General features: G+C 54.1%; 2 protein-coding genes and 1 long non-coding RNA gene across 18 annotated transcripts in view; 1 reads left to right on the top strand and 2 right to left on the bottom strand.

The window, feature by feature from the left end:
• The window catches only part of PIPOX (pipecolic acid and sarcosine oxidase), an 11,579-nt gene extending 1,684 nt beyond the window's left edge, over positions 1-9,895 (top strand). Inside the window, exons 2-9 of the mRNA XM_059669322.1 lie at positions 1-133; positions 6,499-6,712; positions 6,996-7,178; positions 7,667-7,819; positions 8,191-8,349; positions 8,916-8,991; positions 9,225-9,398; positions 9,569-9,895. The exon at positions 1-133 is cut by the window's left edge and continues 16 nt beyond it. Coding sequence (XP_059525305.1) covers positions 1-133; positions 6,499-6,712; positions 6,996-7,178; positions 7,667-7,819; positions 8,191-8,349; positions 8,916-8,991; positions 9,225-9,355 — 1,049 coding nt within the window. The 3' untranslated portion in view covers positions 9,356-9,398; positions 9,569-9,895. The remainder of the gene's footprint in view (positions 134-6,498; positions 6,713-6,995; positions 7,179-7,666; positions 7,820-8,190; positions 8,350-8,915; positions 8,992-9,224; positions 9,399-9,568) is intronic.
• Positions 9,442-13,071, bottom strand: LOC132218292 (uncharacterized). Of its 2 annotated transcripts, XR_009449143.1 has the most exons (3): positions 12,725-12,984; positions 9,983-10,150; positions 9,442-9,651 (listed from the first exon to the last, which is right to left on the bottom strand). It is a non-coding gene; the product is annotated as an uncharacterized LOC132218292 (long non-coding RNA). The 2 variants fall into 2 exon arrangements; XR_009449142.1 differs by lacking the exon at positions 9,442-9,651 and having other exon boundaries at positions 9,910-10,150; positions 12,725-13,071.
• An 11,128-nt stretch (positions 13,072-24,199) lies between these two features.
• On the bottom strand, positions 24,200-121,052 carry MYO18A (myosin XVIIIA). Of its 15 annotated transcripts, none has more exons than XM_059669308.1 (47): positions 120,900-121,052; positions 109,306-110,384; positions 80,329-80,388; positions 77,373-78,065; positions 75,447-75,530; positions 74,294-74,329; positions 72,210-72,297; positions 71,900-72,006; positions 71,607-71,783; positions 71,048-71,261; positions 70,763-70,905; positions 70,064-70,164; positions 69,180-69,243; positions 68,616-68,760; positions 68,257-68,277; positions 65,552-65,728; positions 65,240-65,330; positions 64,525-64,717; positions 63,649-63,735; positions 61,434-61,575; positions 61,122-61,281; positions 59,694-59,880; positions 58,690-58,933; positions 56,033-56,142; positions 52,923-52,988; positions 49,612-49,740; positions 48,791-48,934; positions 48,101-48,190; positions 47,828-47,947; positions 47,504-47,615; positions 46,660-46,787; positions 46,202-46,356; positions 44,372-44,495; positions 44,083-44,283; positions 43,447-43,557; positions 42,819-42,923; positions 42,106-42,252; positions 41,584-41,697; positions 40,148-40,264; positions 39,880-39,963; positions 39,314-39,451; positions 37,169-37,354; positions 36,673-36,812; positions 35,850-35,894; positions 32,547-32,672; positions 30,035-31,344; positions 25,429-25,570 (listed from the first exon to the last, which is right to left on the bottom strand). In XM_059669308.1, the coding sequence occupies exons 2-46, from the start codon at positions 110,302-110,304 to the stop codon at positions 30,039-30,041; spliced, it is 8,211 nt and encodes a 2,736-aa protein (XP_059525291.1). In that variant the 5' UTR covers positions 110,305-110,384; positions 120,900-121,052; the 3' UTR covers positions 25,429-25,570; positions 30,035-30,038. The 15 variants fall into 15 exon arrangements, 13 of the variants coding, with proteins under 13 accessions (XP_059525299.1, XP_059525300.1, XP_059525301.1 ...); XR_009449140.1 differs by lacking the exon at positions 30,035-31,344 and adding an exon at positions 31,682-31,738 and having other exon boundaries at positions 25,472-25,570; positions 74,186-74,329; XM_059669316.1 differs by lacking the exon at positions 30,035-31,344 and having other exon boundaries at positions 24,200-25,570; positions 74,186-74,329.
• Positions 121,053-140,529: the final 19,477 nt, after the last annotated feature.

Below are 140,529 nucleotides of genomic sequence, written 5' to 3'. Positions count from 1 at the left end.
CCCGAGGAAGCTCCCACGGGCAGAGCCGGATAATCCGAAGGGCATACCCTGAAGAGTTTTACACCCAGATGATGGATGAGTGCTACCAGATATGGGCCCAGCTGGAGCACGAAGCTGGAACCCAATTATACAGGTTGAAGAATTCCTTGAATCATGGGGCCTGGCACCTGGAGGTGCTTCTAGGATGTGAGGGAGCAGTGCCGTGCACACTTGAAATGCCATGGAGGGACACGGGGCCTAGGGGAGTGCCAGTCACATGGAAGCATTCTGCTCACCGTCATGGTCGCCCACAGGTCCAGATGGCTCCTGCCGGGGTCTGAGTTCCAGGGCTGGTTGAGACCGTGTGTCCAAGGCTAGCTGAGGTTGTGTCTGTATCTCCATGAAGCCATCTGAGATTCTTTTAGGGCCGGGATGGTTATAGAGCAGGAGGCTGCTGTCTTGGTTCTTTATATTCCTGCTAGTATCATAACTTTTCATGCTGGGTGCAGCTCCCAACTCCCAGAGTGACCCCTATAAATCCATTTTATTTTCTCTGAACGCCTCCTCCCATAGAACAAAGTAGGGATGCTCCTCAGACCCCATTGCTTGCCAGGGAGTGAGCCTGCAGCTCTTTCCTTGTTGCCCCCATGACAACCCTCAAGGCCCGCTCCTAACTGACCTTTCACACGCTCATGGGGAAGAAAGCTGTGATACACAGAGAACTTTAACCACCCAACCACCTCCGCTCCCATCTTCTCTGTGGCTCTTAATTTTTCTTCTTTTTTATTTTTATGGGTGATCTCTATTGGCTCTTAACTGAACTTCCTACAAAACTCTAGCTCTACCCTACAGGGTGGCAGTTATTTTAATGGACAGGAACCAAGAGGTTACTGTTCTGTTGCAAAAACACCATTAACTTAAGAACAAAGTGAAATCCATTATGCAAATACAGCGAGGGCAGCTAATTACAGATTTATTCCAGAGGCAGCTAATGCACCCAGCACCCAAATAAAGGAGCATGTCCCGCTGAGGGGCGGCCTGGCAAAGGGACCCCTGTCTGTCAGCCATCTGCGAATACTGCTGAGTCTCTTCTGCTAAAAGAAATGCTGAGCCTTGGAGGGCAAACTTCTTTCCTAGCAGACAAGGTGGCGACTAAAAGAGATGTTAGAAGAGTGTCTGGCCCTAGCCGGTTTGGCTCAGTGGATAGAATGTCAGCCTGCAGACTGAAGGGTCCTGGGTTCGATTCCAGTCAAGGTCACATGCCCAGGTTGCTGGCTCAATCTCCAGTAGGAGGTGTGCAGGAGGCAGCCAATCAATGATTCTTTCTCATCATTGATGTTTCTCTCTCGCTCTCTCACTCTCCCTTCCTCTCTGAAATCAATAAAAATATATTTTTAAAAAGAAGAAGAGTTTCTGGAGTCAGAAGGCTTGAATTTGCCTTTGTGCTCTACCTCTTACCGGCTATGTGACCTCGGGGAAGTTTCTGTACCTCTCTGTGTCTCATGTTTTCTCTCAGGGTTTTGTGAGGATTAAACGAGACTTGTGAAATACTTGGCACAGTGCCTAGCACTTTTCAATAAATGGCAGTTCCTCCCACCTGTTTTGGGTTAGCCACATCCTATCTCAACTGAGCCAGGGAGAAAGTAGGGCAGGAGGAGACAGATGGGATGCAGCAACCAAGAGCATCAAGGGGAAAGGCTGCTGGAAAGGGAGAGAGGGAAAGGCACCCTTGGGTAGGAGATGCTCATATTTTCATAATCTCCTTCTTTGGCAGGAGGACAGGACTTTGGATATCAGCTCTGACACATTTTAGCTGTGTGGTTTGGAGCAAATTGTTTAATGTCTTTGAGACTCAGTTTTCTCATCTGTAAAGTAGGAGTAATAATATCTATTTCAGAGGCTGTTGTGAGGATAAGTATGAAAAGGGCTTAGACAAAGCATCATCATCATCACATATTTAGTGCTCATAGTAAGAAAGTCAAATTGTTCTAAAACTACCTGATATTTTATTAACTCATTCAATTCTCATTAAATCTCATTAGAGGGTTGCTACTGAGTAGTCAGGGTCTTAACCCATTAGTGCACATCACAGAATTCTTATCGTCTAGAGCAGGGTTTGGAAAACTTTTTCTGTATATGGCCAAATAGTATTTTAGGTCTTGCAGGCCATATGGTCTCTGTTGCAACTATTGAATTTTGCCCGTTACTCAACTCTACCACTGCAGTGTGAAAGCAGCCACAGAGAATATGTGAACAAATGAGCATGGCTGTGTCCCAATAAAACTTTACTTATGGACACAAACATTTCATATAATTTTCATGTCATGAAATTTTGCTTTTTGTCAACCATTGAAAAATACAAAAACCATCTTGGCTTGTGACAAGAACAAGTGTCAGGCCTGATTTCCCCTGGGTCATAGTTTGCTGGGCCCCTGGTTTAGAAGGTACCACAAATTGGTTACTTTGTCTACCCCCTGTCTCCAAACAAGTTTATTGCTAAATCATCCCAGATCAGAAGACTGCTAATGTATGGTACATTTAAAGACAGAGACATACATAGCCCTCCTTAAAAGACCGTTCTGATGTCTCACAGCCTCAATTATGAAAAAGGAAGAGTAAAATGAACGTGCTTTGAAAACCTTAAAAGTCCTATGGAGTGTTAGGTGTTCTGTATCATTATTATTAACAAGTCCTTTCTATGGCTAACCTAATTTACTCAGGCACACTAATTTATTTGGCTCTTTAACTTAGTAGGGGACACAGAACAGATACTTCCCATTCCAATTCCTTTAGCTGTTGTTCTTAATTCGGATTTTCTAAATGATCCATCATCTTCGTGGTGGATCATACAGTAACAGGTCCTTCTGGAAGAACTAGCACAATATCATAATCTAACTGATAGATATGGATGCATTTACTTAATGTTATTTGATGATGACTTTAAAAAAAATAACACCTTCAGGAGTTGCTCAATTCTTTTTCTTCTGTTGTGTCGCTTCCTGTGACAGTGGCATACTAAACATGGGTGAGCTCGGGATATTTGCATACATTCTGGAAACAGACTGTGACACGTGTGTCAGATCACAAGGTCTGAATCGTTGTGATGTGTACAGCCAGGACGTTGATAGCAACAGCAAATCCCAGCTCCGTGGCCCCCCTCTTCCCCGCCCTGCCTTTTCCCTTTGAGGCCTACCATCTAGCTCCTGACCCCGGCTGCCCCTGCTTAGCTGACAATATCAGACAAGATCACAGCCGTAGGCAGTACAGCTGCTGGCAGAACCTGGTGGCCCCCTCCGCAGCTGCTGCTTCCTGTGTCTGCGAAGTGTCTGGCTTGTCAGCCACATCCCCTCCCTGGAGCGGTCTTTGTTAACCGATTCCACCTCGGCCCACTGAGCAGAAGATGAAACGCCAGGAGCTCCTCCAGCACCAACAAAGACAGCAGCCACCGCCCAGTCCTTGCTTGAATTCCTTCCCCAAGGTGACTCTGAGAGCTGGCTTGCCTGGTACTTTTAACCCAGAGAGGGGGAAGCTGGAGACGGGGCTAGGACTTGGCAGATGTGGGGCGAGATGTCTGCCCTTCCCCCCCAATTCCTCCCCACTCCATCTTGCCTCCCGTCCTGCTATAGTAACTGGGAGAAATCCCTAATCACCAACTCCGTGGCTTTAGTGGGGCCGTCGAGTTGATGTGAGCCTTGGGAGGAATCTTTGATTACCTCTTCCTCGTGCTGGATCCAGCTGGGGTTGGGAGGAAGGCGCGATTCGTACCAAATGCTTTGCACTCAGCTGAGGACATTCGAAGAGTTGGGAGCTGCACTTTTTCTAGGGTTTCCTGACCCCCCAGCCTCACTCGGGGTGCCTTCTTGCTAGGCCAGCCCTGACCAGTCATTTTCTGGGCATTTCTTTTTCCTGTGACACCTCCCCAAATTTTGTAGCCTAGGTCAGAGCCAAAAAGAGGAGAGGGAGGCCCAGGGCACGGGGGTGAGAAATTGATGCAGAATGAGCAGTCTGTTTATTGGGATCTAGAAAAGCCATTAAAAAAAATAAGCACTTAAATGATTTTCAATCTGCCCATGGAAGTCATCCATCTTCATACTGGGGGAAGAGGCCCACTCCACTCTCCCATCCCGGTTTTGATTGACTGACTTCCAATTCTCTAAGCATTTCCCACCGGAGCCTCTCACCTATCTCCCATAATGACAGGCCTTTGCATTTCCAGGCAGTGTTTTACATTTATTTCCGATTTGCTCATAATGGTCAAAAAAATCTCTCTCCAATCCGAGGCGCTTCTCCAGCAGGGCACGGTTTCCCTCAGGCCAAATAGCTCAGCCGTGATCCACGGAAAATGAGAATTTCCCAAACGCATCTTCGGACTAGGGGAGGGTCCAGCATCACCGATTCAGATGGAAAATTTCCCACTGTTAGATCAATATCTGGGCTAAGAAATAAATGCCACAGGGGCAGAGAGCGGGAGCAAAATGATTACGATCGGCACAATTACATTCGCCGGCAGAACCGGCTCGCTGATTACTCCTCAGGATGGGGCGCTCCCGCCTCCCCCGCCACAGGACGGCTTGGGAATGAGAACGTCACTCAGCATTTCATAATTCAGCAGATCGGCCCGTTGTCTTGGCCTGCGTTCATTTCCCCTGTACTGTACATTCCTGTGAGAGGGGTTCTTATTTCAAGGAAGGAAGGGGAGAAGGAGGGAAGGAAGAAAGAAAAGGAGGAAGGGAGGGAGGCAGGGAGGAGGGAGAAAGGGAAAGGAACTAAATCTGAGAGCGTATGAGAGACCAAGGCTGATACATTGCAGGCAGGGTTAGGATATGGGTTCTACTTCCAGGCCAGCGATCTGACTGCTGTAGGGTGGGGTTAAGCCAAAGTGTTTCCCAGAATTCTACCCAGCTACAACCCCATCGGGTAAAAAGGGCTCAAGAACATACACTTGGGTGACTTCTTAATTATCCTGTTGACCATGATGTTTACTAGGCAAGTTTCCATTAGCTGAGCACCCTTCTGAGGTTCTTTTTTGGGGCCACAGGAAAAAGGCCGTCTGCTGGTAGCAGGGATTTCTCTAGCATCCTTCCTCTGCTGAGCTTTGAAGAGGCAGAGGTAGTTATTGCTTTCTCACCAGTGGTGAACGCTGGGTAGGCGGGGGCCATGGCAAATGAATTGGGCACGCTGCGTGGCTCTGTGTACTGACACCAGCCCCGGGGCCCGCTGTGTTCCTAACCCCTCCCAATCTTCCCTTTAATCCCCCCAACCAGATAATGTGGGATTTGGAAGCATGTAATATCCATGAGACTCCATTACAGGCTATTACGAGCTTTATATGCGGTACCCGGAGGATGTGCCAGGCTGATGCCGGCCACTACGGCTGCTGAAACTGAGAGCGATGACAGGAATGGTTCCAAGGGCCAAAGTGACCTTTCCATTGTTTAGATCAGTTTCCACAAAAAAAAAAAAAAAAAAAAAAAAAAAAAGGATCTCTGGTTTCTTGTGACGAGAGACAGAAGCATTACAGAGAAACCACTTTTACTCCCTTAGTGAGTAGGAAGCACAGAGGGAAGTATAAGGAGAAACAACATTGTAGAATCACTAAATTAATTGCTGGGACCTCAAGAGGCCATCGACTGGCATTTCTGCATGAAGGTGCCATTGGCATTTGGGTGGGGTCTTCCTGAGCATCGCAGGTTTAGCATCCCTGGTCCTTGTCCACTAAACGTGAATGGCAACCCCCAGGCATTGTGACAACTAAAAAAAAAAAAAAGGCCCATGACATTTTCACATGCCCCTGGGTTGGCGATGGTGCACATTGATGTGGAACCACCAATAGTCCAATAGACATTGTCACAGAGGAGGAACCTGGGGCCTGGAGAAACCAGAGCAAGGTTACAGGGGATGCTGGGACTGGCCCCAGAGCCAGACCTCCCAACGGAGGACCTTTTCCACAAAATGCTCAGCCTCGAAGAAGGAACAGAGAGACAGAAAGGCAAGGAAGGGACAAAACATTACCTGACAAGAAAAGGGACAGAGAAAAGAAACAGCAGGGGTGAGGGAGGAGGTAAAGGGTAAAGATGAAAGTAGTGAATAGATAGGGTCAGGGGATGGGAGGAAGGGAAGAGATCACATCAAACTCATTGAACACCTACCACTTTCTAGGTGTGGAAAAAGAAGAGGACTTAGGATCTTTGCCCTCAAAGTCAGAATGGATATCCTGAGAGGGATGAGGGAGAAACAAGCAAACCGACAGCAGTGAGAGACAAGGGCAGACTTGGGAATGGCCTGGAAACCAGCTCAGTATCACTGTGATTCTTGCAACAGAGTTGAGATAACTTCACTTGTTTGTGTGTGTGTGTGTGTGTGTGTGTGTGTGTTTTAAATGGGAGGCTGGGACTCTCCTTGATGCCTGGCCCTGGGACCCTTGTTGAAGAATGAGAGAGAACGGCCCAGGGCCCTGATGCAAACCTTCACCCAGGTCTCTCTCTCTCTCCCTCTCTCTCTCTCTCTCTCTCTTTTCAGGCAGACTGGACTACTACTGCTGGGAGTAAAGGAGAATCAAGAATTAAAGACAACCCAAGCAACTCTGTCTAGGTTGGGGGTGAAACACCAGTGTCTTTCATCTGAAGAACTGAAGCAACATTTCCCCAACATTCGGCTGGCCAAGGGAGAAGTGGGACTCTTGGAAGAGTCGGGAGGAGTTCTCTATGCAGCCAAGGCCCTCAGAGTCCTTCAGGTGAGACTGTGCAGTATTAGGGGCAATGCAGCTCCTGATCTAGGATCCTGGGTCCCAATCAGTCATGCCCCAACCCGCCTTCCCCCACTGGGTGAGAGCCTTCTCCATGCTGGCTTTAGTCTTGACGTTTGGGCGGGGCAGTTGTGTACCCTGCCAGGTCTTGCCGATGTGGGAGAGGAGGTCTAGAATCTGCATTCTTTTCTGCCCTAAGCAAAGGGCTCTTGGTCCACCAGGGTGAACTGCATATATAACCATTTGCCCTTCTCTGATCCTGTCCTCTCAGGATGCCATTCGACAGCTAGGAGGCAAAGTGTGTGATGGAGAGAAGGTGATGGAGATAAAACCAGGGCTACCGATCATAGTGAAAACCACCTGTAAGAGTTACCAAGCCAACAGCTTGGTCATCACAGCAGGTCCTTGGACCAACAGGCTCCTCCGTCCGCTGGGACTTGAGCTGCCTCTCCAGGTAAGGGACGCTGGAAGCCCGAGAGTTGGTGCTTAAGAGAAGAAACCTTGGAGCCAGGTGGCCACTTGCTGGTGGGCAACTTTGGGCAAATTCGTTTCCCTCACTGAGCCTCCAGTTGTATAACCTGTAAAATGGGGCGTAGGGCTGCTGGAGAATTAAATGAAAAGATATACATAAAGCCCTTCGGAGATGGTCTGGCCACTTGTAAGCACTCCATAAATCGAAGGCATTGTTAGCTCCTGGAGAGAAAGCAGGAAGGCTGTTAGTTATAGGAGAAGACTAAGAATGGGAGAAGAGACAGAGATTCAGAGATTTTTGTGCATCATCATATAATGTAACACGCAAATGACATGAGAACTGGATGAAAAGGAGATAGATGAGTGGAGTGAGGCATCCGGGCTGTATTGCAGGGCTATAAGACCCCAGCGTTGTCTTTAGAGTTCGAAGGTTTTCCCTTTTCATCTCCCACTTCCTCTCCCTGCTTCTAGACCCTGCGGATCAATGTGTGTTACTGGCGCGAGAAGGTTCCCGGAAGCTACGGGGTGTCCCAGGCCTTTCCATGCTTCCTGGGCCTGGACCTCAGCCTGGCTCCCCACCACATCTATGGGCTGCCCTCTGGAGAATACCCAGGGCTGATGAAGGTGAGTGAAAGGCAGAGAGAGGCCAGGAGGGGTGCACACAGAATCGGGGCCACTGCTCTTCCATTCCCAGCGGCCTCCCTCGGATCCCGGTGGGCGGCAGCGGGCGTCTACTCGCGATTCACGACTTGCATTACAAGAACCCAGCTGTCCCGGCGCCCCACAAGGGGAGCCCTTCCTTTGCAAACAGAGGGTTGGCGGGGAATGAACGACTAGGCAACCTAGCGTGGCAGCAAGCAGCATTTGTCAGGAACTGGGGAAGGCTGGGATGATGGATGGGGGCACTGTGTGTACAAGCCTGTCCCCTGGGCTGGGTGGGTGTGCGGGAAGGCCGGCCCTCGCAGCTCACTCACCCTGCTCTGGTTGGGAGCCAGGTCTGCTATCACCACGGCAACAGCGCGGATCCCGAGGAGCGGGACTGCCCCGCAGCATTCTCAGACATCCAGGACGTGCAGATCCTGAGCCGCTTTGTCAGAGACCACTTACCTGACCTGGAGCCGGGGCCTGCCGTGGTGGAGCATTGCATGTACACGGTAAGGGGGCGGGCGGCCCGGAGAGCAGGGGAAGGAGACAGATTGGCCCGGCGCCGCTCAGGCTTGACTCTCCTCGACTCCTGACATCGGATGTGACTTGAAACAAATGAGTTAATTTCTGTGGTTCGGTTCACCTCCACCAGAGAGGGCCCATTAGAGGTTATTCATATGCCTTTTCATTAGGAAACTAGACTTACGCCTGGCAGTCCTTCGCTATGTTTCCCAGAAGGGCGCTAAAAGATTTTTTGGCAAGATGTTCTAGTTGAGCGGGCCTTAGGGACAAAGAGAAGAGACAGATGTCACCAGGGCCTGAGGCATCTTGGCTAAGTTCGTTTGCGCGCATTCACTGAGCACCTACTGTGTTCATAGCTCTGTGGAGGAGAGAGGCAGATGGACAAATGAGAAAGGCTGACATACCCAAAGGGGGCACTGGCGTGCAGAGAGCGTTCCTGTGCTGCATTCCCATTCTTTCTGGAAAGAAAGCCAGCCTAACCCTCTCCCTCCTGAGCCTGCAGTTCTTCCTCCTTCCGCCCGCCAAGGACACAGGTGTGACTGTTTCTTTCTAGGACACCCCTGACAAACACTTCATTCTTGATCGACACCCGAAGTATGACAACATTATCATTGGTGCTGGATTCTCGGGTGAGTCTGAGGAGGGGGAGATGGGGGGCCTTAAAGCCGAGTGCCAGCGCTCGGTGCCAGGCAAAATGGTGTTAGCTGGCCATTGGGGGCCAGCGCCTGGACACTGAGTGTGTGTGAAGTCAGAGGAGCGGGTGCTCCTAGTGGGAGGCTCTATCTCGGGACGGTGTCGGGGCCTCCAGGGAGCCCAGCCCCTGTCTCTGAGGATGCCTGACAAGCTGCTCTTCTTCCTCTAGGGCATGGATTCAAGCTGTCCCCTGTTGTGGGCAAGATCCTGTATGAATTAAGCATGAAGTTGACACCATCCTATGACTTGACACCTTTTCGAATCAGCCGCTTCCCTGGCCTGGGCAAAGCTCACCTTTGACCCAGACATCCAAGACGTCCGGCAGCCTTTCCTTTGAGCACAGGTGCTGTGAGTGAAGCCCTCTGCTGGGAAGGCTTCTCGCGGGGGCGGGGGGAGGGAGTGGCCGTGGGATGTCATCCTCTTCGGCTTTTAGAGTCCCCCCTAAACACCAGACGGTTGAATGTACCTTCTTCCCTGGCCAGCTCCTCAATCCCATTACTTTTTTGCTTCTAGATGGTCAATCAAATATTCTATCATCACGGAGTAGCCAGGACCTTTGAGAGCATGTCTGTTTGTACAACGAGGGGCACAAGGACCTGGGCAGGAGACCAAAGTGGTTGTTAAAATTCTCTTTGCTGGGGCATTTGATGAATTGGAGATAGATTTGACTAAGGCTGCCCAGCGGAGGGTAAACAAGGTGATTTGTAGAGGACTACTGCCCTTGAAGTTCCCTTTCCTTGGAACTAGAGCCACCCTCCATCACAAGCTCTGCTAAAACCTGGCTCATCGTGGGTGCACCATGAATGTTTGTGGGAAAAAATGTGTTGAATTGACAAATAAGTAATGGCATTGCCTTAAAGTCGGGGGTGGGCTTTATTCTTCGTGTGACCCCATTTCATATAGACTCAGCACCACAGAATCCATTACCCCAGGAATCCTTGGGGGTCCTTATCCCCTTGATGCACTGCACCCCTTTTCTCTGGATTCTTTGTCTGGATTCTTTGTCTGGTTCTCATCCTCTCTCTGGTTCTGGAAAGATGCTCAGTCCCCCAGTCTCCCATTAAGGTGTATTGTCAGGTCCTTATGAAGATGGAACTGTTATACCAGAAAGAAAGAGAGACACACTCGCTTAGAAACCCTGTTCAATGTTTGAATGTTAAATGTGCCATTTTATTATCATTAGGATTGCTCCCACTTAATGAAATGGCATTAGCACCGAGTCGGCTGGCCTCCTTGCACTAATTGCTTTGAAAGGGAACAGGCTCATGACTACCCCAGGGTGGGAGGAGGGGAGAGGGGTGGGAGCGGGGACTCAGGCAAGGCTTAACGCGCTCAGATGGGACCCACGCAGGAGGCCCTCCAGACCAGGCCAGTTGGGCCCAAGAGAACGGAGTTAAAGTGCTCGGGGGAGGAGAAAACTGGGACTGGTGGGAGGGTGGTGGCGGGAGTGAAAATATTAGGAGGAGTTACTGAGGGGGAAAGAGTGGGAAATGGGAAGAAGAGCATAACTATTCCCAACGGAAATACAACACAAAGGAAATTACTCTTCAGCTGCCATACAGGCCTAGGCACATGGCTTAGCACTGATTTCTCCAGGGGATTATAAAAGGCAGACAATCCCATCAGCCCCAGGACGAGTCTGCTTTTTAGCCGCTCTCAGATCGTTCCCTGAACCTCATCCTCTGTAAAGTGGTAATAATAACCATCGTCGTATCTGCAAAATGGGCAGAATACTACCACCTGGGTGAACCTTGAAGATAAAATGCTAAGTGAAGTAAGCCAGACACAAAAGGACACATATTGTATTCAGAGCAACAGAAAGTAGAATGGTTGTCTCCAGGGGTTGTGGGGAGGGAAGGATGAGGAATTAATATTGAATGGACACAGAGTTTCAGTTTGGGAAGATAAAAATGTTTTGGAGCCCGGCCAGTGTGGCTCAGTGGTTGAGTGTCCACCCAGGAACCAGGAGGTCACTGGTTTGATTCCTGGTTGGGGCACATGCCCGGGTTGTGGACTCAGTTCCCAGTGGAGGGCATGTGGGAGGCACGATGTTTCTCTCTCATCATTGATGTTTCTGCCTCTCTATTCCTCTCCCTTTCTCTCTCTCTCTAAAAATCAATAAAGTGGGCCCTGGCTGGTTTGGCTCAGTGGATAGAGCATGGGCCTGTGGATTGAGGGGTCCCAGGTTCGATTCTGGCCAGGGGCACGTGCCCAGGTTGTGGGCTCGATTCCCAGTGGGGGGCATGCAGGAGGCAGCCAGTCAATGATTCTCATCACTGATGTTTCTATCTCTCTCTCCCTCTCCCTTCCTCTCTGAAATAAATTAAAAATAAATAAAGGAGGAAACATGTTTTTTTAAAAGTTTTGGAGATGGATGTTATGATGCTTTCACATCCTAATTTAGCACATCACAAACACAATCATGGTTTAATTGAGTATACTTAATGCCACTAAACTGCACACATAATATGGTTAAAATGGTACATTTTATGTTATATATATTTTACCACAATAAAAAAAAATGGTAATAATATCAACCAACTCTGCAGGAGTGTGTGAGGATTAAATAAGATCATTCATTCATTTATTCATTCAATACACAAATATTTATTGAGCTTCTGCTGTGTGTCAGGCACTGTGCTAGGCACTGTGGATGTAACTATGAACAAAACAGATGGAAATCTCTGCTCTTATGAAATGAACAGTCCAGGGAGGGGAAGAAATGTAAATGACATCTATAAGTAAGTTACATCACATGTTAGGAGGTGACAAGTATGCTGGAGAAAAACAGAACTGGGTGAGGAAGATAGTAAATGTGGGGGGAGGGACTACCCTTTTTGATGGTGGTCAGGGTGGGACTCTTGAGGAGGGAGCATTTGAGCAAACTTGGAGGAGAGGGAGTGTGCCAGGCAGGTATCTGGATGTATGTAAGAGAATGTGGTAAGTTGTAAAGCTAGGCATTGTGTGTGTGAGAGAGAAAAATGAGGTACAGAGAGGAATCAATTAAGTTCTTGCCGGCTCCCAAGCTGGCGAAGCTGGGGAGAAAGGGTGCTGGGAACCTCTCCCTCACGTTCCAAGGCTGCCCGCAGTTCCCTCTGCCTCTCGCTGTGCCACCCTCCTCCCCCAGCCAGCTGCAGCATCCTTTCCAAAATATCCAGTCTAATTCAGCTTGCTGGTGGCAGCGAAAGCAGGGGACCGAGGTCTAGAGGAGGCTGAGAAAGGATGAGTGGGGGATGCTGACAAGCCCTGCCTGAGCTGGCTGAGGCCCTCAACAAATGAGCTGGTGTGTCCTAGAAACAGGGTGCACGGAGGGGCAGGGACCAGGGCATGCAGGGCCGGACAGGTGTGTGGGAGTGGGGAGGTCAGGACAGAGTGGAGAGAAGCAGGACTTGGGTAAGAAGAGACTGGCAATGTGCAGGCCAAAAAGGTAGGCAAGGACCTCCAGGATTGCTGCACGTCTCCTGAACCAGGGGAAACGGGTCCGGACGGGCCAAGCAATGCAACTGCCAAGTGAGCATTTCTTTTTGGGGGTGGGAAGGGGTCCTAGACGGGGAGAAGAAATGCAGAGAACAGCCAATGGGCATAGAGAAGAGGATCAGCCATTGTAGAGAGGGTCAGAGGATCCGCGAGGGTTTAATAACACTGAAGGATTTGCCCAAACAGACTCACCAGCATTATCTCCCGGCTTTTCTTCTGCTTGAGCGTGGCCAGGCATCCCCTTTCAGGCAGACCCGACATATCTTCAAGATGGAAGAAAATGAAAATAAATCGGGCGGGCAATGAGACCTGTGGAAGGGCAGCTGGGGTCTGCAAGGCTGCAGGGGAGAGATAAGGGCAGCGGAGGGAAAGAGGCCCGAGTGGTTGCCAACCAGACGGAGGAAAACAGAGGCAGGCTAAAAATAGGTTGGGGGTAGGGAGGGAGGAGAGCCAGTCCAGAAAAGAAGGGAAAGCAGAGGGAATCAATGCCGTCGCGCCTCTGACCCAATTCTCCATCCCTCAGCCTCACCAAGCTGAAAAATTCGGGGGTGACGGGGGAAAGGGAAAGATTGGTCCAGATAGAGAGGAGAGTCAGAGGAAAGTAATTGGAGTCTTAAGACCGAGGCGATGGTGGGGTACAAATCAGTCATGGCGATATGGACAAGAGGAGGTATGTAGTGTATGTAGTTAGTGTCGGTTAAACCCTCGCCGGAGTTTGGCACCCGGAACTGGTTGAAGAGCTTAAGGAGTGTGAGTGTAACTTGGAAGGCGGGTCAACTGTCGGGAAAGGTACAAGGAGGCCACGAGGATGAGTTGTTCTGGGGTTAGCAGGCTAGAGTGTGACTTAATGCTCGCATTTTACCTCTCATGAGAGTGATTCTAAAGGGAGTTTGGTAGGTGGATATTCTATTTCTTTTTCTTTTTTTAAAAAACATATATTTTATTGATATTTTACAGAGAAGAGGGGAGAGGGACAGAGAGTTAGAAACATCGATGAGAGAGAAACATCGATCAGCTTCCTCCTGCACACTCCCCACCGGGGATGTGCCTGCAACCAAGGTACATGCCCTTGACCGGAGTCGAACCTGGGACCCTTCAGTCTGCAGGCCGATGCTCTATCCCAGTGGTTCTCAACCTTCTGGCCCTTTCAATACAGTTCCTCATGTTGTGACCCAACCATAAAATTATTTTCGTTGCTACTTCATAACTGTAATGTTGCTACTGTTATGAATCGTAATGTAAATATCTGATATGCAGGATGGTCTTAGGCCATCCTGTGAAAGGGTCGTTCGACCGCCATAGGGGTCGCGACCCACAGGTTGAGAACCGATGCTCTATCCACTGAGCCAAACCGGTTAGGGCTGGATATTCCATTTCAATGGTGGGCTTCCATTGTAGCCAGAGGGGTTCAGGTTAGACCTCAGGATATTATCCCAGTAAGTAGATTTGTGAGATAGTAAAACATGTATATGAGCACTCTTATGATATTCTTTCCCGGGAAATCTTTAAAAATGAGAAGCTCGTCTATGTGGGCCTCTAGGCTTGCCTGGAGGCTGGGACCTCCCCCAACACCTCTGGAAGATTTCTGGCTAGAAGGGAGACGGAGGGTTTTATTATCTTGGAGAGAGGGTCTGGAATGGCTGTCCGGGCCAGGGCCTAGGGCAGGGTGAACGAAAGCACCTGAGAGTGGGGGGAGGGGGATGCACAAGGGCATTGGGTTTGTCAGGCTGGGAGAAGCCGCAGGATCAAGGGGGCAGGATTCTAACACGAAGGACCCAGAGGCATTTACATAACTTTGAATAATGAGTAAGCCCAGCTCTGGGGCTCTTAGTCAGCATGCTCATCTACATCTTTATTAAAGCTTTATAAATGATTCAGCTCCCTACCCCTGCCCCCAGCCCTGCCCCGCCTGCCCCAAGCATCAGGGTAGTTGATTGCTCATTATTTTAGACTAGATTTGTTTCACCAACATTCAGTGAGGCATGGAGTGGGGACCACAGGAGAGAGGGAGGCCTCCAAAGGCAGGCTGAGTGGAGAGGTAAGGGGCGAACAAAAGCAGCGGCCATGGGAAGTCAGGTAGCTTGGCTGTGAGCTAGGGACGTAACCCCGGGGCCAACATCCTCAGGAGAGAAAGGTTTCTTAGATTCCCTGAAAGGTGCTGGGTTCAAGTCCTACTCAATCCCCAGCAGGCACGTGGCTTGGCTCCATCACAGCCCAGAGCCCCTTGAGCAGCTAAATGAGTACCACCCTCAGGGCAGTGCTCATTTTTTCCTGAGGTAGGAATTTTGCTATTTTCACACAAAAAGAAAAAAAAAATTCTGCTACGCTTGCAAGGCAAGAACAGGCACCAGGCACATTAGGGGAGGAAGATACAGGAACACGTGCACATGGTATATAAATATGCAGGGAAAAGGAATGCTTGTGTCCACAGAGAGTTGGAGCTCACGCCACAGAGGAGCCCGGAGAAGAGGGGCATCCAGGTGGGCATGCTAGTGCCAGCTGCTCTGGTATCTGGCTGGTCTGCGGCAAGAAGCAGGGAGAGGCATTTAACAGCCTTGCCCCAGATGAGGGGGAGTTGGCAGGAAGCCGGTAGGGGAAAGGTAGAGCATTTCTCAACCCTGGCAGCACATTAAAACCACCTGGTTAGCTTTTAGAAATACAAAGCTTGGGCCCCACCCAAGGCCAGTCACATCGAATCCCTGAGGGAGAAGGTCCTGGGCACAGTAGTTCTTAAAAAGTTCCTCAGTGTTGTTTGGATACAACCAACGAACTAATAGATTGGAACTAACTCAGCGGTTCTCAACCTGTGGGTCGCGACCCTTTTGGCGGTTGAACGACCCTTTCACAGGGGTCGCCTAAGACCATCCTGCATATCAGATATTTACATTACGATTCTTAACAGTAGCAACATTACAGTTATGCAGTAGCAACGAAAATAATTTTATGGTTGGGTCACAATAGGAGGAACTGTATTTAAAGGGCCAGAAGGTTGAGAACCACTGAACTAACTTAATATATGTACTTATTAACATATTGACATAGAGTAAAATCAGGGTAATTTAAACATTGGCTGGATATTTGGTATTAAGGAGTTTTTGATAAATTTTTTAGGTGTGATACGAGTTTTGTGATTACATTTTAAAAAGAGTCGCTTTCTTTTCTTTGAGGAATAGATACTGAAGTATTTATTAACAACGTGATCTATCTGGAGTCTGCTTCAAGATAACCCAGTGGAGTGGGGAAGTGGACAGCAGTGCAGATAAAGCAAGATTCGCTCTGTGTCGTCCTGGCCAGTGTGGCTCAGTTGGTTGGAGCATCGTCCCATACACCAGAAGGTGGCGGGTTCAATTCCGGGGTCAGGGCACATACCGTGGTGGCGGGTTTGATCCCCAGTTGGGATGCATACAGGAGGCAACTGATCGATGTTTGTCTCTCACATCAATGTCTCTCTCTCTCTCTCTCTCTCTCTCTCAAATCAATTAAAAAACATATCCTTGGGTGAAGATTAAAAAACATTGGGTTGATAATTGTTAAAGCTACTTGATAAAGAAGTTCATTATACTCTTATTTTCACTTCTTGTATATAAAACAAAACAAAAACAACAGCTCTTTGCGTGTTTCTGATATGCAGCAGGTGAGAAACTCAGAGCCAGGCCCTCAGCAGGACAGGGCCACCTGGCACCTCTGCGAACACACCAGCTTCAAGGACAAGAGCCAGCTTGTGGGACTGGCCTCCAAGGCCCTGGGCCTCGGGCCGGGCTGCGTGGGCCACCTTGGGGACACAATATCTGGCAGTTAGAGCTGCAGCTCTGGGGGTCCAGCCTTCTTCCCTGGCCAGCACAGTCGCTGGGACTCAGAGCCTCCATGCTCGGTGCACTTGGACCAAAGCCAGCTAGCTGCCTGCCTGAGGCACCCAGAGCAAGCGCTCAGCCTTGCTCTCCTTTCTCAATTCCGGCTGTCGCCTGACTGACTCCCCCGGGGCTGGACCCCCATCTCAGCTGGACACCCCCATCCCCGACTGCCGTCACCACTGCTTCCCTGCACTGTCACTCCCCGGATGGGCTCATCTGCCACTGCCGGGGAACATTAGCCCAGCTGACTTCATCAAGGAGGTGAGGGGAGGCTGCACGCAAGTCCACAGAAGTAGGGGCACCCAGGCACCCATGCCCAGTGGCTGCTGGCAGAGCTGGCTGAGCTGCTGAGAGAGGCGCTGGTAGCTTGATCTCATTTGCATATCACTCCTGTAATGAACAAATTCAAATGAATCACAAATTCTCAGTTTTCTACCATCCCTGACTGGTTGGATCTCCTCATTCTTATCCCTGGCATGGACCCACCATTCCCATGTTTTCCGCCCTTCCAGGTGAGTGGTACCCCAGCCCCAATTCCTCCCCCATCCCCAACACCCAACACCCAACAACACTCAGCCCCTCCCTCTCACCCCACCCCAGGCCACCACCAGCTTGGGCATCATGCTCAGTTTGAGGCCCTATCTGTCTTCTCCGCTCCATTACCTTCCCCTGATGGCCTCTCGGGGCTGGGGAGGGAGAGAGTTAGAGGGGGTCTATTTAAGAGATTTTTGGGATCTGTGCCTGCGCATCACCCGCTGCCATGAGTTATTTCAGCGCCGATGTTTGTCTCGAGCTGATTATTCCAGCCCGAGAACAGGTGGAGCAGCCTGCGGTGGCTTATTCGTCAGCCAAGGCCATCTGTTCCCAACAAGCTGAGATTTGTAGCTGATTTCTACTGGGGAGCAAGGAGAGGGGGAGGGGAGGGAGATGAAGATCACCCCCTCCCCCATCCTCAGGGGACTTACTCCTCCCAGACCTTCTGTGATGCCTGAACCCCAGGCATTCCCTTCAAATACCCATGCTTTCTCATTTTCTCAGAGAATTCACTGGTCACTTGCTCTCCGAAAGAGCAAAAATACTTTTTCCTTAAGGGGCTAACCCTTCTTAGATGAAGTCAGGTCTGAGAAACACAAATCCATCAGCCAGACACAAAGTCTGGTTATTGAGCCGTGCCTACCCTTACAGATCTTAAAAAAAAAATGTATATAACCATGACCCAAATATTCTAAATGACCTTCTTGGCAGTTGGCTTCTACTCACCCAGTCCATGAGTCCCCTCACCTAAACCTGTCACCTGCAGGGCCCCAGGCTGCGTGGGAGGGCACCGTCTAGATGCTTTTCTCTTCTCCCGGCTGCTTCTCTCCCCGAAATACCCTGTTCAAGTTCCACCCTCCAATCTGTTCCTCTTCCTGCTTTCACTCTCAGCCATGCCAAGAGTTGCCTGCTGCTTTAAGAATGGCATTCCCTGAGCAAGGGATCCAAGCAGTTTCTAAGCAGCTTCTCCACATGGCTTTCCCCCCACGGCTACTATTTCTATATATGAAATGCCAGGAAGAAGCTTCTCTTACACTAATAGGACGATTTGGGGCCTACTTCAGTGTTTGGCACAGACACACACCTATACCGACTTTTAAAAAAATGGCTGAAATTCTTTATAATATGAGCACAGATACTTCATCTATCGCCCCACATGACAGAATAAAACTATAACATTCAGAGGTCCCTTCTACTATTTCTCTGTTTTCACATGTACTTTGGTCATGTACGCGTTCCCTTAAGAACCCATTCACAGAGCGGTAAGACTGCCTCACTTTCTAGTTGGTTCTCTAGGCTTATGTTGCCAGTTCCTGGGAGCAGAAGCTCCGTTTCTACTATGACAGCCTGCCCAGTGGCTCAGTGTGTGATCCACTAGAAAGAACAGCCCCACAGATGAGCTCCAGGACCCCCGAAGGCAGGCCATGAGACCCGTGCCTCCGGTGCGGAACATTCTGGGGCAGTGCCCTCACTAAGGTCACTCTCCTTGCTTTCCAGAGGAAGATATTCCCGTGGGGGCCAGAAGCAGCCCTCAAGCAAGAATGCCAACCTGCTGCCCTGGCCGGTTTGGCTCAGTGGATAGAGCGTTGGCCTATAGACTGAAGGCTCCCGGGTTCGATTCCAGTCAAGGGCACATGCCTGGGTTGTGGGCTCAATCCCCAGTAGGGGGCGTGCAGGAGGCAGCCAATCAATGATTCTCTCTTATCATTGATGTTTCTCTTTCTCTCTCTCTCTCCCCCACTCCCTTCCACTCTGAAATCAGTAAAAAAATATTTTTTAAAAAAAGAATGCCAACTTGCAACTGATGCCAGTCTTTTGAGAAATATGACCCATGAGGCCCATTTCACCGCAGACAATTTTATATTTGCCTGGTTACCAGTCATTGTTCTGTCCTTCAAAGACCTAATGGTTCTGAAACTATTGGCTGCATCTTCCCTATTCCAGGATTTATTTTTTTAAAAAAAACCCTCCCCCTCCCTTTTTTGGTATTCTCTACTTTCAAATTCCTTAGCGTTCTCTCTCTCCCAAATCCGTTTGCTTCTTTTCCTAATCTAGTCAGATCATAGATGGCACAAAACAGATCAAAATTTATTAAACTGTGGAAACTCTTTGACTCTTAAGCCACCTCAAATATAATTTGCCTGAAGAGTGTCAAAACTTAATATCCTTTTTGAGGCTTTTGGGTAAAACTGTCATAGCTGACTTTTGATATCTAAAGCAAATTCCATCTGCACATTTAAGGATTCCCCTGGGAGATTTATGTCACTGACTTCAATCGCAAAGCACACATGCTTTTTGGAATCTCCCTTATGTGTATGACCCATTACCGGGGCTTCTACTACAGAAGACTCAATTTCTCTGTGAAATTTCTTCTCAACAAATCCGGCATTCTTGTTAACTCCAAAATGGCTATTGCTCTGGAAATCACTCCTCCCAGATCAAATCGCAGAGAATGGCCTGGATCGTTCCTTTGTACGGTAATGGAATTAGAATGAGGCGACTATAGCTTAAAATATGCACCCCGGGCCACGTGGAACTGTTATTCATATTGTTGGCACAGTATGCGTGAAGCACAATGTGGTAACGTGTGGGGGATGTTCTGAAATTGTTAAGGAGCAACACAAATGGGAAGCTGGCATTTCCCCCTAAAATTGCCCAGAAATGTTTCCGTCCTAAGGCCTCGGCGGATACCAGCTGTTGGAGATGAAGATCATGACTGTGATTGTTGGCTCTCTCACCCCCCTCTTCATCCTCTGACGAGGCCAGAATAGCTCGCAGTCCCTGGCGATTGCTGGAACCAAGCTGAGAACCCTGAGAGGACAGATGCCGTTTCCTCGCGGGGATAAGGACACTTTATGGAGTTGTGACAAAAGTTAAATGAGATAAGGTAGGCAAAGTGCATCAGTACTGGGGACATGGTGAGTGCTCAACAAATGGGAATTATTATTGGCTTTTATCATCCTCTTCATCGCACGGATCGCCACTGACAGGCCGGAAGCCCCAGTCACTACTCAGCCTCAGCTCCTGCCAAAGACTTCCAGGAGCCCTTAAAAGAGCAGGAAACAGTATTGCCTTGTTGCTGAACAAAGACAGGTGTCCTCACATCTCTGGAATCCTTAAAGGGCAACGAGACTGGGTTTGGCCTGGTCAACTGGTTAGGAATCTTTAAAGGGGTGTGGTTTCCTGGAAGAGTGGAAAGAACCTGCTGGTGGGGAGGGAGCTAGGGGCCCAGGTCCTGCAACTAAGATGTGAATATGCTAATATACCTCGGTTTCCCAATCAATGGGAGGGCACCTGACTGCACTGGCCGAGCCCTCGAGTTAAAAGCCAAGGGCCGTGAAGCCTGAAGCTGATGCAGAGGTGCAACCGGGCTTTGGACCGAACCAACCCTGACAGACCTCGCGCTGGGAAAAGACGTGCCTCCCCCAGCACGGGGATCTCACGGCCCCCCTAGTGCCACCGTTAGGTCCCTCGGCTCCTCACTGAGGGTGATGTGGGTGGGGATGTTGGCAGCATTGAGGGGCTCCTTCAGAACTTAGGAGCCAAAAGGTTCTTGCCACCTTGTTTTACAGATGGGGAAACTGAGGCCCAAGAGGTTAAGTCCCTTCTCCAAGGTCGCAGTGCTCAGTGCTCGGTAGAAGTGCTCGGTTGAGCAGGTATTATTTGTCTGTTTTGTTTTGTTTTCACCAAGGCACGTGGACCCCCCTCTGTAGGTGAAAAAGCAACAATCCCAAAGGCGGCAAAACCTGGTCCATTACCAAGCAAGCCCAGGACTGCCCACCAGGCTGGAGGCTTTAGGAAAGAATACTTCCTGGGGAAAGATGAAAGGAGTTGGGGTGGCAGCCAGGAGCAATAACAAGCAAGGACAAATGATCATAGACTGGCCTGGAGTGTGTTGCCATGTAAAGGTGACAAAGTGTTCCAGCTTCCCCGAGAACCAGCTCGGAGGAAATAAAAGGGGAACAGGAAGGATGAGGGTTAGATTTAAGGCAGCACTTTCTCCCAGGGGTGATAATGGGGCCCTTTATTCAGTGACCGAGGAAGGATGTGGACTCACCCGACTTCCTCCCACTTCTGTTGCCACTGGGAATCCATCTAGCCTCCAGTCCCACGTGGGCCTGCGTGGAGGACAGGAATGACAGTTGACTTTGTAAAGTCCCCACCATTCAGGTAGGAGACCCTTTTCCTGGATCGGCCCCCTGGGCTCTCTGCTGAGGGTGAGGACAGCAGACATGCTGGCTCCAGGGCCCTGGGGGGAGAAGCAGCCGTCATGGCATCTCTTGCAACATACTCCCTGCCAAATTGATTCAAATTGGCTTGGATATGAACATATGATTAAAGGAGCGGCGTGATTCATTTATCAGGAGAGATTAAAGAGCAGCATCTGCGCAGCCTAGCTGGGGGACAATTAAGGAGCAAATCGCTAAGTGCCTGTGCCACCAGGCATAGGGGCGGGGCATGGGGGGAAGGACAACTGGTATAATTTGCCAAGAGGACACAGGGACAAGAGGAGGTAGTTGGGGGGGTGGGGGGGAGGGCCACTTGGTGCAGCTGTTGTCTCCAGGCACCATGGGGAGCCTCTCAGGGTTTGGTCCTCGCCCATGCCTCTTGTCCAAGAGTCAGAGCGACCCTGAGGGGCTGAGATTAGAGAGGAGGGTCTATTGAGGTGGCTTTGAACTTGGCACTGGGACAGATTTGCTGTCAGTTTGTGGGACTCGCTTACAACTTAGGGACCAGAGCTACTTCAGGGTGCAGGTGAGGGCAGGAGCTTACAGGGTGCTGAAGGCACACCCAAAATGAAGCAGGGCCTTGGGGACCCTGCAGGCCCCTGGGCTCCCCTGGGAATTGGTGCTGAGGGGATTGCCTCCTTCCCAGCCTGGAGCCCAGCACCCTGGCCAAGAGGCTGTGCCGGAGCTTGGAGAAGCCTTGGTCAGATGAGGCAATGGCCGGCTTCCCCAGACAGCCTGGCGTTTCCAACCACCACCTCTCTATCCTCGCCTCAGAGCCTTTGCTCAAGTTCTTTCTTCTCTGCGTACTTGTCCCAGCAACATCTACCTGTGGCAATGCTATTCTTTCTTCCCACCCCAGCTCAAATACCACCTCCTTTTACTTTTTAAAAAATGTTTTTATTGCCCTGACCGGTTTGGCTCAGTGGATAGAGCGTCGGCCTGCGGACTGAAGGGTCCCAGGTTCAATTCCGGTCAAGGGCGTGTACCTTGGTTGCGGGCACATTCCCAGGAGGGGGTGTGCAGGAGGCAGCTGATCGACGTTTCTGACTCTCTATCCTTCTCGCTTCCTCTCTGTAAAAAATCAATAAAATATATATTTTAAAAAAAAATGTTTTTATTGATTTCAGAGAGGAAGGGAAAGGGAGAGAAAAACATCAATGATGAGAGAGGATCATTGATCATCTTCCCCCCGCACACCCCACACTGGGGATTGAGTCGGCAACCCGGGCACATGCCCTGACCGGGAATGGAATTGTGACCTCCTGGTTCATAGGTAGATGCTCAACCACTGAGCCATGCCAGCTGGGCAGATGCCACCTCCTTTTAGAAGCCTTTCTAGTCCTCCCCCCTCCTCAGTGAGTGTCTCTGCTCATAATATGCCCAAAGGAACTCTTTTGTCCTATTATGTTTCATGTAACTATTTTCACGTGGGTCTGCCCTAGCCCTGATTCACAAGCCCCTGGAGGACAAACACTATGACTTGCTCCTCTCTACTCACCCACAGCTTGCACATATTGGTAAGTGCAGTACAAATTTTGTGTCTAACTTCTCAGAATATCCGCTTTATGAAAGAAAGGACCTCATCCATCCCCAGCACTCAGATCAGTGCCTAGACCACAGCAAGCAGTTACGAAATATTTGTTGAGTGGATGGATAATATAATTGACTGTTGAGTCAGTTAATAAGTGAATAATGTTAAGTGTGCTGACTTGAACGAAGCCCCTCTGTCCCAGGCCAGGCTATTGGAGATCGATGCTGGACTTGCCAGTGAGCCAGAGACCCGAGTCCGTGTGTGAACAGAATTGGGATCTTGTCTGTAGGTGGCAGGGACTTTGTCATACTAGTTCCTGAAAACAGAAAACGCACCAAGGTTTATGCAAACAGGAGTAAAAGATGAGATAGACCTGAACATGAGGGACCAGTAGTTTAAGAAAAAAGTATATAAAAATAACTTTGCTTTTACTACCTTCTCTATTCAACCTTGGGGGAAAGTGTAGAGAGGCAGTCTCAAGTTTAAGATGGATCCATTTTACACTTCTCTTCCCACTCATTTTGGGGGAGACTTTTCTCCCTCCTTCTCTTTCTTTTTTTTTAAAAAAATATATTTTTTTATTGTTTTTTTAGAGAGGAAGGGAGAGGGAGAGAGAGATAGAAACATCAATGATGAGAGAGAATCATTGATTGGCTGCCTCCTGCACACCCCCTACTGGGGTCGAGCCCACAACCCAGGCATGTGCCCTTGACTGGAATTGAACCCGGGACCTTTCATTCCTCAGGCCAATGCTCTATCCACTGAGCCAAACTAGCTAGGGCCTCCTTCTCTTTCTTGACCCTTTCTGGGTAGCTGATATCACCAAAACCTCAGCATTAGAGAGAGCTGTCTGATATTCTTTCCTGCCTACCTGTCCAGACCAGGGGAGCCAGATCAACCAGCTGTACCAACATGTCATGGGTGCAGGGATTGTAACTGGTCACATGACAGAAGGTAGAGGAGGAGGAGGAGTAAGCCATTTGTTTCTAGTCCTTCTGCATGAACTGCTTCTTGGCTTCAGTGAGGAGACCAAGTGTCAACTGGGGCAGGAAGGCAGAGAAGCCAGAAGTCCCAGCCTGTTCAAACTGCCCTGTGGTCCATGGGGCTGGACAGAGTGCTGTCAAGTTTTGATCAAAAAGTCATCTTTGGAATGACTAAAATTAAACTTAAAAAAAAATCTAATACACAGGGCTTGGATTCCTTAACAACAACAAAAAGTTAGAGCAGGCAGGATCTCTGTAATTGGTGAGACTTAACAGAGGGACCTCAGCATTTCCAAGTAGAGGCCAGGGGAAGATGAGGCCTGGTAGCTGTGCCAACCTGAATTACAATCCACAGGCTCTTCAAATTAAAAGTGGGGCTTGTATCTCCTCTGACCAATCCTCTCATCTCACTGCCTTGCCTGCCCCAAATGACCTGCCAAAGCTGAGTGGCTCTGGTCTGATGTAGGCGATCCCTCCCAGGTCCCCACCAGAATCTTGACTCTGCTACCCGATGGAACAGGCAGAAAAATGGGCAGAGCCAGGAGGAAAAGGACGTTTATTTCCATACATTAGGTAATCAGGGAAGAGAGAGCACAGCCCAATGAATACAAACCAATTGCAGGAGAGGGGACAGCAGATGGGAGCGGCGCCAGGCACTGCTCTTGGGCCCCCAAATTTGGTGATGTTGGAGGGATGACCTTTAGTGTCGGGGCTGGGACTGTCAGGCCACATGTTATCATGTCTAGGATAAGTGTTTGTGTGTCGGGGCCGGGGGGGGGGGGGTGGTGGCAGGCGGGCAGGGTGATTGGAAGAAGAAAAATGACTTAGGCTCAGGACACAGGGTGAGGACCCGTGTCTAATACATATCAGTACTGACCCAAACTTCCAGCTTTAGTTTTTTTCTGATCACAAGTCCTCAACCCAAGGCCTTCCCTCTCAAGTTGAGCTTATGGTCCAGGCCAATTGGACAGAGCGGGAGGGAGACAGTGCTTGGTTAAGCCCCAAACTGGCGTAGGTGGAATGGGTTTACTTTTAAATAGGTCATTGCACTTAACACGCTGATGAGCTGACGAGGAGGAGGGGCTGGACGTTCCGGATGGTACATATGCACCCCGGTCTATGTAGGTTTGCTCGGTCCAAACCCAGAAGCACCTGGAAGCTCTGCGTAGCCGTCTCTCCAGCTGCACAGAGAAAGGGCTGCTCTCCGAAGTGAACATGGAGATGAAATTCCCCCAGTCATCCTGGGGCCCCAGCTGCTACCACAGCCCCCGCCCACACTCAGGGATGCAGCTGTGATGGAGAGGTTGGGTATTTAAATTAAAAAGTAAAAAGACAGCAGGCACTGAGAAGAGAAAGCCCTCACCCCAAGCCAGGGGGAAGGAATTGCTGTTCCAGCCCCCAACTCCGCCCCATGGACCCAGCAACCGAGAATGTCCCAGTAGGCGATCTGTCCACTGTCCCTGAGCAGAGGGCTGAGATGGAGGTCAACTTGCTGGCTCCGTGCAGTGCTACGCCACCTGCCACTGCCCACAGTGGCCCGAGGTCGAAGCCAAGAGGGTGGCCTGTTGGAGGCAGAAGGAGCAAAAAGTTCTCTTATCAGAAACTCCTCTTCCCCCACCTCTTCCGTGTGGAGACATCAGACCCCACAGCCTGACCCAAGAAGGTCAGGTGTGTCTCCTGCAGATCAGCAGTCAGGTGGGGAGACCTGTGCCCCGCTCTTTGCTGGGAGAGGCGCTGTGGCGGCGGCAGCCCATGGGGTGGGAGGCTACGCGTCGGTCTCCGTTGGCTTGGCCTCTGTGTCGCTGTCACTCGGGTAGCTGTGGGAGTGTCGGGGCCTGGACGTGCTGTCAACAGGGTCGTGCTCTTCATCTGACCGGTCAGGGGCAAGGGACTTCCAGTAGCTGGTGGGGCTGTGGGGAGAGAGGAATGAGGTCACAGAGGAACGATATTCTGAATCTTCAGCACCACAGCCTTTAGTCCGGGGGAGCCCCCCCCTCCCCAAAGCTGTCATAGCCTTCTCCAAAAGCCACACATTGAGAAGTAAAATCCTCCCCTGGCTTCCCCAGAGGATATTCAGAGTAGTAAGAGAAAGGAGCACATGGTCTCGACTCTGAAAACTTGGAAAACTCCAAGGAAAGCGATGCCGTAGAGCAGTGGGTCTCAGACTTGAGTGCATAAGAATCAGCTGCAGGTTCCTGGGTCCTTCCCCTGAGAAATTCTGACTCGCTAGCTCTTGGGTGGGACCCAGGAATTCTGTATTTTTAACTCCCTTCCCAGAAGATTCAGGTGCAGGGAGTCCATGGGCCACACTGATGTGGAGACGGAAGGTCTGGTGATCACATGACTACAACTTGTCTAAGGTAAAGTTATTCCTGAAAAGATTCCAAGAAGGAGGGCCTTGACCCACTGAAGACTCCTGGATCCGAACCCTTTCTCCTCATCAGGTTTTCCTGAGGCCTGTGAGAATATCTGCCCCTGACCATGGCATCATCGACCTACCATACAGAATGACCTCTGTTTCAGGGTGGCACCGATGTCCCTCTCTTGGCACCATAACCCAGCCCCATAGAGCTTTCCTCAGGCCGCTGAGAGCCTCCACCTATATCTGCCCCCACCAAGATGTTGAGCAGCATCACCCCTGGATGGAGCAGGCTCATGGCTTCAAGCAAGGATGGAACCTCATCTTCCAGGTCCGGTATCCTTTTCTTTTCTTTCCTTCCCAAAGCCTTCCCCTCTCACACCCCCCACCTCCACCTCCACTGCCTCTGCCAGTTCAAGTGCACTATCATTTCAACCTTCTTGGAGAAAATGCAGCGCAGCGTGGCTTCACCCCTACCAGTGCCCTGCACCCAGCGGGTCCCTGCCCGGTGCTTCCAGGGACACAGCCCTGCTTGCAGGTCCTGGAGAGCTTCCACTGGGCTAAACGGGACGTCTGTGATCTCTCTGCCGACAGCTCTAAGACTCCGAGGAGGGGCCTTGTTTACCAGTCCTTTCAAGGTTCTATCCGCAAACCAAAGGAGCAAGAATCAGTTCCGCATGGATGCACTACACTCTGTGGTGAAGAAAGGATTTGGCCACCGAGGACTTCCTGTGTGAGACACTCCCTAGGCGCTCTGGATATGCGATGTTATCTTCACAACCACCCCTCAGTGCCACGAGGAAGCTGGTTCAAAGAGACGGAGCATCTGGCCCAAGGTCACACAGCCAGTGGGTGAATTTGAACCTGGGACTCTTAGACCTCAAAGCCTTGCCACTAGATTGGGTGACCTGAGGAGAAAACAAGACCAAAACAGATTTCTCCTGCTGGCCTGGGTGAGAGGCCGGGGTGAGTGTGAAGCCAGGGCTCGCTCTCTCTCTCTCTCTCTTTCTATCCCTCCCTGGGGAGAAGGAACAGCCTGATAAAATACATGTTCAATTATGCAAAGTGGTTCAGGAATGGGGCAGTCTGCTTAATAGTTATCGTATTTCTCATGAATGAATTACCATTTTTAGCGGAATCACAATAGCACAAAACACATTTAATACAAACTAGACTGAACATAAATGAGTCTTACTTTGATGGGCCAAAGGCACTTAAGGACGCTGGGGCGTCTCAGGGACAAAATTATAAAGGCCAATGATGACTACGCAACGTAGAAAAAAAATTGGGGTTATTTTAGCTCTTGGGTTGTTTGAATTCTAAATTAGTGGGTTTTATTTTCATTTTTAGACACAATTTCTGGGCATCCAATGCTGAGGTCTGCTGTTAGGCAAAGGAAGGACTGGCTTTGTGAAAAGACAGTGGGGTTATTTGGTGGGCAGAGGTGGGGGCGAGGCAGATACCAGGGCTGACACCCAGATGCTAACTGGGTGCTGCTGGAGAGCCCAGGGTGCTCCTTTCCACTCTCACCCCTTCTCAGAGTGGAGCTGCAGCCCCCACTCCCACATTGCTGTGCGGGCCAGGCAGGCCCCTGGCAAAATGACAGCCAGGTTTCAACACTGTTCCATCCGATTGCTGGGCAGTGGGGAGGGGGTAACCCCATGCTCTGTGGAGCCTCAAGACCTCCTTGCTCCGACCCTGGGTGCTCTATAGCCAGTCTCCTCGGTGGCTTATCGGCTGCAGCTGTCAGAGAGCCTACAGCAGGCAGCCAGCCCCCTCCCCAGGGCAAGAGTCAGGGCTGGCAATTTGAACATTTTAACCAAATTGTTTAAAAAGCTTTCCTCCTCACAAGCCACTGTCTCCTGCTCAACGCTGTCACAAGCAATTTGTTACATAAGCTAATTCCTGCGGGGCGAGCCCAGGGTGGCAGCCTCCTCCCCTTGCCTTAGCTACGACGCGGTGCATTCGTGTTCTGAATTCTCGCTGGTCCCCATCGCCAGATGGGAAGCTAAGCCACCACTCTGCCTCCGCCCCCACTCTTGGCAGTTTATCCATCCAAAGCCAGGACATGCTGAGTCCAACTAGGTCCTCCCTCCCCCGGCCCTTGTCTCGCCGGCTCTGTATTGGTTGGCTGGCTGCTGGCTTGGTGCCCACTCTCCCTGCAGTGAATACAATCCCCACGGAGGTGGTGGTGTGTAGGGTTTCAGAACTACTCCTGTTTTCCCGGTGGACAAGAGGAACTGTGCTGGTGGCTGGGGGAAGAAACAGGCTTTCTGTGTTTTTGTTCTTGCGGGTGGTGGAGTCAAGGGTGACGATGGGCTGAGAGCACCCACTGGAGTCTGAAATCCACGTTGTTGGCCAGGGTGGGATGGCCTCCCTCTGCAGGTGCGGTGCTCAGAGGGGCCTGGCCCTCTCTGCTTTCCTCACCTCCCTCCATGGCCCATCAACTGCCTTCCTGTGCGGGGGCAGCAGGGCACCCCCAGGGCTGCTGAGGTGGTAGACATATGACGACTCCTGTCCTTTCTCACTATGGAGCTGTCATGGCTCCCCAGTGCCATCGAGACACTCCCTGCTCTTCCCAGAGCACCTACAACCATCTGCTGCCCGAGGGGAGCGACAGAGCAGTGCTGAGCCCAAGGGCTTGGTTTCAGAGCAGCCCAGGGCCCAAGGAATCCGAGTTGGCCATGAGCCTGGCTGGGTTCAAGTTCCATCTTCCCCATCCCATCCGCCCCCCATCCCATCCCATCACCATCTCCAAACAGCTTCGGATACTGTTCACTTCCACTTGCTCCATCCCTTAAAACAAAACGTGGTCCCTTCAGTATAAAAGGGACCGAGTCGGTGCACTCCTCCGCTGCTCCGCTGCGCAAGCCCACAAGCATGCGACAGGTGTGTGTTAGTTCATGCATCCAGGAAACAAACGCCCGTGCCTCAGGGGGCTGCGCTCTGGGGCCAGGCCTCCTGGGAAGCGGCAAGCTGGCCCCGGGAGGGTGCCATGCCGGAACCGGAACCGGCTTCACAGAGGCAGGGTGAGCCGAATGCCACCGCCCGCCAGGGGAACCGGCAACAATGGGATTCCAATGAGCCAGGCTCTGCCTTTCTTCCGAGGCGGGGGTGTGGGCAGAGAGGGCCTGACGGCCAGCTCTCCCTCCCCACAGGGAGAAGACAGGGGAGGCAGGAGAGCCGGGAGGGGGCTGTCACTCAGCCGCTGCTAATTCCTATTCATTAAAACTTTGCAAGATGAGCGGACAGGGGGTGACGCCCATGCGTGGGCTTCTTCAGGTGGGAGGGGCGGGGAGAGAGTCAGGCATCTCCGGGTCTGCTGCAGGGTGCAGTACTGTGGGGGCGGGAGTGCACCTGGCACTCCTTGGCTTGAGACCCATGCCAGGGAGGAAGGTGGCATTGCAGGGCAGGGGGTAGCTGAGCCAAAGAACCCATGAGAGCTGGTGGCCACTAATGCACCGATCCAGACCAGGGGGTCAGCCGGGATGGGCCCAGCCTGTTGGGGCCACAGACAAGGGCTCCTATAGGTGTGCTGCCAGGCAAACACTTGGCCCCATGTGCTCCGCCTTGGGCGATATGGAGGAGTGGTTAAGGACGAGTTGAATCGCCTCCATTCAGATCCTGGCAATATCACTTCCCGGCAAGTGACTTAGCTTCCCTGAGCCTCAGCTTCCTCTTCTATAAAATGGGGCTAACCAGACCTTTACGATGGGGTTAGTGTGAGGATCGAGTGAATAAAGCGTGCAAGGTACCGAGGAGGGGGCCTGGCCCAGGGTAGGACAAGGGTGAGTGGGAGCTGTGATTGACATCACCTGCACGTTCAGCTGACTGGGCTCAGGGCTCTGAATGACTAGCCGGCTGAGCTGGCCTCTGCCCTCCGGGGTAGCCCGGGGGCTCTCTGAGGCCAGGCCCGCCCGAGAGGCATCGGGAGGGGCCGAGGTGGTGGCAGGAGCATGTTAGTTCACACCGAGGGGCACACGCCATGCTGCACTGCACGCCAGGTGCCACCTACTGCACTAGTCGCTCTCGGGCCGGTACAGGTACCGCATCATCAGGCTGTCCACCTCTTTCTTACGCTTCTTCTCCTCCTTCCGAGACGGCCGGGGCGCCTGCCCAGCCTCCTCTTTTTCCGCGGCTGGACCCTTCTTCACGCTGGAGCGGCTGTGGCCGGAGACGGTAGAGCCGCTGGAGGATGAGGACTCCGACTCCGACTCTGTTCTTTTTCTCCTCGACTTGGACTTCTTCTTGCCCTTTCGCGAGCGCCCCTTCTTCCGCCGCCTGTGCTCTGAGGAGTCCTCGGAGCTGGAGCTGGAGCTGGAGCTGGAGCTGGAGCTGCTCCTTCTCTTGCTCCTGCTCTTGCTCCGGCTCTTGCGGCTGCTGCGGGACCGGGACCGAGAGACATCGGCCGCAGAGGCTGAGCGGCGGATGCTGGTGGCCTGCTCGGGGGACTCCCGCTGGGCGCCCCGGGCACTCTGGATGCTCTTCCGGTCATCCTCCTCGGAGCCGGGCTCCAGGCTGGTCCGCTGGAACGGGACGGGTTTGTAGCTCAACACCTCATTGATGGCAGCCTCCAGGTCCGGGTCCAGGTAGGAGTGGCGGCTGACAGGGCGGGTGCTGGAGCCCAGAGGCTCCTCCGTGGCGGAGGCTGAGAGGCGTGGCTGCGGCGGCACCGACAGGCTGCGGGCCAGCGACGGGTGGCTGTACTGCGAGTGCGCCTCACTCAGGGCCACGCTGGCCCCGTCATCCCACTCATCCAGGCAGCCCCGGCCCAGGGACAGGCGGGAGTCAGGGCTCTCCCGGCCGAGGCCCGAGGCCCGGCCCCAGGAAGGGCTGAAGGCCCTGGACAGGCTGTCCAGCCGGGAGGTGCTGCGGCGGGAACTGGGGGAGCCCGACAGGGAGATGCTCATGGAGGAGCGGGCCCCGTCTTCGCCCGAGCCACACCGTGTGGCCGAGGAGGCCCGGCTGACAGGTGCAGAGACGGTCGAGGCCCCGTCAAAGTCGGAGCCCCACCGCTTCTCCAGCCCCCGGCTGGCACGGCTCCCGACCGCGGAGACGATGGAGCCACGTTCACTGGGCTCCTCGGACCTCCTGCCCTGGCCTGGCTCTCCCCTGGGGCTCGGGCGAGCCTTCCGCGGGGGCCTCTCGGGGGAGGCGGCCCGCTCGCTCAGGGTGCTGAAGAGTGACTCTGCGTCCCCCGTGCCCCCGATGGAGTCCTTCAGGGTGAGCCTCTTCCGATAGCTCAGGGAGCTCAGTGCAGAGGCCGGCCTCTCCTCCACCCCCTTGCCCTCCTTGCCCTCCTTCCCGAGGGTGCTGAGGGCCGTTCTGAGGGAGGAGGTGCGACCGGGGAAGAGAGAACCGATAGTGGATTAGGGGCACAAGGAGAGAATGAGAGAGAGAGAGAGAGAGAGAGAGAAAGAGAGAGAGAGAAAGAGAGAGAGAGAGGCATTAAACCTAGAGAATACAGACACAGGGGGAGGGAGGAGAAATCGGCAGCAGCCCTGGCAAAGTGGCGGTGAGAACGTTGGAGGAAATGAAGCAAAATAATTTGCGTCAGTGAAAATAGCTTCATGGAGAATGTCATGTAAATTAGACTATTGTTCTATTTCATCACTTTTCCCCCTCTAAAACGTTTAGTTCAATTTATTTCATTGTCAACTACCTGGAGCCTCATGCCACGCAGCGGTGAATGGCAGTGGGGCGGGGAAGGCAGCGTTATCTGCAATAACAAAATGTTGTTCGGCCGAATAAATTAAATCAATTAGAGGGGGCCACTGGGTGCTTGTGGTGAGGGGCTGGGCTTGGGAAGGAGCCTCAGGAGGGCTGGAGAAGAAGAGGGATTCCTTTTCCTACCCAGCCCACCTGCTGTCTTGGAAGGAGGTGGGGTGCGATGGCTCTGGGCTGGGGAGGAGGGGGAAGGGGACGCCGGGAGGGTGGGAGCAGAGGACTGCTCTCCCTGCTGCCATGCTGGCTGGCGGGTGAGGGATGGGGAAGGCAGACCCCTGGATACCAGAAGTAGCTGTCTGATCAGGAGACTGTGAATGGGCTAGAAAATAGGGGAGCAAGCCTACCTGCCCCCCACCATGGGTGTGAACAGAAGCATGGCGGGGGGCGGGGTGGGCAGTAAAAAGGTTAGAGGAAGGAGAGAATGGGCAGAGAAAGTCGGCGCTGTGTCTGCAGCAGTGACAGGGGAGTCAGAACCAGGGCCTTTGCTGCAGCTGCTCCTGTTAAGACCTCCGACGGCCCAAACTATCAGGCAGTCCAGTCAACATTTGTGGAAAGTGTAAGTGGGGATGAAGTTAAACCTACACCAAACCCAAGCCCTGAGCCTGAGGCACGGCAGACTCTGACTAAGAAGAAACCACGCCTCCTGTGCTCATTCCACATGGGGGGGTGGAGCCCCTCACCCTCAAGCCACGCAACAGACGCAGGAGGCGTGAGGCCTACCTCTTTGGGATAAAGGCCTACTGCTCGTCCAGCCTGGGGCGTGGGTAGCTTTTCCTCCGCGCCCCAGGCCACGTGCTCACCTGGAACTCTTCAAGCTGCCATCGTCGGACGTTGCCTTGGAAGAAGGCCCCTTGTTTTTCGACAACCACGACTTGACCCCGTCGACCCGGTCCTCCAGCTCCGAGTCCACATCTGAGTCGCCCTCGCTATGGGATGAGGAGCAGAAGGGTAGGCGAGGCTGGGGAACAGGTGATCACCCACTGCCCCGCAGGGAGCGCTGAAGGGGCAGCAGGTGTGTCTTGGGCGGGGGTGGGATGCAGGGTGGCATGCGCATCAGTGAGTCAGGGAGAACAGAGAGGTTAGAGAGAGCACACCGTTCATCAGAACCCTGTCCCCACTCAGCAGGCCGCACTGTGTGACAGCCACCAAGACCCTGAGGAGCATGGGGGCACCCCCGTTCCACTCTGTGTGACCGTTCAGCAAACCAACCCAGAGAGAATGATAAGGAGACCATTCATTCATCAATGACACGTGGGGGGCTCTTGGTTAAAAAGAGGAGTCCTGGGCCCTTCAGTTACTTCCTGAGGCCTACTCTGCTATTTCTTATCTACCCACTCCCCAAAATGTGGCTCTAGCTGCTGTAATTTCCCATGCCTTCCTTGCAAGAGCTGGGCTGCTGGCCCTGAGACAGGAAAGAGAAGGGATTCATTGTGACTTTAAGTTAGCTTGAACCTGGAGTCTCCTGAGCTGATGGCAATGCCAAAATGGGCCCTCGAGGCCATATCCCGACCCATCCTGCGACTGCCCTGGCCCTAAGGAAACAGAGGGGACAGCAGCATTTCCCAAGGAGCTGCACCCTGAGATCCAGTCGGGCCCAGAAAGTCCCGGACAAGGGCTCTGTCTCTCCAAGTCCCCTCTTCCGCCCCTCAGAAAGCCTCCAGCTCTTGCCCCTCGGTGCTTCTTTTGGCCACGCTGGCCTGAGCCCTCTCTACTTGCAGGAAAGCCCAAAGGAGTCAAATTCTGAGGCCAGAGTCACGGCGACCCCTCACAGAGCAGCAGGGGCTTGGAGACGGCTTCCGAGCGAGAATGCTCCCAGGATTCTGCAAAATGTCTGCTTGTCACGTTCCCCTGCTACGGATACGCTAGGATTTCTCCTTGATATAAATTTCCTTTCATCTGTGTCAACAGGAGCAGCCCTGTCCCTGAATTATGTTCTTGAATAAATAGCCACACAGGCGTGTGTGCGTGTGCATGCATGCATGTACACACACGCACGCGCACGCACACGCACACACACACACACACACGCACACACACACGACACCGCCAGACTCTATTCTGGGGACTGTGAGAGAGCATGACTCGTGGGGAGGAGAATAAAAAGGCACATTTTATGGGCTCCTGTCAAATACAGAATTATAACAAAGAAGAGGCTGGCTGATGCCCTGGGTAAACAGGAGTTTAGCAGACAGCCCCGTAACCACTAATGCCAGCCCCGTGCCATCCGAGCCCGGCAGATTTACCGTGGTGCAAGGGCCCCACGGAATGCCAATACCGCCTGATTTATACGCCCGCGCAGAAAACCGCCTCCTCCAGCTTCACAGCCGGTAATTTATCACCGCCGTTCATAACCATATTGATTGCCTTTAGAAAGGAGGTGCTGTATGCATCGCAAAAATCTATGTCTACATGTTAAAAGCGTTTCTGTATAAATCTCCCTTAATACCACGCTGTTTACTGCTTTCATTAAGGTTATGGCAATAACAACTGTATCTCTAAGTAAATCGAAACATTATTTTTCTGCCCGCCTTAGCACGCTCGCTCGATAACTTGGAGCTGAGGCCCAGGGCTGCTGAGGAAGGAGCCGCATCACCTCGCTGCCATCAGCGGGAACCCAGCCTGGACTGCACGCCCTTGTGCGCCTGCGTGAGTGCCCGCTGTGTGTGTGTGTGTGTGTGTGTGTGTGTGTGTGTGTGTGTAAGCACCCGTGTTGTGCCGGGCAATGATTTAGAATATGATCTTAAGTGCACGTTTTATCAGTCCTTGAAGCTGCTACAGCCCAAGGATGGTGGGGCTGGTACACACAGGGGACAGACGCCATGGGCCCAGCATACGAATCGTGCTCCTCACATTCAGAGCGATGAGTCGGGGGAGACGCTGGCCTGCCTGCCCTCGCCTTCCCTGCAGTTTCAAGCATATAGATGATGTTTGGGCTCTTTCCCTTAAATAATCAAGCCCGTAAACAAACTCCAGGGGCAGGCAGGCTCAGGGGGCAGTTGAAATTTTAAATGGTTGGAATTAAACCTCGTGTCAAATACAATTTATGTCCAGGCTCATGTGCTATTAGTTAACTGGGAGCCGAATCGCGGGGGAACAAACAAACGGAGACAGAACGGCGGGGGATATTAATTGTGTGTGACAACCAGGCTCCAGCGGCCCTCTATCACTGTTACACACTATTACATTTATCATTAGCTCACAAAGTCCTCTGCGCGGCCGCCAGCCCATCCTGGCCAGGGCAGGAGGCCTGCCAGGCGAGAGAGAGAGTGGGGGAGGAAACCCAACCCAAGCTACAAGAACAATCTTCCCCGAAACAGCCCGGTCGAACTTGGCGGAGGGACACCCGGGTCCGCCCGAAGGCCTGCACATCTGCACCTGCTGTCCGGCTCCCACCCAGAGCGAGGGAGACGATGAGCGGGTGGACGTACTGGGCTTCCTGCCACCAGCTCAAAGCCCGGGGCCTCCCTCGGCCCAACGTGCCCGCAGGGAGTAGAGTAAACACATCTGGCCGTGTTCCCTTCCCAGCCACAGCAGAGCGGCCGTGATTAGCTGCCTGAATGCTTTCTCCAAACAAGTGACTGCTCGATGCCCCTCACCTCCTGCCCTTGTCTGCCAACGGAGGTGGCAGACCTTGCAAAACGAGACATACCCGCTTCTCTCAGGTTCCAAAGGAGCCCCAGGATGCGGACAAATCCATCCCTAACAGACTTTCCCCAGAGAAATAGGCTGGGGAGGCGGCGACACTTGGTTTCGGAGGGAGGAGAGGGCTGGAGCTCAGGAAGGCAGACTGTGGGTGCTACCTCCTGAGGCTGAGCTCTCCTTGCTGATGGAGCCCCCATCCTGCCCGCCAGGGCGGGCGGGCGAGCCTTCCTGGGGGAGCGCACCCGGTTGCCTCCGGCGCAGCCCAGCCTGTCACCCGGCCTTCCCTCAGGACAGAGTCAGCAGTGTTAGCGTGAGAGCCTGGCTCAGAGGAGATGCGAGAGGCTGTGTGTCCCTCCCCGCCTCCCCCATGCGTCATGCAGCAGGCCAATTGGGGGCCAGTGTTAGGGGCGGTTAGACACCACGCCAGGAGAGGCAGAGAGCGCATGCGCTCCAGTCCTCACGGTTTATTTTTCCTTTTCTGATATTTTGTCACCATGTCCTGCAAACTGGAAACAGAAAGAAAATGGTGGGCCAGGGGGTCCAGAAGAAGACCAAAAAAATCAGGCAAACCCAGGTGGACCCCTCAGCTGAGGACCCCTCTTTCCTCAGCAAGAGACCAGAGGGTGGGAGGAGTGATGGTGCTATCCTCAGAGGGAGGTCTGGGCCGCCCCAGGCACCTTTCCCCTGACACAAAGGAGCAGACGCCCTGAGACCTGCCTGCAGGATGCGGCCCTGGCCCTCATGCAGGAAGGGGGCAGCTTTGGGGACGCTGCTCAGGGCAGCCCTGGGAGCCTCTCCAGGGCCTGACCACCCCACGCCCTCGACTGCCGGTCTGCCTGCCTCATGACTTCCTCCCCAGCCTAAGACTACAAATCTCTCTGTCTCTCCTAAACCATTCCTCGGGTGGGTTTTATGAGAGAAAACCTCTGGCATGGTAACAAGGCACCACGGCCCTTAAATCTCCGCTCTCCCCAGAGCAGGGCAGGCGCCATCGGAAATGCAGCTAAACGGGGGAATAACTCATCCCAAACAGGCAGTGCCGGACAGCCAGGTCCGGGGGGGCCTGGGGAGGGAGGACCGCGAGGATGAGGGGAGGAGTCTCACCCAGGCAGCACCTGTTCTGCCCTCGACAGGCCCGTGCTGGGGTCTGGCAATGAGGGGAGGGAGGCTGGTGGCTCAGTGATGGGCAGACAGAGGTTGTAACTGTTCTAGCTGGTGGCCTGGCCCCGAGGCGGCCGAGAGGGCCTCCGTGCTGCCTGAAGCTGCCCCGGACGCCCCTCTCACCTGTTGATGAGGTCCTCGTTCTCATCGCTCTCCATCTCATCCTCAATGGCGGCCTGCAGGTCCCCGATGCGCTTGAATGCCAGTTTTAGATCGGCCTGCAGGCTCTGGTTAGCAGCCTCCAGACTCTCCAGATCCATTTCCTAGGAGGGAAGTGGGGAGTCCAGTCCACAGGAGGACCAGTCTCTCGTCCAGCTGCCCCAGAGAAAGCCTACTTTGAGGCTCGCCCAGCCAGGCAGGAGCTACATAGGTGTAAGTCTACAGGGCTTTTTTGTTTGTTTTTTGCTTTGGTGTTGCTGGGCGGTGGTGCCTAGTTTCGCCTGATGGAGACCCCAGGACCACCCTTGGCCTCTGGCCTGCCCTCAGGGCTCCCTGGACTGTCCTCTTTCCTCCAATTCTCTAAACCATGGTTTCCTTGGGACCCCCCCCACCCAGCAGCCCAGGGGTAAGGTGCACTCAGAGAGCTGCCAGCGTGGGGCCCCAGGGTGGGGTGCATTACCAGCTCGTGCTTCCTGCGGCTTGCCTCAGCCTCCTTCCTGGCCAGCTCGCCCATCTCCTCCTTGGTGTCCCGGAGCTGCCTCTGCAGCCTCTTGTTCTGCTCTTTCTCCCGGTTCTCAGCTGCGGTGCGCTGATCCCGCTCCTCAGTCAGCTTCTCCATGTTCTCCTTGAGCCGGCTGGCCAGGCTCTGGACAGGGAGGCGGGAAGAGGGGCCCATCAGCCAGGCAGAGAGAGGGCTGTGGCGGAACTCCGGAGTCAGGAGGCCTGGGCTCCGCTCCGGCTCCCCCACTCACTGGAGGGCAAGCAACTAAAGCCCTCTGAGGCAGCCTCCTTTGCCTTCCTGTAGGAGAATAACACCTAGTCCCCGTGGGTCTTTTAAGGACGGAGGAAGGTAAAGTAGGTGAAGGCATGGAAGGTGACGGGTGCCAGCAGCATCACCCTCACTACCGAGGGCTGCCTCCAGCCGCGCCTGTCCTATTGACACCACGTGTGGGGCCTCCACGAACAGCAGGCTTCCCTCTGAGACCCCGGACCCAGCAGCACCAAAAGCTACATCCTGAGCTCAGAGGTAAATGGCTTTACTGAGAATTCCCGGATTGGGAGGAGACTTAGCTGTCATCAGATTCCTAGCACAAAGCCATCCCTCTACGCCCGATGCATCTCTTCCCCCGGGAACACGAACACACTTATTCCTGCTGGGCCGCAGGATGTGAGCAGGAGATGGCCTGGAGCCTGGGCAGAGGTGGGGGAAGGACCCTGGTTCCACCCTGCCTGCCGCGGGGCCTCCGCCTCTCACCCCGCTCTCCGTCTCTGTGCCTGTAAAATAACGGCGTGAGGCTACGTGACCTCTAAGGGCCGTTTGTGTTTACTACTCCATGCGTCTAAACCACAATACTGCCTTTCTGAGCAGAAGGGGAAACGGAAGAGAGAGCTGAGGAAAGGGACTGGGGCCCACGAGAAAAGGAGACAAATATAGCAGGTCTGTCCGATAGCCACCAGACCAGGGCCTCGTCGGCCCTTGACAGCTTTGTGACTTTAGGCAGCCTACCCAACCCTTCCTGTAGGTAAAGGCAGAACGTGAACTATGATTAAGTCTCTTCTAACTCTCGCTAGCTCTCCTGCGGACTGTGACCCCATCTCGGGAGGTTCAGCCATATTCTCTTCCTGGGTCAAGGGCACCTTCCATGCCCACTGCCAGCCCACAGCCACTGCTTCCATCCCCACCCTAGTGCCTGCTCCACCGATGAGGGGTTGATGGAAGGTGGCAGGGGTGCTCCTCAGCACCCACACCCGTGAACACAGTTCTCATGGAGAAATGTGGGTGCTTAGACATGTGTCTACAAGCTCGAGAAGGACAAGAACGTAAAAAACAGGGCGAGAGGGGTGGAAACCCGGAGACAGAATGCTGCCTGCCTCTTTCTTCTTACCTGCTCAGCCGGAAAGGGAGGGAGCTGGAGCATGCTGGCTCCGCGACACTGAACAGAAAGGATTGATGGAGATTACAGTTGAGAGGAAGGAGAGAGAGAAAAAGAAAAGAGGTGAACAGAAAAAGGAGAGGGTTGAAGGGAAGAAAATGAAAAATAGAGAGAGAGGAGGAATGGGAGGGGGGGAAAGGGAAAAAACAGGAAGGGGGTAAGAAAGGGGAATAAGATTAGGGAGAAGGGAAATACAGAGAAGAAAGAATGGGGGGAAACGATGAGGAGAAAAAGCAGAGACGAGAAGGGTGGGAAGAAGTGAGGGGAAAAGGGAGTGAAAAAAAGGGAAGGGAGAGAAAGAGAGAGCAGTGAGATGAGAGAACAGACTTCAGCCTCATAGAAGTGGCGCCATTCACTGCATATTTATGACCCTGCCAGAGAGCGAGTGAGGCGGACCTGCGGGGGGAGCTCATGGTGGAGGAAAATATGAAGACGAAAAGCTAAGCTGCTCTGGTCCCTTGGCAGAAAGTAAGCACGAAAACAGAATGTAAAGCAGGCAGGCTCCGTGGTGCCCAGAGAACAGGCCAGGCGGGCAGGGGAGAAGGCTCCGCCCTGTCAGCTGGCCTGGCAGCTTGGCAGCGGCCTCTGCCCAGCCCTGCTCAGCACGTGTGGCTCTAGTTACAAGGGCCGCGCTGCCTGGTCACTGCGGACCAGGAGAAGTGTGCACCCACCTCCAGCCGCTTCACTTGGGTCCTTTCGAACTCCAGGCGCGTCTCCAGCTCTCGGATCTTAGCTTCCTGTCTGCTCACCAAGGACTTGTCCACCATGGACTGCTCTAGGAACTCCACTTGGCTCTGGAGGGCTTGTAGCTGGGGGTGGGGAGCAGGAGGAGAAGAAAGAACTGAGCCCACAAGGGAGGGTAGAGTCTGGGGCTGGAAAGATCACCATGGTGACCAGAAGGCTGAGGGAGGGAGGGATGCGCAGGGGAGGTGGAAGAATGGGGCCCTGAGCCAGAGGCGGCCCCCACCTGGCCCAGCGCTGGCACAGATTTAGCCCTTTGGAGAGAGAGGAGAAAGCTGAGGACCAGGGAGGGAATAGAAATGTGAAACGAGGCAGCTGAAGCCAAAGTGTCTGCTAGGGCGACATGGCTCCAAGCCTAGCTCTCTGGACTTGACGCTGCTCCCTGGATTGCCGATGGCAGAGAGAAGTGCTTGCTATCCGGGAGCATGGGGCTTCATCCTCACGTATGGGGACCTGGGCACCCTCTCTCTCTACCAAGGCAGACCCTGGCTCCCACCTTCTCCTGCAGCTCTTGCTTCTCCTTGTTGGCTTCTTCTAGCTGAGCCTGGAGGTCATTCATCTGAGCCAGGTCCCGGGAGGCCTGGGAAAGGAGTGAGCGCTGAGCAGGATCCTCCATAACCCTCGAATGTAGCCCACTCCACCCTACTCTGAGTGCCAGGGACCGCAGGCACTGCCGCCGCTCCCAAGATGCTGCTGCGCTGGGCACCTGTGAGGAGGTCAGTGCCTGCGGCACAGGGTGCGGTGGGCACCCCTGGGCCGGGTACCTGAGCCACAGCTGCCTTGTGCTTCTTCATCAGCTCATTCATGTCTTCCTGATCCTCCTCCAGCCGGTTCTGGATCTCGTTCTTCTCGCGCTGAAGGCGGCTCAGCTGCTCCTCCAGCTGGACAGAAACAAAGGCAGATCAGAGGGCCTCGGTCTGAGTGTCACCTTCCCCACGTCACCTTCAATGGGAGGGGCATGGTGGTGACTGAGGCCAGGTCCCCCTGCTAGAGGGGGTTCCAGGACCAGGACCATCAGGGAGCTGCCTGTCCGGCTCTGGGCCGGGGAGATGAGGGAAAGGGCTGTCTTTGCAGCTCAGGCCTACCCTGAGCTAAATGACAGCTGCTTCCTGGCAGCTCTTTGGAGGCTAATTAAAAAGGCAGACAAGATCTGCCCAGAACAAGCGACCCAGCACCCAGGCACTAGCAGCCCTAACCTTCGTGCCCTCGGCCCCCTTCAGGTCCCAGGAAGGACCCCTGAAATCCTCGAAGCTCTTGTTTCCCCAGGGACTGCCTGCTCCCTGGCCTTCCAGCCCCCAGAGCCAGGCCACTCGTGGGGGGAGGGGAAGAGACAGCCAACAGCAGCTTCAGGAAATGAATGAATCTATTAGCCTGTAATTCCAAACCAAAATGACTGCGTTGGCTCCTTCTCTGCCCCATCCATCTTGTTACCGGGCTGTGGGGAGTTGGGGAAGCCTCTGCCAAGAAATTTATTAACACGGATTTAAATAAAATGGTAATTTTATAACAGCCTTTTTTAACACAATTAAGGAATTTGAATTACTCACCTGAAAACTGCTGAAAAGCACAAATGTCACGGGGATAAATCAAGCCTGGAAGATTGGCATCGGTAGCCGGGTGGCTAGCTATGGGGTCGTGGAGCCCAGCCCAGCCCAGCCCAGCCTCCTCCCCTGCCCCGTTCCCTGCCGGAGATAGTGCCATAGCACCGGTGGCTACATCCCAGTAATGAATTCTCGCCCAGCTTTGCATGGGCCGTGGGAGAGGTGGGGAATTAAAAAGGGAGGCATTAAATAAGAGTGCTAATTAGCTGCCGCTTGGGCTTGTCAGTGGGCTGGCCAGGGGAAGGGGAGGGAAACGAGCCATCCCATCCCCTTATCGGTGCTTCTGCTAATCTCTAGGCACCTGCTCACATCCCTCAGCCACATTAGCGGCTTTTATTAATGGTGTTGGGGCCTGCAGCCAAGCTCTCACAGGCAGGTGGCTACGCAGGGCAAGGGGCCCTGGCTGGCTCCCTTTCACCTCGCCCCCTGTCGGTCCTCGGCTGTTAGTGGGGGCGACGGGGGAGGAAGGCCTGCTCTCCCCGCAGAACGTCCTGGCGTGAAGGGACCTGGCTGGGGAAGGGTCCCTGTTTGGAGTGAAGGCAGCCGCTGTCACAGCTCTATTCTCCCTCAGCCCGGGCCTGCACGCCCCGGTTCCTCACCGCTGTCTTGGCTTTGGCGATGTCATCAATCTGCAGGTGCAGGTCTTCGATCTCCACCTCCATGGCTTTGCGCGCTTTCACGGCGGCGGCACAGGTGAACTCGGACTCCTCCAGCTGGACACAGAGCCACCCCCGCCCCAGAGAGAGACGTCAGCCATTCCCTGGGGACAGGCGGGCTGTGCAGGGTGCTCACAGGGGAGGGGGGGCCCAGGCGCTCTCCTTTCCTCCTCCGTGTACTCAGACCCTGGGACCTCAGGGTGCTGTGGTGCGTGCACAGGCATCTCCTCCCGTGACAGGGGTGGGTACCGGGCCCACCCCCAGCAGCCCGGGGCTTGGCAGGCACGCTGGGCATCATGCAGAGACCCCGGGGAGTATGGCTGTTCCAAGTGGCTTCTCCCGCTTCCCTGCCACCTTCCTTCCCAAGGACTCAAGACCCACTGAGAGGGACGCGAGGGAGAGAAGGAACACTGGGAGAGCAAGCCCAGGTGCCCTGAGAGCGGACCCCGTCCCCTCTGCAGATACCTGGTTCTTCAGCTGGGCGATCTCCCGCTTGCTGGGCGCGCTGTTCTTCAGGTGGTCCAGCATGATCTGGGCGTCAGCCAGCAGGGCCTTGGTGCGCTTCAGGTCTTTCCGGAGCCGCTTCTCTGACTCGAAGTCCCGCTGGTTCACCTGGGTCGTGGTCGGCAAACTCATTAGTCAGCAGAGCCAAATATCCACAGGACAACGATTGAAGTTGCTTTTGGGAGCCAAATTTTTTAAACTTAAACTACATAGGTAGGTACATTGTTATTAACTTAATTAGGGAACTCCTAAGGCTTAGGAAGAGCCACACTCAAGGGGCCAAAGAGCCGCATGTGGCTCGCCAGCCGCAGTTTGCCGACCACGGATGGGTGGACACCAGAAGTGGAGGCTCTGGGCTCTACCACAGGGCCCCCTCCTGCCTTCCCCAAGCTCACGCCTCACCCTGGCTCTCATTCTGAGGCCCCCTAATGACCAACGACAGTGGAAGTGCCAGGATCACGCCGGCCAGCGAGGAAAGCCTGGGTGTGCGATGCATGATTATCACCCCCGTTCTACACGTGATGGCGGTGGGCTCCACAGATCCCCGCACCACCCTCCATGTTCCCAGATCTCTCACCTCTGCCCACTGCACTCTGACCCCTGCCCAGAGTCCCATCCCTAAGTCTGGATGGGGCAGGCAGCCGGCCGGGCCCCAGCCAGCGGTCTCCACTCACCTGGTCACTGAGCGTGGTGAGCTTGCTCTCCAGTTCCCGCTTCTCTCGCAGCACCTTCTGCTTGTCCTCATATTCCTCCTCAAGCTGCACTTCCATTTGTTTTAACTGGAGAACCGTGGGGACAGAGCCCTATCAGTGCCCGGGGCCAGGCAGTCCCCTTTCCTCCTGAATTCCCGCCCGCCACCCCCCTGGGAAAACAGTGGGCAGGGCTGAGCATGAATGACCCCAGAGGGGTCAGACCCTGCACTTGAGGTCCCTGAGGTTTCACAGCAGCTTAGGAGGGCGAGGAGGGATGGCAGGACATGATGGTGGCCCCAAGCTAGAGCGGGAGCCCTCATTCCAGAGCGGGCAGGCCCCACGGAGCCAGGCGAGCTGGCGGCACAGGGTGGCTCAGGGTGGGCTGCTGATTAGCAGAGACAGCAGAGAGCGCCAGTCCCTCGGGGCCTGAGTTTCTCTACAGACCCTGAGAGCACACGTCCCAGCTCGTCAGGAGCGGAGATTCCTGGTCCAGAAGGGCCGTGAAGGAAAGCGTGGCTACGGCCGGGAAACAGGAAGTCCCTTACTTTGAAGCAGTGCTGGGGGAACCGGTGTTTCTACTGACGGGACAGGTAAGTCCCCGCTGCCTTACCTTCTTCTGACATGACTGCCGGGCCTCCTCCACCTCCTCATCCCGACTTTCCATCTCCTTGGAATGGGTCTGTCTCATCCGCTCCATCTCCATCTCGAGTCGCAGCTTGGCCTGGAGGTGGGTGGGAGTAGAGGCTGGGTTCCTTTCCCAGCAGCTCGCTGACCTCTGCCCATGGCACTCTGACCCCTGCCCACTGCACTCCGATGGGCAGCTCTCTCAGACTCAGGAGCAGGGAAGGCTTCTGCGGCAGTTCGCTTCGCTCCCACCTTGCTCCTGTGGCTTTACTCTCTTTCTAGGTGACTAGCCCAGGCCCAGAGAAGGCTGCTGGGGTGGGACAACCCTGAAGCTTTTCCACTTGGCCTCCAGGCTCTAGCTGACACGGTGGCTCAGTGGCAGCCGGGGTGGGCCGCTGTGCATCCTGCCCTTCCCGCTAGAGCTCAACCAAGGCTGGTTCGTGTGGAAAGCACTGCGGAAGCTTAGTTATCCGCACACTGTGGTTGGCACAGGTCAGGTGCTCACTCGGCATTTGGTGACTAAGGGAATGAGTGCCTGAATTGGAGATCTTGCCCTCCTCTGCCCACGCCTCAGGTTAGCTGTGGGGACTGCGGTGCCTCCCTTAGCCAAGCCTCCCAGCACCTGTTCCAGCATCTGGATGGTCCCCGCCTGCTCATCCAGTTCCTCTTCCTGGTCCTTGACCTTGGCCTCCAGGTCCCGGAGCTGTTTCTTGACCTTGGCCAGAGAGGCTTCATCCTTGGACTCTTGGGAGGAAATGTCCTGAAGCTCAGCCTCCAGGGAGACGACCTTCTGGGTGAACCCTGCAATGTCCATGTCTTTCTCCTGGAGCAAAAGAGAAGCTGAGGCCGGTCCTGGGCCGACCTGGGCCCGCGAAGGGGACGGGGTGTGGGTGGTGGGCAGCCCAACGCACCTCCAGCTGCTGTTTCAGGGTGAAAGCCTCGGCGAGGAGCATGTCCTTCTCCCGCTGCAGCTTCTCCCGCTGCAGCTTCTCCCGCTGGGCCTCCTCGTGCGCCTGCGAGAGCTCGCCGTCAAACCTGTAGGGAGCACGGCCATCGCGGCCCCATCAGACGAGGGAAGAGTCTGGGTCTCCAGCACCCAGAGGCCTCCGGGAAACACTGCCGCAGGTACAGATGGGATACAAGCGGAGGGGGTACTCATGAAGCCTGAACTGCGGCCGGGGCGAGGTGACATTTCAGGGGTCAAGCCACCAAGGCCCTGCTCAGGAGCCTGGTCTGGTGTTGGTGGGGCGGGGAGGCATGTCATCAAGCTGGTCCCAGGAGCCCTTTCACCAGGGGGGCCTACGAGGACCCACGGACTGTGCCCGGGCAGAGAACATCCTCTCCTCTGGCATAAGTCTTGACCTTTTTCATTTCAACAGATCATGAATGAGGGCCCCGGCTGAGGGCAGCGAGGGTATCAAGATGGGTAGAAATGGACATCCTGCCGCCTCGTCTAACTCACTTCCCGCAGTTCAGTTTGGCTCCTGCCCCCACTTCTCCGCACTAGCCTTTGGCCAGGCCCACCTGCCCCAGCGGTGCACATGCCGCCACCAGGACACCGCACACTGGGCTGGAAGCCAGCAGCCCCACTGTGCCCAGCTGGCCCCAGGCCTCCATGGGCAAGAGCGCATCCATCCAGGGTTGGGGGCCTCTTTCTTCACACCTCCATTTCCCAGCCTTCCATTTCCTGCCCAGTGACTTTAAATAAGCAGCAAATGACTGAAATTCCTCTTAGCACCTTCCCTGAACAGCTAATCAGGCTCCTGTCGAAACTCAACAGCTCTTCCTACCCCAACACTGTACCAAAAAAAAAAAAAAGTAAGAAAACTCCAGGCAGCTGAAACCTAATAAGTTGCCCAGTGGGGAGTGCAGCAAGGCCTCACTGGCACTGCCACCGGGGTGTTCAGAAGGGGGTTCCCGCTAAGGGTGCCCCGCCGCTAGGGAAAAGGGAGGGTGGGTGTAAAGGTAAGAACTAGGGAAGCAGAGAGTCAGGGTGCAGGGTTTCCTCTCACTCTCCACAAAGCAGCAGCCCAGCCAGGAGGCCGAGGGAAAGCTGGGGTCACTGGAAGGTCGGGGCTCTGCAGTTCTCACCTCCGGGGTGTGGGTGTGGGGCTGCCCCTTCCCTAGTGCCTCTGCTGAGAACCTCTCCCTGCAAAGGAGAGCGGGGCGCTGCTCCCACTCCCTGGGGCGCCCTGCTGTTCCCAGGGTGTGTGGTTCCTCGGCGTAGCTAATAAAGGCGTCCCATTCCCATCCCCAGCCTGGGAAATTAATTTAGATTGGATTTTCTCCTGTGAGGGCTGCCCCCCTCCCTCGTGTCATTACCATAATGAGATGGAAGTGGCACGGTGGTTTAATGGCATTACTCAGGAGAGTGTGATTGTGTAGCTGAGGCAAGGGGAGCTGGGGAGCGGGGTGGGCACGAGGGCAGGGCCCTGGTGGAACGATCCCTGCAGGGGGCCTGGCTGATGCCCGTCCTTACGGGGAGCAGGCAGGGTGACGAGGACTCTGGGGGAGCATCTCCGAGAGCAGAGGCCTGAGCAGGCCTTCGGTGGGATGTGGTCTGAGTACTTCTCAGAGGTCAGGAGTAAGACCCATGCACATTCTAGACGAGTAACCATGCAGGCGAGGCCCCTGGCCAAATTCAGGCCCTTTCTTCTTTCCTCCCTGGAGGGAGAGGCAAGGAGTCCTGTCTGGGGCTGCTCTAGAAGGTCCTCCAAGCCCAGGGCAGGGGACCCACCCACCTCCTCTGCTTCTTCTCCAGCTCGTGGTTGCGGACCTGCTGGCCCTCCAGGTGCAGTTTGGTGTCCTGCAGCTCAGCCGTCAGCCGTTGGCACTTCTTCTTGAGCTGCTGCAGGGTCCGCTGGCTCTCATCACTATCTGCCTGCAGGTCCCCGAGCTAGTGGCCCAGATGGGTGCAGGGTCACAGCCATTGACAGGCCCGGCAGTGTTAGAGGAGAAGGAGATGGATAAGTGAAGGGGAAACCAGAGACGAGGGATGAAGTCAGGGACGTTCAGGAAACTAAGGCACTCGAACAACAGTTTGCCCTTGGTGGTCCCCTGCACTGAGAGGTGGACACTCCACTCCTCTCCTATTGCTCCCAGGGTCGGCCTGCCTCTGGCCCTTCACTGGGCCAACATGTGGGACCGAGCCCCGCCCTGCCCTCCCAGCCCAGGCCTCCACGGCTTCGGGCAGACTCACCCGCCTCTCCAGCTGCCTCTTGTTCTGCTGCTCCACCTCCAGCTTGTCCTCAAACTCCTGCTGGAGCCGCTTCTTGGTGAAGTCCACCTCCCGCACGGCTCGCTCATACTTCAGGCGCCACTCGCCACCTGTGGGGTTGGGGGGCAGACAGGGAGGCCTGAGCTTCTGAGAGTCCCCAGGAAAGGGCAGAGGGGAAGAAGGATGGGGCAGGGAGGGGCAGCAGGTGGAGTCAGCCACAGGGACTCAGAAATGTCTCTGGAATGATGGCTTCGTCCCCAGGTGTGAGGAGCCAATAGTGGGGACTGCCAGACCTTGGCCCTCAAACACGGTCATTACCACGGTTATTGCGGCCCTCCATGATAATCCCCTGCATTTATTGGCACCTCTACTGTCCATTTATGGCACTATAGCAGCGGTTCTCAACCTGTGGGTCGCGACCTCTTTGGGGGTCGAATGACCCTTTCACAGGAGTCGCCTAAGACCATCGGAAAACACATATATAATTACATATTGTTTTTGTGATTAATCACTATGCTTTAATTATGTACAATTTGTAACAATGAAAATACATCCTGCATATCAGATATTTACATGACGATTCATAACAGTAGCAAAATTACAGTTATGACGTAGCAACGAAAATACTTTTATGGTTGGGGGTCACCACAACATGAGGAACTGTATTAAAGGGTCACGGCATTAGGAAGGTTGAGAACCACTGCACTATAGCCTTATCACAGAACTCTACGAAGGGACCCGCCTGGACAAGGGGTGTGGTTACCCAGGGGTGGGCATCAGAGCTGCCGCTCAGGCCACTACCGAGCTGCTCCGGCCTGAGACCCACCTGCATCATCATCGTCCACTTCCCCGTTGATCTCGGCTGCCCGGATGAGACGGGCCTCCATCACCTCCATTTCCATCACCTCCATTTGCTTCTTCAGTGCGTCATACTGGGTCTGCAGGAGAGGGGGTGAGGAGGTGTGCCATTCCATCCCTAGCTCAGTACCCCCCACGTCCCTGAACCACACAGACCACGGTCACACGCTTACCCAGGGCAGACAGAGGTGCTGGGCTAGCGGCAAAGATGCCACCTGTCCTTGGGGGGAGCCGATGGGCGCTAGAGTGTGGCAGCCGCTAGCATGGCTGTCTTCACCCGCCCTGCCCTCACCTGCAGCTCCTTCATCTCTTTCTCAGCTCGGAGCCTCTCCGCAGTCTCCGCGTCCAGCAGCTGGGAGGCGGACTCTCCCGTGTTACGTTCATCTGTCAGCTCCGATGTCAGCTCCGAGATCTGGGCGGGGGGGCCGAGGGAGATGCCACCAGTTACCAGTTGAACTGCCTGCCTCCTTCAGCCAGAACACTGGGGAGGTGGGGGAGGGAGGCCTCAGAGGCCCAGCCTCCCTGTGGAGGGGAGCCGGTTTGCCTGGTGCAAGGAGCCACTCACCCGGGTCTCCAGCCGGTCACTGTTGAGCCGCAGCTCATTCCGCTCCTTCTCCACTTTCTCAAGCTTGGTCCGCAGCTGCTGGATCTCCTCCTAGGACGGCGATGGCGAACCTTTTGAGCTCGGTGTGTCAGCGTTTTGAAAAACCCTAACTTAACTCTGGTGCCGTGTCACATAGAGAAATGTTTTGATCTTTGCAACCATAGTAAAACAAAGACTTATCTTTTTGATACTTATTTTATATATTTAAATGCCATTTAACAAAGAAAAATCAACCAAAAAAATGAGTTCACGTGTCACCTCTGACACGCGTGTCATAGGTTCGCCATCACTGTCCTAGGGGGCAGCGAGGAGGGCAAAGTGAGCCAGAGGCGCTGCGAGAGGTGAGGGCCCGGAACCTGCACCCTTGGGGTGAACAAAGCTGGGAAAGCTTGGGGCCAGGACACGAGGAAACAGGAAGCCACTGCCTTCCGGGGGTGCCCAAGATTTTATCCTATGAGGCTCCCCAGGGGGCTCAGCCAGCACCCCAGAGGGAGGCCTTCTGTTTGATGGGCCTACTTTAAGGACACCAGCTCTCTGGACTCAACAAAGAAGCACTTGGGAGCCCAAGAAAAGCTGGTAAGGCTCTTGCCCACGTGGACGAACTGGCCTTTTTCCTCCCGGTCACCTGGGCCTCCCGGGGCTGTTACGCACGTCTTTGTTCCGGATCTGCTCCTCGGACAGCTGCACCTCAATGAGGGGCCGCACGGTGGTAAAGAGCTTCCACCAGGGCCAGTCCTTCACCCCTTTGTTCTTCTTGATGTTCTTCTGCACACAGCGAATGGCCAGGTCCTGGATCTAAGTTGGGGTGGGGGTGGCGCACAGTGGGGCTCTCAGTACCAGGCCCCGCCTGGGTCCTCCCCGCTGGGCTGCTCCTCTGGCCACCTATCCTGGAGTCCAAACTCCCTCTGCTGCCCTTCGCCCCCAGCCTCCCTGCCTCCCTCAGAGAGTGGGCGACAGAGACTGGCCCTGGGAGCACGGCCCTGGGCACCGGCCACTCCGCCATCATTAGGAATATAATTCCATCTGCTTTATTTGCGGCCTGATTATTTCCAGCACCCTGGCCTGCAAACGCTATAAAACCTAATCTTGCTGAAACACAGAGGCGGCGGTGCTGGCTGTTTTATGGACTTGCTAATAAGAAAAGGAGTCGCTGACACAGCTCCTTAATCTTCATGGAGCAGCCTCTGATCCTCAGCCCACCTCTGTCTGGGCCCTGGGCCCCCACCCACCCTAACTCTTGGACCAGGCCACGTGGTCCCATCCCTGAGCCGACCAGCACTCTCGCTGGCCCCGAGGGACTGCCCATTCCCCGGCCTGGCGAGGGCATGTTGCCTCCCGTAGGCCCCTACATCTTCTCCCCCAGATGGCAACAGCCTCCTGCCCCTCCATGTTCCCCCCTCGAGTCCCCCACCCCACCCCACCCCACCCCACCCCGGGAACTCAGCTCTGCCTGTGAGGCTGGGGCGTGGCACCTTTTTCTTCTTGAAGTGCTGCCGGGCCAGGTAGCCCCTGCAGGCCGCCTGGAACAGGGTCAGGTTCCTGCTGGTCTGTTCGTCCCGCTGCTCCTCTAGCCGTGCCAATGTGCCCGCCCGGAAGAACACCTGTGGAGAAGCGGCCGGTGAAGGCAGGAGCCCGGAAGCAGGCGCAGGACACCGGCAGGCCTACCCGCGCGACCCCGGGCCTGGGAAGAGCCTGAGAACCCAAGTGTCCGAGATGGGAGGGAAGGAGCAACAAGAGGCCCCAGGAAGCGGAAAGATGAGGGCCAGGCTGGGGGCTGGGAGGTTCTAGAAGGGGAGGAGTAGGTGGGAAATCCAACTTCAAAGAGAGATGAAAGGAGATGGAGTCAAAGGAAGGTGTCGGGATGAGAAGGAAAATGGGGAGAGGACACCCCTCGGCCACATGCTCCCGCTGCCTTTGGCATCCAGCTGCCTGAGCCCAGGCGAAGTGGACGGTGGTGTCCGTGGGTAAGAAGAAGAAAAAGGCCCAGAAAGCAGTGTGCAGAGAAAGGGGGTGGGGAAGGGTAGGGAGCCCCTTCTCTGTACCCTCCCAGCTCAGTTTCTTTCATGTGCCAACACCCCACCCCCACCCACACACCCAGGTTTCATCTCATGAAGAAGCCAGTGTGGTGGGCGGAGGTTGGCCCAGTCAAGGGACCTGTCATACAGGTTTGGGGGCTGGAGGGCAGATGTGAGAGGAACCAGCTGGGTGCCCCCACACCCAGCATTTCCTTTCACTCTCTGGTGCCCTGAGCTGGAGCTGGGTAAATGTTTCTCTACTAAGAGAGGAAGAAGAGGGGGAGATGGTCAGGTGAGAAAAGGCAGAGGGACAGGTATATGCCCACCTCCACCACGCCCAGGACACACACAATTCCCTTCTGTGGGGCAAAGAGAAGACGTGAACTCCACGGGAAAGACTCAAAACCACTAGGTACAAGCTCCAGGCCTCCCTCAGGGGACCAGTGGGGAGAGGGCCTCCGCTTTCTGCTGAGAAAGCTTTGCCTCTGGCGACGCCGAGGAAACCTAGATCCCTGAGGCTGGCCTGGGAGAAAGGCAGCTCCGTCTTCTATAACACTTTCCCCAGCCCCACATGTGGGGCCGAGCGCCTGGCCTCTCCCATGGGTCCCGGGTCCCACCTGAGCCTTGATTTCCCACAGCGTGTGAGCCTGCGACCCTGCCAGGGGCGAGGGAATATCCCAGCCCCCTGTGCCAGTGGCCGGCATGCACAGTTGTCTGGCTAGGACAGAAGCAGTGAGGGGCCAGGTGGGGGACAGATAATGGCCCAGAAACACCTGAGAAAAAAGGGATGGTCTAGCAGTGGTTCTCAACCTTCCTAATGCCACGACCCTTTCATACAGCTCCTCATGTTGTGGTGACCCCCAATTTCATTGTTACAAATTGAACATAATTAAAGCATCGTGATCAATCACAAAAACAATATGTAATTATATATGTGTTTTCCGATGGTCTTAGGCGACCCCTGTGAAAGGGTCATTTGACCCCCAAAGGGGTCTCGACCCACAGGTTGAGAACCGCTGGTCTAGAGGCTAGGGCAGGGAGCCACAAACCTGTCTTGAACAGCTGTGTATTTGTGAGGTAAGGGGTCCTTTTGAGTATTAGGTGAAATCTCAGGGCCATCTCCTCCCCAGCATAGCCATCCACACAAATTTCACAAACAATAACCAGGGGTCCTCAGATCCCCCAACTCCCTGCCTAAACCCTCAAGGTCCTGTGGGCTCAGACGGAGACCCCTCCCCTCCTCCTTTGAAATGATATGACAAACAGGGAGTCCTGCTCCCTGCTCACCACCCAGTGTTAACCACAGGAGTCCTAAACTTCTCTCCCAAACCAGATGTGAGCGAACATCTGCCGTGGCCCCTAATTCTGCCCCCTGGGGCGCGACTGCCTCACCCAGGCACGGGGACCATGCAGAGGGACTGGGATGGCAGCCGGGAGGAGGACCAGCCCGGGCAGGCCCTGTCCTGCCCACAACTTGCCTTGGAGGAGGTGCCACCCCAATGCCAGCCAATAGCAGCTCAGCCTGCCCGAGGGGCAGGAGCCCACCCAGGGAAGGACCAAGAGGCTGAAGTGAAATCGTTGACTGCAGGCTTCCCAGGGAAGAAGCTGAGCTGGCAGCCCCCAGCTTAGAGACAGTTGGGGAAGGGGAGCGGGAGGAGGTGAGCCAGACAGCTGAAATCAGAACCAGAAAAATGACATGGAAAGAGGGCGGGATGCAGAAGACACAGAGGCCGAGGAAAGAAATAGAATAATAGAACCAGAAACTGAGGAACGGAGGCCAGCAGGGACCGCAGGGCCAAAGGGAGCGCCAAGGACAGCAGAGACACAGATGCAGCGAGGGGCCTGGAAAGGGATTCCCAGGGAGGGAGGTGCCAAGAACGCGGCTCCGAGTGTAGAACAGAGAGAACAGGGTGGACAGACCATACTTAAGGTTTTTGTCGAGCCTCCCCTTCCACCTCACTCTCCCCCTGAGGCCCTGGGACGGGAGTTCCTCCCTGTCTGCTGACAGACGCACAGGTCCAGAACCCTCCGTCTGGCTCCCAACTCCTCTCCCTCCCACTACAGCCCTGGAGCACATACGTGGACGCTGCCGGCCAAGCCTCCCAGTCGAGGGAAAGAGCGTGCAGGGCTCCCTGGTGCACGGGAGGAATGCTCAGCTGACCCTCTCGTGTGGTGAAGCGCAGACTGGCACCCGGGGCGGGCGTGCCTGCCTTTCATGTGCTACGTTCCATTCAGATGAGGAATTCGGCCCGTGGGCAGGGGGTGGCAGCACAGCATTACCACGTCCTGCTTGCCCTCCTGGGACCCTGGCAGCCCCAAACGAGCTGCCAGAGGAGGCTCTGCCCTCCGGAGAACTCTGCCTACTGCCTTCCCGATTCTTCTAGCCCTCCTCCCTCTGGCTTGCCCACTCCCCACACCAGGACCCAGGGCAAGTTCAGGGCCACTCTCCAGCCCACTCCCTCCTGACATCACAAGGTGTTCATGGCAGTGAACAAGCCAGTTATTCAGAGGGAGGAAAATCAAGTTTGCGGCAGCTGGGATATCTAAATTCCTGGCCCCTCGCCCTAACGAGGGCAGCTTGAGAGGAAGGATGGCCCCAGGGTGGCTGGGGCCGTGGTTAAGGGGGCTCGGGGGGCAAGACTCAGAAGGGGCACCAAGAGATTCCTGGAGGAAGACTGAGCAGGGAGGGCAGTGCGGGGAGGGCCAGCCATGTGGACAAGGGTGACCAGAGAGTGAGGCCCGACTGCCTTCCTGTGGGGACAACTCACCCGGCTCAGGCCCATGCAGCAGCTGCTCTTCTCCAGGTCCAAGGACTCCAGCAGCTCCTCCACCGCCTGCAGAGAGAGGGGTCTCTGTCAGGAGCCGACCCAGGGACTCCCCATCCACAGAGGGCCCCGCCCAGTCACTTAGTCCTTCCCTGTCCTCCACTCAGTCCCTCATTTGTGCACCAAGCACTTTCGGTGGCTCCCACAGGGTCAGGCATTTGCTAGATTCTGGGGCTATAAGGATACAAGCTATCTTTTGGGTGTTGTGAGACAAGTGAATTAGTGAAGTACATAGAGGAGGAGGCATCTAAGTCAGCCAAAGTGATCCTGGAGGGCTTCCTGGAGGAGGTGTGGATTGTACTAAGTCTTTAGATACAAGAATTAGCCAGGCAAAGTAAGTGAGAGGGCATTTCAGGCAGAGAGACTAGCATGAGCAAAGGCCCGGGAACAGAAGACAACAGAATGTGCTGAGAAAAGTAGTCAGCATACTTTGGAGTGAAGTGGGAGTAGTTAGGGTACAATTAGGGAGGTGAGCAGTAGCCAAAATACTTGGAATCTGTGTGATTTGAGCGGTCCTGGAGGGTTCTCTCAGGAAGGACGTGATCTGATTTGCATTCTAAGGAGATATCACTGGTAGAAGGGCAGAGGGTGAATGGAAACCCCCTTAGGCAGTTACCGCAATAATCGACAGGAGAGAAGGTTACACAGAGCCTGACCTAAAGGGCGGGGGGGGGGGGGGGGGGAAGGCGGGGTAGATGCAGGAGATGTTAAGGAGATAGAGCCTTGCCAGGTATGAGGAAGGGTAGAGAGGAAGGAATCTAGGGACACACTTAAGTTTCTGACTTATGTAACGAAATAGACAAGGGTGTCGTTTTCTAAGGTGGAGAATACAAGGGAAAGAGTGGGTCTTGGAGGCGATATAATCAGTTTTGTTTGAAACGCTGAGGTCGAGGTGCTGTGGCACACAAGTAGAGGAGTCCAGAAATGAGGTGGATAAAAATGCACGTCTGGAGCTCAGGAGAGCGGCCCGGGCTAGAACTATTGACGGGGAGTCATCAATGTATATGTGGTCACTGAAGTGACGGGTGTGAATTAGGCTGCCCTGGAAGAGGATGCAGATTAGAAAACACATATGGCCAAGGACAGCGTCTCAAAGGAGAGAGAGACCTTTATTTCAGGGGCAAGTGGAAGCAGGGAAGCTCAGAAGTTCTGAGAAGGGAAGAATAGAGAGACGAGGGAAAGCCAGGAGTGGCAGCAAACAGGTTGAGCAGAGATTTTCAAAAAGAACAGAGCTGTCCACAGAGTCACACGTTGCGGAGAAGCACAGAGCGCCCGTTAGCTCTGCAACACGAAGTGCAGGAGGAGACAAGGAGACCAAGCCCAGGTGTCAGGGATGGGAACCAGGCAGCTGTGGGTGCAGGGATGAATGGCGGTGGGGTGGGAGGACACGGGAGGAGAGGAAGTGTTGAAGGCACAGGGCAGGCAGGAGACAGGCAACGGTCCGGCATGAGAGAGAGTTAACAGAAGGCTCCTTTCTGACAGCAACGTCTGTGGGATGTTTCTCCACTGAGAGAAGAGCCAGCAGGAGAGAGGCCGAAGGAACAGGAGAGGAGAGTTACCACCAAGGGAGCAGGTCGCCAGGGAGACCACCGGAAATGGGGTCCGAAGCACGGGAGGACGGGATTGGACGAGGGAAGGGTGCTTCTCCCACCCAGACAGGAGGAGGGAGGCCCCTGAAGAGCAGTGTACAGAAGACAGAGGAGGAAGCTGGAGCCTCGATTCTATGAGCGTTGAGAGGCCAGGTCAGCCGCTGGCCCGAAGACCTGGGAAGGCACGGCTGGGGAGTATTAGAGGAGAAGGTGGAGGATGGAGTGCCAGGGAAGGAGCTTAGAATTGGGCCCGGGTAAGGATGGGGCACACGGAAAACTTGCCAGGCCACCCCAAGGGCCCAGCTGGGGCTGGAGACCATGAAGTAGGAACTCAAGTCCACATGGTTGTGTCTTTTTCTCCCACAGCAACTTGGGAGCGCTAAACGGAGGCGTGTGGATGCCCAAAGGCTGGGGTTAGGGGAGCAGGGCAGGTGCTAGGGGAGGCTCAGAAGAGCTGAGGGCGGTGAGGAAGGCTGTGACCAGAGGGTGAGACTGCGGCCTCGAGGCTGAGCGGAAAAGGAAGTAAAGAGAGAGGGGATGGACCGAGTAGAGAGAATGCAGTGGGATCCAGGAATGAGAGGCCTCAATGGACGGAGAGGAGTGAGACGCACAGGAGGGAGGCCGAAGTCAGAGAAGGCCAGGCTGGAATTTCAGAGGCGGAGCATTTCCAGGGCGGGCAAGGTGCTGGGCGTGGCCATGAGTGGGAGGCTGGAATGAGGGTGAAGAGTTAGGGGTTGTGGGGCAGGTCATCTACATTCACACCAAGACTGCTGAGGACCCTGGCAGGTCCTGAATGAGAGAAGGTTCTGGGGACTCCGCGAGTGTGGGTCTGTGTGTGACTCGGGACAAGGGGAGGGGGGCTTTCTGCCCGTTCTGTAGAGTACCCACCCTTTCAGGGAAGCCATCCTGAGGTCAGATGCCCTCAGAGTCAGGCAGGGTGCCTAAGGGCAGAGCACAGTGAGGGAGGATTGCTCTGCTCAGGAGGGGGTCAAGGCGACAGCCTAGAATGGCAGGGGGACATCCCCTTCCGCAGCCAGGAATCACCCACCTGGGGTTGACAAGGGGCCCGGGAGGCCTGAGGCTGACCCTGGCACAGCTTCCTCTGCAGGAACTAGTCCCAAGTGGAGGTCAAGGCTGAGGGGCCCAGGGGCTACCAGCGGCACACCAAAACATGAGCTCTCGTCTGCACCTGGGGTTCCTGAAGGATTGTCAGCAGACACCCCACCTCGGGCCTCCAAAGCGGGTGGCTCTTCTCAGATTCCTGCAGTCCATTCCCCAGGCTACCTTCTCTCTACTGACACAGGCTGGCTGCCGCCTGCCCCTGGCCTCATTCTGGATGGCCAGAACCAGGAGCCTGAGCAAGGGCCAGACCAATTCTCTCTAGGGAAGGAAGGGTAGCTGCTCAGAGGGCTCTGAGCTGAGAAAAGGGGGTTTGGCAGGGGGTGCCTTGGGGCCCAGACCTACCCGCCTTTCATCCATGACGATGTAGTTGCGCCCGTGTTTCTTGGTCAGGTGTGGGGCCAGGACATCAAAGCGGCGGCGGAACTCGGAAAATACCATGTGGTCAGGGTAACCTAGAGAGAGCGCAGCCCAGGGCCAGGCCCGTCAGCACCTCCCCTGCTCCCACACTCTCCAACAGCCACCGCGCCCAGGCACTGGCGCGAGGGTCACCCCCAGGGGGAGGCGGGCCTGCGGTGGAGGCAGGCCCAGGAAAGGAGAGAGCGGAGAGGCAGGAGGCAGGGGCGAGGGACAGGAAGCCGAGAGGACATCTAGGGCTGCCCTACGGTGGCATTACAAGGTTTAAAAGGGGAACGGGTTCTTCTGGAAGGAAGCAGGTCCCCTGTCCGTGAGGGGTGCACATGGGGGATGGCTGACCACCTGGAAGGGATGCTATAAAAGCCAGATGGCCTCTAAGACGCTTTCCAGTCCTCCAATCCATGACTGTCATCACCCAGAGAGAACAATGTCTTGAGGACTTAATAAGAAGAAAAAAAATAAAAATAGGGCATTGGACAGTAGTTGAGAGAAACAGTACATGAGCTTGAGGGTGGAACCTGGCCCTGGCTCCTGGTATCATGTGACCTTAGATGGGTCACTAGGCCTCTCTGAGCCCCGGTTTCCCAATCTTTAAGTGGGGGCCCTACCACGTATCTTGCATGGTAGTCATTTAATTAGAAAATATGTAGAAAGCTTGACTCACTTGGTGGCTCCTTTCCTCAGTCTATGAAGCAGGACGTGGGAAAGGGCTCCCTTCCTAGCCCCATCTTGACCTTGAGTCCCAGGCCAGTGGTTGGCAAACTGCGGCTCGCGAGCCACATGCGGCTCTTTGGCCCCTTGAGTGTGGCTCTTCCACAAAATGCCAACTTCTGCACATGGGCCACGAAGTTTCAATCGCACTATACATGCGTGCCCGCACGTGGTATTTTGTGGAAGAGCCACACTCAAGGGGCCAAAGAGCCGCATGTGGCTCGCGAGCCGCAGTTTGCCGACCTAGGCTATGTGACCCAAAAAGACTTATAGACGCTCTTTCCCTAAAGAGTGTGACCTCTCACAGGGATGCCCTTACTGCCTGGGCCTGCGGTCAGGGCAAGGGTGAGATGGCTTCCAGTTTGGAGCAAGGAAAGGATGGTGGCCGGTGGGAGGTTACCTGGTCTCACCCGAGGAGGCCAGAGCCCACAGCGGAGGACCAAGAAACCAACTTCTACAGAATCATGGACTTTCAAACTGGAAAAAGGTGTTAAACCAGACACAGCTCATCTTCCAGACATGGAAACTGAGGCCTGAGAGGCAGACCGACTGAATGCTCAAGATCACAAAGGCTGTGGCTGGAGGCAGAGCTGGACCCGGAGCCCAAACTCCGACAGCCGGTCGGGGGCTCTCTCCACCGTGCCGGCCTCGCTGGCTCTGGGAAAGCCTCCAACTGGGAGATGAGGCTGATGCATGTGCCTGATAATTGAAACAGGAGGCGGGGGCCGCGGAGGGGCCAAGACAAAGTGAGCTATTGATTGTATCTGAACTGCAATTAAATTGATGGGCCGGGATAGCAGGTCCGAGCGCCAGGCATCTTAATTAATCATCAGTGCTATCGATGGTGGCTGGGGGCTGAGTGAAGGGGGGCCCGGCTGCTGCTGGCCTCATCGATCTGCTTGTTTGAGTAAAGCACATTGATTTTTGTTCAGAGCGGTAACAATCTGGTTTTGAAATAATAAACACCAACTCCATATCGAGACGTGGGGAAAGATCGATGATTTATTTGGAGCAGAGCAGGGAACCCGTTTCCTGGCTTGGCTGCTGAGGAAAAGTGGCGGAGCCCACGGGGAGGCCTCCAGGGGACCTGGCTGTGGGTGGGCGGGACCCTGCCTGCTCCTCTCGCTGAGGGACACGGGCACAAACCTGGCCATTCCTAACTTCTCAGACAAGCAAAACCCTACCCGAGAGGCATGAACTGGGAAGCTGGTCTGCCTGGGTCAAATCCCACTCTGCCACTCACGAGCTGTGTGATGTTGGGCAAGCTCCTTAACCTCTCTGAGCGTCAGTCTCCTCATCTGGGGATGGTCAGAGTACCTACATGTCATGAGGTAGTCCAGCTCTGCCTCCGCACATTAAGTGAGTCAATGTGTGTGATGACTTTGGAATAGTGCCTGGTACTCCGTAAATGCTCTATGGATGTTCACTATGACCAGCACCTCATTTCTCACTGCGGGGCTAACCCAGCCACCGGCCTGCTCTTGGAGGTTGGTACCTCCCCTGGGCAGATGGTTCCATGAGGGCATCTGCTGCTGTGGGCAGAGGTGACCATCCAAACCAGTGAAGGGGAAAGGATGGAGCTCTGGGTACAAGGCATGTGGGGTAGCGGGGGCAGGGGGATGAAGAAGACAGGAATATGGAAGGGAGAGGCAGAAGAGAGGAGTCAGCAGAGTGGAAAGAAAGAGAAGGGAGCACGCTGGGCTGGCAGATGAGACGAGATCCCACAGAGGAGGCACCGGGGCGGAAAAGAGATCAAGGGCTGCTTGGAGACCGGAGGGGAGCAGCCCCCTCTTCGGCCCATGGTCCCCCTTTGAGAGATGGGGAGGGACAGAGGCGGGTCCAGGAAAGGGAGGTTGCGAGCGAAGGAGGCCCACCTTGGCGGTACATGCGCATGGCGTCGAGCAGGCGGGAGCCGCGGAGCTGGGCGCGGAGCAGGGGCACGTCCAGCTGCAGGAGCCCAGCCTCGCAGTGGTCCCCGGAAGGCAGGTCCAGCTCGCTGCTGCTGCTGACTCGGCGGGAGGAGGCGGCCCGGGGCTCCCCGGCCCAGCCCTCCGCCACAGGCAGGAAGCAGTGCACGAAGTGCAGCTTCGACTTCTTGATGGTGTCAATGAGGGCGTCCTGCCAAAGGGGAAGGGATGGCCCTCAGGGAACTGGTGCCAGCATCTCCACTCCTTGCAGGCTGGCAGGCGCCCCGCCACTGCCCGGGACATGCCAAGCCTGATAACTCTGCCTTCACAGATCTGAGTGACCGCCCTAGCTGGTTTGGCTCAGTGGATAGAGCGCCGGCCTGCAGACTGAAGGGTCTGGGGTTCAATTCCGGTCAAGGGCATGTGCCTGGGTTGTGGGCTCAATCTCCAGTGTGGGGCGTGCAGGAGGCAGCCAATCTATGATTCTCTCTCAATATTGATGTTTCTCTCTCTCTCTCTGGCACTCCCTCCCTCTCTGAAATCAATAAAAATATTTAAAACAACAACAACAGCCCTAACCGGTTTGGCTCAGTGGATAGAGCGTCGGCCTGTGGACTCAAGGGACCCAGGTTTGATTCTGGTCAAGGGCATGTACCTTGGTCGTGGGCACATCCCCAGTAGGGGGTGTGCAGGAGGCAGCTGATCGATGTTTCTCTCTCATTGATGTTTCTAACTCTCTATCCCTCTCCCTTCCTCTCTGTAAAAAATCAATAAAATATATTAAAACAACAACAACAAAAACAGGTCTGAGTTACCGCTCAGGCAACAGCACTGAAAAAGGGGACCCCACCAGCATCGATCAAGTCAAAGTGGGACGCAGAGTGGGCACTGGGTGACTTGAGTGTGCCCAGAACGCCCAGGCTCCCTGCCGGGGAGAGCAGGGGCACCGGGGCCGGGGCTGGCAGACTCACCACCTGCAGCTTAATCTGGATGCACAGTGACTTCTTCTTGACCGCCGCCATGCCCGTGGTGAAGGTCTTCCGCATGCTGGTGGCCCGGCGCAGCGCCAGCTGCGAGCCCCCCTCCAGGCCCGCGATGGAGCCCGAGAGCACCGTGGCGCCGCCCGCCCGGCCCAGAAACAGGTTGCTGATGATTTTCCTGCCAGAGGAGGGAGGGCAGGGGAGGGGAAGAAGTCACATTCACAGAGCAGTAGAGGCCATTCCTGCTCTGAGCTCCTAGGAAGCCAGACAACCCCCATGGCCAGGGGCCTGGCCTACCTGGCCTAGGGCTGCGTGCCCCTCCCCCTACAGAGACACCATAGAGAGATCTTTGAATAGTGAGAAGACAAAACCAGGGTGGGCAGCAGCCGAGGGAGGCGCAGCCAGGGACTGGACAGAGCAGGCGATCTGTTCTCTGTCGCTAGGCAGGGCAGAGGGGGGAAAGGGTGCCCATGTAGCAGGAGACAGTGGAGCCCATCTTCTAACAGAAGATATAATCTATTACGTCTACTGCCTCCAGTCCCACTAGAATATAAACTCCATAAGGGCAGGGATTTGTGTCTTATTCAGTCACAGAGAAGGTGCCAATAATTATCTGTTAAATAAATGAATGGATGACAGGGATTATACACCTGAGAGGTTTCTAAGGCTATGCCTGCCTTTTGTGAAAAATGCAGGGGGTGTTAGCCAAATCTAAAATTATAGCCCCCCCCTCCCCCAAATAAGTAAATACATAAATAAGCCCGACTGGTGCGGCTCAATGAACATTGACCATGAACCAGGAGCTCACATTTTGATTCCCGGTCAGGGCACATGCCTGGGTTGTGGGCTCTCTCCCCAGTAGGGAGCGTGCAGGAGCAGCTGATCAATGATTCTCTCATCATTGATGTTTCTATCTCTCTCTCCCTTCCTCTTTAAAACCAATAAAAATATTTTTAAAATACACACAAAGCCCTGACCGGTTTGGCTCAGTGGATAGAGCGTCGGCCTGCGGACTGAAAGGTCCCAGGTTCGATTCCGGTCAAGGGCATGTACCTTGGTTGCAGGCACATCCCTAGTGGGGAGTGTGCAGGAGGCAGCTGATCCATGTTTCTCTCTCATCGATGTTTCTAACTCTCTATCCCTCTCCCTTCCTATTTTTTTTTTTTTACAAAAAATCAACAAAATATATTTAAAAAAATAAAATACACCAAAAAAAACCCCAAAATACCTATAGGTCCCTCCAACCATGCCTGTCCCCACCTCTACTCCAGGAGGCCATCCAAAAGCTCTCAACTAGCCTTGGCTATTGCCTCTTAGGAAGCAGAGGGTATCTACCCTGCTGGAGAAGGAGGCCTCTGACCAGGGGGCCCAAAACAGCCTTTGGGGGTGGGACAGGGGCAGAGTGAGTGGTACTCTTACTTCTGGGAGTCCTGCAGGAGCCGGGGGGCATTCTGGGCAGCCGGGTTCTGCTTGGTGTAGCTCAGCCAGCCAGCCACATTGTACTCCACCCAGTTGGTGCCATGGCTGTGGCCCAGGAGAAAATGGCGTGGTTTGCTGCTGCGCAGGAGGGGGCTTTGGCCTGAGGGTGGGAGATGCAAGGTTCAGACCATCAGGGCACCGGCTCCACAAAGCCCAGGGACTCAGTGAGCCCCTAGGCAGTGCCACCTAGACCCATAGAGGTGGTCCCCTGGAGAGGAAGTAGAGGAGCGGCCCTCCAGGGGTGCCACCTACCTTTTTTGTCACCTTCCTGGGGGCCATAGTAGGAGAAAAGGCGCTCCAGGAGGGCATCCTCAGTGGCCCCTGGCACCAGGGCCTCCTCCTCCAACAGCCACAGCAGGCCCCTGGCCTCGTCTGTGCGGGCCAGTGAGCGGACCTATGGAGAAGCGAAGAAATCCCAGTGTCACATGGAGCTGTGGGAAAGGAGCCAGCGCCCAGTCCCTAACCACGCACGATCAATATGCTGCACACGTACACACGCACACACGCACACCGCACACACATAGCCGCTCCCGCCCCTCACTGCTGACACCTTGTGGAGCAGGTGGGCAGAGAGGAAAAAGAGGAGGCCAGAAAGAGATCAGAGGAAGAAGCCCACGGCAAAATATGACTCCCAGGACTCGTGTCCAAAGTCAGCAAAGACTGAAGGCGTCTGACACCCAGAGGCTCTCCTCCATCCTCATCCTCTCGCAGGTCACGTGGGGTTTGCGAGAGCCTCGTGCTGCAGTCACGCCCTGGGCATCACCTCTGAGCACAGCGCATGGCTAAAGGAAGCTGTCAATAAGTGACAGCTGTGGGCTCACCCGAGAGAGGGGCACCCAGGGCACTGCAGGTGGGGTCATTGCAGAGTCATAAACTCAAGTGTGAAGAGCCTAAGACAAGTGACCTAGTGGCTGTGAAAGCCCAAATGGGCAGATGGAGGCTGGCTGGAGACCAGTGTCCCCACCGAAAGGAAACAGCCACCACTCAGCAGCAGCCAACTGCTGTCCTGCAAGGATGTTGGCCTAGGATTGGTAAATCCCCCAGTTTTTCCAGAGAAGGTGGAAATACTGAATTCTTTTCTAATGCCCCATGTAAGCCAAACCACCTATATCTGTGGCCACATCTGGTCTGAGGGCATCTTTTCAATGGAATTTCCAAATCTTCCTCAAGGAAGAAGGACTGAACTTTCCCCACACCCATTCTGGCCTGGCCTTTAGGGACTGGGGGACAAGAGAACGAAGAGAAATGCCATTTTCCTCCTGGACCCCAGCGGCCTACCTCTCCTCCCTGAAGCTGCCCAAGGCAGTCAGTGTGATTACCAGGAGGGGACCAAGGACTGATGAGCAACTACGGTCCCAGAGTGGCCAGAGCTGCCAGCAGGAATGAGCAATGAAGTCATCAGATGGCGAGGGGCCGGCTGGGCACTTGAGGGGCCCTCATCTCCAGGGGTGCAACTGCCCGATGCCAAGGCCCATCAGATAGGAAGAGCAAAGAAGGGAAAGAACGGCCAACCCCCATCCAAATACACTGCCTGACCCACTGCTGTTCCTAAGCCACACGGACTGACTTCCTCATACTCGTGGGAATGGCAAAGGTACTGGAGGGAGGCCACCTCGGGAGCCCAGGTGTCAGGGAAAGCCGCTTCCCTGGGGAGACGTGAACCTTGGGCACTTCAGGCATTTGTCCCAGGGGGGACATTCACTCTCTCCGAGCTCCACTCCCTTGCTAGCCAACGGGGGCCTTCCCCCAAGGAAGAAGGAGAGGGAGACAGGACTCGAAGCCGAGGGGAGATCAGCAAGCCTGGCAAAAATGTCGGTTCTCCAGTAAAACGCCTCAGGTGACTTCCCTCATTGGAGATCATCACCAAATGCCAAGTGCACGTCAGGCCAGCCAGTCCCCAGGCAATAAGGTGTCCAAGACACTAGTCCCAAGGGTGACAGAGCCCACCCATCCCAAGGGGGGGGGGGTGCTCATATCCACATGGCCCTCAGTGGGCGTCTATAGCTGGGCGCCATTTCCCTGTTGGGGTGCAATGCTGCCCCTTCACCCCACTCTGCCAGGTGCATCAGTCTTCTTCTTGGGGACAATGGGAGGGAATGACTATGCCCTTTGGGTCCAGCCAGGCCCTCACCACCTAGGAGGACCTGAGGCTCAGCCAGTCGCAGGACGGGGCCTACGCCCGGCTGGCGAGAGAGGAGGTGCACCTTCCTGTCTGGCTCAGACACCCAGGGGCTGAGGCTCCCCATTACACCAGGGCAGAAGGAAGTGCCACCTTCCTGGCCAAACTGGCTGAGGGGTGAGGGAGGGGCAGGGACCATAGCTCTAAAGTGCTCGGTGTCTGGGCCTGATTGCTGCCCCCCTCCCCCCCGGCCTCAGCACCCAGGGGCACCACTGGGAGGGTCCTGCTGAGGAAGAGGAGTGGGAGAGGAGAGAGGAGACCGGCCCAGGGCCTCGCTGGAGCTCCTACCAGGGACTGATGGGAGGCTTGGTCCACGGCAGAAACAGAATCGTCCGTGGCCGGCTCCAAGTCGTCAAACGCCACCTCGATGTTCTCCTGGGAAGGAAGGCAGAGCGTAGTGAGCACCGGGCCGTGGGTGGGCGCAGCTCTATGAGCAGGCGAGGCGGTCAGCAAGCCTGACCTCCTGCCCCACCCAGGAGCGCCCCTCTAGCAGCCCGAGTGACCATGCTCACTACCTCCCAAGGCACCTCGTGCCACGGGCGACGAAAACTCTCCTAACCTCCTTTCACACTGAGCTAGAGGCACCGATTTCCGTTACGCACACCCACTGAGTAGACTATGGGGAGTAAGCCTTCCAGTTTCACACTCGTCCTTGAGACACTTGAAGACAACTGTCATTTTCCTCCTGAATCCTCTCTGATCCCCAGTAAATATCCTCCCCAGGATCAAGATCCCTCACCTCCACATGAGGGAGGATTTCTAGATCTCGTCTCATCCAGGACCCCCTTTTGTAAAGGGGCCCCCAAAGGATCAATCACCGTCTTAACAGGTCAGGTGCCAGGGAGGGCCACGCCCGACGCCCAGTGGCGATCGCAGGGCTTGGTGGCGCCTCAAAGGTGGGCAAGAAAGGGCTCCTGGAACCCTGAATGCATCTTTAGTTCTTGGGGAGCAAACCCCACAAAGTAAGAACGTAGCCTGGGCAGGAAAGAGGCCCAGTGCAGAGAGCACCGGTGGGCAGAAATGACAAGAGCATAGAAGCTGGGAAGGAGCAGCCAACGGGGAAGGTGGTTCGTCCCCTCACCCACAGATGCCCTCCCTGAGGGGCCAAGGCCAGAGGGTGAGGCCTGGGGGGAGGGGGCAGGCCGGGCCCAGGTCGAGCGCTACCTCCTTGTATCTTTCCAGCTCCTGCACAAAGGTGCGCTCGTGGAAGAGCCCCTGCAGCCGGTCCTGGGCGTAGTTGTGGCACAGCTCCTCAAAGGAGGCTCCTCGGGCCGCCCCGCCCTGCTCGGGGTTCTGGAAGCCCGGAGTATCCACAATCATCATAGAGCAGAGTGAGTGCTGGCTGGACTTGAGAGCCCTTCACAGGGAGAGGCTGGGTCAGCGCTGGCGAGGGCAGGACCACTGAACAGGCCCCACTGGCAGCCCAGCCCTGCCCCAAGCAAGCTCCCATCCATCCTGTGCGGGTGCCCAACACCCCGGCGGGGAGGATGTGCCTCCCTTGGACTAGGCCAGTGATGGCGAACCTTTTGAGCTCGGCGTGTCAGCATTTTGAAAAACCCTAACTTAACTCTGGTGCCGTGTCACATATAGACATTTTTTGGTATTTGTAACCATAGTAAAACAAAGACATATATTTTTGATATTTATTTTATATATTTAAATGCCATTTGACAAAGAAAAATGGACCAAAAAAATGAGTTCGCGTGTCACCTCTGACCCGCGTGTCATAGGTTCGCCATCACTGGCCTATAAGGGCACGGAGCCATCTGCTGGTGGAACATGGCTCTGCCTCGGCAATCACGCAGCACAGAGGCTTCTATTCCATCTTGATCAAGGCAGGAGGCTCATGAGCTCCTGGGCCCTCCCGCTTGGCACTCACCTATTCACCAGAGAGACAAGAAGGGTGAAGAGCTCGCTGTAGAGGCCGGACGCCATGCCCTCTAAGCACTCCAGCGCACTCAGTTTGGGGCCTGTGGGGCAAGAGGATCAGACGTGTCTCCGGCTCCCGGGGATCCCCACCTGGGTATGCTCCCTCCCTACCCAGGGCCAAGTCAGCAGGGGTCTTGGGGCTTCCTTCCCCCCCCCCCCATGGAAGTTCTAGTCACCCCAGCAGTCTCCCCATGGCAGAGAGAGCAGTGAGCCCTGGGTGAAGCCTCCCAGTGACATTCACCAGCCAAGGGGCTCAGGGTACCTGTCCCATCTCCCAGGCCGCTCTCCTCGGGGCCCTGGCGGAAGGAGGTGGAGCGCTGCAGGGTGCCACCCTTGTACTGGTGCTTAAAGATGGACGAGGAGAGCTCCTCCAGGCTGCAGCCCAACAGGTACGCGGCCTTCTGGGCCCACTCGTGGCGGGCAAACTGCTTGCGCCCAGCTATGGGGTAGAAAGAACCATCTGGTGCCTTGGGTCTTCCTCCTTAGGCCATTTGATGCCCTTTGGCTCCCTGTTCCCATTGGACTGGGGAGTAGGCATCTTCCAGAGGCAAAACCAGCCCAGATGACACCAGAGGGCTTCAGGCCAGGGCAGCCAGCAACTGCCAGCTTCCTGTGCCCCTGGGGGGTGGAGAGGATGAGCAGGACCTGAAGGAGGAGGTAATACACACTGCTGCCACCAGAGGGCATCCTGTCAGCTTCCAACATCCTTTTAGGGCTTGGCTCCCGGGTACCAACTTGGGGAAATGCAGTCAGAGGATGAGCCAGCGCCCACCTAGGATGAGCACCGAGATCCCCCTGTGCCTCCGGGGCAGGTCCGGAGGGAGTACAACGCTTTCCCTTCCATGAACGCAGCAGGACCCTCCCCCTTCCCTCCAGGCATCCGCCAGGGGAGACCACGGACACCCACCCACGGCCCAGCAGTGGGGACGTGAGGAAGCCTCAGAGGAAGGAAAGCAGCCCACGCAGACAGAAGTGCCTCAGCCAACGTGTGCCTAATCAGGGCAATTAGGGAAAGCTAACAAGAAACAAGGTTTTACCTTCAGCGGCTTCTGTAAGGCAAAGGACCAGCATGCAGCATGCAAAGAAAAACAGCATGTTAGCAAACAGTCATCAACGGAGCCCGCCAGGCCCACGGGGACGGGCGGTGGAGGGTGGGGGTTTGTGAGGACGAGCAGGCAGGAAAACACAACCACGTTCAGGCTCGGGGACACACACACACGCACGCACTCACAATCTCACAGGAGTATGTAATCGCCCTGACGCACACAAGACCCTCCAAAGACAGTCACACACACACACACACACGCACACACACACATGCACACACACGCACACGCACACACACACACGCGCACACACACACGCACGCGCGCGCGCTCACAATCTCACAGGAGTATGTAATCGCCCTGACGCACACAAGACCCTCCAAAGACAGTCACACACACACACACACACACACACACACACACACACACACGCACGCGCGCGCTCACAATCTCACAGGAGTATGTAATCGCCCTGACGCACACAAGACCCTCCAAAGACAGTCACACACACACACACACACACACACACACACACGCGCGCGCGCGCGCACTCACAATCTCACAGGAGTATGTAATCGCCCTGACGCACACAAGACCCTCCAAAGACACACACACACACACACACACACATGCGCACACACACACACACATGCGCGCACACACACACACACATGCGCGCACACACACACACACACACTTCTCTTTCCCCTCAGCCTCCAAGGCCCCAAACCCCCTGGAAGCTCTGAGGAGGTAACAGACCCTCCTCACAAGGTAGGTCCATGTGCTGCCCACCCAGAGCTCTCTCTCCACTGCAGGCAGCACTGGGTAGGGTTGGTTACAGGAACCCGGGGTTTGTCACCTCCTCAGAACGAAGGCACTTCCTTAAGACACAGCCAGCCACCCACCCGCCGGGCCGCCTACGGTTTGGGGAATAACTTCTTTAAAAAGGAGCCTGCTTCCTTTTTGGCGGAGATGCCACCTGCTGGGATCATAAGGAGCCTAACACCCAGATGCCGGTTCTTCTGTGTATCCACCCCCCCTCCCCCCCAGCACTTCCTCGCTCCTGCTGAGCAGCCTGCAGCCCTTCACATCCCGAAGGAGATGAACCAAAGCCCCGGGTGCTATGAGAGGCGCCCCTTTCCCGAAACTGGAGGAGAAAGAGGTGAAGAGGTGCTCGGAGTGCCCGCCCACCAGCGTCATCTCAGAGGAAGGCAGCGGCGTTTCCAAGCCAGGCCAAGCTCTAGCCCAGTGATGGCGAACCTATGACACGCGTGTCAGAGGTGACATGCCAACTCATTTTTTTGGTTGATTTTTCTTTGTTAAATGGCATTTAAATACATAAAATAAATATCAAAAATATAAGTCTTTGTTTTACTATGGTTGCAAATGTCAAAACATTTCTATATGTGACACGGCACCAGAGTTAAGTGAGGGTTTTTCAAAATGCTGACACGCTGAGCTCAAAAGGTTCGCCATCACTGCTAGCCATTCACAAGCCCCCAGCACAAGTGCCGAAATTGCAGCCCATTGGTTACCACGGTGCTTGCTGCCCCCTAGTGGCCTTCACCCTGACATGCAAGAGGAAGAAACCTGCTACCAAACCCGTGGAGAGAAGGGTGGACTCGGGGAAAACTGGCCTTAGGAAACCCCCGGAAGCAGGCCCACCCTACCCCGCCTGAGCCCAACGAGGGCGCCGTGAGAGGTTCCAGGGTCTGGATGCAAAACAGATAGGAGCAGCTATTTTGGGGACTCCCAGAAGCCCACCACCAGCAGCTGCCCTCGCCACCTCAACCCAGAGGTTTCTCCCAGGCCAGTCCCCGCATTACAACAGAACAAGCCCAGCCCCCAGAGAGAGCCCAGGGCAAGCACCAAGAGGGGGCCAGGGGGCCCCACACCCCAGGGAGGGGCCAAGGTCAGTTACCCTCTTGCTCCTCAGGGGCCTCTGTCAGAAAGGGAACAAGAAGGAGAGTTATTCCAGGGGACTGCTCTGAGTCGGGGCCCTTCTCTTCCCCCTCGGCCTCCAAGTCCCCAACCCCCTGCTTTCACAGAGCTCCCGCTCACGGCCACCTAAATCCAGGCCTCCGGCCACCATGGGCCAAGATGCTTCTCCAGGTGTCAGGAGCCTTCTGCTCTGATGTGGGGGGCTGGGAAGAGGCGCAGTGAAAGAGGGGTGTCTGATAACAGATGAGTCTGTGCTGGGCAAGGACAAACTGGGAGTGGGAGGGTCCCCCAAAGGTCTCTGGGCAACAAGCCAGACTGTGGGGGCCCAGGACAGATTACCTTTGGTGGCTCCTGCAGCCCCCAGGTGGTAGATGGCAGCCAGGATGAGCCAGCAGGCTTTCTGCTCATCGGGGGAGATGCCCAGCACCTTCATGGCCGCCTGTAGCTTACTGAACTGCTGAGCTGCCTTCTGCTTCTCCTCGGGCTACAGGAGCAGAGGGGCACACTGGCACCGGATCTCAGAGGGGCTGCCCCTCCCCCTGCGGCAGACCTCCATACCCTCAGGGAGAGCAAGGCGAGGGGAGAGCCACCCAGCTGGAGCCGGGCTCCTGCTATTCCCACGGGCACTGCAATCCATTGGAGGCTGCTTCTTATTATTATTTTTAATCCTCCCCCCAGGACATGCTTATTGACTTTAGAGAAGGGAAGAGAGAGACAGAAACATCGATTGGTTGCCTTCCCATGCTCGCCCTGACCGGGAACCGAACCAGGAACCGAACCAGGAACCTTTCGGTGTAAAGGAGGGACAACACTCAACCAGCTGAGCCACACCGGTCAGGCATCTGAGGTTCTTTTACCCCCAACGCCCGGGGCTGTCAACCCAGTCCCCACAGGCCCCCTCACCTTGGCCAGCGGCACAATCCCGAACACATTGTTCTCTGCCAAGTGGTTCAAGTGGAGCTCTGTCCTAGGGGTACAAATGAGGCATCAGCACCGTGCTTGGTCCCTATGCCAAGGCCATCGTCCTACCAGTGTGGACACAGACAGACTCAGCTTCCAGACTCAGTTCTGTCGGCTCATCACGCCCTGCAGCCAGGCCAGCTGCTACCGCCTTTCTTCATCGGCTGGATGCCTGGTCAGGGTACCAGTCTCCCCAGCACAGGTCACCAGAGATGCCCTGATGCAGCGTGTCAAGCCAGACCCCTGGGAGGGGGCAGGAAGCCTGCCTGAAGGGCGAGTCCAGCAGGACAGGGACTGCGCCCTCGGTTACAAGAAGAGCTAAAGGGGAAGTGCCCACGGGCTGCGGCTCAGCCTCATCATTTATCCTCTCGTCCGTGAACACCGACAGCAAGTCCGAAGGCCTACAGGGAAGCGCCTGGCAGAGGAGCCAACGTGGGGCAGGAGGGCCAGCTTAGAGGGAGGGCACTGGGAAGGGGTTAGGCTCTTGGCCCCCGGGTGGACAGGCTCAGCCCCCTACTAGCTGTGTGACTGCAGGCCAGCTCCTGACGGCCTGTACCTCAGGGAGCTTTCTCGCTAGTCTGGCTTAGCAGAGATCCTAGCTAAGCACCGGGAACACTGAAGGGTTAGCTGTGCCCCTCACGCATAACCAGACCCCTGTGCCCAGGCAGAGGGAGCTCCTGCCGGGCAGGGCCTCGGCTCATTCATCTTGTCGTCCTCTGGGCCTGGCGATACGCAAACGGGACGGGATGCAACCGAGTGGCCAGGTCTAGGAACTCTCAGGGGGCTGGAGCCCAAAGCTCCCTCCCGTCCCCTCCGTCCCGTCTCACCTGAGGGTGCCATCCCCGCAGGCCAGCAGGTAGTAGAAGACATTGAAGGTGGCCTCGCTGGCCGGGCGCCGAGCCACGCGCAGTTTCTCCAGAAGCATCGTCTGTGTGGAGCATGAAGGGTGTGGGCAAAGGAGAGAGGTGTCAGGAAAAGCTTCTCGCACCCCACGGCAGAAAGGACCGGGCCCCCGGAGCCAGCGGCCGCTGGTTAACCTCCAGGTGCTCAACCAGAGGCCAGAGCACCCCTGGGGCAGACCCGGGCAGAAACCAGGGTGTGTGTGTCGGGGGGGGGGGGGGGGGGGGGAAGGGACGGAGACAGGCCCAGCTCACGGGAGGACACTGCCACTCTGCCTACTTCCTCGGCACAGCCTCCGCGGGAAGCTGGACACGTTGTGGTGAGAGATTTCATTTAGCAAGGAGGGGCCTACCTTTACTGACAGGCCAGTCTTCCCTGGGTGAAACCGCCTGAGAGAAGGCCCAGAGCACGGGGCGGGGCTTGGGCAGGAAGCTGAGCTGGGCCCCACCCAGGGCAGCAGGCGCAGGGAACAGAATGGGCGAGGCGTGGGCAGAGCAGGCCAGCCCCAGGGCCAGGGTCCGTTTTGTTGGGGTTGAATCCCAGGAAAATGGGACACAGGAGAGAGCCTGATTCCTAGGGCATGAAACCGGGTGGCCAATCGCCTACCACCCTGAGTGTCCCCTCACCTGGATGGAGGCCGAGGCCACCTGGCCAGCTTGGTCAAAGTCCAGGGAGAGGATCTGGGAGAAGCGGGTGGCATTGCCGTTCATGATGGTGGGGCTGTTCCCAAAGGCTTCCAGGAGGGTGTACAGAGCCTGCCACTTGTCCACTGGAGAAGAGAGGCCCAGGGGCCGTCAGGAGAGCCGGGGCACGGAGAGGCCAGGGAGAAAAACGCTGGGACCTAGCAGGGGCCTCCGTCCCCGCCCTCTCTCCCAAGCCCATTCTCAGTTCCTCAGTTGCGCCTGCCTCACCAGAAAACACCTTGTTCCCGCTGGTGCCTGCGATGGTGGCCAGGTACTGCACCAGGTGCTGGCAGCTGGTGGTCTTGCCACTGCCACTGCTGCCCAGGAGGATGATGGACTGGTCCTGACGGCTCATCAGCATGGCCCTGTATGCCGTCTGGGCCACGGCATAGATGTGGGGTGCCATGTCCTCCCGCCGACACCCCTTGAACATGTGCATCACCTTGGGCAGGAGAGGGGTGGGGAGGATGGATAGGCTCTTAGCTGGTCCTCTCAGACACCCCTCGTCCCCAAGGTCCACCTCTCTCTGGGCCTTTCACTCCAGGGCAGCAGAGGGATCCCGAGGAAACGCAGATCCTCGCCACGTTCCCGCCTCTGTTAGAGGCTGGGGAAGGGCTTTCTGTCCTCACCCCTTGAAATGACACCTCTTCCCAAGGTCAACTGAGAGAGTGGACAGGGCCCAGTGGGATGCCAAGGGGCAGGGGCAGGGCCAGAAAAGGCGGGGTCGGTAGTGGCTGGGTGGGTCCATGAGGCATGGACCCACACAGTGGTTCAGGGGGCATCACACCTTCTCGGAGTACACAGCGGGGGCCCCCCGGGGGCTGAGGACCAGCAGGCTGGGGCCGGCGTACGTGTGCAGCAGGCTAGCGCCGTAGCGCTGGCGCAGAGTGTGCACCACGCTGGACTCATTGAGGTACACCAGCGAGGCCAGGTCTTCTAGACGGTCGCAGGAGGGGGCGTTGGCCTGCGTGAAGGGACAGGCGGGAGGGCACTGAAGGAGCCGAACCAGCCTGCCCTGCCAGCGGACAGGCCTGCCCTGCTCAGCCCACCCCCTGTGCCCTCCACCAGCCCCCTGCCAACCTTCTCCACGTCGTCCTCATCCACATCCAGGACGGCTCCATCGTGGTCTAGCTTCACGCGCACCTTCCCCTCGGGCAAGCTGAGCTCCTGGGATTTGAGCTGACTGGCTGCAGAGCAGCGCAGAGGGTCAGGCGCGGGCCTGGGAAGGCATTGCTACCCTCTTTGGGCCCTTTATGGCCCTGCCTCCTCCCCCCCACGGTATCACCGGTCCCTCCTTGCTCACCACCCAGCCCTTTCCAGATGCAGAAAGCACCCCAGCCCTGAAACCCAAGAGGCCGGGGCACCGGCCCCTGGGCGCCCCCAGGCTCACCCAGAGAGAAGCCATCCTTATGGACCAGCCACACCTTCTCTGTCTCGTGCCAGGCCTCCTCCGCTGCAATCTGCTCTTCTGTCTTCACCTGGCAGAGGGAGGGGAAGGATACATAGTCAGACTCGGTTCTGGAAAACGGAGGCAAGGACAACGGGAGAGAGGAGGTACTGAGGGGAAGGGCTTCCAGAGGAGCCAGTGGGCGAGGGGGGGCAGCTGGTTGGCAGACACAGAACAGGCACGTCAGCGGTGTCAGAGGGAAAAGGTGGGGAAGCCCGGAGGGGGTGGTGGTCCTGGGGAGCCTGGAGGACAAGGACACAGAGCTAGTGTCCTGCGGGCCAGTGGCACAGGGAGCATGTGTCCAGGAGAGAGCGATCCCTGGAAAACAAATCAGCAGGTTCCACCCTCAGCTGCCCTTTCCCCCACCTCCCTGCGAAGCCGGTGGGATAAGTGTCCTAAGCCCACAGCCCTCCCTGGGCCACAGCTGCTGTGACCTCTCAGGCCCAGCTTCTCCCGCATCGCGATGGGCCCTCCCTTACCAAGCCGGGGAAGGGCATTTCCTCAAGGCCTGGGGCGGGAGTGTCTCCGGAGGACCTCACAGCGCAGAAGGATAAGTGGGGCCGGAGTCCTAGCCTCGGCCTGGCCTGCCCTGCAGAGGACGCTCCCCGGGGCAGGGCAATGCCCAGATGCCCACGCCAGCCTCGCGGCTCCTACTCCCTGCCTCCTCAGAAGGCGGGAGGTACACAGACCTACGTGGACATGCTAAGGCCATACAAGGCAGGACCAGAGACGGGAAGACGCTTGCATGCCACACAGATGGACACCAGAATGGGTATAGAGGGGCTGGGAGCGAAGGAGAGGCCCCAAGTGGCTCAATCAGAAAGAAGCATTGGCAGGGTGTGGGGCTGCCAAGCCTGGCACTCCATGAGACGACTTGGGCTGGGCAGGAATGGTGCCAGGGGGAGCTTGGCAAACAGGAGACAGGCCCATCAGGCTCCTTTAGTTGTGTGTGGGCAAAGGGGCAACAGGTCATCCAGGGGCCCTGCTGGGGGGACAGTCACCCCGCGCTCTGAGGATCCTCAGCTCTGAGGTACAATTCGTCTGCTAGCGTCCCCCACCCTCCTGAGACCTGGGCACACACACTGCTTTGCGACACTGAGCCCTGGTGAGGGGCCGAGACGGATAACAAGAGGGAGCATTTTCTCTGTCACGCTTCCTAGAGCTGAAAGAGAGATCGGGGTTCTGCTCCCAGGGTGGATTCCGGCTTCAGGGAACTCTCTCCCTCGCTGACCGCCCTTCCCAGCTACGCCCTTCCCAGCTACGGAGTGAGGAGGCGGGGCTACCCCAGGGGTCCCCGGCCTCTGGCAATCGTGGCAGTGAATTTACCCTTCAATTAGGAGGACCACTATGGGGTGTCTATAGCTTAAATTAAGTGCAGACATTAAAAAATGGTTCGTTTGTTATATTTGAAGACATGTAATTTTATAAAACAAAATTATTTTGCATGTGGTGTCTTTTGAAAATCGCGTGAGACAGGCGAAACCTTTGTCTTGAATGGGCACGTTCCGCGGGTCAAGTGTTTGAAGGCTGATGTATAAGGTGACATCAAAGGGCCATGGCCGAGAACTAACTCCTTCAGAGCTAATTCGAAGGTGGGTTTCCCACACTGCCCAGCAGGTGGAGACAGAGAAAGCCGCATCTTCAGGTTTTGGATGGGGATTGGGGGTGGGGGTGGGGGGTAGGAATTGAGCCTTTTCAGCTACCCAGAGCGAGCAGAACTGAAACACCCAGAAACCAAAACCCTGGGTCTCCAGTGGCTAAGCACCATGTACCACAGAAGCCAAATTCAAGTGGGGACACTGAGTCTAGACTCTCCCCAAGGGCCTGACACAGAGCTGCCATCTCCAACTCTTAGCACTGCCTCCCAAGAGGATCCCGCCGGACAGCAGGTGGGGACCAGAAGGGGAAAGAGCCCTTACACTCCAGCATGAGGCCCGAGCACAGACGCCCGCCCAGGTACAGGCCGGGGGTGGCAGGTGGTCACCGGAGGAAGTGGAGAGCTCCTGAGGGGGACAGGAACACCCTACCTGGCTGTGGGCAGGAGAGGCGGCCTCAGGGTCCAGCTACCAGCAGCAAGCAAAGAAGAGAGAAGAAGAGGGGTGAAGACAAGCAGACCATCCGCAGGTCCCCTTCCGCAAGCGCCCCGGGCCAAGTGGGCGGGCACTCTCGGGCTGCCCAAGGTGTGGGGTACGGGTGGGAGTTGCTTAGCACCAGGAGAGGGGTTGCTGGCCCGGGCAGGTGCACTGAGCCTACGGCAGGACAGGACTGTGCCATCCTGGACACAGTCTCTCCCAGGCTGGCCATCGAGTCCATTCTGAATTGGGCTCCTCTTCTGTGTGCTGCCAGGCCAGGCCCCCTCACCATATCCAGGGCCTTGTTCCCCTGGGAGCCCCTTGCCTTATCTATAGGGCATTTTCCAGCCTAGCTCCGCTGCAGCCCTCAGACTCCAGGACAGGGCTATCCCTGGCCTCCATACACGCCCCGCCCCCCCCCCCCCGCCCCAAGGCTGCCCTTCAGAAATGTCATCACTGCACTTCTCAGACAGCACGACCACCAGTAGCCCCAAGTCTAGGACCCTTCTTCAAACCCCCACGGAACCACATCGCCACTCCCAGGCGGGCACACTACCCATGGCACGTGGAGGCATCACCCCATCCGGGTCCACATGCCAACTGCCCGAGTATAAGGCACCTTGGCCTCTCAGCCTCTAGCTAGTCTCTTAAAGGCCTTTCTGCAGAGGGAGGGGAGTCAGGCAGGCCTTGGGCCTTGCCTCTTAGAAATGGACAAGGAGTTAACAGGCCCCCCTGGGTCTGGAGAGCCAGGGCATCAAAAAAGGGGAGTGTCAGCTCCCCTCTCGACACCCACCAGACCTTGGCACCAAGGCATGTCCTCATGGCAAGAGGACAGGGCCAGAAAAGGGGGTTGGATCCCCAGCCAAGAGGGGTCCCTCCCACAGGCACTGGGCTCCCTGGAGGAGCAGGCGTCACTGGGCTCAGACCCACCACAGAGGCCTTCTCTCCTTTCTTGAAGTGGGAAGCCCACTGTGAGGCCCCCAGGACCCAGGGAGCACGCTTCCATAGGCAGGTGCTCCCCCACACACACTGACACACACACTCTGGCCGCCAGCCTCAGGCAGGAGGAGGCCAGGGCCTGGGGACCGCACGCGGGAGGTGGCATTACAGACGCGGTGAAGATCCTCTCCAGCCGCAGGTGGGCCTCCTCCGCGGGGCTCAGCCGGACCTCGGCCTCGGGGGCAGCTCCTGCCTGGAGGTTAAACCACCATTAGTCCCGGCCCCGGGAGAGGTGGGGACACCGCATGCCAAGCTGCTAGCCAGGAGGCCACCAGGACCCAGTGGGTAAGTGGCGTAGGGACAGGAAGGCAAGCCAGGCACCAATCTGAGGTTTTAAACGATCAGATAAGAAAGAAAGAACGGGGTCCTGAGAGTTCTGAGGCTGCTTCTTCTCACCATCTTAACCGCTTCCGCACCAGGATGGCCCTGCTCTTCCACGCACCCTCTGGCCTCTGCCATCGGCCAAGGCGGCTGAAGGCCAAGCAGAGCTCTTCTCTGATCCCAACTCCACTCTCGTGAGAGGTGGAGGACAGGGAGCCAGAGGGAGGGCAGCAGCCCAGGAGCCCGCTTCTTGGAGGTTTTCTCAGGGATGGGTGGTTCACCTCATGCCCTGCCCATCAAGCCAAAATGCCCCTGCCAACTCCTGTGTGCTAGGAGGTCCGTTTCCTGATGCAGAGTGAGCCACGAGGGCTGGGGAGAGCTGCAGCCTGCTCCTCTCCAGGCTCTGTGAAACCCAAGAAGAATGGGATAGGCGCAAGACGGGTTCTGGGGCCTTAGGAATCCCAGGGGCTGGAGACAGGACAGGCCTGTAGGCTGTGCCCTGCCCCTCCCCTTCCAGCCAGGAGCACGAAAGAGCAAGAAGACGCAGTGGTGAAACTGCACCCCCCCCCCCCCCCCGCAACACACACACCTCATGAGGCCTCAGAAGGGTCTACACACAATGGGAAAGCTTAAAGAGAACCGTCCCCACGCCTAGGACCAGCCAAGCAGGCATCACCTTCCATGGGCAAGGGCTGGGCTGACCGCCCTTGCCTATCCCCTCTGCCTCTCAGCATCCTGTCCCTCCCAGAAGGCACTTTGTGGACAGACAGCGCCCCAGATCCAAAGGGGGCCCACTGTGCCCACTAGCCACCCAGGCACAGGGCTCCTCGTGATCCTGCTGCCACCGGGGACTGGTGCCAGGCCTGAAGGCAGTGATGGCGATGATGGCATTAATAACTACTGTTATTAGCATTGCCATCAATACTCCCGTTTATGTATGGAGCACCCACCATGCCAGGGACTGGGCTGGGAGCATTCATTATCTGAACCACCTCTAACCTTCACAGGAGCCCTTCAAAGCAATTCTAACATCCCAAAAGCCCTCCAAGACCAAAAGATGCTTCTCAGCTATTTTGGTGGCCAGTCCTGACTGTTTATATTCTATCCCTCTGCGGCGTGAAGATGTACAGGTTTTGCGGTGGAAATACTAATGTCTGGTTATGAGTGGCTGCTCATTATGTACACTGCCTGGCATTCTAAAATATAAAAATTACTCATTTCCCAAATACTTCTGGCCCCAAGGGCTACAGAGAAGAACTGAAGACCTGCGTCCTCCCCACTCGACAGATGAAGATTCGGGGATGGGACCTCGCCGAGAACCCACCGGGGGGAGTGGCTGGGAGGTGAACGCACACAGGCCTCCTGACCTCGGTTCTGCCCATCCTAGCACGGGTCTGCTAAGACTCCTGATCTCGATGTAGCGTCTGGAGCCACAGGCTGAGCCCATGTCGCTGAGGACCAGCCCTGACTCCCACCGAACAGCCGCATGCTGGTTAGCAGCCCCGTCACAGGGCCCAGGCCGCCGCCACGCTGGCATTCCATCCAGGAGAGCCATGCAGCCCCGCCTTCAGCAAAGGCGCCGGCCTAGCCTCTGCATCATGCGGGGCCTGTGGGGTGGCCTTGGGGAAGCCGGTTGTGAGGGTGCCTAGGCCTCGAGTGAGCGAGCAGGGGAGGGTGGTGAGGGGCAGGGGAGGTTAGTGACACACTCGGGTACCTCCTGCTGCCCGTCAGGGGCTGGTGACTTGCACTGCTGCGGTCCAGTGAGGTTGGACTTCGGGCCAGCGGAGCCCGAGTCGGCCAGCTCTTGTGGTGCAGCTGGGGAACACTGCTTCTCTGGGGTTCCGGGCTTGGCTGGGGGGTCCACCACCTCCGGGGAGCCTGGTTTCCCCGGGGAGCCTGGCTCCTGGCTGGGGGGCGACTCTCCCTTCCCAGGAGACTGCCTGCTGCGGGGCTTGTGGTCCTTGCCCTTGCCCCGGGACATCAGGCTCCGCAGGCCCACGGAGAGCTCATCCTTGGCTGCCTCCTTCTTGGCTTCCGGCTTAGGTGGAGCAGGCGGCGGAGGGGGAGGGGGAGGGGGCTTGGGGCCGGGGGCTGCCTTTTCTCCCCTCTTGCCTCGAGCTGGGTGCTCAGGGGACTTGACCCCTCTGCTCGGAGGTTCCCTGGCATTCCCCGGCTCCTCGCCAGGCAGCACCTTGCTCACCGCCTTCCTCACTGCATTGGCCACCTTCCTCCGAGACAGGCCCGGGGCCTCCTCGCTTGGGCCCTCTGCTGAGGCGGCCCCCAGGCCGTTCATGGCCGGTGTGGGCACGGGGCTCTTGGCTCTCTGGGAAGTCTCCGCAGGTGCGGGGCTGGTGGGAGGCTGCGGACTCTGAGAGGGGCCACTGCCGTCCTTGGAGCTGCCCTCTAGCTACAGTCACACAGATACAGGTAGACATTAGCATCAGCCCGTGTCCCTGCCCACCCCACGCAGAGGAAGTAAGAGGCGTGGCCTCGCGCCCAGCCCTGAAACAGACCTTCCATTCATGCGGCAAACAACGCATAGCTCCAAGAGGCTTTCCAGCCAGCCTCTGAGAGTGTGGTGTCTCTCTCCCACAAAGACAAGCAGGAACTGCTGTCACCTGCCAGGCTTAGCATGGAGCTGGGAGACGCCAACACAGAATCCCTGGAGCCCCATGAGGTGCCCCAGAGTTACTGCCGTCCGTCGGGGCAGCGACCAAGCCCTAATCCAGGTGAGCCCCGTCCCTCACAGCCCAAACACAGCAGAGATGGAGCATGGAGAGGGCAGGCAACCCGTTCCTAGGCCTCACGCCGGGGCCTCCTGCCTCTGTGGTCTCTCGGTCACCTGGTTTTCTGGGCTGTCAGACCCAGAGTCTGCTCATCCTGATGAGAACAACAGTCAGGGAGCAATTCCTGGCCCCAATATATGCCAAGCGTCCTCCCTCCCTGCTCCTCTGGTCGGCAGCCACTGTCTACTCCCCACCTGTCCACTCCGCACCCACATTCTCAAGGCTGCAGAAACCCAGTGCTGGCCCAGGAAGCTTCCACCTCAGCCTGCTCTCTGTCCGTCTCCTAGCTCCCAGATCCCAGAAGGTACGTGTGGAATAATGGGAGGAAGAGGAGGCAACTGTGGCCCACAAAGGGTTAAGCACTCAAGCTACCATGTCCTACAGCCTCTGGGCACCCAGGAACTAAATGGAGTGTGCTGGCACACTCCACCTGCTGTTCTTCCCCTCCCCCCAACACTGGGGGTGGGGGGGGGTGGCGCTGTCTGTGGACCCACAGGACTGCCACTGGGAAGGCCAGGCTGGCGAAGGGCAGGGCAGAGTTGCCTGCAGAGGTAGCCACATTGCCTCGGGGCAGCCAGGCCAGCCTAGGGGCTCCTTGCTGGTCAGGCCCTGCCACTAATGAGACGTGCTTGTGCCCTTATTCCCCAAAACGGTGACCTTGGTTCTGGGGTACATCTGAGCACCGGGCTCTATGGGGGGCCGCCTGCCATCTCTGCTTGGTAGGAAGATGCCTGCAGAGTGGGCAGACCTCTGGCTGCCATGTGGAGAGGTTGCCCCACATCCTGAGAAGAGCTGAGCCAAGTAGCCTGGGCCCAGACCTCAGCGGGACTGTGGCCCTGCTGCAGGGGTGGAGGGGGGAGGGCCTGAAGGTGCTCTTCCTCACTGGCATGCCAGAGACTGCGGCGCTGGCTGGTGGCCCTGGCTGCTGGGTCCTACCCCCCTCCCCTCCCCCTCTGGCTTTCCTCCCGTCCCCTCGAACTGCAGATGATGAGGACAATGGCAATGACGATGATGACAGTGACTGCTAACATCCATACAGTGCTGATTATACGCTGGGCCGTCTTCTAAACATTTTACATGTAATTTTCACCCCAAAAAACCTGGCATTCTCCAAGACCCCTCCCGCCTATATCTCAAACATATCCCTTGGAAATCACAGGCTGGCCTGGCAGGATTGTTTGCAGATTAGGTAGAAGCCACAATGCCTGACTAATCAAATCTCCGCCCAAGGAAGTGGGGGGAGCAGGGACAGGCTCTGCCGTCTGGTCTGCGTACGGATCTGTTTGGTGAGCCAGCTCTGCTCCCGAGCTCTGGGCACGCCCACCTCCCAACTGCACATCTCTAGCCCTGGCTCTTCTGGAACCGTCTCCCTTCTCTTGCCTTAAAGGAGTCCAGCTTTATTCAGGGTCTCCATCCCAAGGCAGAATGACTGGGGTAGGGGGTGGCTGGGGGCCCTGGGCAGCTGGAGCCGGCCTCCAGGTCACCTGCCCTAAGCAGCTGACGAGGTCTCCGGGACAAGACAGCAGCAGCTGCACTAGAATTCCTCCCTGCCCTGGCTGGTGCCGCCCAGAGCGGGATGAAGAGTCCCAACAGCTGCGCGTTCGGTGCTCCCGACCTAAGAGCTTGCCCACCTAAGCCTCTCCAGCCCCAAAGGCTCAGGAAAGCAGAACTAAAGGTAGGAACTAAAGGGCTGGGGCGTTTGGGGGAGGTCTCCAAAGCGCCTGGGCATTCCCATCGCCTTCACCCGCCCCAGGTTAGCTTCGCACAGGCTGCACTTTCTACCCCTTCCCTGGCATGCCCCCAGCCACCCACACAGAAAGAGCACCCCCATGCCCGCCCGCTCCATGGCGCACCCACACACAGGGGTCCTGGAGAAGCACTTACAGCCCCTTCCTCCTTGGCAGGAGGGCCAGGCTTCGGCAGAGCTCTGTCCTCCTCTTTCACCTGAGAGAGCAGACAAAGAAGTCACTGGCAGGGCAGGGCTGGGGACCCGGCACTCAGAGCACAGAAGGCGCGCATCCCACAGGCCTCTCTCCCCGAGGGCAGAGCTCCTGAGCGTCTGGGAATACTGGGGCCTCGGACCTGCACAATAGATACACTGGGGTCAAAACTGTCCGGTGACAACTTCAAGAATAAGAGTCTCGCCCTGACCGGTTTGGCTCAGTGGATAGAGTGTCGGCCTGCAGACTGAAGGGTCCCAGGTTCGATTCCGGTCAAGGGCATGTGCCTTGGTTGCAGGCACATCCCCGGTGGGGGGTGTGCAGGAGGCAGCTGATCAATGTTTCTCTCTCATCGATGTTTCTAACTCTCTATCCCTCTTCCTTCCTCTCTGTAAAACATCAATAAAATATACTAAAAAAAAGAAAAAAAAGAATGAGGAGTCTCGGTGGGAGCCGAGGCCAAGCACCCTTGCCCTCACTGACCAGCCACGTGGCCCGCGGGGGCTGTGTAAAGAGGTCCACCAGGAAAGCGGCATCCTGGCCTTGGTTACAGGGTGGAGAGAGAGATCTGGCTAATTCAACTCAGGCTAAACTGCACAGGTCATCCCAGCTCAGACAAGGAGTGGTCTGACCTAGCGGCCAGCTGAGGAGACGGATGACCCCAGTGTGGGGCTGCAGGGCCCGCAGAACTCCGTGGAGGTGAATGGCGGCTCCGTCAGGCTGGCTCTGGCTCCACACGATGCCCTCAGCACAGAGCCCGAGTGCCTGCTCAAGCCGGTGGCTGAGCTCTGGCTGGAGGCGGAAAGTGGGGCAGAGGCAGGGATTCAGGAGGCCAGGTTATCTTCCCAACCTCAGACCCTGCCACAAACTGCCAACCATGCAGCGGAGGGAGGGAACCCCGGGGCTGGGGCGGGTGTGGAGGAAGGAACGCTGCCTGAGCTCTGAGCTCCGGCGGCTCTGGCCGGGTTTTGTGCTCGGCCCAGGAGCGAGCTGGCCTGGTCAGAGGAGAGGAGCAGAGTCAGGGGCCAACTCGGATGCCATAATGAATCAGGGGAAAAAGGACAGACACTATGGACGCTCGGAAGGTTCTTTCAGATCAGAGACTGGCTCAGAACACACCCAGGGGGGCCAGGCCTCCAGGCTGGGAGGGCCCCCTCCCCTCCACTAGCATCTCTCCCTCCACAAGCTCAGGCAGTCCGAGTGGATTTCGTTTCTCTTCTTCCCTCAGTCACTTAGGACAGTAGAAAAAGAAGGTCTGTTATCCCCTGCCCGCGCCTGTCCCACCCCCGCCCCCATGCCTTTCTTTCCCAGCACAATGTGCTAAGAAGGAGTCTTTCATTCCCAACGGAAAGATCCTCAGAAACTCTTCCAGGGTGACATTCAGCATCCACCTGGGGGACCCTCATTGGGAGCCAGGGCCATGGCTGATTCTGAGCTCTAATGAGCAGGGCCCGGGGCGCTGACCAGCAGGATGGCCACGGCCCTGTGAAAGCAGCATCTTGCCCACAGAACCACTTTCAATGGGCTCCAGCTTCAAAGGTAGTTCATGCTGCCACAGACACAGGGAAAACGCAATTTTTCATCCGCGTGGACTCTACTACTTTAGAAACTGGGATTGGAGCAGAGAAAGGGAAGGGAGGGGCTGGTGGAGAGGGAATGGAGAGGAGGGGCAGAGTGTAGGTCTGCGCCTGCTGCCCCCACCGATGCCCATCCCTCACCCACCCTCTCCCCCAGAGCCCACACCCCACACCGTGCACTAGCTCATGCCCCGGGGCACACAGGTTAGAGAGACGGCAGATGCTCACAAACCTCACAGACACACTCATTACTGCACGCAGTGCTGTTAGTTCAGGCACAGGGGTGGCCCGGATTCCAAGTCCACTCCGCATCCTTCACCGGCACCAAATCTGTTCTCTCCCTCCAGGGACTCGAGCCTGGGACCCCAAGCGTCTTACCCAAGTGGTGAGGCATTGGGGAAACACTGGCTCTCCCCCCAAATGTTTGGGACGCGAGGCCCAGCTCTGAGCTCAGCTCTGGATTTAGCCCGAGGCTGACTCACTGCCCCCTCCCCCGCCCAGAGGGCTCTGTCTGTCGTAGGTCATTGCCCCGCTGGGGACTGTGAACTGCACAGAGGCACGCCCAGCTCTGCAGCCTGAATCACCCCCTGGGCCCGGGCAGCCAGGCTCTCTCCTTACCCTCCACAGCCCCCAGACGCGGGGAGGCCCAGTTCCGAGGCCTCAGGGCCAAAGCCATTCCCGGCGGCCCCTCCCCAGCAGTCCACATTCCCAGGGGTGAGTCGGAACAGCAGGGTTTGGGAGGCTGGGAAGGGGGTGGAAGGGTTAACTTGGAGGGGCACCAGTGGGACAAAAGGAGCTCAGCTTACTAGAGGTGGAGCTCCGGAGAGGAGCATGACTCAGCGCCCCCATTCAGACAGGAGTGAGTTCACTGGCCCCCTGGTCATTCTCCCCAACCCCCAAATATGCACACAGGCCCCAGTCCATCTCTAGTTTCCAAAGCTCCCTCTCTCGCAAGCCAGTCTCCTGCCTGCACACACCATGCCAAGCACAGAGGAAAAGCAAAACGGTTTTGAAATCCAACTTTCCTTTTGCTCCCAGAAGGCAAACCTTGACGAAAAGGCCATGGCGCCGAAAGTAGCCTGCACCCCGGGTCAGAGAAGAAATGGGGGTGACTCAGGGACTCGGAGTCTTCCTAAGGGCCAGGATCTGCCAGGGCGAACACTGTGGGCAACAGGGGGAGAAAGGGATGGAGCAGAGGGGGAAGGATTACAAAGCTCAAAAGGTCAGAAGAGGAGTAAGGAATAAAACATTAGAGGAAAGAGAAGGCAACGTGGGGTCTATGACGTAGAACTTCCTGCCCGTGAACGCTGTGTGCCCTTAAATAAGCCACGCCACCTCTCTGAGGCTCTCTGTAGAAGCAGGGCCTGGGCTAGTCTAGGCAATGGCTAAAGGCCATTCTAGGTCTGGAGCCCTGGGAGTGTGGGTGGGGAGAGGCACTCAGGCCCTAATTCAGTGAACCAAAGCTGCAGGACTGTGACCCGGGAGGGGATCCAGAACTCTGGCAACTTTGCCTTTGACTTACAACACACCATTACCCGCCAGGGGCGAGGGACGAGGGGCCCGGAGAACGTAAAGCCACCCCACTCATAGGTTAGAAACCCCAGCTGCTCCTCTTGAAAAGCAACGAGCAACATCCGCCTCAGTCCCAGCAGAGACTTCATCCAGGGAAGCCATTCAGCTCAGAGGTGTTTAAGAACCGGTTCATTCTTATTACGGCTTATCATGAAGCGACAGTGAAAAACGAAAGAATTGGTGTTTTTAATTTGCTTTGTTGACTTTTCTATTTTACCGTGCGGTTCATACACAGGAGACTTGAGTTTGCTTCATGAACTGCTCTGTTCCTTGACTTCCCGCTCTGGGTTTCCTCTATGTGCAGAAGGAGCCCATCCACCCCAGGCTGTAAGAACGGCAGGCCATTCACACCAGGGCCAGGCCATTCACACCAGGCCATTCACACCAGGGCCAGGCCATTCACACCAGGCCATTCACACCAGGCCCAGGCCATTCACACCAGGCCCAGGCCATTCACACCAGGGGCCACTCCTTTGCACCAGCTGCTCCTTAAGAACATCACTCTGAACACAGAAGTGGGGTTCTCCCCCAAGGAAGTTCTCTCTGTGGCTTTTGTGCAGAATGGCCTGGATATTTCTCCTTCTTCCTTATCGCTGGATTGATTTGCTTAGGATTGACACCAACCTGTTTTTATCTAATATAGGAACTCAGCCCCAAAGATGGTGGCGATGTCCCTGCGACAGTCACCCCCAGAGCTGGGAACTAAAGGCCCCGTGGAGCAAGGGGGCCTGGGAGCTGAGGCCCCTCTTCCTGACCTGGTCCCCCCCGGGAGAGTTCGGCTGTTTCCAACAACAACAGGAATCACTGATGTGGACACCTGCTGTGAGATGGGCCCTGTCAATGTATTCAACATGTATTTTCTAATCGAAATTTCACAACCGTCTCCTAACATGGCGTTATTATTACTCCCACTTTCCTGATGAGGAAAAAAAAAACTCAGAAAGAGATTAAGTCATAAGGCTGATAAGTGGTTGAGCTGGGATTTGAACCCAAGCCGCTCTGATGGCAAAGCCTGTGCTGCTCCCATAGAGGTCACCTTTTCTGCTGTGTGAGGCAGGGTCAGAGTGGCCAACTCTGGCTAATACTCTGCATCGCGGCAAGGTTCAGGGGGGCTGGGTCAAGCCAAAACATGGATTGGTGGTGCGGTGTTTATTGGTGTCCAATGCAACCACATGGAGCCTCTGGACTTGCAAAGGGAGATCCCACCGGACCCCACCCCTCGCTGAGGCCTGGACATCCCATCCCCCTCCTCTCTGGCATTTCTGGCCTCCTCTTTGGAGGAAAGGAAGAGAACCCAATCCTCACTGAATACTTACCAGGAGCTCTTTGTGTGTCTGCAATGTTCCCTGGACTCTGACTTATTCACGGGCAGCCCTCTCTTTTACCCATCCTGCTGCGGACACTTCATAAATGCCTGCTGCACAGCAGTGCTGCAAGGGGTTCCTTTGCACTATGGAGAATCACACCTGCCCACCCCGAGTCCCAGGGAAGTGGGAAAAACAACTGGGCAACAATAAAGAGATAGTAAACTCAGTGCCATGTATAGCTCCTTGGGAGCAACAACAGGCATGAAATTCATCATCCCCTGGCCTGGCCACCCCATCTTCAGGAATGTGTACGCAATAAGATGGCTCAGCAGCGGCTCTCAACCTGTGGGTTGCGACCCCTTTGGGGGTCGAATGACCCTTTCACAGGGGTCGCCTAAGACCATCGGAAAACACATATATAATTACATATTGTTTTTGTGATTAATCACTATGCTTTAATTATGTTCAATTTGTAACAATGAAGATACATCCTGCATATCAGATATTTACATTATGATTCATAACAGTAGCAAAATTACAGTTATGAAGTAGCAACGAAAGTAATTTTATGGTTGGGGGTCACCACAACATGAGGAACTGTATTAAAGGGTCGTGGCATTAGGAAGGTTGAGAACCACTGGCTTAAGGAAAGGAAGAGAGGCCCTGGCTGGGTAGCTCAGTTGGTTAGAGTGTAGTCCTGATACACCAAGGTTGTGGGTTTGATCTCTGGTCAGGGCACACACAAGGAGCAACCAACGAATGCATAAATAAGTGGAACAGCCGAAACCGGTTTGGCTCAGTGGATAGAGCGTCGGCCTGTGGACTGAAAGGTCCCAGGTTCGATTCCGGTCAAGGGCATGTACCTGGGTTGCGGGCACATCCCCAGTGGGAGATGTGCAGGAGGCAGCTGATCGATGTTTCTCTCTCATCGATGTTTCTAACTCTCTATCTCTCTCTCCCTTCCTCTCTGTAAAAAATCAATAAAATATATTTAAAAAAAAAAAAAATAAGTGGAACAACAAATCCATGTTTCTCTCTCCCTTCCTTTCTCTCAAATCAATATTTTTTTTTAATTTTAAAAAAGAAAGGATGAGAAAGAAAAAAATCTACAAATCCATGCGAAGACTTTAAAAGATACACTCTATATAATAGCCCCCAATTGGAAGCAACCGAATGCCGAGAATTAGGGTGACTTAACTATGGTACTTTGGTACAATGCACTAACAAATATGTGGACAATGTAACCACATGGAAAACTTCACCTAAAATAACATCAATCAGAAAAAACTAGAAACTAAATAGAACAGTGACCATGATAATCTTGTAAACTGTGTGAATTAGATACAATAGAGATGCTATTTTATGTATTGATTACTTACTGTTTATTTCTACTGTAAAGATGACTAGTCAATAAAAAAGAAAATGCTGAGGCTATATAATAGCTAGAAGCATTTGCTCTCAAAGAGGAGGAAACCCAAACAAGGTGCTGAGGGACCCACCTCCGCGCAGCCCCAGAGGCTCCCAACACTCAGGGGGCTGGGCCAGGCTGGGCTTCACCCTCTGCATGGCCAGCGAGGACCGTCTGCCCTTAACTTACGTACTATCCTCTGAGCCCTTCACAGGAGGGACTGGAGGCACAAATACTCCCAGGAGGGTCACTGTACCCACCAGATACCCCTTAGGCATGGAATGCCCCACGTGGACAAATGCATCGAGGCCTAAGTGCCCATGCAGGATGCCTACACTCTAGCAGCTCCCAAGAGCAGCAGGTGCCGAGAAAGAGAGAGAGAGAGAGAGAGAGAGAGAGAGAGAGAGAGAGAGAACCCAGAAGAAGAGAACTTGGCACCTCCCCTCTCTGCCAACATTCATACACAGCACCCTCCTCTCTCCTTTCCCACTCTGAGGTGCAGAAGGTAGGTCCCAGGCCACCCTCTCCCTGACAGGCCCCACCCAGCACCACCAGCTTACGTAAAGGTTGGGGTGGGGTGGGAGGAAGGAAGTAACAGTATTGAGCAGGCACTAAGTGCCAGGCACTGTGCTGACCCCTTCACTTGCATCATCTCACGTAATCCCCACGGCGTCCCTCTGAAGTCGACACGGGTATGATTCCTCCTTTACAAACGAGCAAAGGAAGGCCCAGAAATGACTGGCCCAAGCCTCGCAGCAGCAAGTGCCACATTAGAACTCAGGTGTGTCCCCCAGCCAGAGCTTCCCAGGCCCCCCGTAAGGGACGGAGCAAGCCCTGCCTCCACCTCCCAGTTCGCCTGCACTGTTGTCCTTCACGGCATCACCTGCCAGAACACAGCTGGGGTGAAAGCAGGGTTTCCATAGACAACCGGCTCCTCCACCCGTGACCCCAGTAAACTGCACACAGAGCTGCTTGAGGGGAGCAGGGGCTCTGCAGGGAGTGGCCTGAGGCAGAGGAAGAGGAAGACGAGCTGGGCAGGGACATGCAGTGCCCTCCCCGACCTGGGGCGGAACAGAAAGCAGCCCAGCGTTTGCAGCTACTGCCCCGCAGGCAGGAGGAAGCAGGTGCCCTGGAATGGCTTCCTGCTGCCACCACAGCTGGAGAGGGCCTGGGTTTCCTCCCCTAACGGCCGGCCCTGCTGGAGGCTCCTTCCCTGGGGACACTCACTGCCCCTGTGCAGGGCACTCTGCCATCTGCCCGGCCCCAAAGCCTCAACCTGGTGCTGGTGGCCCCGGGTGGGATGGGGTGGGGAGTCAGCGGGACCAGGAAACACCCACCTCAGGCCCCACCCCCACCAGCCCACATACCTCCACCCTGGTGCCAGATTTATGGCTGGGGCAGGGCAGTCATTGGGCACAGAGAGATACAAATGCCCAGGGGCACATCTCAGGCTCCTGCTGCACCTCCACACCAGGCCAGCCCACACTCTGCCAACTGCTGACACCACTGAAAACCTCACCCTTGGTGGCTGGGAGGGGTGGCATGGGGGGAACGCAGGCAGTTATGTCTCTCCTCACTTGCTTTTTAAAGGAACTGACTCCTCCTCTAAAAAAGAGACCAAGATACCACCAGGGCATCCCCGGGGTGCCATCTGTGCCCCTTCACAGTGTCCGACCCACAGAAACGGAGGAGGCGGTGCCGAGTCCACTCTTGGGGACAGCGGAAGGAAAGGCCGCGGACTACTCTAAGGACCACCCCTCTCCAGCCCCTCTCTCTTGTCTACCAGGAGGGACAGGGGGTAGAGGCTGTCCTGGCAACACAGAGCAGGGAACAAGACTTCTAAGACCTGGGGGGCCTGGGGCTCCGGGCTCTGGAGGAAAACAGTGCTCCGAGGAAGGAAGGCCTCGAGCACTGATGGTTTGTGGGAGGGCGTGTCAGCCTGTGGGGAGGCTGGCACAGTCCCAGGACACGGAGGGTTGGACGCAGCCTGGCCCCTCGCCTCGGAGGAGTCGTGAGGCTGCCCGGGCTGAGGAATTCCCTGCCTCTCCCTCCCTCCTCATCTCCTTCAGCCGCATCTGGGGAAATCACAAGCGGGCCCTCCTTTCCTAAATGAGGAAATGGCATGAGGAGCGTGGGACATTTCCGGGGTGGGGGTCAGAGGGACACTCACCCGCATGGCCCAGAGCAAGGAGTCTCTTCTCAGATGCTGCTCCGTTAGCAGCTCAAAATAGCACTGGCCGCAGCCCCGCCCCTGCTCCCCGCCCTCTCCCCAGGCCCCTCCCGTCCGGAGCTGCCCAGCCCTGGCCAGAGCCAGCGGGAGAGAGTGAGCGGCCTGGAAGACTGTGGGCACCAGGTGTCCGCCTGGAGGAGGAGGGTGATAACAGCGTGTGTGGAAGGGACGGTGGAGGCCCTCGGAGAAAAGGCACTGGGTGGGGGACAGGCCGTGTCGGGGGGTTAGGGGCCATGGGCAGGGAGAGTGGGACTTTCCTACCAACACACACCAGAGCCTCCAGACAGCTGGGCTGATATGGTCCCTAAAAATAGCAGTGGAATTTGAGACCTGCAGCCCCCGGCCCCACAGGCCAGGATCAGGACAAGCACATGTGCCTTCATGTACACACACACACACACACACACACACACACACACACGAGCACACACGAACACTCAATCACAGCAGTGTTCTCAAGAACACACAAATCACAGGCTCACCCCAGCCTTCTAATTACTGCGGCAGAGGCCAAGACGACCTCTATCGTCGCTCCTGATACAACCCAGAGGGCCACTGCACCCTGTGCCCAGGCAGCAGCTGGGCAGCCCTGTGCAGTCCAGCGGGAGCTGAGACCCGCACTGTCGGTCTGAGGGCCCCTGTTGCTGCCTCGCCGTGATGAATGCACCAGGGACATGCGTGGAATCTACCGCACTCTGTGTACACATCTTTCTCCCCACACAGCCAGCGACTGCGCAGGCACAGAGGAGGGCGGGGCGGGTGGGGTGGGGTGGGTGGGCCTTGGCTTTGAAGACAGAGGAAATTGTGGGTGTCTGGCCAATGAGCAAGGGCTGCCGGTGAAAAGCCGGGGCTCCTCATGAAGAGAAACTGTGGCCCGGCTCTCCAGTTAGCATCACACGGTGCCAGACCTGGGCCACATACACCAGAGAGGCCGACATGGGAGCTGGGAGCAGGGGGGAAGGAGTCAAAAGACAGGTCTTTTGAAGCTGTCTCAGAAGCTCTCGGCTCTGCAGAAAAAAGCAAACAGTCATCGCCTCCTTCCTCTGAAGGAAAAAAATGAAAAAAGGTGGGGGTGGGGGTGGTGCTTGGAAGCCCCAGAGCAGAGCTGTCTACTTACCAGTGTGCAACCAGAGTGCTAGAGACCCCAGGCCTGACACCCAGCCAGTCCCGTGAGGCCAGCGGGCAAACAGTATCACTGTCCTTGGGAAAAGGCTGTAAACTGCCCGAGCGGCCCAAAGCCCAGCCCTGCCTCCTGCCTACCACTCACTGCAAGCACAGCTACACAGAGCCGGCAGGACACTGGGCTCCTGGCTCCGCTTTCTAGGAGCGGTGTGTCATCCCGGGAGACCGTCTGTCTGCCCCTCCTGGGGCACGTGCTGTATCTCGGTCTTCCCATCCTCACGGCTTGCTTGACACAATGGGGCCAACCTCAGCTGCACACTGAAATCCCCTGTGGGACTTTAAAAATACTGATGCCTGGACCCTCCCACCACCGCGCGCGCGCGCGCGCGCACACACACACACACACACACACACACACACACACACGCTCCCTGTTTCTGATTTAATCAGTCTGGGAGGGAGGCGTGGGCACTGGGATTTTTTTAAAGCTCCCCCAGGTGATTCTTACATGCAGCCAAGGCTGAGAACTGCTCAACTCGGAAGTCAACATAAGGCCTAGTGCCGAGCTGCCCATTTGTTCAGTCAATGAGTGAGTCAGCGAATGAATGAATGACTTAGCTGTAAAGTCCACTGTGACTGTGGGCAGGTGACATAAATTTCCCTCGTCTGTAAAATGAGGATTATAGTGCATGACTCTTACACGGTTAGCATGACTGGTGAAATCCCAGTGAGTGAAGAAAGAGCTTTCGTTCTCAAAGTGTGGTTCCCAGATCTGTAGCATCAGCGTCACCTAGGAACTTACTAGACATGCAAATTCTAGGGCCCCTCCCAGACCCATAGAGTCAGAAACTCTGGTCATGGGGACCAGTATCTGTGTTTATTTTATTTTATTTTTTATTGATTTTTAGAGAGAGAGAAAGGAAGGGGGAAAGAGAGAGAGAGACAGAGAGTCCTGCACACCCCCTTCCAGGGGTTGAGCCTGCAACCCGGGCATGTGCTCTGACCAGGAGTCGAACCAGCAACCTTTTGGTGCATAGGACATCGCCCAACCAACTGAGCACACTGGCCAGGGCCAGTATCTGTGTTTTAACCAGGCCTCTGGGTGATTCTGAGAACCACTGTGTTAAAGGGATTATTCATGGTTGTTAGTGAGACTTCCAGAGGCCAACTGCCTGGTTCATTCTCTGATCTCCCATAGAGTAAACTATACAACGTAGCCTTGCGCTACCATTTCTTCACCTGTAAAACAGGAAGCATAATGGCATCTACCACACAGGGTTACTGTGGGGGGGAAATGAATTAGTACTTGCAAAGCTCTAAGAACAGTATCCAGCACAATCGCTTTCAATACGCTTTAACTACTATTATCTATCTGTGATCATTAAGGGGGGGAAGGCACATCATAAGCAAAATTTCTAGGTCACTGGAGCCTACCCCCTTTAAGGAACAAAACATTTTCTATCTTGAGTAGTTTCCTAGATTCTAAATTCTATTCCTATTTACAATCATAAAAATAATAAACGTTTTATAGACTCTCTGTCTTAAGTAAAACACTCTGAACTCATCTCAAATGTCTCAAAAACTCTGAGCTTCCCCTCTTGAACCCAATCATTTCCACTCCATCCTGTACTGAAGGGCATGTCGTCCCCACTGTGGTGACGCCTGACTTCACAGCCTGGCTTCTGCCCCTGCCACCCGCCAGCCACTCTCCAAGGACGCCAGCCCTATCCAGACACCACAGTCAGCAAGCACCCTCGCTATATGCCCATGTTAGGCAGGCCAGGCACCCCTTGTGTCTGGATATCTGCTTTTTCATTCTTTTGTCCCCTACCCCTCACTCTGCCTGTCAGCATGCCTGTCTCCAGCAGTCTCACTTCCTTATATACGCTGTTTCTGCCAAAGGTTAGAAAACCAGATAACCACGCCTGGGAGAACAGAGTCCAGAGCAGAACAAGGGGGATGTCAGCAAGACGGCAGGCCCTCCTGTGAGTGAAGGACCTGGGCTTTCACACGCGGACGTGGTGTCCGCTATATTGGCAGCTCAAGGTTTCCCGCCATTCAGCCGTCTTCTAGAAGATGACTTCTGGGTCCCGGAGGTGTCCCTGTATCCGCAGAGTCTTGTTCTGAATTACTATTACCCATGTGCCCATCCACTCCTCTTTTCTGTTCAGATGACTAGATCCTGTCCATTCTGCCTCTGAGATGATGGGTGCTACTGATGGAGAGCATCTCAAATCAGGGTCACCTTCCTGAGTGAAAAGATCAGGCCTCTTCATTCAGAAGGGACACCTCGGGCCCTAACAACCCGCTCAGTTTCACACAACCAGTCCCTCTGCTGCTCAAAGGTCGGTGCTATCTCAGGTCCGTGCCTTTAATAAACTCAACCTATGGTTCTTGGAGTCACTCCCACAGCCGGCCAGACACGCTCAGGCCCCTCGGCTTGCCTCCAAGGACAGTCCCAACCTGGCCCCTCCTGGCACTTCACCGTCGCTTCTCCATCTCCTTCTCCCCAGCCCACCTGGCTCTCACTCTCTCAGGCTGATGTTCCCACAGTCCCCCGCCCTCCTCACCACCGGAGCTTAGACTTGTAAGTGCCTCTCCTCCAGCCCCCCTACCTTCTCAACCCTCCCCATCTCTCAAAGTCCATCTCGAGTCTCCCCGCCTTTCTGAAGCCTTCCCTGAACCCCAGGGCCTGCATGGTAATGCAGTGCAAAAGCAGGGACTCACAGTCAGACACACCTGGGTCTGAGTCCCAGCTTGGCCTCTTAGAGTTTCCTCTTTTTGAGGGGTGGGGCTGTGAGAATTTTAAAAGAAAATACATGTAAGCACCAGGCGAATTGTAGGTAAAGTCTAATTAAAAACCACAGCACTCAGTGTCTACACCTAAATATCACCGTACACCTGGTGGTTCTAGATTTACTCAAATCAATAAGGTGCTCTATTAGATACAGTCGAGTCACATAATACATGGGGTTAGATTCTAAAGTCAGCATGCTAGGCAAAAATAGAACATAGTCAAAATTACCCTTAAAAATCCCTTACCTGCTCAAAAACACATGGTTTTGTAGATACTATTCTATATATTCTGCATAAAGGCATAATGTATGCAGTCAAGGACAGCTTATAATAAACACACCCAAAATACAATGTTTATAATGTTAGACTACAGTAATATAGTTTATTATACAAACAGATACTTGAATGTATTGGAGTTTAAGGTGTAGATGCCATGACTAAACAGCACAAACTAACGCTCGGATAGGAAGCGCTTTGTGTCGTATGTTTAAGCCTTCCCTCCCTGGACAGCAGGGACCACTTCCTACCTCTGTTAGGTCTCACCCCACTCCCCAGCACTAGGCACAAGGCTGGTGTTCAATAAATACCCATTGGAGTTAACTAACCGATCTGAAAGGTACAGGTACAATAAGCCAGATAGCACAGAACGGGGAACAAAGGGATATCCAGAAGATTAACAACTTCAACTCCTCTGCCGTCCCATGTTGGGGGGAGGGGGCGGCGCGGGGGGGCGGGGTGGGTAAAAGGTCCTTGGATGTTTCAGGCACTGGGCCAGGCTGGTGGCTGAGCAGAGGTGGGGGCATAGGCTAGACAGGAGGTTCTGAGAAGTAAAAGAAGTCTCACTGACTCAACTAGCAGTGCCCTGTAGTACCCCCGGGTGAACACTGTGGGGAAGCACAACGCCTGCTTCCTTTCAGCCCCCTCACCACGAGGCTGTGAGCTCCTGAGGCTGATGGAGAGGGAGAGCGTCTGGAAAACATTGAGCCTGAGTTTCTCACTAACATCTTAACAAAAGGATACTCCTCCGACCCCATTTGTCTCACTGGTTCCCCTTTAAGTCAAAACTCCTCTAAAAAAAAAAAAAAAAGACTATAAACACCGTTTCCATACATGTACACTATTGTGTGGTGCTTGTGTCATTACTAATTTGCAATGTATAAAATGCCACTAAGAGAACTCTTTACTTGGGGAAGTTGGGGCGTCCCGTTTCAAGCACTCAGCTCTCGGGGCTGAGGAGGGCTCCCCACCAGCCGGGTGACAGCTGCCTGCTCTCGAACCTCAGCACCAGTGCCTTCCCTCTCCAGAGAAGGGTTACCCTTCATTCCTTATTTGTTGGTTGGTTGGTGTGTAATATATATCTTCTTTTTTATGGAGTGCCAGTTTTAGCAGAAGTGCCTGGTACCCTCTGAGGCATCACTGTGTGTGTTTGTTTGTTTGAAGTTTCACTGGGCACTGATGGCCAGATGACCAGTGGGTACCAAAGTGGAAGAGGACGGGTGACCCCCTTGAAGAGGCCTAGGGACGGCCACAGGGAGGGAAAGGAGGGGGAACCTGTCTGGGCGAAAGACGCACGCCCAGCGCTGGGCCCAGGCACTGGGACTTTGGGGCAGACAGGCCAAGGCTGGCGGGAGCCCAGCCGGCACCAGGCTCACGGTGCGCCCGGGGCTCCCCGGCCCCGCCCGCCGGCTGGCGCAGGGGCGGAGCTGAGGGCGGGGCCAGGCCGGCACATGCGCTGGAACCCCAGGCTGCACCCGCCCTGCAGCGCCGCTGGAGCCCAGCAGAGGGCGGGCCGCCCCTTCTCACCGGCCGCACCGAGGCCCAGGCCACCGGATTTCACCTCCGCGGGGCTGGCTCCCGGGTCCCACCTCCAAGAGGCGTCCCACGGAGAGCTCCAGGCTGAGGGGCCTGGGGCCAGCTGCAACATGGCCTCTGGCTTTACCCTGGAGGGCAGGGCCAGAAGAGGCAAAGATGAGCTCAGCGCTGACTCTGCTTTCATCACTGCTTCATCCCCAAAGCCCTTCCTATAGCAGGCACTCAATAAATGCTTAGGGATGAAATAGAATGAATGAATGAATGAGTGGATAAACCGAAGACTCCAGCGACGCTTTGAACCTGTGTGGTGGGCAGAGGTCTGGGACAAGCAGGAAGGTCAGTGGACTGGGGTGGCCAGGCCCAGATCACTGCCCCAGAGGTGATCCCTGAGGCTTAGGGCTCCACACTCCCCAGCCCAGCCCTGGCACACCCAAAGGTCTGCTCAGAGCCTGGTGACACCACACCATCTCATGGGCACAGAGCCCACGCAGGGATGTCTGGGCTTGTATGCTCTCCTAAGACCAGGCGTCTGTCCCTTCAGAGTCAGGTCCTGGCTGCCTTCAGGAATCACCTGACTGGCAGCTCAGTAGCCTTCAGTTCCCTGAGGATTCTTCAGCTACTGGGGATTTCCTCGTCGCCCTGGGGATTTCCAAGCTGCCTCTGCTTCCTCAAGCTCCCACAAGGCCCAAAGCCAAGGGCCGGCCCTGAGGATGGTTTCCCAAAATCCTCTTTGGGTCAGTTCTGAGTCTACTAAATGCCCCACGCGCATAGTCCCACCCCCACCCTCTCTGGCAGACATGAGAGAATGAACATAATGAAGTGTTGTTCTCTTTTCCACATAAATGACAACTCTTCTCCATTTCCACAGAAGGAAAACAGGAAACCCAGCTTAAGGGTTAGCCACACCGATTTAAATAAAATATCGATAAGGTCGTCTTGTGTTAGGGGCAAGAAAGGAATATTGGGGACCGGCTATGGTTGTGGGAAATACTGATCATGCTCTGTTAACCAGGATTGCCTTGTGCTGGTTCAAGAGGGCACGTTCTGACCTGGCTGGGAGTTGTACGCCCTCGGGATTTGGGAGTCAACCTTGGAATGCGGTCCATTCTCATGGAAAGATTAACACACCAATGGAGTCCCACTCCAGCCTCCCACTTCCCCAGGCCTGTGGTCCCTACTTCCCCATGCCTATAATCCAAGTTCCCTGTGTGATCTGTGTCCTACCCTATATCAGCAGCTGGTTTATGGGGGGGGGGGGGGGGCAGAGCAGGTTTTTGTGGACGACCTGCTGCTCCCCCATACTGCCGGCAGTGTTGGTATAAACAGTCCTTTTCTGAGCCTCTGAGTGCGCATGGTCTGTGCTTCCCGCCGCCGACCTGATTTCTGCCGTAACATCTAAAGGGTGAGAACTGGAGGCCTGTGGTGCTTATTCTCAAAGTCAGAGGCTTTAGATCAGCCTCAGGTTCCTCCAAACACTGGACGTTCAATGAACGTGGGAGGATCTGTGTGTGCACTTCTGGAGGCCCCTCTTGGGCCTGTTTCGAGAACTCTTTGAGGTAAAAATAAAGCACAAACCCAACCTCCATAGCAGCAGGAAGGAAGAAGCAAAAGCTCCGACTTTTCCTACCAACCCCCCCCCACACACACACACATTAACAGCCCCGGCCAAATCCCTGGGGCGTGTGAGCACCTGTGCCACAAAGCTGGGCAGAAAACATGCCTGGCGAGCGGGGGAGCACTGCCCCAGTTGCGGTGGCTCTTGGCCAGGGCCCTGCTGGCTCTGGGGCATCAGGATTCCAGAGCTGGTGAAGTGAAGAAACTGCCAGAGAGGACAGACTTCCTCCATGAAAGGAAGGGAGCAGGCCACCCTCCCCAGCCTCGCCAGGTGGCTGCAAGAGGAGACAGGCCTTCAAGAGCAGCTCGCCATCTCTTTTCGGAGAGCTGCCTAGAGCTGTGCTCGTGAGCGTGGTAGCCACGAGCCATGTGTGGTTACTTAAATTGAAGTTAAGCCCTAGCTGGTTTGGCTCAGTGGATAGAGCATTGGCCTGCAGCGGACTGAAGGGTCCCGGGTTTGATTCTGGTCAAGGGCACATGCCCAGGTTGTGGGCTCCGTCCCCAGTAGGGGGCGTGCAGGAGGCAGCCGATCAATGATTCTCTCTCATCATTGATGTTTCTATCTCTCTCCCCCTTTCCCTTCCTCTCTGAAATCAATAAAAATATATTTAAAAAATAAAAACATACATTGAAGTTAAATAGAAACAATGTTAATCTTCCTGATTACATGAAAATCAGATAACATTTAAAATTCAGTTCCTCAGTCCCACTGGCCACATTTCAAAGGCTTGATAGTCACATGTGACTAATGGCTACCAAGTTGGAAATCACAGGCGATGGGACATTTCCATCTTTGCAGAAGTCCATCTGGCCTAGAAGATCCCCTTTCAGCTTGCCCTGCTCATGTCCCCGTGCACCTGGCCTTCACCCCTAGGCCTCAGAAAGAAGTGGGGGAGGGGACTGTAGCCACTGTGAACACCAGCCTGGGAGCAGAAGCCCCACGCCGAGGGGCTGAAAATCAAGGCTGAACAGAAGCCAGCCCCCACCCCAAGGCAGCCCAGGCTTGGAAGAAAGCCTCTCAGTGCCACACAATCATGGCTTGTTTCTGGAGTCTCTGGACCATGCACGGGTAAGACATCTGGAATGTAGTGGCCTGAGGGCTTCCCCACACCACCCGCTGCTGGACTCGGCTGATATTAATGCTCCAGGAGAGGGAGGTCGCAGCAGAACCCTGAAATTTCAAGGGCAAATAAGGCCAATGAAGCCTCACCCGGAGCAGCATGCCAGGAGTTTGGCCACGGGGCAGTGAGGGCCATAGAGGGACGCCTTCCTGTGTCGCCAGTTGGATGAACCAAGTGAGGAAGAAGGGAAGGAGGACATGATGGAGAACGGACATTGGGGCATGCTCGCCATGATAGAGAGACAAGCTCTCCCAGCCCTGTATCCAAGGAGGGGGGGAGGGGAAGGGGGGAAGGGGAGGGGGATGAGGGAAAAGGGTGCAGATCTGTGACATTCTATCACAGGCACTTTATTTGGAAGGTTTTGCTACCGTTGTTAGAAAATCCAGCGGGAGCGTCTGGGCAAGCTCTGTGTGTGACAGGAGCAGCGGAAATCAGACCCAGGACCTGGCAGGCTGAGGCCGCCTCTGTTCGGTGCCTCAGCTCTGTCCTCTGTACCTGCTTAGCCTTAATCCAGAAGGGCTGTCAGAGGCAAGACAGGTGTGAAGAGAGACCACAAAAAAGTCAAGTTTGTTCAACTGGAACACAAATAGGCAGAGAGAAGGCTGGCATTCCAAAGGTTTTGGCATGGGCCAAGAATCTGACTGGAGGAAGTCGCAGGAAAGTAGCACAGTTCTGAAGACTGGCATCAAGTTACAGACCAGAAGCTCAGGGCAAAGCAATCCCACTCTGAGGCTACGCTGTGGCCCTTGGGGACCCGTCCGAGCCTAACTTCCCTATGCCCACCTGATCAAAAGCACCATCTTAAGGACGAGAGTAAAGCCCGCACCCCCAGCAGAGTGAGCCATTAACAGGCCTGTGGGCAAAGGACTCATCAAACTTCCAAACACCAAGCGCTTCCCAACACTCAGGGACAGGTTAGTGATGATAACGATCATGCTATTCTAAGTGATTTTTATGTATTGATTCATTTAATCCTCAAACAATCTTACAAGGAAAGTACCATTATTATTATTATTATTTATTATTATTTTACAGATGAGGAATATGAGGCACAGAGAAATTTAATAATTTGCCCAAGGTCACCTGCTAGTGAGCAGGAGAGACAGGATTTGAACGCAGGCGGTCTAGCCCCAGAGTCCATATGTACCAATTATTAATAAAACATACACAGTCCTATGCGGCTCCCAATCTGTGGGCCCTGTGTTGTCTTCCTCCTCTTTCCTGCCCAAAATGAACTGAAGGCAATCCTACAGCCCAAACCAGCTCTTCTATCCAACTTCATATTTGCCGAGCGTCTGTCTCTACAGCAACAAGAGCTGCCATTTTTGTTGGACTTTGAAGAGAATGGGTGGGGAAGGAGATGGGGGGCTTTCTACACAGGATCCCCTCTTTCAGAGGCACAGAAGAGAGACCGCAAAGAAAGACGCAGGGGCCAGGCAGAGAATCCAGGGCCCGGAGAAAAGCTAGGAGAGTCTGCCTCCCCCCACCCAGAGCCCAGGCCCTCCAGTTTGAGGCCAGCTTTCCTCCGGACAGAGAAGGTGAGGGCTGGCTGGACTGGAAGCTGATTGCAGACATGTTTTGGAAGAGTCTGGGACAAAAGGATAACCCAGACTAAAGTCTGTAGTGTGTGTGTGTGTGTGTGTGTGTGTGTGTGTGTGTGTGTGTGTTTTGTGTGTCCGTTTCCAAGCTGGGTGTCCCTTCACAGGGCCTGGTTCTGCTACCCAAGCTCAGGGCCCTGGGGGAAGCGTGCAGGCTGCATGCATCTATGTGCCTGTGGGGATAGTTCACATCCCACCAGGAAGGGCAGGGTGGTCAGGCTGACACCCTCACCTTCCCCAAGCACAGGCCTCGGTCCTGCCTGCCACCCTCAGCCTCACCTGAACAAGAGACTCCTGTCATTGTCCAGACATCCTGACACCAGAATCATGCCAAGGGGGCTCTGCCAGGCAAGGCCAAGCGCTCAGGGGAATCAGGGTGTTTGCTGGTCACTGGATTGCAGGAAGACAGCCCACAGCGGTCCCCCAGGCTTCTCAGGCGGTGGGCCCATCTCCATGTCTCCGCTGATATTGGTGCATGGCCAAGTGAGTGGGGACCGTATCCTGCGCCCGTGTGTCCTTTAGGTAACCTAGGCTACCGGCAGCAAAGGGTGCAAGGCTGTGCCAGGCCCAGCATGGGCTGGGTGTTCTGTGCCTGAGGTGCCAGACACTCAGGCTCCTACAGCCTGGACAGCTCCGGGGAGAGCGAGGTAGGAGATACCAGCCCACTTGGGAGGAAATCTTTCACTGTCTGAAGCTGTGCTTCTGCAATCAGTTCAACCATCAAACCAGACCGCAGATGAGGGAGGCAGGGGAGGGGAGGGGAGGGGCAGGCTGCAGGCCCCAGCAAGAAGAACCAACACAAGAGATAGTATCAGGCCCTTCCCCTCGATACATCCCTGGAAAGCTCCCCTGGCATCTCCAGACATTTTCCCCTTGTTGTGATGGGGCTGGACATGGAGCTGGGTATCACAGAGTCGTGCCTGTCTCATGTGCCTGACGGGGCTGTCACTGCTTGGCCTCCAGCCCATGCCACTCTGGGCTGAGCTCTCTCTTGCTGCAGATGTCTTCTGCTCTAGAGGAGGCAGAGGCCCCCTGATCACCAGGAGGCATCCTCAGCCTTTCTCCTCCACAGAATCAAGCCCAGTGTGTGTGACATGGAGCAGGTGCTCTTCGAGGCTTCCTGACACCTGCCTTGATTGTGCTAAGACCCCGGGGCCATTCACACTTGGCCTTCCCTAGAGTCGAGTCATGCCCCTTCCTGCTCCAACCCACCCCCAGCCCTCTTTTACCCGGAGCCAGGAGCAGCCTGTTCTGCTGCCAGAGAGAGAAAAGAGCTTGGGAAGTGAGGAAGCTGCCTCCCTGTGGGTACCCTGCCCACCACAGGGCCTGGCAGTGAGAGAAGTTGGGGAGGGAGAGAGGAAGTGAGTCAGCTCCCTGCAAAAATGGGAATGGGAGGGAGGAGCCAGCAAAACTGAGCTCAGGGGACAAAGGGCACAGGAGAAAGGTCACTAGGAAAGGAAACCAGGCTCACCGAGTGGAGGACACATACAGGTGACACATTCAGCAGCGCCACCTCCTACCAAGGCTGGGTGCCTCCATGGGCCAGAGAGCCTGGGCCTGGCAGGCACAGCCCCACCTGAGGGCGGAAACTGAGGCCGCTCCCTTCATGACTCAGGCGTGGCTGGAGGAAGTGAGGCCATGGCCATGATCTCTCCTCACTGAGGTGGAGTCTCTGGTCCCCAAGGCCTCCCATGACCTCTCCGGGAGCCCTACAGCTCCAGAAGCCCAGGTTCCCCCAGACCCGGCCCACTGGGTAGACAGATGTTTGCATCTCCAAAGAGGGAGGGGACTGAGCCGAGGCCTTAGGAGCAAAGGAGCTAGGGCGGCCCTGGCATCCACCATGGCCCTCTCCAGGAGCCTCTGCCCAGCCAGGAGCTGTCCCCGGGCTCCAGCTGCAATCTGTTGCTCTGACTGGGAAAAATCCTGGCCGTGAAAATTCCCAGCCTGTGGCATTCCAGCAGGAAGGCGGCCAGGGAAAGCAGCAGAAGGGAGGAGGAAGCCATGAGCCCTGAGGGCCACATTCCGCCCCCTCCCGAGACCTGCAGCCAGCAAGACAGGCACATTCCTCCAGGGCCCCCTGGGGGATCTTAGGCAACAAACCTAAGGCAACTTACTTAACCTTCACCCCTCTGTAATCCATATTCCCAGGGCTGGACACGGTGTGACCCTGCATGTGCTTCTGACCCAAGCTGTGCCCTCTCCGGGGGCTCCAGTGCAGGGGCAGGAGACAGGCCATCCCCAGGAACCCCCCTCCCAGAGCCCCTTCCCCAGGCTCCTGCTCCTAGACGCCTGAGCCCATCTCTCCTCCATGCCTGTGGGAGCTGCCGAGTGCCAGGGACACAAGAAACAGAGTCATGGTAATGTCTGCAGACAAGTCACAGCCCACTGTGGTCCCCCAGGCTTCTCGGGGGGGGGGGGGGGTGAGCAGTTTCCTTCTGGCCTCTATTGAAGCAGGGCATGGTCATGTACTGCAGACAGGTCACCCAGGCCAGCGGGGAGGGTCCGAGGAACCCAACCTGAGCTACACAAGGAAAACTAGACAGAGGATGGGAAACCAATTCCTGACTAGAGAACCATCTTCTTCAAAAATGAGCCCCTGTTCTCATGACGTGCTCCAGCCCTGGAGAAAGGAGACAACTCCTTAATTGCAATCTCGATGAATGCTATGAAGGAGAAGGACGGGGTGCCACCAGAGCTCAGACTTGACCAGGTCGGGGAGGATCAGGGAAGGCTTCCCTGAGGAAGTGATATTCAAACCGAGCCTATGAGTGTGAGGGCATGAGGGTGGGCAGGGAAGAGCATTACTATGGACAGAAGGACCAGCAGGAGGGCAATGGTAGCAGCAAATGAGAACTCTGCGCTGCACACCCACTACCTGCTAGGCACCCTGCCAGGCCGTGCGCCTTGCCTTTCCCCCACAGTGCACGCTAGGAAACAACAGCGATCCACCCCGTGCAATGGAGGAGGACCCGTTCGTGGTCAGAGGTGACAACGGGGATCCTGCCACCCCAAGGGCTGCGGCGGTAGGTACTAGTATGTCAGTAAGGGCCAAAGAGGTGAGGGGGCAACTCGCCTACCTTCCAGGATCTCACAGGGGAGATGCAGAAGGGGCAAAAGTGCACCCTCCACCACTTCTGGGTGACGCACCCAAATGCTGCCAAGGCAGATGCAGCCACTCTTCCTCAGCCTCTCTTGCCAGGACCTCTCCCAGCTCCCACAAGGTGAAACCCTGCCTGCCTGCCCCTCGGGCTCACGGCCTCTGGTTGATCTTCAGGAGGGCCTGAGAGCAATGGTCACACCTTCTACGCTCACCGTCCACAGAACAAGAGCAAGGGTGCAGTCACTCTGGCTTCCCATCCCTTCTGGAGAAGAGGCCTGTAGGGCAGCAGGAATCAGAAGGGTCAGGCCTGGGCTAGGCTACCAGACACTGCCTTCCTCTGCCCTGTACAGCAGGTCCTCCAATAATGTCATCTCGTGCCGCGTCATTTTATTATAACACTGAAGAGATGCTGTACGCATGTAACTCTTGCTTATGTCAATCAGCCTCTGCTAAAATTGGTTTCATTATCCGTCGTTCTGTCACAGTTCTAAGAACCCACTGATGACATTAAGGGAGGACTTACTAGAGAGCACGCTAGTGAAGAGCAAGGAGCTGATGCCCTGAGTTCAAATTCTGACAAGTCATTTAACAGCCTTGAAACCTTAGGCGATTTACTTGACCTTAACCTCTCTGTAATCCAGTTTCCACACCGAGGAAGTAGAGATTATTATAATACCTAAAGGGCCGTTGGGAAAATTAAATGAGTTAATATGTATAAAACACCTAGAACAGTGCCTGATGTGCAGCGAACGCCAGCCATAATCCTCATCCTTGCTGTTATTTTCCATGCCCTTTCCTCAAGGCCTTTCTGCTCAGCTGAATCTTTATCAGATCAATTAAACAGCACTTAGGCAGCACGTGTGTGCCACACACTCTACTGGATGCCAGACAGAACACTGGACAGACACCCTCCGTTCTGCAGAGTGGCCGGGCTGAGCCGCGATGGGGAAGCAGGCCATGCCCTGATTCCGAGGAACATATGGCGGGAGATCAAGGGAGCCAGAGTGGTGACCTGGGTCTAAGGAAACGGTTTCCCGACCAGACTACAGCCAACAACTGAAAAAAATAATAAGCTTTGCTGACACTGTCCCCTGTATTTAACAGAACAGAAGCTGCTGCCAAACACCACGCAGGATTCTAGGGTTGGCTGGGGTCCGTCTGCCCCCTCCCCCTCCAAACTGCTCAGCAGGAGGCCGGGAGCCATGAAGACTCCACTCCTTCGCAGTGCAGATCTGGCATGGTGGGCGCCCACAGAGCCAGCTGCTGGGTGCCTGGGGCACAGCCGTACCACTGCCCAGGACTGACAACGGAGGCGCCAGGCAGCCTGCCCAGGCAGCAGGGGTGCCCCCTCCCCAGCTGGGTCACCGGTCCCCACCCCCACAGATGCTGCTCTCACCCCAGGCTACAGGGAGGAGAATCCAGCAGCTTAGAGTAGTGGGGTGGCGGGAGCCCTGCTGGCAGGCAGAACGCGTGCTTGTGGTTTCTGGGAAACACTGTAGAGATTTGCAGCATTTTTAAAATACTTGTGTTCCCACCCGCCACAACCCCCCCCTTCACCCCACTCCTCACCCACCCCCCAGTCTGGGTGTTTGCATATCTGGTATTTTCCAGAACCATTTCAATGTAAATAAGAGAGATTAGAAGGGGGCAGAGGGCAGGGAGGCCAAGGGGATCTGGGTGGGCCAGAGGGGTTCTGGCCAGGGCCCAAGGGGCCAGGCAGGCTACCTCAACCAAGGCCCTGCCCCCGCACCAGGGCTCCAAGCTCTGCCTGCAAAAACAACCAATGACCATGGCATGTACCCACACCCAGTTCAATGTGGCCTGGGCACTGGGCCCACCACCCACGGGCCGGGTGGTCAGGGCACATAGGGGCTGCAGTTTGTCCAGCATCTCACTGGGAAGGAGGCAGAATGGTGCCTCTGAGGACAGAGAAGGGAGACCTAGCAGAATAGAAATGACCTAGTCCACCACTCTATCCTGCTGGCCTCATGTAACCCCCAATCCAGGATAGATAACCCCCAAAATGTCCCTAAAAACCTTTCACCCGTCAGTTCTCATGCCCTTGAACCTGCCCATTGGCCCCTCATTTCCAAAAGAACTCCGTTTGAGTCCTGCTTTGAGCCCCCAAACCAGGGCTCTCACATGGGGAGATTGATGCCAGAAGTGCCTGCAGCTTTGGCACAAAATGAAGTAAAAATGCTCTGTTTAAAAAACAAAAACCCCTCCAAGGATCATTTAGAGCAACATGAGGAACAGAAGCATTCTAGAACTCTGAGCCCAGGCAGCACCCAGCACCACCAGAGCCCCTGGGGAGGCCCACTGGCCGGCAGCTGGCCCAGAGGATCTGGAAGCAGCACCATTTCGAGGTTCCTTGGAATCTGCAGTCCCTACTCCTGACAGCACCTGTGGACAAGGCTGCTGAGGCTCAAATACTTTCCACCCAGGGGTCTGGGGCTTCCACTATGGCAAAGGGACCTGCCCTTCTCCCCCAGCCAGGCAACCCTGAGTGGCCTGTCTCCTGCTGGGCCACTGATGTCCATGCCTACAGGCCTGAGAAGCTGGGCTCGAAGAAGCTAGGAAAAGCTAGCGGACACCCAGGGGCCCACCTCACCTTTAAGCTGGTTTTTAAAAAAAAAAACCAAAAACCTACAGTGAAAGAGTTTGGACAAAAGCATCAGGAGTCCCTATTGGAAAGAAAACCTTACCAGGAGCCATGATGGGAGAACACTGGGCTGGATTAATTAAGGAGGCTGCAAAATTACTTTCCCTGGATGTCTTCAGAGACTGGGCAGAGAGAAAGATACTAATCTTCCTAAGCATTTACGACCTGCCAAAGTCTGCCAAAGGGATCTCACCGCATACATACAGACTCTTAAATAAAGACCCATAAAGGAGAGTACACAAGGTGAAAAACAAGGCTCCCTTTCTTCTCCTTCTCAGAGGATGCTGGAGTGGGTTAGTTGGGTGTACGTCCTTCTTTGATTTCGTCTTCTTAAATTCTGAGAGGACAGAATAAGGCCCATGTATAGAGAACAGGGGGTCACATCCTCTCAGAGGCCTCTTCTAATGGCCACTCCCTCCTTCCCACCCCACTGTTTACCTGCACAGACATCTACGATAGCAATGATGGCGCTGAGTTGCCTTTCTTTACTTACGCTTATGCTTCCTCAAGGAAAGAGTCTACTTTATTTACTTAACCCCCCAGTGCCCAGTACAGTGCCTGGTCCTGTTCAAGGGAATGAGTACACTGAGGCTCAGAAAAGTGTGGTGACTTTGGTAAAACTCAAGCAGATCTTTCTGGTTCCAAAGTCCATGTTCTTTCCACTATGACATGCACTCTCCTAGGTTCTCCTGAATGTGCAGGTGGTTCAGATGGATAGGATGACCTCTTAAGGAACCTCACAGCCCTGTGACTGTTGTGGACAAACCCCAAGGTCCAATGGGAGAAGAAACTCTACCACAGATCTCCAGCAAATGCCTGATAGCTCCACAGGGCGCAGGAAACTAGATTTGACTGGGAAGGGGTGGTAGGCCTTCCTTGAAGCACCCCCCTCCCCTCCTACCACAACCTCATAAACTCAGGAAGCAGTGCTTTCTGGGTAGGGCTCCCATGCAGGCCAGCTCCTCTGTCTCTTGGCAGCAGGAGAACAACCTCATTGGCCAGGGTTTAGCCAGGTGGGCTTTTCTGAGCTCAGCAGAACCATCGTACGTTCACAGACAATCCACTTGGCCCCCAGGATGGGCCTACTGAGGATACAAATGGAAGGGACCAGCTCTCCCTACTCCCAGACCTTAGTCCCCACCCGGCCCCTACTCCTTCTCAATGGGCACTGACTCTCCTACCCAGACTCATGGAACTGGAGAGAAGAATTTTGATCCAACTGGGGTTTTAAGATCCTCCCCTTTACCAACACCTTCCTTAATCTCATCAGACTCAGGGAACTCTTTTTGCCTTTAGAAAAGTTAAGAATAATTTTCTCAAAACAGATGCCCCCAAACACTTTCCCTGAAGAATCATGGAAAGAATTTAGCATCCTCCCCCAAACCTGGTAGTCACACTTACCCCTCCTCTCCTCCTTCCCTCACCCCAGTCGGTCACCAAGACTCTAGAGCAGTGATGGCAAATCTATGACACGCGAACTCATTTTTTTGGTTGATTTTTCTTTGTTAAATGGCATTTAAATATATGAAATAAATATCAAAAATATAAGTCTTTGTTTTACTATGGTTGCAAATATCAAAAAATTTCTATATGTGACACGGCACCAGAGTTAAATTAGGGTTTTTTAAAATGCTGACACGCCGAGCTCAAAAGGTTCGCCATCACTGCTCTAGAGCCTACTTCAGTTGCTTAGGTCTGAAACCTCTTTCCATCTCCAATGCCTCTCCCTAAGTTCAGGCCTCCATTCACTCTACTAGGTTTACTATAATAGCTCCCTCACGATTCTCCCCTTGCTACACCCGAAAGGATTCCCCATAAACAGCCAGAGATTTTCTAAAATCTGTGCCTATCACTCCCCGATTAAATGGCTACATTGTCCTTAGGTTAAAGTTTACATTCCCTAGCATGACTCTCAGGGCCTTGTAACCTGGCCCCTGCTTGCTTCTCTTGCTGCTTCTCTCAATAGTGTCCCCCTATGCTGTCCCCAAGCCTTATTCCCCAAGCGTGTCAATCTCTCTCTGATTTGTGTCTAATACAGTCTTTTCCTTCCGTTTGCCTCTCCTATATGTCAGCTCTCTCTCTGATTCATTCTGAAGACTATACTTGAAGTTCCCTTCTGTGCTCCCCAGTACCCCGTACTGGTCTATCGCTGACCTTCTCAAATGGCAATGTCATTTGATGACCTGCTACTTGACCATCTCTCCCACTAGGCTTTGAGTTCCTTGGGGCTGGATGTACGTCCTTCTTTGATTTCATCTTTGAGGCTGGGATTATGTGCTGCACACGGCTGCGTCCCAGGACCTACCACACAGGAAGTGCTCCACAAACGTGTGTTTAGTAGACACGAGTGGAGGAATAGATGGCGGAAGAAGGGCTGCTTCTCTCAGACTGGCTGAGTGATTTCCATCAGGTCCCAAGTCTATCCGACGATGTGGCTCACCCCTCCTCCCAGTGGAGCCTTGTCTGGCAGCTACAGAGACATATGAACAAGGTGTGAGCCAAGCATTCTGGACACACACCATGTGAGAAGGAAACCCAAGGGGCTGTCTCTCCCTGGGGCCTTCTGAGCAGGCCATGGACAGGAGCCATGGGGCCTGGCCCCTATCTGTGGGCCGAAAGAGAACAGATGGCTAGCCAGCTCCTTCAGAGCTCCCTGGGGACAGGCAACGTGTGGACACAGTTGATGGATGGCCTGACGGGCAGGGTGGCCACCAGAGCTGTCCCTGTGGGGCTAGAGTTGTCAGGGTACCCCGCCCGGGAGCATGGAGGAGGTGGGAAGGCTCTTTTCTTGGCATGGAACTAGGATTAGAACTGCTGCCAAGAAAAGGAGCAGGAGTAGGAGTGGGAGGAAGAGGAGATAGAGGATAAGAGCCTCAGTCGAGGCTACAGCACTCCCTCACCAGCTCCGGGGTCTGTCTCAGGAAACCAGAATGCCGGGCTCATTCTGCTCCTCTCCGTGGTGGCCTGAGACCCCACCGCCTACCCAGGTAAGAGGAGACGTGGGGCTTCTTTCAGTCCTATGCTTCTTGTTGTCCGGTCAGTTCTAGGAGACTCATGAGGAAGGGACTTTCTACTGTGTCCCCTGCTCGATCCCCGAGGTGGGGGAAGAAGTCCTCTGGGCACCAGCTGGGCTTGCCCCACGGGCCAGAGCAAGCCAGCATTTCTGAGATACCAGCTGGAAGGTGGGATCCACCGGGGTTTCCAAAGCTAAACCACCCACTTCCCCAGGGATGCGGTAACAGCAGCTAGTTGGGAAGGAGAGCGGCTGGGAAACATGAGATGCCAGGATGATCCTGTGCTATAAAGAGAAGAACTGAACAGCACCTGCGATGCCAAGCCCTGAGCCCCACAGAGGCCTGTGCTGTGGTTCAGCGGGGACCTGGCAACAATCCCCGGGGGACTCATTCTTTAAGAGGAAGAATGTTCTATCTGTTGAAGGCAATGTTAGCCTGGGAGAAAGTAGGCAGACGTGGCAACATGGTGTGGTCTTTGGTGCTGAGATAAAGACTCCCTCTAAGCCGGAGGAAGTTCCCCAAGTTCAGTGTAGCCTGGTGGCTAACACAGAGTAGGTGCTCAATGTATTTCTGGAATTAATGCGTCCAGGTCCTTCCTGGATTCTACGACAGGCTCCCTCCCACTCACTACCCCTTCCTGACTAGCAAAGCTGCCTGACCCCACCAGCCCCCGGGTAAAGGAAGGTCTGGAACCCAACTCCAGTGTTTCCTGCCAGAGTCTGACCCTGCGGCTCCCAGGCCCTCCAGGCCCGACATGCTGCTAGGCTAAGCAGCCATCTGAGCAGCCACTTCCCCTCCCCGGGAGAAAGCTAGGACCGGGACTCTGCCTGTTTCCTTAGCATTTCCTCCCACTTCTGACTTGGACACATCTGGCTGGTCACTTAGGGCTGAAAGGTCCTGGCCAGGCCATGTGCTGGTCAGGCTGCAGGGACCTGGACAGTCCTAAAAGCCACAGCTGGAGAGAGGGGTGACCAGAGGCCAACTTGTCCTTCAGGGGTTGCCTCCAGGCAGAGCATTCCAAACTGGTAAGGAGCCAACCTATCAAGAGACCGCTGGGGTTACAGATCTCCATCTCCCTAGAGACCATCTTTCCAGGAGTTAAATCGGGTAGGTCCTTCGGAAGTAAACAGGTATTTGCTAAACTGATGGATACCTTTAACCTCAATCTCTTCTGGGCCTGTGTCACCCTCTCCCACTTTTGCTTTGTATGGGCAGGGGTCTCAGGGATAATCAGGTCATACTATCTCTGGAGGCTTAATCCCTGTTACTTTTCCAGGTCCATGCACTGCCTTCCTCCAGGAAATATAATAAAACTCTGGGAGCACAAGTGATCTGTATAGATCAGATCATCATTCCACTATGCTTCAAACCCTACAACAGTCTCATTTCAATGGGGTTAACTCGAAACTCCTACCACGATTTATAAGGTCTTTCATGATTTGGCCCCTGCTTATCTCGGCAACCTTACCTGGTATTCAACTCCTCACTCACGCAGGGGCAAGAGGAGGCCTGAGGTCATCTTCCCAGGAGCTACCAAAGCAGCTGTACATCCTAGATGTCCCATGACAGCCCTGATTTGACATAATTTACCTTTTTTTCCTACCTCCAATATCTAAATAACATGGAAATCCTATACTTTAGTCCAGAATATGAGACTGTCTGTCTCTCATATCTGGAACTGGCACATGTTAGCCTCCATGCCTCAATTTTGGGCTCAGGAAATATGGTGCCCAAACCCTAACCCCCGCTTGTATCATGAAGCTTGTATGACCGTGTATAGCCCCCACCTGAGGTGCCTTCTCCCCACCAGCCAGGTGGATGGTCCCTGAAGCCCACGGAGTGGCCCGGCTTTACTGCTCACACACTCACTAGGCTCTCACTACAGCTCTTGAGTACCCTGATCATCCACCTAAGTGCAATCACCATAGACATCAACAACCCAGTCCTTGCTCATCCCTCGCTGCCCAGGTCCCAAGGGAAACACTCACATCGGCCGGCTCCCTGCGTGGTCCCTCGCCACTCCGCAGCCAGCTCCGGCTGAGCTCACTGAGCTCTGGGATGGGTTGCACCTTGAGCCGCACGCTGTCCCCTGACTGCCGGATCATCTCCACAATCTCATCCCTGGACTTGCTCTCCACGTTGTGCCCATTAATCTCCACCAGACGATCACCTGGCACCAGCCCCAGGGCCAGGTCCTTGGTGCCCGCACCAGGCTCAGCAAAGTGAACCACCCTCCGATAGACCTGGCCCTCGGGGCTCCGATCTAGCATGGTTGTGCGCCGCAGGGAGAAGCCAAAGTCTCCAGTGGGCCTTCGTTGCAGCTCCAGCTCCCGGAGGGCAGGGGGTGGCGGGGGCACCACGGGGGGCAAGCGCAGGTCAGCCGGAAACCGTTTCGTCACCAGCTCAGGGACTTGGGACCGGGGCCCTGGTCGAGGGTGGCCTGGGCCAGGATGCTGCACCAGTTGTCCCTCTAGAGTCCTCACCTCCACCTGAGGAGATGGGGCAGCAGAGTGCTCCGAGGGGGTGGAGGTCTCAGAGGCACTCTCGTCCCGGCTCCGCTGGGAGAAGGAGAAGCGCTTGACAATCATCTGGGAGTTCTGCTTGGCCAGGGAGCCGAACTTGGCCGCCCGCTGCAGCACGGAGCCCCGGAAACTGCCTTCCTCACCCTTGAGGTCATCGCTGGAGCTGGCTGTGCTGAGGTGGCCCGAGTCCAGGATGATGCTGCCCCTGTTGCTGTCGGAGTCAATGTCAGTCAGGTGCAGGTCGGAGCCGCTGGCCACCTTGATGGGGATGGGGTTGGAGATCTCCAGGCGCATCTTCGATTCACGCTTGGAGGAGCGGTTCAGGTTGAAGAAGCCGCGTCTCAGGCTCATCTCCTCCAGGCTCCTCAGCTCTGCCGCTGACATCCGCTCCTTCTTCTCCTTTTTCTCCTTCTTCTCCTTCCGCCCTCCATCTTTGTCCTTGTCTTTCTTCATTAGATTAAACATGGTGGGGGTGGTGTTTTGGGGGGGGTACCCCCAGAGGATTATGGGTGCTCAGCACAGGGCCTTTGTGTTCCACCTTGCTGCTGCAGATAGAAACAGAGAGAAAGAGAAAGGTGATTCCAGCAGAGCCTCTTCCCCGTCTCCAGTCCAGACGGGGCCAATTACTGAGCACAGCTACCCCTCACAGCGATCTCTGCCAGGTTCTCTGCCTCACACAATACTGTCTCAGTTAAGCGAAGCCTCATAACACTGCTATGAGGAGGTCTATTGTTACCCCCATTTTACAAATAAGGAAACTTGAGGTTTAGATAAGGTTGTAAAAACCCAGACTCCAAAGTCTCTCATTTCCTGTGATCTCTGATAGACCCAGGCTTGGGTGTGCATGGAGGTGGCATCTGGGCGATCTGACCTCCTGGCCAGAGGACACCATTAAGCCAAGTTGGGACTTGACTGAAGATGCAAACACAAGGAGAAAAGAAAAGAGACTCTGTGCACCATCACCTCCCACAGCCAATGTCCCTTAAGGCAACAGACATCACATGCCCCTGGGCTCTTTGCTAAGCCCGGTATCCCTAGACAGCAGCCTTAGCCACTGCCCGACAGAGGAGGACCTCAAAGAACCAACACTTGCTTAATGACTGCCACTTGTCAGGCATAATGCCAGGCCCTTTACACACACTACCTCGTTTGAACTTCACAGCATCCCTGCAAGAAAAGTATCATTATCTCTACACATGAAAAAATTAAGTAGATGTTAGTTGTCCGGTAGCTAATAGGTGGCACTGTCAGGATTCAATGGCAAACATTGTTTTCTTTCTAGGTCCTGGGCACCCAAATTGGAGCCGGGAGGGAAGTGAGGGGAAGTTCCAGTCTGGACAGAGGACAGGCAGCTGTGTGGTGGGGATGGGGGAGGGCGGGGAGGGGGGTCTACTGGATAAACAGGATCCTGAAAAACTCACATCCTTTTCCCCAGACCAACACCTAAATATAGCCTCGGGAGGAAAGTTGTGGCCGATGAGAGAAGACCTCAGCTCCAGGGCACGTGTGCCTATGGCGCCAACCTACTCCCGCCCCAATGCACACCTGACTGGGACAGGAGTGAGAAAAACCGATGGGGGTGGAGTTGAGAGGGCCTTTCTCATTCTAACCAGCAGGGAACAAGAGGTAGAAGTAGGCCATACCACCTAATTAGAAGCAAAATGTCATTTCTGTTCTCTCTCCATGAAGGCCTTCCCCCTGAACTCTAGACACAATGACCTACTGCAAGGCCCTGGAGAGGCCTTTCCTTTCTGTGTACCCCACCCCCACCACCAAGCAGGCTCCCCATCCTACTGAGAGGGACCTCCAACCCAGATACAAAGCCTAGAAAGCGATCAAGGCCAGGAACTCCCAAGGGCCCAGGTACACCGGCTAATTGCCCAGCACTCTCTCCCAGTGGCTCCTGAGAGATCAATGTGTCCTCTCCAGAGCAGCATTATCCAAAAGAAGTATAATTCAAGTCACATATGTAACGTAAAATTTCCTAGCCGCCGCATTTTAAAAGGTAAAAAGAAACAGGTGAAATCAACCTACCCGATATTCATTGTCATCTTAATATATAATCTAAATAGAAAACATTGAGGTATCTTATATCCTCTTTTCCATGCTAAGTCCTTGAAATCCAATGCATATTTTACGCTTAGAGCACATTGCGATTCAGACCAACCACATTTCAAGTATTCAGCAGACCCAGGTGGCTTGGCTAGAGGATTGGACAGTACAGTTCTAGAGAAATCTTCAGGTGTAGAACACATCCAAAGAGGTGGGGAATCTGGTCTAGTCACTAGCTCCCTGCGAACCTCTCAGGTACCCCTTTTCTCCTCCCACCTCCGTTTCTATCTGGTAAAACAAAGTTCCCTCTGAACTTTTTGGTTCCAAAGGCTCATGCACATTACCTGGGGGTAGGAAGGCAAGGAATCTAGGGCCCAAGAGGCACAAAGCCAGGGGCAACCTTGGCCAGATGGGTCTGGGCTGACTTGGGTTGGGGAAGTGCCTAACAGCAGACATCTCTTTAGGGCAGTGATGGCGAACCTATGACACGCGTGTCAGAGGTGACACGCGAACTCATTTTTTTGGTTGATTTTTCTTTGTTAAATGGCATTTAAATATAGAAAATAAATATCAAAAATATAAATCTTTGTTTTACTATGGTTGCACATATCAAAAAATTTCTATATGTGACACGGCACCAGAGTTAAGTTAGGGTTTTTCAAAATGCTGACACGCCGAGCTCAAAGGTTCGCCATCACTGCTTTAGGGCTGTACTTTGACATGGGGAGTCTCTCTGTCTCCTCCTGAACCACTGATGGGGGTGTGGCATAGACCCACCACATGCCAGGACATAAATAAGATCTTCAGCTGGTTGCTACCCACCTTACCCACCACTACTTGCACTGTCTTAAAGGGCTGGTTTGGAAGAGGGCTCCAGGGGCACCTGTGAGGAAATGAATAAAGAAACCCACCTCGGAGACCTGGAGGGGACAAATGAGTATCTCCGCCTCAACTCAACCACAGAGAACCCAAATGCCTTCACCGCTGTCCCACCAAAACACCTTTCGGTCTCTGATTCTCACTCTTCAATCCTTACACAACCCTGGCTCTTTGCTGGGGGCTAAATATTTGAGCAGTATCAACAGAAAAGAGGCCCCAAATTCTAGAATCTTTGGGCTAGAAAGGTCCCTGGAAAGTAATTTCATGTAAACCCCTGTCTTGGCAAAAGCTTGCCCCTCACTGTCATTGTGACAGGCAGGAAGACGGACAGTCACAGCAGCAGCGCAGGGGACGGTGCTGGCCGGAAATGTTAGGGGATTTGGTATCTAGGCCTGGATCTGTCAACAAGTCACCAGGGGACCTTGAGCCTGTCACTTTGCTCAAGGTTGAACTAGGTGATCTGGGTCCCTTCTAGCTCTAAAATTCCAAATATCTAAGTCTCTTGTGGACACAGGTTAGTTATTAACTTTCTGCTAACGTTACCCCTTCTCGTCCTAACCCGGGGGCCTTTGGAGACTGAGTCCATTTCAGCCCTTCATTCATCCCCCCTGTGTTGCCACTGTTATCTGACAGCTCACAAGGTACCCATTCCCCACTGTCATCCCTACAATTGCCAGGCCTGGCTGAGGTCGGGGTTCTCTCCAGGGCCAAATACCTGAAGCTACCTATAACCTTCCCCTTCTGGGCCAGACCTGTAGTGCAGCTCTACGCTCCTCAGCACCCAATTCACTAGAGACCTGGGCTCTGTCGTCTTTTTGTAGACCCCGGACCTTCCAGCATCTGCTGTCCTCATGTCCAAAGTCTCCAGTAGCAATGATATCACCACCTCCCCATTCTCCATTCCAGGCTGTAGTTTCTACCAGCCCCCCTTCGTCTCTTACTCTCTCCAACCTTATAGTTTTTCTGACTTCCTTCTCTGCCTTTCTCCCCTCCCCCTACTCCAGGCGGCCTTCCTAATTTTAAGTGAAGAAAAAGTATGCATGTAAACTAGAGTATGTATGTAAATTAGGGAATGTACCTAAATCATCGTGATCCTACTATCTTCAAAATCAAAGCAAAGTACCATTGACTCAGTCAATTCAATTGCTTTATCACTTTAAAACAGAAAGCATTTTGAGGGCAAGGACCATTCAAATCAAATACGCATCTATCAGTTCACCAACAGGCGAAACAATTTACACATTCATATAATGGAATACTACTCAGCAATAAGAAAGGAGAAACTAGCCCTAGCCGGTTTGGTTCAGTGGATAGAACATTGGCCAGCGGACCGAAGGGTCCCAGGTTTGATTCCAGTCAAAGGTATATGCCTCTGTTGCAGGCTCCTCCCCGGCCTGGGCCCTGATTGGGGCTCGTGCAGGAGGCAACGAATCAATGTGTTTCTCTCACATCTATATTTCTCTGTTTCCTTCTCTCTTTCACTCTCTAAAAATCAATGGAAAAATATCCTCGGGTGAGGATTTTAAAAAACAATAATAAATAAATATATATTTTTTTTTTTTTTAAAAAAAAAAAAGCAACTACTGATACACACAACAGGGATGAATCTCAAAAACATTATGTCAAGTCACAGTAAAAGAAGGCTTTAACAAAAGAGTACATACTGGTATGGTACTGTTTTTAAAATATACATTTTTATTGGTTTTTAGAGAGAGGAAGGGAGAGGGAGAAACATCAATGTGAATCGAGCATCGATGTGTCCTGACTAGAAATCAAACCAGCGAACTGGCAACTTTTCGGTGCAGGGGACGATGTCCAACCAACTGAGCTACACTGGCCAGGGCTGGTATAGTACTATTTATATGATGTTCTAGTATAAGCAAAACCAACCTAAGCTGGAAAAAAACTCAGAACAGTGATACCTTTGGGAGGTGGGAGTATGGATGGCGGTGGGGATTGCCTGAGAGGGGGCATGAGGAGACTTTCCAGGGTGATGCTCATGTTACATATCTTGATAGGGGGTTGGATCGACAGGTGTATATATTCATCAATAGTCATCAAATTGTGCACATAGATTTGTGTATTTCATTGTGTGAAATATTCAATCAAAAGAAAAAAGAATTGTAAGTAAGCATTGAACTCTAGTTAATGATATGTATACTAAAGTATTTGGTGCAAAGTATGATGTCTACAATTTACTTTGAGCTGCATAAAATATGTAAGATAGCTTGATGAATAGATCAAGGGATAAATATGTGATAAAGCAAGGATAGTGCTAATTGTAAAATCTAGGATATGGGGGTTGTTCACTATAAAATTCTTTAACTTTTCTAAATGCTTACAGAGCTTTATAATAAAATATTGGGGAAATATGTATGTATCAAGCACCTATTAAATGCAAGGGATAGAAGATAAATAAAACTAATGAAAGAGCTTAGATTTCAGATGTCAGGTAACAAACCTAGGAACAAATTCAAGTTAATAGCTACACAATCTTGGACAAGTTACGTAAGGCCTCTGTGCCTCCATTTTTCCTTTTGTAAAATGGAGATAATAATAGTACCTACCACATAAGGCATGGGAATTAAATGAGATATGTATAGAAGCCCTTCATATAATGCCTAGCTCAGAGTAAGCCCTCAAGAACGGTAACTAATAGAAGCAGGACATATTCTCACCATCTACATGGGACTGAACTCCACTTAATGATGTGTATACTACCATTAGAGTAGAGGGGGGACTTGGTAGAGAGGAGAGGAAAGTACACAGATAACTATCAGCACGAGTGTGACTAAAATAAGTCTAGGCATAGAGTCTCACTGCTGGATAGGACCTTTATATATAGAAAGTAAAGCCCAAGAAGTGAAGGCAATCCAGTGAGCACATGGCCAATCTGGACCACGCTGGCTCAAGTCCAGAGGTCCCATATAGTTACTGCCAGGGATAAGCACAGGCAACTCAGAGAGGCAGAAATACGAATGGCCAACAAGCATCAGTAATATTCAGACATGTGAAATAAAAGAGGTGTATCATCGTTCACTTAGCAGTTTAGTAAAAAACTACCGAGATTAATAATATCAATAAATTAGAGGATGGGAAGCAGGGCATTTCATACATACTGGTAGGAGTATAAATTGGTATAAGGAGGGTAAGTTGGTACCTATGAAAATATTTAAATGTACATAGTCTTTGACTGGGCAATTCCTCTTATAAGTCAGCTATAGCTATATTCACACAATAAACATGGCTAACTTTTGCAGCATTGTTTATCATAGCAAAATGCTGTCACTATAAATGACCATCACTGGAGGAATAGCTAAATTATAGAACTGGGCAGTTATTAAAAAGAATGAGGTCGATTTGTATATGCTGACCTAGAAAGATTTTATAGTATATTATTAAGTGAAAAAAGCCAAGTTGCCAGATAGTATATAATTTTTACGAATTTTTTAAAAAATTATGTATATGTGTGCATATATATAAATTTTCATTATGTATAATATTTGCATATTCATAGAAAAACGTATGCTCTGTGGAAGAGACAGGGATTTCAGAAGAGTCAAAACAGACTTGTGTGTTATCTGTATTGTTTTAATTTTTTACAATAAGAAAATTTAGCTGGTAGGTGTGTGTGTATTTAAATCTAAGACTTTAGATAGTGGGAGTTTATATAATTTTTCTTCTACCTTTGTGCATGTTATTTCCTACATAAAAAAATATTTTTAAGTGTTTTTATAGAATTATATTTGTATAACATATAAGATCTTAACCTATAAATACATATAATATATAAAATACATATAACAAGCTTTTGAAATAGTCTGGAAAGATCCATGACAATAATTCATCAGTGGTTTTCTCTGTGGAGTAGTGGCAAAGAGGGATAACACTGTCTCTCTATGGAGCACACTTCCTGCATTAAACCTTTTTTCAGCATGTTACTTTCGTGACTGTAAAGATTTTTTGAAAAAACGAAAAAGAAAAAAGAAAGGTTTGACAAAGCAGTAAGCAATGAACTTAGCATGAAAGCTGTAAACAAGATTTGCAACGGGAACTTTAAGAATTGCCCTCTCACGCCTTGAAAAAATGTCAGGGACTTGGGGGACTTGGCTAAAATAGATGGCCCTGTTGTCTTGTGGCTTTAAGAGGGGACAGATTTAAATGGGTCACCCTGCCGCTGGCAAAGTAGAAACCCCAGGAAATGGAAACTATAGCGTTAGAATCGCAAGCCGAGGGCCCCCAGGCTTGGCTGCTGTGGGTGGGTACTTAAAAGGGTCAGCCCCTCCTTCCCCACCCCAGACCACACTCATAAATAAATACAAAGGAAATGCTTTCCCAAGAGAGCCGGCCTCTTTCGCTTGGCCTCTGACCTCCCTGAGTGGCCATTTCCTACAGCCGCGAGGCCTGCATCTGAGCGCGGGCCCACCGAGGGCTGAGGACTGCGAAGGGGGCCGGTGGGGAGGTGGGGGGGCTCCCAGGGCACCTGGCCGGCCGGCGGCGGGCCCAGCCCCAGGGCGGCGCCGGATGACGCCTGTGCCTGCGGCCGCGCCGAGCTGCTCCCGGCGGTGGTGCTGAGCTCCGCAGAGCCCGTGACTCACCGCCAGGTCACATGGAGCTCCCTGGCTCCAGGTGTGCTCCCTCATCCGCCTGCACGCTTCTCACATGACATCAGCTGGCCGTCCGGCCCGCCCGCCCGCCTGCCGGCTCCCCACTCCCTTCCCGGCCCGCCGCCGCTCCGGGCACCAGCAGCCCCCAAGCACTTCCAGGCAGCAGGGCCCGGGAGCCGGAGAGGTGCCCGCAGCCCGGCCAGGTCCAGGTCCGGGGCTGCTCTTGCAGGTGAACCTCCTCTGCTCCATGGGGAGCCTGCCGCAGCCTGCTGGGCGCTGAACTCAGTAAACACCACCATCCCCACCCACCTTCTGTGTGACCTTGAGCAAGTCCCGTCCCCTCTCCGGGCCTCAGCTATTTCAACTATGGGCCTGAGAGTTCAGACTTGGCCCATTGCTGGAGAGGTATGCAGCTCAACCACAAACTGCAGGTTCTAATCCTGGCCTGCCTCCGCCTGGCTGTGTGACCTTGAGCCCTTCATCCAATATCTTGGAATATCAGAGGATAATGAAAAAACAACCCCTTGAAAGTGACGATAAAAGTACTTGGCAGAGAGAGAGGGCCCTGGGCCCTGTAAAATCGTCAGTCCACAGCTTAAACTGCTGCCTGACTCCCAGCTATTTGAAATGTCAAAGGAATGTGGATAATTTATTAGCCAAACAATTCCTATCTCCAGAGAAAGGGCAGGAAAGCAAGAGGAGAGGGGCTTTCCAGGGTTGCTCCCCACCCTCCCAATCCAGCTCCTACCACTGCACCACCCCACCCTCTGATTCAGTCCACCTCAGAAAATGGTGATGGGGGTAAAAAAAAGAAAGAAAAGAAAATGGTGATGAGGGGTGCGGTGCAGTGAGCAGATCTTAAAGCACCGGGAGCCTGACCCAAAGCAGGACTTCAAAGTTCCATGAAGCCCCCACCCAAGTCCGGCGGGAACCTGTCAATCGCAGTACAAAGCGGACTGGGCCTCTGATCCCCTCACACCTTTCAACTACCTCAGCATTACCCCCCAAACCCAGGAGAGGCCTGGGACAAGGACGGGCCCACGGCCACCAACAGCGCCCTGCTCACATGGATGCTCTGGTTCCAGCCTGTGGTGTCCACGTCAGGTGAGGGAGGTCTGGCTGAGGACAGACCTTGGGTTTGAAGGAGCAAGAACAGCACTGCTGCCCTGGAGACCTGTGACACACCAAGTAGGGATCAAGCCTTCCTTAGTTCCAACAACTCCCTGCTCCACCCAGGAGGGTGGATTCTCCCTTTCAGACCAGCTCCAGCTCTGCCCCACCCTGTCTGCCTTCAGGTACCTGCCTCTGGGGAGTGTGTGTGTTGGGGGGGGGGGGGAACCTCAGAGTTTTCAGGCCCAACTTCTGAAGAGACATGCACCCCTCAATGAGCAGTTTCAAGCTGGGCCATTGAAGGGAGCTCCAGGCTGCCAGGCAGTGCGGCTGAGGGACCAGGCAGGAGTCAGGAAAGGCGCTATCAGAGTGAGGGCAGCTGAGGAGAGCCGGCGCATGGGAGGAAGCCCTCAGGCACACACCCTGGCACCTGAGCCAGACTGGGAAAGAGTAAACAAACCAGATGATCAGAGCTGCCAGGCACCAGGTCATCAACTGTTCAAAGTTCAAAGCTCCCAAAGGAAGTGACCACCAGCATGCTATCCCTCCCACACCCACGTGCAACCCTTCTCAGTCCCCTAAGCCCCCAACACAATAGCTTCCCCTACTGTCTTCCTGGAATTGAGGCCCCAACTCCAATGTCCCCAGCCCCAAATGGCCACGCACACCTCCACCCAGGGCTATATATAACCAGTCATGTCCAGCAAACAGGAGGATGTTTCCTGGAAAGACCTCATCAGAGGGGAAGCTGAGGAGGTGGCAGGCCATTGACAAAGAGCCAGTGAGGCCGGCAGGAAGCCAGGGACCTCAGGAGAGCAACTTTCAGTATCCCCGTATAGAAAGGAGCCCCTGAACCAAAAGGGAGGAGAACAGTTAGGCAAGGACGGGCCCGTTGCCATGACAACAGGATACCTAGTTGCTCCCTCCCCGCCCCCCCCCCCAAAGAAAAAGGGCTCCAGACCCCATCAGTACACAGAAAGGGAGCTTGACCCTCTCCAGTCAATGTGTTGCTAAGCTAAGGTGATCTTACTCTTAACTGCCTGGATGTGTTTCCTCCCTTCCAGCCTGGCCCAATGCATACACTCTTCGAACTCAGGGGGACTGACAAGGCCTCCTCAGCCACAGACAGGCCAGGCACTCAGAAGATAAAACGAAACCTCGAAAACCAGCCCAAGTCATTATGGGCAAGGTGAATGGGGGTGAGAATCCAACTCCAGACGCTTGGGGGACCCTCTGAGGGCAGGAAGGCCCCGGGCAGGAGAGAGAGCTCCTCCCAGGAAGCATCATTCCAAGTCTCCCTACACAAACACAAACCATGAGGCCACTGTCAAACTCATGCGAAGCCAGGCAGAAGGAGCACCGCTAAAACCTGATGCTCCCCACCCCACCCCCAGCTCATTCCGGCTGCAGCCTTTGCAACTAATCAGCAGGGCACATGTGCCTTGCCACAGGGTGACACCCCCAAACCCCACCCCCACAACAAAGCCCCAATGTGTGGTGTGTCCCTGCAGGCCTTATCTCAGCCGGGAACATGACCCACTCCTCACCCGGCTTGGTCCCCAGCAGCAACCCCCAGCGGGGGTGGGGGACAGCTAACCTTACCACCTCCCCTACCCATTGTTGAAACAACTGGCGTGACAGGTTAGCAGGGCGGGGCGTCGGGGCAGGCTCTCCCGGAGGCCTGGGGCAGGTTGTCCGACCTACCCACACACCCCACCCCTTTGCAGGAAAAGGTGAGGTGAGCAGCCAGTCACCGGGGACAGCCTGCACGCCCTAATCTCCAAAGCTTCCCATGCACCCAGCCGCCCCCATCTTCGGTCCCAAGGGGAGGGGGCCTGGGGAAGCGGGGTCTCCATTGTTTAGCCAGCTGTCTGGCAGCTGCTCCTTCGAGAGCAGCCCGCTGTCGGCCTGGCAGTGAAAGGGTGAAGGCCGCTGGGAGGGATAAAGGGCTCGGCGGAGGTGCTCGCCTTCCCGGCCGCCTTCCAGAGCCTCGGTGGGTCGGTCCGTCTGGGGGGCCGGGGCCTGGCTCCGAGAAGCCCCTATCCCCGAGGCTGCAGCCTCCACCCCGCAGCTTAGGGCCACAGGGGCTCCCCCGAGCCCCAAATCCCCCCAAACTGAAAGCCACCCTGCCCTGCTTCCCCGCCCCCGGCTCTCCCCACCCCCCAGCAGGCAAGGGGGGCCGGAGTTCGCCCTCCCCGCCCCTCCCGATCGCCCCCACTCTCGGGCGCCAAGCTCCGCCGGCGCCGCTGGGACCAGAGACGGAGCCGGGAGTCCGGGCCGCTGCTTTCAGGGGACACGGGGGGAGCGGGAGCCGGCGGGCCCCGCCGCCCGCCCGCCCGCCTTCCCGGCCCGAGCCCGCCTCGCCGCCCCGCCGGGCCCTGCAGGCGGCTGCCCGCGCCGCCCCGCACTCACCGACCGCCGGAGCCGGCCCGGCAGGCAGCACAAGCGGAGACGCGGCATCCAGCGGCCCCGGCCGGGTCCGGGCTGGAGCGCAGCTCGGCGCAAGCCAGCGCCGCCCCCCGCGGCCGCGCGAGCGGAGCCGAAAGGGAGCTCCCTGCTGGCGACTCCGGGGATAAATGCCCGGCCTTCCGGGCAGCGCCTGGGCGCGCCTCCAGAGCGGGCCCTGCGAGCACCCTCCCCGCCCCGGGGACCCCTGTTCGTGTCTGAGAGGCCTTGCCTGAGGTCCTGCCTCCACCGGGCACTAGAGGCTGCTGGGCATCCCCAGGGCAGGCACAAGGTCATGCTGAATGTGTAGAACAGGTTCGGTCCAAGGCGGGTACGGGGCTCTGCTGTGTCCGAGAGGGTGCTGCCCAGGATAATGCTGTACAGAGGAAGCAGCAGAGTCTTGCTGGCCACATCTTCCCAGGGTGGCCCTGCAGAGGCAGACATAGGGCGCTGCTCCATGGTGCCAGGTGGCTCCGTCCAAAGCAGACACCGCCTGTCATGTCCAAGGTGGGACTGGAGGAATGTACTCCCAAGGTGGACACAGGTGTCTGGTGGCTTGATCTGAAAGCGCCCTGCCTCAGAGGGAGCTGCCTGGGAGTGTGCCAAGGCCCAGGGGACACAGCCATAAGCGGCACTCACTCCTTACCGCCGACAATGCCAAGATTAACCCCTTTCAGAGGCTCTTTGAATGAGGCCTGCCCCTGAGCCTCCCATGTTCTGTAAACCTCAAGAGAGCTGATCTGGCCAGTGAGAAGGAACGTTAGCCTGCCTGGCAAAGGCCAGAGGCATTTAGAGACCAGGCCTCCGGAGCAGGTGCTTTGTCTTGAGTTTGGAAAGAGAGGAGAGAGAGAAGGAAAGAGAAGAGATGAAGACACTCCTAGAGGCAGTGTTCATATTAGAGTGGGGACCCCAGAATGTGGAAGAAACGGAAGTCTTTTAAGAGAAAGGGTGCAGCAGACAAGGGCAGTTGCCTCCATAGACAGCCCAACCAGGAACTTCTCCAGGCAGAGGTGGCCCAACCTGACAGGCCCAGGAAGGCTGGAGGGAGAGGGCTCAGGAGCAAAGAACTGAATGAGAGCTGGGAGATCGTGAGGCATAGACCACACCCAGGATATGTGTTGTAGATAAAAGAATAGCATGCAACCAAACTCAACAAACATTTACTGAGAGCCGCCAAGTGCCAAGCGCCCCATCAGGCACTTTGGGGGACACAGAGAAATAAGACATGGAAACTCTCTCCAGGGGGCTCAAATGGGGGCTGGGGGGAAGGGGGATGGAACAAAAGCTGCTTTAAGGACTTGACATTTGAGTGGAACCTTGAAGGCTGGGTAGAACAATGACTCTCACTACTGCTTCCTGAGCACCTACTATGTGCTAGACACTATCTCTATTCCTCACAACAAACCTCTGAGGGCGACATTATTGTTGTAGCTAGGGATTGAGTACATGGACTCTGGGACCAGGTTGCTAGTTCAAATCCCAGCTATGTCAAGTACTAGCTGAGTTACCCTGGGTGATCTATAAAACCTCTCTGTGCCTCAGTTTCTTTATCTGAAAATAATGGCGCTAATAAGAGTGCCTGCCTCAAAGTGTGTTTTGAAAATTAAATGAGTTTAGTCTTTTCAACAACAACAACAAAGATCACTTATTGAAATGGTCTTTTCAATAAATGATGCTAGAAAAACTAGACACCCACAGGCAAAAATATGAATCTAGACACAGACCTTACATTCTTCAAAAAAAAAAAAAAAAGTAAAATGGATCATAGATCAAAACACAAAACTAAAACTGCTAGAAGATAACATAGGAAGAAATCTAAATGACCTTGGGTATAGCGATGAATTTTTACATGCAGTGCCAAAAGGCATGATTCCTAAAGAAAGAATCGATAGGTAGGACTTCATTAAAATTAAAAACTTCTCTGCAAAAGATAATATCGAAAGAATGAGAAGACAAGCCACAGACTGGGGGAAAATATTTGCAAAAGATACATCTGAAAAAAAGACTCACCCAAAATATACAAAAAACTCTTAAAACTTAACCATAAGCCCTGGCTGGTGTGGCTCAATTGGTTCTTTTTCCTACATCACGGCAGGGAATGAACAAGCATATTAACAACTTTTATTTATGTGTGTCCACATTTAGGGTACTCTTGAGGTAGCACACAGTGTGCCTAAGAGCGTTGCTAACCAGGAACCAGTTTCAGAGACCAGGTAAGAGGAAACCCTAGGAAACCAAGATGGCGGCATAGGTTAACGCCGGAGATTGCTGCCTCGAACAACCAATTCAAGGGTACACCTAAAAGACGGAACGAACATCATCCAGAACCACAGGAAGGCTGGCTGAGTGGAAATTCTACAACTAGGAGGAAAGAGAATATCATACCCAGACTCAGAGGAGGCGCAGTGCTGAAGTGAAATACTAAGGTGCGGAGTGCACGTGGAGTGGGCTGGCGGCGGAGGGCGCGGTTGTTGTTTTCAATTGGGAGGGAGTTTCAGACTCTGAGCTCCAGATCCGGGCGAGTCTCTAGGGACCCAGACTCAAACGGGAGAAGCTGGACTGTCTGGCTTCGGTCGGAACTCGAAGGCAGCTTTCTCTCCGAGGTTTGCAGCGGTTGTTGGGACTTTGTGAGGCAGAGCACCTAGGGACAGAACTGAGAGCAGCCATAACTGCTCGCTCCTGCCCGCCCTGTTTGATCCAGTGCGACCCACCCCGCCCAAGCCCTGCACAGAGCCATTTGCCAGATAGCCTCAGGCAAAGGCTAGATTAGCACCTCCCCAGAGGACAGAAGTTTTCCCACTGCAGACACAGCTGACTCTCATAGCCAGTTGGCCTGGAGGACAAATCCCCCCAGTATTAACTACAACAATCAAGGCTTAACTACAACAAGACTGCACACAAAGACCACTAGGGGGTGCACCAAGAAAGCATAAAAAATGCGGAGACAAAGTAACAGGACAAAACTGTCAATGGAGGATATTGAGTTCAGAACCACACTTTTAAGGTCTCTCAAGAACTGTCTAGAAGCTGCCGATAAACTTAATGAGATCTACAAGAAATCTAATGAGACCCTCAATGTTATGATAAAGAACCAACTAGAAATTAAGCATACAGTAACTGAAATAAAGAATACTATACAGACTCCCAGCAGCAGACCAGAGGAGCGCAAGAATCAAGTCAAAGATTTGAAATGCGAAGAAGCAAAAAACACCCAACTGGAAAAGCAAAATGAAAAAAGAATCCGAAAATACGAAGATAGTGTAAGGAGCCTCTGGGACAACTTCAAGCGTACCAACATCAGAATTATAGGGGTGCCAGAAGATGGGAGAGAGCAAGATATTAAAAACCTATTTGAAGAAATAATGACAGAAAACTTCCCCATCTGGTGAAAGAAATAGACTTACAGGTCCAGGAAGCGCAGAGAACCCCAAACAAAAGGAATCCAAAGAGGACCACACCAAGACACATCATAATTAAAATGCCAAGAGCAAAAGACAAAGAGAAAATCCTAAAAGCAGCAAGAGAAAGAAACTCAGTTACCTACAAGGGACTACCCATACGACTGTCAGCTGATTTCTCAACAGAAACTTTGCAGGCCAGAAGGGAATGGCAAGAAATATTCAAAGTGATGAATACCAAGAACCTACAACCAAGATTACTTTATCCAGCAAAGCTATCATTCAGAACTGAAGGTCAGATAAAGAGCTTCACAGATAAGGAAAAGCTGAAGGAGTTCATCACCACCAAACCAGTATTATATGAAATGCTGAAAGGTATCCTTTAAGAAGAGGAAGAAGAAGAAAAAGGTAAAGATACAAATTATGAACAACAAACATGCATCTATCAACAAGTGAATCTAAGAATCAAGTGAACAAATAATCTGGTGATCATAATAGAATCAGGGACATAGAAAGGGAATGGACTGACTATTCTTGGGGGGGAAAGGGGTGTGGGAGATGCGGGAAGAGACTGGACAAAAATCGTGCACCTATGGATGAGGACAGTGGGTGGGGAGTGAGGGTGGAGGGTGGGGTGGGAACTGGGAGGAGGGGAGTTATGGGGGGAAAAAAGAGGAACAAATGTAATTATCTGAACAATAAAGTTTTAATTTAAAAAAAAAAAGGAAACCCTAGGTCATTTGGTATTTAGTCTTTTACTTCCCAGAGGTCAGAAGAATCCCTGCCTTGTCTCAGTAAAAGTAAAAGTAAAAGTAAAAGTAATGCACCTCTTCCCCCTTTATAGGAAAATGTCAAAACAGTGTCCACATAAAATAGCCCAGCTTTCCCAGAAGATCTCTAAGCTCCTAAAGCAATCTGACTTTAAGGGAGAAGTTCCCTCAGAGAGAAATCTGGAAATAATAAAAACCATCTATATCAATGGAGCCCTTACCACGGGTCAGGCACTATGGCAGGCATCCTCTCATTTAGACCTCACAATCATCCTGTTAGGAAGGTGCTGTTATTATCCTCTTTTTGCAGATTAGGAACTGGGCTTAGGAAGATGAAATAATTTGCCCAACATCTGAAACTAATATAGGTTAATACTGAATGTAAACTATAATTGGGAAAAAAAAAAACCTAAAATAAATTTACACAATGCCAGGATGTATTAGAAGAAAGGAAGAAAGAAGGAAAGAAAGAAAGAAAGAAAGAAAGAAAGAAAGAAAGAAAGAAAGAAAGAAAGAAAGAAAGAAAGAAAGAAAACTTGGCCAGCGTGGCTCAGTGGTTGAGCATTGACCTATGAACCAGGAGGTCACAGCTCGATTCCAATCAGGGCACATGCCCAAGGTTGCTGGCTCCATCCCCAGTGGGAGGTAAGCAGGTGGCAGCCAATCAATGATTCTTTCCCATCATTGATATTTCTCTCTCTCTTTCTCTCTTTCTCTCTCTCTCCCTTCCTCTCGGAAATCAATAAAAATATATTTTTTAAAAAAGAAAAAAGTAGAAAGATTTGCCCAAGTACACATGGTTAATAAATAGCACAGCTGGAACACTTGCTCTGAGCCACTCTGCTGTCCTGTCCTGGGAGGAGTGTAGAGTGTATAGACTTTGGGGCCCCACACTGAGAGGCCCTTGATCTAGCAGCTGCTAGCAAGTCCCTTAGCCTCTCTAAGCCTCAATTTCCTCCTCTATAAAATGGGTATAATAAAGTGCCTATCTCATAAGGGTGCAAGAGGATAAAACGAGCAAATTCGTTTGAAGCAATTATTATCCTAGTACTTGACACATAGTATGTGGTTAACAGATGTTAACATCTGGCCTTTCACTTCCTCATCTGTAAAATGGGGGCTGACAATCTACACTAATAAAAGAGAAACATGCAAATTGGCGTCACTCTGCTACGCCCACCAGCCAATCAGAGCGACTATGCAAATCAACCCAAGAAAGATGGTGGTTAATTTGCATATGCAGACACGGAGCAAAGACTGAAGGCTCCGGCCTGAGTGAAGACTGAAGACTGAAGAGGCTTGGCTTCTCCACTGCGGCTGGACCAAAGGCCTGGGTGCCGGAGGAAAACCAGTGCCAGCAGCCAGGAGAAGGAAGGCCTATTGCGCGAATCTTCGTGCAACGGGCTTCTAGTAATATATAAGTCAGAGAGTTATTGTGAGGCTTAGAAGAAATAGCAAATATAAAGCATGTAAGATGATTCTTTTCACATGGTAAGCAATATGACCCTCCAAAAAGGATCACAAATAAGCAAGCCAGCTTTTCAAGAGGCCCATCAACTTGCTAATCTGCCTGAGAGCAAGTGTTCAGGTGACAAAAAGCACACTTTGAATATTGTTCCTCAAAATGCATTTATTAGTTTAAGATCCTTTATCCCTTTGTAAAGAAGCTGGGAGTGTGGGTGGAGAGTACTTTCCAGGAAACTGAACAGTGAAATTCTTAGAAGAGAGTACCTGCCGAAGGTCAGCCTAAAATAAAGGAGTTTGTCTCTGAAATGACATAAAAAGTTTTATTTTAGGAAAATTCAAACATATACAAAAGTAAGCAAAATAATGTAACAAACCCCAAAGTGTCCATCATACAACTCAATAGTTATCAACTCATGGAAATCTTGTTTCAGCTGCATTCCTTGCTACCAGTATAATTTTGAAACAAATCCAGATACCATATCACTTCATCTGCAAATATTTCAATGTGTATCTCTAAAAGAAAGGATTGTTTTAAACAAAACCACGTCATTGTCACACCTAAAAAATTCAAGAATAATTCCTTAATATCATCAAGTAACCAGTGTTCAAATTTCCAATTATCTCTGTAAATGTCTTTTTGAAAACTGCTTGTTTGTTTGAATTGAGATTCACAACTGCAGTCAGTTGACGTGACTTTCAAGTCTCTTATAAGCTACAGGTTTCTCTTCTGTCTTTCTTTCTCCCCCTCACACCTTATTTCTTGAAGAAACTAGGTCATTTATGCTGCAGATTTCCTACAATCCAAACTTGGCTGATTGCACTTCAGTGGTATAGTTTAATATGATGATCTGGCCTCTGTATTTTCTATAAATTGGTAAATAGATCTAAAGACTTGAACAGCTTTGAATTTTATTTATTTATTTATATATTTAAAAAATATTTTTATTGATTTCAGAGAGGAAAGTAGAGGGAAAGATAGAAACATCAATGATGAGAGAGCCATTGATCTGCTGCTTCCTGCACGCCCCACACTGGGGATGAGCCTGCAACCTGGGCATGAGCCCTGACCGGGAATCAAACCGTGACTACCTGGTTCATAGGTTGATGCTCAACTACTGAGCCACACCGGCTAGGCTGAATTTTTATTTATTTATTTTATTGTGGCAATAATAATTCATAGGTAGTGTGGTCTTTCTTCAGGAAGCACACAGTGTCCTGTTGTCTCTGAAACGACACTTTAAGAGATCAAAATTATATGATTGTACTAGAAATGTAAGAATAAAAAGGACATATTCATCAACAGATGAACGAACGGATAAGCAAAATGTGTGTTTACATACAATAGACTATTATTCAGCCATAAAAACGAAGAAAGTTTTGACAGGTGCTACAACATGATTGAACCTTGAGGACATTACACCAAGTGAAAGAAGCCAGACACAGAAGGACAAATATTTTGTGACTCCACTTAGGTGAGGTACCTAGAATGTGCAAATTCATAGGCACAGAAAGTAGAATAGAGGTTACCAGGAGCTGGGGGGAGGAGGAAATGGGAGTCACTGCATAATTCGTATGGAGTTTCTGTTGGGGACAATGAAAAAGTTCTGAAAATGGATAGCAGTCATGGTTGTACAACATTGTGAATGTACTTCATGCCACTGAATTGTACACTTGAAAGGGATTAAAATGGTAAATTGTATGTTATACACATTTTACTACAAAAATTTATGTTAAGAGCCCGGCTACTGCATAAAATAAGGCCCCTCTTACAAACCCTTGATGGCCTTGGTTTATATGTTGGCCTTTGTCTAAACCAACTGCCTTATGCTGTCCTGACCGACACATAGTGCAGGGCCCCTTCTGTGCTTCCCAGAGATTCATGGCCTTTGCCTAACTCCACGATGAGCAGGGGATCCACACCCCACCAGGCACAAGCCCAGTGTCCTAGGCTATGGACAGCATCTGTGTTGACAGCTGGGGCACACGCTTCTGGAGTCCCAGGCTTGGAGTTGGGGCCGTCTTTGCCACTTACTTCCCATAAGAGCTTAGTTCAATGACTTGACTTCTCTAAGTTTCCATTCCTGTAAAGTCAGGGCTACAGCCACCTACCTCACAGGGTTGTTGTAAGGGTTGAATCAGGTAATATCATGGTCACGGGGACAAGGAGAGGGCTTTGTTTTGTCAGTATGCTTGGAGTGATTCAAAAGGAATATCACTCCCATTTCCTCCCCTCCCCTCCCCCCCCCTCACCCTCCCACCACCCAGCTCCTGGTACGTAAGTTTAGCAACTCATTGGGATGCCTCCAGAAGTTGGCTACTTTGCAAGCTAAACGTTTCTTGTCATCATTCTTGGCAAAATCAGCAGTAGAGTGACCAACTGTCCTGGTTTGCCCACCACTGAGGGTGCCTCAGGATGTGGGATCTCGGTGCTAAAACAGAAAGGCCCAGGCACAGGAGGACACATTGGTCATCCAACCAGGGATCTCCCACGTGCTAGTTCAAGTATCTTCCCCTCAGGCTTGCTGGCTGCTGCTTATCTGACCTGCCTTCCTTCCAGAAACTCTCTTCTCAGCTTGGCCTCCAGAACCCCTCCTGGATCTCCTTGCGGATCATACGCCTCTGCTTGACCCTCAATGCTGGCGCTTCCCAGGATTTCTGCCTCTGCCTTCTGCCTCTAGGGTCTACAGTCCCTCCTTGGAGGTTCGTGTTCCTCCCCAGGTCTCCCAACCACCTCCCACAGCAGGAATCACTCTAGAGCAGGGGTGGGCAAACTTTTTGACTCGAGGGCCACAATGGGTTCTTAAACTGGACCGGAGGGCCGGAACAAAAGCATGGATGGAGTGTTTGTGTGAACTAATATAAATTCAAAGTAAACATCATTACATAAAAGGGTACGGTCTTTTTTTTTTTTTTCAGTTTTATTTATTTCAAACTGGCCGGATCTGGCCCGTGGGCCATAGTTTGCCCACGGCTGCTCTAGAGGCTAGCCTGATTCTATTACCATCTCTTGCAAATACCCCAAATGAATTAAGTCCAAAGCCAAATGTACAACCTTCCTCACCACCTTCTTCTGTTCGGTTTATGACCCTAACCCTCAGTCCATGAAGTCAGAAGTCCACTCTCCCTGCCTCTTCCCTCTCCCTCAGGCCCCATCTACTCAGGTATCTAGTCCTATTGGTTCTACTCCATAAATATCTCTCCAGCGGGCATCATTTGCTCATCCCCACTGCCACTGCCTCGGTTCAGGCCTTACTGGCTCTCAGCTGGACAATTGCCACTGCCTCTTCCCAGTCACCTGCTCCCACCTCATCCCCTCCCCCCTCTCCCCCATGTGGCTACCAGAGTGATTATCCTAGAAGACAGATATGATCATGTCTCCCCCTGGCTTAGAATTGTCCAACGGCTCCCAATGACCTCGCACGGGGGGGTGGTTAGCAAACGTTTTCCATGACAACCTGATGGTACATATTTAGGCTTTCTGGGCCAGATGCGCTCTGCCTCAACTATTCAACGCTACCATTGTAGCACAAAAGCAGCCATAAACAACACAAACATGACCAGGCATGTCTGTGTTCCAAAAAGAATTTACTTACAAAAACAGGTGGAGGACCAGATCTGGCCCGAAGACTATACTTTGCTGAGCCCTGGGCTGGGAAATAGGATCCAAGCCTCCCAGCATAGCCCAAAGGCAACTGGCCCCCTTGCTTCTCAGGACCTAGACATCAATAGCCTGAGGACCATCAATAGCCGGAAAACAGCTTCTGCTGTAGTAAGCAGGACTCCAGTTAGAGCTTGGAAAGAGCTTTCTCAGCTGTGACAGGATCATTATCATTGGCCCAAGCTGTGGAAGGAGGTAAAGGAATGCCAGTCTCTTCCGGTTTTCTGATATGCCTCAGGTGTAGTCCTGTCTAGTCCGACTCCTAATTCTGGCCTGAAGATATCAAAACTAAGTTACATTGGCTTATAAGAACCTCTATTCCGTGCAAAGCACTAAGCAGAGAGCAGGACTGTGCGTCCTCTACTTGAAAGCTTACCATCTCCCCCCTGCCTGCGACTGAGGTCCAAGACCAGTCAGAGCCGCGTGCGAAGTTGCCAGGCAGGATGGGTTTAAATCACCGCTCGGGACCGCGGTAAAGGGGACGTCACCAAACAGTGCGTGACTAAGTATCCAGTGGAATCATCATGGAGGCTCAGAAGAGAAAAAGACCAGAGGAAGAGTCAAGGAAGGCTGTAGAGAAAGAGAGTTGGATTTGAGCCCATAATCATAGAATTTAGATGGTAATACTAGCACTTACTGCTTGCTAAGAAACACAGCGTACCTGGCACGTTGTTTACATTATCTTATTTAGTCCTCACAACAATCCTGTGAAGTAGGTATTACTCGTTTCTTTATATAGAGAAGGAAATTGAACCACAAATCACCAAGCAGTTTGCCCAAGGTCGCGTGGCCAGTGAGTGAGCAGGATTCGAACCCTGTTAGTCGGGCTCTGAAGCCCCCTGCGGCAGAGCTCCCCAGGAGGGCGCACAAGCAAAGGGTGGGAGGAAGCCTATGATGGGCCGGGCTCAGCTCCTGGTGAATCTGGATGGGCAAAAAGTGGGTGATCAGGCTGGAGAGGGAGATCCGGGCTGGTTCACCGAGATGCTGGCTGCCGGGCTGAGGAGCTTCCGGGAGAGCTGACCAGGAGGCAAGTGCAGGCTGAGTTGGAGGGAGAGGACACAGTGCAGGCAGGGAGGTGCTCGGCGGCTCCAGGGGCGTGAGAATGCCCGTCTGAGCCAGGGGGATGATGTGGAAGCTGGAAGGAAGGGACAGGTATGGGAGAGAATAGGAAGGAAGATTTGTGTGGGGACTGGGCTACCGATTGCTATTGGAGCCAGGGAGGGAGGAGTTGACAACTGCTTCCACCATCCTGAGTGGACCAGGCAGCAAGGCACAAAGCAACACTTGAGGCAGCGAAGGTTAATACAATGGCTCTTGTCTATCGCAACCAGCTTCTACTGGTAAGCACTTCACATATATAAGCTCATCTCATCCTCCCAACATTCTCACGAGGTAGGATCTGTTATTATTATCCCTGCTCTTCAGGTAAAGGAACTGAGGCACACAGAGAGTAAGCGATTTGTCCAAGGGCACCCAGCTGGTAAGCGGCAGCGCTGGGATTTTAACTCAGGCCGACTGGCTCCAGAGGCCTCTGCTGCATCACTTCACTGTCCTGTGTCTGTTGAGGTAATGCTTTCAGGAGGAAGCAGGGTTCCTCACTCCCAGTCCACAGTCCTCACCTGCAAGGATCGAGCAGGAGAGTGATGGCAATGGCAGGATTATTTATTTATTTATTTATTTATTTATTTATTTATTTATTTATTTATTTATTTATTTTGGGGGTGGGGGGGACTGGTGGCATTGCCCAGTCCAATCTCAGGTCTCTGCTGCTACACTGAGCGGCCTCTCACCACCAAGCAGGGTGGTGTGCACGCTGTCCTGGGGCCTACAGCCCCTGACTGGAAAGAGGGCACCTGGAGGCCAGTCCTGTCCTCATCAGAGTAGGACAGGGGAGGATGGACTGGCCACCCCCAGCAGTGGCAGCGGCTGGTGCAGGCCGCAAAGACAGACTGACTAGGTCTTTAGGAAGCAGCTCAGCCCCACCCTGAACATGCAGTTCAGGAAGGCCGTTTTCTCTGTGGCCCTGGACACGAAGCAGTTGGTACTAGTGGGACAGGGGTAGGAGTGGTGGTGAAACAAGTATGGAACATCAAACCCAAACAGATAGTATCGCCCCACCAGGGAGGCCAGCTCCATAAAGGCCCGTAGCACCACGTGGGCCATGTAGATGGCCAAGCCCCTGTGTGACCGCAGGCTGGGCTTCCTGTCTACAGCCCCAAGGCCTTCGGGGAGAATTCTCTCTCCCACCAGAAGCTGTCCCTTTAAGAACTGAGAAGACCCCAGGCACCCCAGGCTAGGTCTCTGCAGGGCTCCCAGCTTTTGCAATCTCCCCAGCAGGTACTCCCTCTCCACAGCTACTCTTTCCTCCCTTGCGATCTGGTGCAGGAGATAGAAGAGATAGAAGACAGAGGGCATGGCCACCAGCATAATCTGGAAATAACAGTAACAGAAGTGGGGAGAAGCGGTCGGAGCAGACATTTGTGCAGCCAGGCTGCAGGGTGTTGCAGGTGAACTTGGACCTCTCATCCCCGTAGACTGCATCTCCCACCAGGGGGACAGTGAGCTACACCTGGCCCACCACGGTGGAGTGGTTCTGCACTTGGTCAGGAGCCCGCCCAGGAATAACCAGTCACTCTTCTGTGGACACAGAAATCACAAGCCTCAAGGAAGGAGTCTAAGTGGGGGTGGGAGTAGGAAGGGAAAGGGGGTGAAAATGTAAAGCCTCGGCAGCTAGATGATTTGTGTCCCTATTTCTGGCCCGCGGCAAGCGCTCCAGTTCCATCTGTGCCTGCCACCCGGGCAGGCGCACCCCTCACTACCTGACAAGGACACGAGGAACAATCTGGCAGAGAAAAGGATACAGAAGGATACAGGACAGAAGCAGCCACTCTTAGCAGGAGCCTCAGTGCAATCCCAAATTAACCACGACAGTCTGCACGCTCGTGCTGCAATGAGGCCTCTGCTGACATGTTCCTAACTAAACGGGCTTTCGAAACTTCCAACTGTCCTGGGCGCTTTTTTCAGGCCTCCCTACACCAGGCAGATTTTCCCCACGATGTCACAGCAGACTCTTCATGACTTAGACCAGTGGTTCTCAACCTTCTGGCCCTTTAAATACAGTTCCTCATGTTGTGACCCCCAACCATAACATTATTTTCGTTGCTACTTCATAACTGTCATGTTGCTACTGTTATGAATCGTAATGTAAATATCTGATATGCAGGATGGTCTTAGGCGACCCCTGTGAAAGGGTCGTTCGACCGCCAAAGGGGTCGCGCCCCACAGGTTGAGAACCGCTGACTTAGACGGTCTTTCCTCCAGGTTCCAGGGTAACATGTGACTTTTGGTCACCATGCCAGGATTTGGAAGAGACAGGTCTTACAGCCCCCTGCTTCCCCAGTGGGTGCTCTTTACGGCCTCGCCTTGCAAAGATCTCATCTTACTTTTCATTTCTGCAGCTTCTGATTCTGGGAATTACAGAAAACATTTCCAAGGCATAGTTTGGGGGGTGGGGGGGTGGGGGGGGAGTGGTCATTTACACCCTTTATCTCCATCAGCATCCTCTTCCTGTCTCCCAAATACACATACAATCTAAGTATAGCAGCAATAGCGTGCTTACTGTGCAAACTCGGGGTCAAGACAGGACCCAGCCTTCACTGCTGACTGATTGCCTTTCCTAATCTGCTCCTGAACAGAATCCTGGAGCTGCCACGGAACCCGTTCCTCCCCTTAACTTTCAAAAAGCCAAGTTGTCTTGATTCTTATCTAACTGGCTGCTCCATTTTAGTCAACGTGCTGTTCTTCCACTCTCCAAGATGGAGACATTAAGTGTTTCTCACGGTGTCTCCCACCTCTTGCTGATCCTGGAGGATGGGGTCCCTTAGGTGGCCACAGGCATCTCCAACTCAGCATGTCTAGACTGAACTTATTCCTCCAGAAGGAGTGGCATAATGACTACAAGCACAAGCTTAGACTTAGATGCCCAAGAGCTGTGTGCCCTTGAGCAAGTTGCTTAACCTCTCTCTGCTTCTTTTTCTTCGTGGGTGCAATGGAGACAACGCTATTTACCTCATCAAGTCATAAGGGTTATCTGAGTTAACATATGTGAAGGATTTAGAAAAGTATTTGGCACATAGTAAAGTGCTTCATTAATGTTAGGTATTATTATGTTTCCCCCAAACCTGCTCCTCTTCCTCTCTTGGTGAGTAGCGCCAACTCAGAATCCTGATGGTTACCCATAGTTCTTCCCTTTCACGTCTTCCCCGCTTCGAATTGCTAACTGAGTCCCCTCAGTGCTACCTCCTAATACCTCTTACATCATTGCTTTCTCATCAGACCATGGCATAGCCTTAGTCCAGCCCTGGATCTTCTCTCACAGGATTATTACAATCCTAGCAAGTCGCTCTGCCTCCAGTTTTGCTCCTCTGGTCTACCTCCCTCAATGGCTGTACCCCTAAAATGAATATTTGGTGATTTCTTTCCCGGCTTAAAAAGCCCCCAATGGCTACCAATTGCCCTCAGGATAAAGTCAAACTCCCAGAGATGACATATAAGACCCTCCCTGATCTGGCCCCTTGCTCTTTAGCACTCAAAATTCCTGAAAGTCCTACACATCCAGGCAGTTCCGTACTCCTGAGCAGTTACTCACACTGCTCCCTCTGCCTCTCCAGCCCACTGTCCTTCCAGCTGATTCTTATCTTTTTTACTTCCCAACATTCAGCTCAAACAGCACCTTCTCTAAGAAATTTTCCAGACCCCGTTTCAAAAACTACTGACCACCCTCCTGGAGGTCTCCTGCTTAGTGCATTATTTGTTGTACATAATGACTGTCATTTCCATTTATTTACATACTAGAGGCCTGGTGCACGGATTCATGCACCAGTGGGGTCCCTCAGCCTGGCCTGCACCCTCTCGCAATCAGGGACCCCTTGGGGGATGTTGGAGAGCTGGTTTCGGCCTGATCCCCACAGGCCAGGCTAAGGGACCCCACCACACCAGGCCTCTAGTCCTCTATAATAAAGAGGGAATATGCAAGTTGATCATCACTCTGCCACAAAGATGGCGGTGCCCACACTGGAAGCAGGGTTTCTATAACACAAGATGGCTGCACCCACAGCGGAGGCTGAGTTCCTGTAACAAACCTTAACGAACAATCAGCAGGGACCTGAGGCTGCACCACTCCCCCACCCCCCATGGAGCTTGACAGGGGACCTCAGGCTGCTCCCCTCGCCCCAGGCCGGGGGACCTCAGGCCATGCCCCCCACCCAGCAGGGCTTGACGGGGGACCTCAAGGTGCGCCCCCCGCTCTGGCCCCGGGCTGCAGGACCTCAGGCCACACCCCCCACCCGGGCACCAGGCCAGGGGACCTGAGGCTGCACCCCCCGCCCAGCGGGTCTTGACAAAGTTGGAACCAGCTGGGTCTGAGTCTAGCCCAATGAAGGGGGCCTGGCTGGGTCTGGGTCTCACGCAATTTTGAGGTGCACGTGGGTGGGTGGGGACTTGACTCTGGGTCCCATGGCGTGCTCCAGACTCTGACAGGAGGAAGATTTTCATATACATTTTACTAATTTTCTTTCATCTCTGACACTCCTATTATAGAGAAAGGGCAAATAGCAATATGAAAATATTTCCTGCAATTAATCCCCTTTTAATGTGCATGAATTTCATGCACTGGGCCACTAGTATGCATATAAGATCTTTGGTTAATCTCTTCCCACCCTCCCCCCGCCCCTCTGAGATTCATCAGTCTGTTCCACATTTCCATGCCTGTGGTTTCTGCTCCTGCATTGAGTGTCTGCCCCTGGTGGTCAGTGTGCATCATAGCTACCGGCTGATCTGCTGGCCAACCGGTCACTTAGGCTTTTATATATATATATATAACCACATTTACTTACATAAATTTATCTCTATCAGTTGATGTGAATCGTTTGATGACAGAGACTGCATCTTATTTATCACTATTCCTATGCGCAACATGAATTAGGGGCTTGATACATGTGTATTGGGTTCAAATGCTGTTTTGTTGCTTGCTAGTTATATGACTACTAGGGGCCCGGTGCACGAAATTCGTGCACTGGGTGTGTGTGTGGGGGGAGTGTCCCTCAGCCCAGCTTGCCCCCTCTCACATACTGGGAGCCCTTAGGCATTGACCCCCATCACCCTCCAATCGCAGGATCGGCCCCTTGCCCAGGCCTGATGCCTCGACCAGAGGCGTAGACCCCCATCACCCTCCGATCGCCTGATCGGCCCCTTGCCCAGGCCTGACGCCTCCGCCAGAGGTGTCAGGCTTGGACAGGGGACCCCCATCTCCCCCTGATCACTGGCTCTGGCCCCCGCTCAGGCCTGAGGCCTCTGGCCCAGGAATCATGCCTGGGCAGGGGACCTCCATCTCCCTCTGATCACTTGCTCCACCCCCCGCCCAAGCCTGACGCCTCTGACCCAGGCTTCAGGCCTGGGCAAGGGGACCATCATATCCCCCCAATCCCCGGCTCTGCCCCCCACCCAGGCCTGATGCCTTGGCCAGAGGAGTTGACCCTCATCACCCTCCAATCACCAATCACCGGATCGGCCCCTTGACCAGGCCTGAGGCCTCTGGCAGAGGTGTCAGGCCTGGGCAGGGGACCCCCAGCTCCCCGCGGTTGCAGGCTCCGCCCCTGCCCCTGCAGGAAGCCTCGGGCTGAGGCGTCCGGCCCGGGCAGCGGGGACCCACAGCTGCAGCGGCCCCGCGATCGTGGGCTCCGCTTTAGGCCCAGGCAAGGGACCCCTAGCTCCCGGGACTGCCAGCTTCGACCGTGCCCAGCTCCCATCGCTGGCTCCACCCCTACTTCCTGCTATCACTGCCCAGGGCAGCAAAGGCGCCTGATTCTCTGATCATGGCTGGGGGGCAGGACAAAGGCGGCCCCAGGGCCGCCTTTGCCCTGCCCCCCAGCTCTTAGCTCCCCCCTGGGTTTCCCATCACTGTCAGTGGCAGGGGGCTTCTTCCTGCTTTCCCTTTCGCCTCCCTGCATTGTGCCTACATATGCAAATTAACTGCCATCTTGTTGGCAGTTAACTGCGAATCTTAGTTGGCAGTTAACTGCCAATCATAGTTGGCAGTTAATTTGCATATAGCCCTGATTAGCCAATGAAAAGGGTATCGTCGTACGCCAATTACCATTTTTCTCTTTTATTAGATAGGATAGGGCCATTACTTAACTTCTGGGCCTGTTTTCTCATCTGGGAAGTAGAGATTTTAATATGGGATTGCAGAGACAGTGATGATTACAGATAATGTATTTTTTAAAAACTCCTTGCCCAAAATTCAGAGAGAGAGGGTAGAGTTGAGGATACCAGGGACTAGGGGAAGGGAGAAATGGGGTTATTGTTTAATGGATATGGAATTTCTGCTGGAGATGAAGAAAAAGTTCTGGAAATGGATAGTGGTCATCATTGAACAATGTTGTGAATATAAGCCACTAAATTGTAAACCTAAAAAAATGATCAAAATAGTAAATTGTAAGCTATATATTTTACCACACTCACACAACATTGAGATAACCCGTGGAGGTTAAACACCCTTGCCTAGTTTTTGACACCTAGTAGGTGCTCATCAATAAATGAAAGGAGATACTGAAAACTCCCAGTCTGACTATTCACACTTCCCCAGGAAGTAGGAGCTACCACAGAGCTGGCATGCTATGTCTGCCCTCGACCGACCGACCGACCGACCGAGGAGGCACCTGGGAGATGGAGGCCTGTGAGAACTTTCTTCTCTTCTTGCGAAGCAAAGACAGGAGTCAATAGCAAAAGAAAACTACCTGTCTCCCATTGTTCAAATATTTATTAACCATCAGGAGGGCTCCCCGCTCATCCTTGTCAGTCCGTGGCCCCCAACAGACTCTAAACCTCATCTCCCAGCCCCCTAGCCTCCCTCTCCACAGAGCAAGGGCTCGGCTCTTTCTCAAATCCCAGAAACCAGAACTGAGCCCCTCCTCCTCTTGCTCTGAGTCCCAGGCATGAGAAGGGAGCGGGGGGGGGGGGGGGGGGGGGCGGGGGGGGATCACCAAGGCATAGAAATGATGGGGGGGGATGCCAGCTAGCCCAAGAAGAATGTGGGGATTGAGAAACTTATTTGCTACCTCCCTTGAAGACTAAAGAGTAGGGAGGGTTGGGATCCTAAAATAACAACATGAGTGAATGAGGTTAGATGTTCCTGGTTGTCAGGGCTCTAAGGCTGTGGATGAGAACATAGTCTCTCTGGAGAACTTTGAAAATGGGACAGAGATTTCTCTGTGCTGCCCAGGGTTTCTTAACCTCAGCTTCAGCCTCAGCTCATTGCCATTTTAGACAGGATAGTCTACATTATAGGGGACTGTCCTGTGCATTGTAGAAGGTTTGGCAGCATCTCTGGCCTCTACTCACCAGATGTCAATAGCATCCCCACCCCCAAGTCACTTCAATCAAAAATATCTCTATTGCCAGATGTACCTGGGGAACAAAGCCACCCCCATAGGAACCACTGGTCTAGGCTGAGCAATTTTGTTTTTCTGCGTGGAGGCAGGGGATGAAAGAGTTGAACTTTAGATTCTAGGATCCAAAAGGGAAAACTACAAAAGGGGTCAATGACATGCTCTGACTGGCTAGAAGTCCCACCCCATATCATGTGACCTTGTGCTGCTCCAGGCAACCACGCAAGGCCACGTAGCAAGGACCTTGCAGAGTCAGGAGCAGTGAATCCCCAGGTTTGCAGCAGCTACAGGCCTTATCACACATCAGCCCCACACCTGGTGGATCCTGGGGCTGGGAGAGGCTACGGGGTAACACAGATCATAGAAGTCTACAGGAAGAGCCAAGGCCTGGAGAGCTTTCCAGCCCCAAGTCTTAGAGTATTCTCGCCCTCCCCACGCCCTAGGACACTGGGCCGGAGAGTGGCACTGGATAGAAGGGTCCTTAAGCTCTTTTAGTCCCAAATCATTGTTATGGGCTTTTCCTTTTGCCTCAGGCTTCACTGTGGCCGGGAACCATGTGGTAACTGATCTTGTCTTTTTTTTTTTTTTTTTTTTTTTTTTTTTTTTATATATTTTATTGATTTTATACAGAGAGGAAGGGAGAGAGATAGAGAGTTAGAAACATCGATGGGAGAGGAACATCGATCAGCCGCCTCCTGCACATCTCCTACTGGGGATGTGCCCGCAACCCAGGTACATGCCCTTGACCGGAATCGAACCTGGGACCTTTCAGTCCGCAGGCTGACGCTCTATCCACTGAGCCAAACCGGTTTCGGCTGATCTTGTCTTGATAGGAGACATTGTTATTTTGGTCAACATGGGGTGTTTTTTGCATTAGTTTTAATTTTTTAAAAATATTGCATCAAAGTATTTTATTTATCTTGATTATTGAGTTTTTTGGCATACCTTAAATTTTGTGCCTGGGGCTTGCCTCACTCCCCTCACTCTCGTCCTGGCCCGGCTCCCTAGGTCCCCAGCAGTACAGCCCACGAGGCACATGTGAAGGCAGAGGTCATGAATGGAAGCCTGCAGGCTGCATTCTGCACATAAATGTGTTTTGTTTGGCTAACACTGTGTTTTCAAAAATGTCTTGATTTGTTGCCAATTTTTTTACGGCAAGAGAAATCACATAAAAATCCACATTTCTGGCTTCTTTTGAAAAAATTGGGTGATCCAGCACATTTTTAATCCTAACCAGAGGACATTTTTCCATTGATTTTTAGAGAGAGTGGAAGAGAGAGGGAAAGACAGACAGAAATATTGATGTGAAAGAAACACATCGATTGGTTGCCTCCTAACCAGGGCCTGGGCTGGGGAAGAGCCGACAACCAAAGTACTAGTATGTGCCCTTGACCGGAATCGAACCCGGGACCCTTCGATTCTGCAGGCTGACACTCTATCCATTGAGCCAAACCAGATAGGGCAATCTAGCCCAATTTTTAGTGGTTCAGCCCTCCATACCAGGGACAATCGCTGTTGGGATTGTAGCCTCCTACAACTGGGCTAGTAGGGTGCAGAGTGCTGTCCATTTTCCCTGAGCCACACTTCGTCCACTGATCTCCTGTGGAGAGGTTAGGTCACTCAGCTGAAGTTCAAGCCCAAACCCAGTGACTCCAACTCCACAGCTTCCTGTCAAAGCTATGAAGTACTTGACATGAGTGTAGCAGGAATGACTCTCCTCTCCTGGAGGGTCTAAGATACAGATGGGAACGTCGTATGTGTGCTAAACGTAACTCAGCTCAATCCCAGGCTGTGTTAGGATCCCCTTCCTTTGCAAACACCGGGATTTTTTTCAAGGGGTCCCACGGCAAAGCTGAA

Source organism: Myotis daubentonii, chromosome 16 (genome assembly GCF_963259705.1).
Source record: "Myotis daubentonii chromosome 16, mMyoDau2.1, whole genome shotgun sequence".
Classification (NCBI taxonomy): domain Eukaryota; kingdom Metazoa; phylum Chordata; class Mammalia; order Chiroptera; family Vespertilionidae; genus Myotis; species Myotis daubentonii.
Note: the sequence above shows the minus strand (reverse complement) of the source record. Positions and strands in the feature narration are given on the sequence as shown.

Excerpts from the sequence above, each read along its gene's own strand:
- MYO18A (XM_059669308.1), bottom strand. The coding sequence starts at position 110,304 with ATGTTTAATCTAATGAAGAAAGACAAGGACAAAGATGGAGGGCGGAAG. Across the intron at positions 65,729-68,256 it reads GGCCCCTGAGGAGCAAGAGG|CTGGGCGCAAGCAGTTTGCC; the intron begins GTAACTGACCTT and ends TCTACCCCATAG. Across the intron at positions 48,935-49,611 it reads AGCACTTCAAGAAGAAAAAG|ATCCAGGACCTGGCCATTCG; the intron begins GTGCCACGCCCC and ends ACCCCAACTTAG.